At 39.8% G+C, this 144179-nt stretch overlaps 3 protein-coding genes and 1 long non-coding RNA gene across 4 annotated transcripts; 2 read left to right on the top strand and 2 right to left on the bottom strand.

Moving 5' to 3' along the window:
• Positions 1 to 6507: 6507 nt before the first annotated feature.
• LOC116514199 (olfactory receptor 4S2-like) lies at positions 6508 to 7464 on the bottom strand. Its single transcript, XM_032225677.1, has one exon. It carries the CDS (start codon positions 7462 to 7464, stop codon positions 6508 to 6510), a length of 957 nt encoding a protein of 318 aa, XP_032081568.1.
• Positions 7465 to 41974: 34510 nt separating this feature from the next.
• LOC116517003 (rho-related GTP-binding protein RhoF-like) lies at positions 41975 to 51253 on the top strand. The gene is made up of 5 exons (XM_032229738.1): positions 41975 to 42121; positions 45963 to 46050; positions 49151 to 49260; positions 49881 to 50015; positions 51086 to 51253. The coding sequence occupies exons 1-5, from the start codon at positions 41975 to 41977 to the stop codon at positions 51251 to 51253; spliced, it is 648 nt and encodes a 215-aa protein (XP_032085629.1).
• Positions 51254 to 56118: 4865 nt separating this feature from the next.
• Positions 56119 to 137115, top strand: KDM2A (lysine demethylase 2A). Its single transcript, XM_032218625.1, has 22 exons — positions 56119 to 56202; positions 57015 to 57042; positions 59378 to 59482; positions 83520 to 83658; positions 95234 to 95312; positions 100405 to 100451; positions 100793 to 100971; positions 105037 to 105143; positions 105690 to 105783; positions 110903 to 111056; positions 111851 to 111966; positions 114931 to 115057; positions 115455 to 115852; positions 124560 to 124643; positions 125469 to 125735; positions 125912 to 126043; positions 126150 to 126239; positions 130481 to 131190; positions 132515 to 132678; positions 133093 to 133251; positions 133414 to 133629; positions 134581 to 137115. Exons 1-22 carry the CDS (start codon positions 56180 to 56182, stop codon positions 134760 to 134762), a joined length of 3600 nt encoding a protein of 1199 aa, XP_032074516.1. The 5' UTR covers positions 56119 to 56179; the 3' UTR covers positions 134763 to 137115.
• Positions 99026 to 121451, bottom strand: LOC116509482. The gene is made up of 3 exons (XR_004255511.1): positions 121261 to 121451; positions 109189 to 109270; positions 99026 to 99738 (listed from the first exon to the last, which is right to left on the bottom strand). It is a non-coding gene; the product is annotated as an uncharacterized LOC116509482 (long non-coding RNA).
• Positions 137116 to 144179: the final 7064 nt, after the last annotated feature.

Here is a 144179-nt window from a genome sequence, read left to right as displayed (position 1 = left end):
TAACCTATGCAACCTTGCAAGGTCAAATCAGAAATTTGTAAAGCCAAATGTTAAAACATTAAATGCATTTTTTCAATGTTTATTCAAACATTATGTTAACCAATCTTGCCCTCATTCAGTCATACAAACAACCCTGTCAAAATCTTCACATTTCATAAATGTTCCAAAATCAGCTACTGGTTTTATAGAAAAGCATCCCTGAATGCCATTGGTGTTGTTTTGTTCTGCTGGAATCAAATGTAAATCACAGCCAATGTCTTGATTCAGTCATCTAACAGTAAGAAAGACCCATTACAAGAATAAATTTTTCAAATCCTGTTCCCCCTTTTTTATAAACAGGGTTTTCAGAATCTCTTGCACAGAATTGAGTTGTAATACACAGCTAGATAGGAGGGTACTCAAATATTGGAATACCATCTTTTGCTGCCCTTTATGTTCTTTTCAGCTGGATGAAGTCCGAATAATTAAGGCTGCAATTTGGTGCCCACTGGCTTAAATGAAGCAATATATCACACTGGGACTGGGATGTAAACATTTAGACAAGCACTAAATGGCATTAAAGCAATTGCTATGTAATGATCATCTGGATTTCTCCATTCTTTCTCTGTATTTCTAAGACAGTAGAAGTTTAAAGACTGTAGAGATAGATAGATAGATAGATAGATAGATAGATAGATAGATAGATAGATAGATGATAGATAGATAGATAGATAGATAGATAGATAGATAGATAGATAGATAGATAGAATAACTATCTATCTATATCTATATATCTATGTATCTATGTATCTATGTATCTATGTATCTATGTATCTATGTATCTATGTATCTATGTATCTATGTATCTATGTATCTATGTATCTATGTATCTATGTATCTATATAGCTATATAGCTATATATCTATATCTATATCTATATCTATATCTATATCTATATCTATATCTATATCTATATCTATATCTATATCTATATCTATATCTATATCTATATCTATCTACCTACCTACCTACATACATACATACATACATACATACATATGACTCCTACAGTGGCTAACCTGGATATGGCATGGTAAAAAAGGCACCAATAGAAGAGAATATATATGGCTCAGAGTTGAACTGTGAAATCCTTGGTGTTGTCTGATCCTGGTTATTTGCTTGCAGACATTTTGTCACCACCCATCTTCAATAGCACTGGACAATGAATGTCTACAAGCAAACAACCAAGCTCAGGAATCACTAAAGAAACATACAGAGAAAATGTTGCCTAAGAGTAATTCATATTTTTGCAGGCCAGTATGGCAGCTATATTCACTCTTTCCCTTCCAGGTGGTTAGCTTCCCCTGCAACCCCTCCCTAATGTTTTCATTCTGCTAGAAAATTTAAGCCACATTTATTTGGTAATCAATAGAATAGTTCCTAGTGCTTTGGAGAGGAAAAACCAAATTGTACATGATTTAAATTATGACTATTTTTAATTTAGATTACAGAAACATATCGGAACTAATTGCAAAACAAGAGTATTTCTCAATAGCATATATATGCCACAGAGTAAGTCTTAAACAAAACTTTGAAACCAGGTAGAACTGTTATAGAGCAGTTATAGCTGATCTCCAATTATTACCTGATTGCTTGAGGCCTCTCTAGTCTACAGGATCTTCCAGCTCTAACAAAGATGCCCTCAAATGAAACCAATGGATCTTTCTTTTTCCATCAAAAGAACTTGTTTTTACAGGTTATTTCGCTTGCCTTATTAAGAATTATGAAATGCAATGTTTGAATAGATTCTACCATTACATCACTGATTCAGTTAACAATCTCCCAGAAGTATTTCAAACTTTCCCAAAAGGAAATAAATGCTAAACTATGAGCTCTTTTTAACCATACAACTCAATCCAATTTGTTTTGTAGTAGTTAATTAGCACCTTTTTAAAGTGAAGTCTTATAGCAGTTTTCTTCAACCTCCAGATATGTCCCATCATTATCTGAAGAGCACCAAAATTGGGAAAGGCTTCATATTTGTTCAGAAAGTATGCCTTTTAAATATTAAAGCATGCTCCTAACCTAAGAGTTAGAAGCCAGGCACTATATGGATGAGATAATTATCCAATTTTTCAGAAGCAAAATTGTGGCTAAACTGTGGAAGGCGACATCTGTGGCAGTTAGTTTTATCCTCATGACTATATGTCTTTAAACATCCTTTGGAATTGAACACATGGTAAACTGGCTCTAACACATCTGACCATAATGAAAAATACCCAGTCCTGACAGGTTTCCATGGAAATGTGCAAAAATATGTAGATGATAAGAAACAAAGAAAGTAATTAAAGGGGATGCAAGAAAAAGCAAGAAGAATGCTGGAATTTAGTGGGAATAATCCCAGGATCTAAAATTCCCACAATCTTTAATCCTACAGAGTCACAGGGCAATCCAATTTCAAGGATTCATTCATACCTGTTATCCAAATCCAAATTGTTGTAAAAGAAAACAAATCTGGGTGATTACAGGACCTTTGTCACTTTCATCCTGTCCTGAAAAATGCACCCAACTTTTCCCCAAGGAGTCTTGGAGTGGGGGGGGGGGGACTAAAGAAGGTCAGCAGGGCAGATACAATGAGGTAGAAATGATGGTTGCAAGTCACTGTGACAAACTGATTTTTATTGATTGATCCAACTCTTCTCCTTTCTCTTTCTCCCCATATTATTTCTTCCCAGTGTGTGTGTTGAAACTTGGAAGTGGAATTTGCATAGTATCAAATAGATTCTCAATCAAAATCCTGCAAATGGCTCTAAACAGATCTAAAAAATAATGATTTGGGGTATTCCTTTGAGGTTCATTTTGGAAATGAAGATTGTCTATCTCCCGCTCCTATTCTCATCCTTAAAGCCTTCTAGAAGAAAAAGAAGAAAACTTTGGTTCCTAAGAAGTTATATCACCTCTTCATTGGATCATATACTGAAGCCTTCAAGAAAGTTTAGGGGCTGAATGTACCCACTATCATTCAAAGGTTGCCTACTGTCAAGGACAAAGATAAACAGGTCATCATGACTGGGCACTCCTAGATGATAGAGCTACTAGTAAGATATGCCAGTAGATTTTTTTTCTACTTCTGGACTCTTAGTACTATATTTAGTAAAATGGTAGATACCATGAGTCTATCATTTCTGGGCTAAACTGGAAAAAAAATAGTTTTCGATTCCTGAGATTTTTTTCTTTTGAACCTGACCCAGACTCATTGGAAACGTGGAAGTTGGTTGGGTTTGTATTTTCCTTTAGTAGAGATTTATTTTACAGAAGGAAAGCTTAGAATGCAATCTGCTTTATCTTTTTTCTATTGTTTTTATTAAAGCTTCTGCCTTCTATTTATGCTCTGCCAAAGCCTTGACTTTTTCTTTGCCTTTTCTGCTTATTTGTTCCTGGCTGAGCTTCTTGTGTTCTCTTCTCTTCCCAATCTTTGCACCATCATAGGAAACGACTGGAAGAACTTTTCCCTTTCACTAGTCTGAGGAAAGGAAATTAATGACTCTCTCTCCCATTTTCCTCACCTGCTGCCTACGTTCTGATTGCCTCTTCTCTTCAGAACTGCTTTAGTTTGCTTCTTTATTTAGACTAGGTTTGGACCACGGTTGAAATGCTACTGGTTCATAATGGTTCAAGCGAACCGATAAGGACGTTTGTTGCTGGTTCTGCAAATTGTTGGTTAAAAAAAGCTTCCAGGTATCATGCGGCTCAGCTCCCCTCCACCCCCGCTTTTTAAAAGCATTTTGTCCTGCCTATTCACCTGAACCGGCAGGAAACAAAATGCTTTAAAATGTGAAAAAAAAGCTTCCCATGATGTGCGACGCACATCTGATCTGCATGATCATTGGAAGCTTCCCCACCCCGACCCCCACATTTTAAAGCATTTTTTTCTGCAAGTTCGGGCGAATAGGTAGTAAAAAATGCTTTAAAAATGTTTTAAAGTTGGCCACAGACATGACCCACCATCACCAAGCCACGCCCAGAGAACTGGTGGCAAAAAAAATTACATGTCACCACTGGCCTGGACTGTATATATTCAGCCTCTTCCTCATAAGTTCTATGGCAGCCATCTTGCCTCCTGCCTGCATCTTGATTGGCAGTTGCAAATTGATTGGCAGATGGATCATCCTGAACAAACATGGATGAAAAGGAAGCAGCACTGTGCCTATGAACTACTCAGGCACTCTGTCCTCCCCCATCATGGTTACAAGTTTGATTGGGCTCCCACCCCTCAGGGCAGCTTTCATTATTTTAAAAGAATATATCCAAGATCTCTTAGCCACCACAGATTAGCTATTCTTTAATATAATTGTTATTAACAGCAATTAAGTTATTAAGAAAAGTATTTGCATAGGAGCAATGGGAACATATCTCCAAAGCAAAGTAATTTGATAGCATGTCTGGTGTCAATGTATCTGAATCCTTTTATGTCTGGCTGGTCCAATGACCTAATCCCTACAGAGTACCCTCTGCCTCATCCCCATCTGCTTCAGTTTCATGCTTCCATTCTAGTGATACCAAGAATTAATTATTTCATAAACTAACTAAGCTTCCTAAAGCATCCATCTCATCAATGACTCTGGATGGCATACAAAGTTCCAAACAACAGTCCAATATAAAAGCCAATAAATAAAAGATGGGAAATAAATGTCAGGCATGTGCTAATCTAATTGTGGCACACACCCCACCTTATCTCAAGGTTCTTGTGAAGGAAAGCAGTGTTAGGCAGCTCCGGCACAGATGTTGCTGCACAACAGAGAGGCAGAAGAATAGCACAAAACCTCCAATTACTCTCAAAAGTCTAATATCAGTCCCAGGATCTCAGATCTAGTTATCTGCAGCATAGGTTAGGAAACAATGTAGACATGGCTCTTGTTCATCTGTTGCTTTAGATGCTCGGCAGATAGTGGAATCCCCTGGGATTTGGAGTCTTCTCTTTAAAAGAGAGCACGAGACTTGGAAGATTGATGTCAGCCTTATGAGGAACACCAGACAGAAAACACAATGAGATGACCTAATTCTACTTTGTTGAAAAGCTACATGAACAGCATCTTGTAAGTCCTAACAGCCCCTAAACTAGGGCACATCTCTTCTGACCCTCTAGTCCTCCCACATTCTTGCTGCAGGCTCAGCTGCCTTTTATTTGATCATTCGCTTGGCCATGTCCCTTTGCCTTGTGTTCCAAGGTCATTCTCACGTTCTATTACAGTAATGCTGTATATCTGATTTTGCATCTGCAAACTACAACATTTTCTCCAGTTTGGCTACATTATGAAAAAAAGCTCTTTTCAGCAACTAATGGGGCCTCAAGGATACAGGTAGCCTTGTTTAACTACCAGTTGCTAAACAACAATTCAAAATTATGAGAAAGCCTACAATGACCTTTCCTCAAAGTTATGACTGCTACTTCCTCCCAATGAACACGTGATCACATTTCAGGTACATGGCAACTAGTTCACATTTACAACCAGTATCAACAGTCAGTCCATACTCATGCTACTTTGGTTGTTGGTTTCTGACACTTTTCGCTCATTAAATGGAATGAGCGATTCAGTTAACAACCACCATTACTCAAGTCAGGTCACAGGGTGATCCACTTAACAATCAAAATGACTTACAACCCAAATTCCAAGCTAAATTGTAATTATTGTGAATTCTGTCCCAAACCCAACTGTATCTTTTGGAGTAGCGGGTGACATGTTTCCTGGATATATTTGAGGTGGTCCTCTCAGAATATGCTGTATTTTTCAGTAAATGGGAATATCTATGCGAGAGTTAGAGAAATTTCCTCCACAAGCAGCCTTTTTTTTTACACTAATGTAAGAGAATCCCTACATGGGTTTAGATTCATAGACCTGTTGTTATTATGGTATGAAAAAATACAATAATTTATTGCAGGGTGGAGATGATTCAAAACTGTGATCTCTTTAGTGTATTTATCAATATACCACAGGATATTTTTGCTGAACTAGTGGCCTAGTCTCTGCATTTTTATGTTGGAATGTGGTTATTAGCAGCATTCCTCTTGGTTGTCTTGCTATGTGTTTCTGTAACAGTGTGTGATGGTGCTGTTACTAGAACATTTTCTGACCTGGATTTGAGCTTCCAAAAGACGACCTCCAATTGTGGTCAAAATCAATTTGCAGTTTCACATACCTGCTAGAACCTGTGCATATATCTAAATAAAGTTAATGAAGAGAAACTGTATAAAATAATGAAATCCCAATGGGAAATCTTGAATGCTTTGTCAATCCAAATTTGATTTATTTGTTAACTTATGCCCTGCTACCAAGTTATGTTCAACCCAGTGTTATATTGCTCTATAATCAAATCATCAAATGATTTACAACAAAGTATCTCAAAATAAAATGTGAAGTGTCAGTGAAATAACTATATTAAAAGCAGCATAATATATTGACAGTAGTAAAATAAAAATTTCACAAAAAGATGGACATCCTGTTTTAACTATTTCTACACATGCTCTGTTTACATATTTGTTTTTTCAGTTGAAAACATTTTTCTGCTCCATAATTTTTTAATAGCATTCTTCATCTCTGAATTTCTGAATGTGTAGATTAATGGGTTCAACATCGGGGTGATAATCGTGTAAAACAAAGCTACTGTCTTATCTTCTGAGAAGTTACTGGAAGGGCGTATATAGGTAAAGGTACATGGCCCAAAAAATAAAATCACTACTGTAACATGGGAAGCACAAGTAGAAAGAGCCTTATGACGTCCTTCAGAAGAATGAGATCTCAAGGAGGACAAGATTACAATATATGACACCACTAAAATGAGGAAGCAGCTTAAAGCAATCATCCCACTGTTCGCAACCACTATGATGCCAACCATATAGGTATCTGTACAGGCCAGTTTCAGTAGAGGATGGACATCACAAAAATAATGGTCAATTTCATTGGGACCACAAAAAGGAAGCTGGGTGGTGACAAGAGTTTGCACCAAGGAGTGAAGAAACCCTCCTACCCAAGAAGCTGCTATCATCTGCCCACAGACTCGCCTAGTCATAATGGTAGTATAGTGTAGTGGTTTGCAAATTGCAATGTACCGGTCATAGGCCATCACTGTAAGAATGAAGATTTCTGTGCAGCCGAAGAAATGGACTCCAAAGAGCTGAGCTATGCAACCAATAAATGAGATGGTTTTTCTTTCCAGAAGAAAATCTGCAATCATTTTGGGAGCTGTGACTGAGGAATAGCAGATGTCCACAAAGGATAAGTAACTAAGGAAGTAATACATGGGAGATGTCAAGTGGGTGCTAAAGATTATAGTGATTACTATAAGAAGGTTGCCAAGCACAATGTTTAAATAGAGGAACATAAACAGGACAAAGCATATTTTCTGGATTTCTTCATTTTGTGTGAGGCCAAAGAGGATAAATTCAGTCACATTGTTTCTGTGGAATGTCATGGATGGGAAATCCATATCTAGATGATCTGCAAAACAGCATAAATATTGACTGACATATTTTATTAACATATATTTTGATTATTTGTGTCTTATCTTACATGCCTAAAAGAATTTTGATTGATATCTGAAGATACAGAGTACATATTAATCATTTCAGATGGCAGACTTGGTATCATATATTGAATTCTTGATTGAGAGTCTATGCATAAATTAATAAATATTCTCATAACATTTTTAAAAACAGCGATTCCATCAGGGGAAAGTACTTCATGCGGTTTTATTTTCCAGTTGCTATTACCTTTTTTTTCTTAAAAAACAAAGATGGGAATATTAAAATAGAAATTGATAAGCAGAATTTCCAGGGCTTCTTTTCATATCACTTCAGAATTCTATCTATCCACCCTATTTACCCCATCCATCCATCCACCACATCTATCCTCATCATGCAATTCCTATTCAGGGTAAATAGTTCTTGCAAAACCTTCTATGCTTCTATCACATCTATATTCACACATGATCTGTCTTGTTCTCTTCAACTCTTTCTGAGAATCAACTTCATCCAATTATAACTTTCTCATCTTTCCTTTCTCTTGACCTTGCTCTTTTTTAAGTTTGTGATGTGATTCAGTCTCTTAAGTTATTTCTATATGACTAAATCTCTTCAACATACTTCTTCCATACTAATTATTCATGTTTGTATTCCATCCATAGTAATTCAACACTCGTCTATTCTTGACCCTATCTTCTTCATTTATTACAAATACACTTACAATATTAAGGGCTCTGTTCCTATTGCATACAACTTACTCTCATGTCTTTCCTTACACCCAAATCGCACTTCTATATAACAGAGTGGGGAAAAGCACTCTCTCACACATAAGCATTGTTGCTTCTGTAAACAAACATTCATTTTTTGCAACAAACCACATACCTCCCACCATGTTTATATCAATATTTGTAGCTCATAAAATTTTCAATTGTTTTCCCCTCTTTAGTAAATCATTCTATCAAGGGACACAAATCCATCAGTTTGGTGTATTTTTCTTCCATTTATTGTATAACATTTTGTAAACATTCACTCAGCTTTTCTCTCAATTACAAATTACATACCGGTATCTTGATCTTTGATCTTGAGCTTTATAAGATCCCTACTTCTCATTTCATCATACAATTTATCTTACATCTAATAAAATAATTTAAGTTCACAGAAACAATATGGTATTGTCTGCATCCTCAGTCATCCTTCTCCTTATTCACATCCTCAGTCAGATGCCACTAATATTACCACAAGCATTCCTTATACACACATCCATAAACACATTAAAAACTTAGGGACATTATACCTCCTTCTCTTGCTCAGTGTTGAACAGTTATACATGTGATTTATTCTCCTACATGCTTGATTTCCATCATATACTGCTCTTATCACATTCAGAACTTTTAGTTCTATGTTAATGCCAAAGATTCCCTAATTCCCTAATTCAAGACTATCCACTTTATTGAATGCTTTCTCTAAATCAACTAATGTACAATAAACTTTCATTCTCACAGTTGTGCATTGTTCAGTAAATATTTCTTACATTTTCAGATGTGGGAGAAGGAGATGGATAAGATTTTCATTCCCCTAAGAGAAAAAAAGTATTCAAAATTCTGCCCCTGCTATTTGCGTTGACATTATTATATGATTACCTTGCTAAATATGTTCAGCTTCTGACTGCCAAAATGTTGCCCACCACTTCAGTAAGCAGAGGTATTTTTCAGAGGAAGTATATAAAGAATTCTTAAAGTCTAATAAATGCTGAAATACGTTTCCAACGTATATGTCGATTACACTGAACATATAAACTGTTAGGAGAGACATGTTACAGATCGTCATCACATGATTCAACTATGCCTGAAAAATTCATAATAAGTAAGCTTCTTATTTTATTATTGTAATATTGTATTTCATTATTGTAAAATATTGTAATATTTCTAAAGCACATCTTTCTGCATTCTATGTAACCTGGTTAAACAATATGTCTCCTCTGCATCGGGTAATTTTATTTTTAAAAAACCCACTGAGACCAATAGTAAGATTATTAACAAAGAGCCATGAACATATATTGCTTTCATGCAGTTTTAAATCAGTGGGCAAAATTCCATCAAAGTTAAGCATGTTTAGATCTTACTGATTACAGTGGAATTATTTGGAAACCTGTTTTTTTTTAAAGGAAAGGAAATAATTGATACATACATCAAGACACAGTATATTTTTTTAAAAAGAAATGCATTCCAGAATAACATATTGTGTTTAAGATTACATTTTTATGCCCCCTCCCTCTCTCTCTGATATTATTGTTGAAAAACAAAAAGCACATAAAAACTAAGGGGGCTTAGAGAAATCCCTATATTTTATGCTATGGAATAAATAATGTCTAAGTTATACCTTATATATTTGCCGGCACCACCTCCTTCAAAAAAGCAGTTTACCAGTATTCTGCTGCTCCAGAAAATGTCTATCCTATTAATATAATAACTAATAAGTTAAATACCAGTGGGATTCATACAATCAATGTCCCTTAAGTTGTTAACTTTCTTGGAGTATTCTCAGAAACAGAGTATTTTTAAATTTTCTGGTTTTGGAAAATATTATTAGCTTTGGTCATTACTAAACGAAACTTGCCCATTGGTAGAATCCTTAGGGAGGTGAGTGATGGAGCTGGAATATCTCACTATTATTCTTTATGCAGAGGGACTAATATAAAATCATAAACCAAAATAACAAGAGCCCAGCAAAAAAATGAAGGACAGCAAACATAGGAACCAATGAAGGAGTTAAATTTCATATTATTCTCAAATAAGTACTGGTAGTTTGTTTAAAGATCTCTTTTATGTTTCATCTTTATGTTTATTTCTGGAAAATGATTGATTTAGGATGCTTGCTGTGTTGCACTACTAAGGGAGGCAGGGCATTACTTTTCATCTTTTCATAAGAAAATTAATAAGTCTTGTTCCTTGCTTCTCCCCTACTGTAATATAAATTTTCTTAACAATTTCTTAACAATTTTTATCTCAGCACAATGAGAAGAATTGTGCTCTCTTCACCAAGATGTAGAAGGCAGTTGCTTTTGAAGGTGAGATGGGTGGCAGATAAATTTAATAAATGAATAAAATCAAAGAGTTCAAAGCTAGTATGCACCCAAGATATAAATATCTTTATAAGTAATAACCACTACTTTAAGTTGGACTCAAAAATCAACTGGCAATTAATGTACCTCCTGCAATATCGGTGTTATTTTGCTATACAATTTTGAATCGTTAGAAAATGAGCAGCTGCATTTTGTATATACTATAAGGCTAACACTGATACTGCATGGTCAACCTAAAAGCTCCTTAAATTCTTTTGACCTTGTGATAGTTAATGTGAATGCATGAAGCATTTCAGCATACATACTAAAGCACGGTGCTGAAGAGTATAATAAGAGTCCCAAGTCATCATAATCACTAGGAGTTGAGTTGACAACGGTATAGTATATTTAAGCAGAAGATGCAGAGGCAGATGCCTGTGCTTGATGTCAAAAGAGGAAGGGGTGAATAACCAAATTGATAAAAAAATAGAAAATCTATCTAGTGCCAATCAAAAGGCAGTAATATACTATTCTTCATTAATCTTATAGATTGCTACCAGTAGTCTTCAAGTTACAACAGTTCAAAGTTACAATAACACTGAAAAAAGTGACTTATGACATTTTTCACACTTATGACCATTGCAGTATCCCCTTGAGCAACATTTAGACACTTGGCAAATGACTTTTATTTATGGTGTTTGCAGTGTCCTGGGGTTATGCAATCATCTTTTATGAAATTCTGACAAGCAAAGTCAATAGGGTAGCAACATTCACTTAACAATTGTATTACTAATTGAACCACTGCAGTGAACAATCATCATCAGCAAGGTAGCACATCACGGATGTGTGAAAGACCTAGAAATTGTTATACTAAATAGAAAATCTGCTGGCTTGAAGGAACATTGATTCTATCCAAATTAAAGTAAAGTAATTAAAGTGCCCAACCAGTGACACATTCGGTTGGTGATCTATATTGCTTCTTCTGATAGTATTAATACTAGTTTTCAAGTGTTCAAATTTGAATTTACAGATATTTAGATATTTATAGATGAAATAAATTACTATGAAAAAGGGAAGACGATTCTAAGTCCATCTTATAAACAATGTATATTTTGGTATTTTTCCACAACCATTTCATATAAAGAATCATATAGATCTCAGACTCATGATGAAATATCTCCATTTGAAAAATTGCAGGGAAAAATCCTCCTTTATTTATGAATATTTTATTCATGCTGGACTCACACATTAATAAAATAACATGTTAAATATGGCAGCACATTCACAACAGTTTTACAAAATATATTTCAATTTTCATTTGCAAAGTATGTCAGGAGAGAAGAGGAAAGTGTGTGACATGAATGAATCCAGTTCAGTGAAACAGAACATGCATTAAACAAAATAATATAATTGCCTGAGGCATCTGATTTGTAGTTCCAGGGAAGGGCAAAAGAGAAGAGAGGCTAGCAGATCAGTGTCAATTTATTATATCTACAAATAGAACAACTGTGACAGAAGAAAGAAAAGATAGTATCAATAGTAATAGGCACCTTGGGTGCAATCCCAAAACATCTGGAGCACCACTTGAACACCGTCAGTACTGACAAAATCACTATCAGTCAATTGCAAATGGCAGCTTTGCCTGGAACAGCTTACATCGCATGACAAATATCTGCCCATCTGAGGTCCTTGGGAAGGACTCAGTAAGTGGACAATAACACTCAATCCCATCCAAACATCTGGATGATGGTGCAACCAATCATTATCATTGTCATTGTCATCATTTTATTGCCAGTGAGAGGGATATGGAGAATCTGCTAGCTGAAATTTTCCCAAAATCCTTGCTGAGAAAACTGATCTGTTCTTTGCAAAGGACCCATTTGCTATCTTCTTTTAGCAACTATTTAAGCCAGCTTTGAGGGGGGAATATTTAGATAAGCAACTGAATGTACGGAAGAATCTGTTCACACTTGTGACTCTTCTGTCTCCCATAGTCTCCTAGAAAAGCAGTAACTGGGTAAAGCACATTTATAGGAGTCTTTGAACAAATGCAGGATAGGATGGGATGGGATGGGATGGGATGGGATGGGATGGGATGGGCTAGGATAGGATAGAATAGAATAGAATAGAATAGAATAGAATAGAATAGAATAGAATAGAATAGAATAGAATAGAATAGAATAGAATAGAATAGAATAGAATAGAATAGAATAGAATAGAAGAGTTGGAAGGGACCTTGTAGGTCATCTAGTCCAACCCCCTGCCCTAGCAGGACACTCTACACCATTTCTGACAAATGGCAGTCCAATCTGTTCTTGAATGCCTCTAATGATGGAGCTCCCTCTCTTCTCTATGGCAGCCCCTCAGATACTGGAATACTTTATGAACAGGAATAGACTGGACAGAATCATGATGGAGCAAAGGTCACAAGTTTTACAACAGCAGTTGTTTTATCTGTATTTTTATGTTCTCCTTTTTCCTTTAAAGAATAATTGAATTCAGAAAGAAAGGGAGCAAAGGTCTGCAGCAATGCTAAGGCAACACTTGGTGACTGCTGGAAATGCAGGATGGGAGAAAGGCACAGCATGAACACTGCTAGAAAGTGTGTGCTAAGGCAATATAAAAACAGTTCTACTTGAAACTGCTATAGAAAGTGATAGCTGACAAAATAGTGGCAAAAACTGTGGTGATGATAAACTGACTGCCAAGCAGTTGAGGAAAATCAGGCACTGCTAAACTAAAAACGTTACTCACAGCTTCTCAGGTTATGGGGAATGATCTCCTGGGGCTGATGAGTAATTCTAAGAGGGATAGAAATTGTTCAAGCTTGCACAGATAAAACAGGAACATTACCAAAATGTTCTCCCATTCAGTCTGGACAAGTATTTAACCGGACATAACAGAACATGGTCTGAAAAGACTCCAGCTATACTTCATGAATTAGGAGCAGGAAGACCCGGGTTTAAGTCTGCCCTCAGTTACAGAGTTTAGGGACTTTCTCTCAGCCTGATATATCACAAATGGTTATTGTTGTGGGGAAAAGTAGGAGGAATCATCTTGATCTCCTTAGAGGAAAGTGGAATAAAAATTTGCTCATGCCACCATACATCTACATGGGACATACTTGCTTCCTCATCCCCAATGCCTCATTTGTAACTTTCTCCTCCAAAAAGCTGGAGGCCTTCCAAAAAGCTGGAGAGTGGCCCAGGTTGTCAAAGATCTCAAGAATAAAGGCAGGTAAGTGCCATTCCACTTCTCCTTGGGTCCACCTTCCTCTAGACAGTTAGCAGACGTCACTCGGGCAGAACAGAAAAGGTTCTGTTTGCATACCTGACCTAGAGAAGATCTGATAGATGTGGGGAGAAGGTGGTGGTCATCACCAAAATCACTGCCACAGTGTTCTGTTCCCTAGGTAACGGTACCTACAGCTATCTTCAACAAGCTGGCTATCTGGGAGAAGATGAAACAATTATAGCAGTTTCCACACTGAGCAGAGCAGAAGCAAATGAAGCATTGTTCCAACACTGAATCAGCATGTTCCCACACGTAGCAGACACTGATCCTCTAGGGTGAGTGCTTCTCTCTGAGTTTTTTTTTCTCTGTGAAGAAACCCTAGGAAGAAAATATAACATTTGGATTGTCCCTTCAAATATTTCATACATGGACTTCAGGGAAACAAGAATGCACCTCCACAAAAGACAGGAGAAAAGAGAAAAGAGACTGTCCTCAGTTTCACCATCACCACCACCAAAGCTGGACCCAAGGAAGTGATGACCAGAGCACTTGTCTAAAGAAAAAGTGCAGCTTTCTACAAATAGGTTCTTCCTGCAAGTCAAGAACTTGAAAATATCAGATTATATGTCTAACAATACACTTCTTCCCAGAATCCCAATTTGGACTGATTTCTGAGGATCAGGGAGTTCCATGGTTAAGCTAATTACTTCTTTATCCGAATTGTCACTATGGGACCTGTTGGACCTATTTTTCCATCTAAGCCGAGTAGTTCAGAGAAAAACAATGTATTTTGTTTATTTTGAAAATTAATAAGGATCATAAGTATTCCAAGAAAGAGTAACAGAGAAATAAAAATGTTAACACATGAATTTCCCTTTAGAGCCCCACAGCTTTGTTTAACCCATGGCCTGTGTCTTATTCCACTGATGGGACCTCCCTTACCAATCCTTCTTGGTCCTTTTTCTCCTTTCTCTTATAGAGTGACAGCATTTGTCTCTAGGTTTCTATTTTGTCCTCTATTCTCCTCTGACAGGAAGCCCTGCTTGCCTCATGGTATTTTAAGACTGACGCTACCTTTTCCAAATATCACAAAGTTCTCCTTATAAAGTTTTATTAAGATAAAAGAGGCATACAAGAATTTCTACAATGGAATTATTTTGACTTGTCTGTGTATATTAGGGCAGAGGCTTTCTGTTTCTTTTGCACAAATTTTAAATGGACCAGTGAAGAGGTATGTCTCTTCACTGACAACAGTAACGTTTTTAACCATTTATATTACCACCTCTTGAATTTTTATCATTCTGGGAATCAACTCTTACAAATTGATTGGAAAAAATAAAAGGAAAAGAAGAAATGTCATGTCCTAATATGTTTCTCACCTCAGCTTTATTCTACGATTCTTTTTAAGTAAAGTAATGCTGTTTTAAGATATAATATTATAGTTAGGGGAAAAGAGCAATAGCAATAGCAGTAGACTTATATACCGCTTCATAGGCCTTTCAGGCCTCTCTAAGCGGTTTACAGAGAGTCAGCATATTGCCCCCAACAATCTGGGTCCTCATTTTACCCACCTCAGAAGGATGGAAGGCTGAGTCAACCCTGAGCCGGTGAGATTTGAACCGCTGACCTGCTGATCTAGCAGTAGCCTGCAGTGCTGCATTTAACCACTGCGCCACCTTGGCCAGGCAAAGGCCAGCGTACAAAGAGGCCAGGCAAAGGCCAGCGTACAAAGTGGGGAGGGGGGAATGCTCAACAGTTGATTTAAAGAAAAATCTGAACAGTTTAGTTATTGTATTGTTAATAAAGTATTTATAAAACAACACAATTAAAATATAAATACCCTGTTTCCCCCAAAATAAGACCTCCCTGGATAATAAGCCCAATTGGGATTTTGAATGCATATGCTAAAATAAGCCCTCCCCCCAAAATAAGCCCTCTCCAAAAATATTGCAACACAGCAGCAGCCATGAGGTGACCACGCTTGCCGCCTCCTGCACCTCAAAAATAGTAAGACTTCCCTGAAAATATTGCAACACAGCAGCAGCCATGAGGTGACCACGCTCGCTGCCTCCTGCACCTCAAAAATAATAAGACCTCCCCGAAAATAAGGCCAAGTGCTTATTTCAGGGGTCAAAAGAAAATAAGACCCTGTCTTATTTTCGGGGAAACACAGTATTCTGTGGAGTACAGTATGAAAATTCTATGAACCTCATGGACATAGCAAAGTTGAAGTAACCTTTGGGGAAATGGATATTGGCTTGCACTTGATATTTCCCCCCTCTCCTTCCAAAAAATCCATATTCATTTGGGTGTGGACATTATTGGCATACCATTTTATCTCTTGAATCCTATGCAAATAATATAAATATGCTGCACTCTGATCAACAAACCAACAGTTTCCATTGACTCAGAAATATAGTAGGGAAGAGAAATGTGGGCAATTTGTAAGAAGTGGAGAGATCGTAATTACAGGAACACATATCTCACCCACCAGCATTCATTATAGTTGCCTCCTGTGTAAATTACCAGGTAGTATTGAAACACAGCATTAAAACACTGAAGCACCAGTTTAAAGAGGAAAAGTGCTGAGTATTAATAATCATGTCACTACAATGAAAAGGAAGATACCTAATACTCTTAGCTGATGAATTTCACAGCTGCTACAGACATTTACTTTTCCTTGTAATATATATTATACAGAAGTGAACGTTATACATTTGTAGAGTATCTTGAAAAATAAGGTATTTAATTTTGGATGCAGAAATGTCTCCTGGAGGGTCAACAATGGAAGGGTTCATTTGGAAAATCAAAGTAGGCATTCACAAACCAAATTAGGTTCTGTACAGAGACAATTTCATTCAACAAAATTAAGGAAAAGTAGAGTCGGAAGTGTTAGTGACTTCAATAAATGCAGAGAGGTGTCCTGTGATAATGCTGCTAAAATGGCAAGAAGATGTAAAGCCATGCATCAAAAACTTCCAAGAAAAAATATATATCCATACATGCATGCATACAAGTACAAATAAACATACAATCACACATCATGTGCTGGATATTCATTAAATCATTTAGCCACACTGTAGTAGATTGCTGCATAGGTACAGAAAAATGGTAGTTTTTTTTGTGAGTGAGTGAGAGAGAGGGGGGAGGGAGGGAGAGAGAGAGGGAGGGAGAGAAACATTATTTTCTGCCTCTACAAAATGCTCAAGTATTTTGGGATCTAAATTCTACAGTACACTAAAAAAAAGTGCATGCAAAGTTAACTTCAATCACATCGGGACAGTGGTGGTGTTCAGCCAGTTCTGACAGGTTCTGGAGAACCGGTAGCAGAATTTTTGAGTAGTTCGGGGAACCGGCAAATAGGCTGGCCTCACGCCCACTGGCTCCCAGCCTCCCAGCGGATCTCCTGTTGCCCTGAACAGGAGAACAGAGCTGGAAAGCAAGTTAGTGAGGTGGAGACGGAATGGGGATTTTGCAGTATCCTTCCCCTGCCACGCCCACAAAACCATGCCACATGCACAAAGCCCACAAAGGTAGTAAAAAAAATTTGAATCCCACCACTGATCAGAGAACTATGGTTCAAGTATTTGTGTTCTTAAACATACCAGTGTTAATAGATAAAAAGAGATAAACTGGAATTTTTCAGTTTTCAGAATTAGTGTTTATTTCTAGAACAGTTAGATAAATTTCATTAAACTAGCCCTGCACGATTTTCAGATAGTCCTTGATATATGCTCAAGTTTTTATATTTTATTCACTTATTGAAAGAAATTCAAGAAAGCCTTGACATAAACCAACTGGTAGCAAAACAAAAATTCCTAAATATAAATTACAGTATGTGACTAAAAAGAAAATGATAAGGAAAAACAACTCATGCACTTAATGGTGATGAAATACTTTCATCAAGAGACAGCTTTCAAGTGAAATGATTTATTTCTGCTAGGGATGTTCTTGAAACCAACATAAAAAAAGATCAATGAACATGTTGTACAAACCTTTTTAGTTGATTTAGAGGCCACAGAAAATCAGTTTGCTTTTTGTTTGTGGCATTTATCTGCCATCAGGCTCCTCAAAAGACTATCATTCATTTACAATATAAAGGCCGCTACATATTGCAAAATCCATAAATTGTCTACCTGCCGTGTCCCCTGATTAGCAGCAACTTTAGGGTTAAAGCTCTAGATTAAAAGCTTTCTAAAAGAGCTCTGCCTTAACTGCCTTCCTAAATGCCATCAGGAAGAGTGCCTTTGAGATTTCAGGGATGGGAAAATAGTAGGAAACACCCTTGTTTTGAACGTCGCAGAAAAAGGGAAGCCTTCAACATCTATATTTGAGACAAATATACCAGAAGGATCTGTTCTATTTGAAGAAGATGGAAGCATACATGCAACATGCCGCAAAACATGTACAGGTTACTTTGAATTGTACTCGAAAGCCTACTAGTAGCCAGGGCAATACCTAAAGAATTAGTGTTATGTGGCTGCAAGGGCTTCCAATCATCAGGAAACAAATTGCTTTTTTTAACATCAGTTGTCATTTTCAGAGAGCCTTTAAAGAAAATATCAAGTGCACAATAAGAACCGTGGTGGCACAGTGGTTAGCGTGCAGTACTGCAGACTACTTCTGCTGATCACCAGCTGCTAGCAGTTTGGCAGATCGAATCTCACTAGGCTCAAGGTTGATTCAGCCTTCCAACCTTCTGAGGTTGGTAAAATGAGGAAGGTTGGGGGCAATATGCTGACTCTGTAAACAGCTTAGAGAGGGGGCTTGTAAAAGCACTGTGAAGCAGCAGGGGTGAAATGCTACCAGTTTGGGGCTATTCACCAGAACTGGTAGTAAAAAATGTTACTGGTTCACAGAACCGGTAGTTAAAAAAAACTAAAAAAAAGTTTTTAAAACTGTTCCCACGAATACACGTTGCACAGCTAATCTTCGAACCTTTTTTATTGACTTTTTTGGAAAAAAAAGGCTTTTACAAATATTTACCTCCCTCCCCCACCCTCCCCTCCTGAACCCACCCCCCCCAACCTTCCCCTCCCCCCCGACTTCCCAGAACAAATACAGGGTATAAATCTTTAACAAAGATGTTCTAAAATAAACTTTAAAAAAAGTTAGTATCATTTTTCATTTGAGCTTTAACTCCTCTTTTGTTAGGCTAACTCTAAACAGATTATATCATTCCTTGCTTCTTCAGTCATAAACTATCTGGAATTTCTTAGTCTCGTATTTATTTTGAATATAGTCAATCCATCTTCTACACTCCAGGTTATATTTCTCATTTGAGTGGTCCTCACCAGTGTCATGAGGAAAAGGAAAGAATTTTTAAAATAATTAAAAAGGCCAAGGTAGTTGCTGCCAGACTCCAGAGTCACAGTGACTCTAAGTCTGCTTAGTGTTAACTGTAGAGGGAGGCAAGAGAACTATGGGCCTCCTTTGCATAAGGAATTTTTCACCTTTTAAGAGTTAAGCAAGGGTTAAAAGGCGAAAAATTCCATATGCAAAGGAGGCACGTGATTCTCCTGCCTCCTGATCTGGGAGCAGCAAATCATGCCTTGCAGGTTTGAAGTTGAGTGACTATGGAAAAAGAAATCGTTTGTTGGTCAAGAGGAGCCACAAGGAAGGCACACTTACATTGGTGGGTTATTTTGGAGGGCGCGGAAGGGTGAGCTGGGGAGGGGGGGCTCGGCGCAGCTCTGACCCGGGCTGGGGGGAGATCGTGAAGGCGTGGGGGTGGGATATCCCACCGCCCCCGCCTCCCCAGTGCCCGAGGGCCCCCACCTCCCCAGTGCCAGAGGGCTGAGGAGGGGAGAGAAAGAGAGGCAGGCAGTCACCCACCTACCCTCCTCCCTGCCCCCGCCCCACACAACTGGAGGGCCACGCTTCCCAAACTTCCTGCCCCTCTCGCTCGGCCAACGGGTGCCAAGAGCTGCCGCCGCGACCACCACCAAACAAGCGCTTCCTCAGCCAGGGGGCCCCAGGAGCCACCGCAGCCACTCCCCGGGGAGGAACTGAGCACTCACCCTCTTCTCCCTCACAGAGCGTGAGCGCACCAGTGAGATGAGTGGGCCTCCATTTCAGGGCCCCGGCGGCAGGACTTTAAAGTCCTGATCCAGTCCTGCTCTATGGTGGATGCCGCCGGGGCCCTGCCGCCACTTTAAAGTCCCGGCGGCCGGGCTTTAAAGTCCCGGTGCCGCGTCCGCCATAGAGCGGGTCCCGGTCCCGGTCTATGGCGGATGCGGTGCCGGGGCTTTGGTGGGGCTTTCGCTCTTGCCTCACCGGCCATGAAGCTCACCGCATGTCACTGACATTGTATAACCTTATTATATGCATTTGACTTTGATTCCTAATTTGTTTTAGTAGATTATCCTCATTTTGCGTAAAACCAATTTTTTGATATTTTTACCATCTGGCCTGTAGTTGCCCATACTGAAACCATGTTTGAATTACCTTTTCCTCTTTTAGTACATTCAAGGGTTTTGTAATACACCTCTTTCTAAAGTAAGAAGCTGTCTGTATGTGGTTACATCCTGTTTTTGTACTATATTTATATTCTCTATTGCATGTCTGGGAATTGCCCACATAGGTATCTTATCGTTTAGTTTATGTTGATATTTTTTCCAAACCCGCAATAGAGCATTCATTAAAATATGACTTTTAAAATTCTTATCCACCTTCTTGTCATATAACAGATAAGCATGCCAACCATATACCAAATCATGCCCTTCGAAATTAAGTATTCTATCATCTGTTGAGTTAATCCAATCACTGATTAGTGATAAAACTACTGCTTCATAATATAGTTTTAGATTTGGCAATTTCAAACCTCCTCTCTCATGTATATCTTTCATAATTTTAAGTTTTATTCTCGGCTTCTTCCCTGCCCAAACAAATTTGTTAATACCCTTCTGCCATTCTAGCAAATTTGCATCTTTTTAAAGTATTGGTATCATTTGAAAAAGAAATAGAAATTTAGGCAAGACATTCATTTTTACTGCTGCTATTCTTCCCAACAAAGATAATTGTAATTTTTCCCAATTCTTCATCTCTGCCTGTATACTATGCCATAGTGGCTCATAATTATACTTATATAGTTTCCCGTTTGAGGTTGAGATGTAGACTCCTAGATATTTAACCTTTTTAACTATTTCACATCCTGTCATTTTTTTCTAAGTCTTCCCTTTGATTAATGTTCATATTTTAACTAGCATCTTTGTTTTTCCTAGGTTTATTTTAAATCCAGATTCTTGGCCATATTGATTAATCATATTCATTAAAACCCTGATAGATTTCTCTGGTTGGGTTAATGTTATAACCAAATTGTCCACAAATGCACGTAGTCTATATTCTTGATGCCTAATCTTGATTCCCTGTAAATCATCTGACCCCCGTATTTTATTCAACAATAATTCCAGGGTTATAATAAACAATAATGGCGATAGGGGTCAACCCTGTCTCGTACCTTTCTTGATTTTAAATGGGTCTGTTAAACTTCCATTGACTATAATTTGTGCTGTTTGTTACTGATATATTGCTTTAATTGATTGTAAAAAATACTATCCTATTTGCATCTTTTGCATTGTTTTCATTAAAAATTGCCAATTCACTCGATCAAAGGCTTTCTCAGCATCTAAGAATATAAGCGCTGTGGGGATTCGATTATTCTTTCCCAAGTATTCCAGTATATTAACAATTTGTCTTACATTACTTCTCATTTGTCTCCCTTGTATAAAACCAGTTTGATCATTGTAAAAAAGTTCCTAAACATTTTTTTGACTACAGATTCTCTGGAAACACAGGGGGGGGAGTTCATTTTTGTTGCTATGCCAAAGATGGGGGGAGGCAAAAACAGGGGGGAGGCAAAAACGGGAGGCAAAAATGGGGGTGAGGGTCCATTTTTGCTTCCAGCAGTCTTCCCTGAAGCCTGCTAGTCCAAAAACAGGAGCTGTGGGCTGCTGAAAAAGAAAGGGGGAGGGGGAGAGAGAGGGGGGAGAAGGGAGAAAGAAAGAAAAAGAAAGGGAGGGAGAGTGGGAAAAAGGAGAAGAAGGAAGGACTACAAACCTGGCACTAGATGCAGCTTCAAAGAATAATCCAGGGCTGGAAGGGACCTGGAGGTCATCTAGTCCAACCCTGCTCCAGCAGGACATTGTTAAAGTGAGTTTCTGTCTTTTGATCCCACAGTTACATGACTACATACTCACATGACCTCCACCAAGCCACACCCACCAAGCCAGAACTACAGAACCAGTAGTAAAAAAATTAGATTTCAGCACTGTGAAGCGGTATATAAGTCTAAGTGCTTTTGCTATTGCTATGTGGGGTGCAGTACAGTAGAACATCCTATAAGTGAATAGGGTGTAAGGTATTATTACCGGAGCCTCCCACTCTAGGATGGGCCACAACTGGAATATAAGTTGAAACCAGACAGGAATTCATAGGCTTATTCCTTCTGGGGGACTATCCCCAAATCCAGAATCATAACCAAAGCCCTACAGAGCCAGATGGTTTCTGGAGAAACAGCAACTGTGCTTTGCAGAAATATAGCTTTTTGGACACAATTTGTTCCTTCTCATCAAGTTCTTTATAGCCTTCAGGGATCAAATAATACCTTGCCTTGAATCAGAGGTGTCATATAGATGCTGAGCAGCAGAAGAGAGAACGGTGCAGCTTGACATCTCACTAATAACCAGCTGCTTCCAACTGTTTCTGTTTCCAACTGCTTCCAACCAACTGCTTCTAACTGTTCCAACTGCTTCCAACCAACTGTTTATAACTGTTCCAACTGCTTCCAACGAACTGCCAACCAACAACTTCCTACCAACTGCTTCCAACCAACCTCTTTGTAACTATTAGCTGGAATTACCTACTCAGAAAAAGATGGAGCCCTGTAATACAAAGTTCACAATTCCTACTAATATCCTACGCAATCCAGAAAGATATCATGATTAATCGCATTGAAGGCCACTGAAAAAACTTTAAAGGACAAGGAATGGTACATTCCCCAGGAGATTGTGAGTTCTAGTCCTGCCTTTGGCATGAAAAATAGCTGGGTAAATTTGGGCCAGTCATTCTCTCTCAGGCTAACCCACTTCACGGGATTGTTGTTGTGGGGAAAATAGGAGAAGAAAGGTGTATCAGTAATGTTGCCGCCCTGAGTTATTTAGAAAAATAATAAAGGTGAGATATAAATAAATAAATTTATCTTAGGAAAATCTACTTTGTGTGGATACCATTCCAATAAAGAAGTGTGCATAATGGCCAAAAGAATATCACAGGACAAAAGAATAAATGAATTAGATTTTAACACATCTTTATGCTGAAGATTAACTTCCTTATTTCTTTTTTTTTTTTTCATTTTCCATTTGATTTCTTAGTCTATGCCAGAGCACTTTGAAAATAAAATATGTCAACTATGTCTGGATTTTCAGGCATTCTCTGCTATGCTAGTTTATGGCACTAACAGGATATGAGGTGGTGTGTACATTTAAGAATCTCTGGTCAAGAAGGATGATATGCTAACAAGAAATATGAAATGCAAAAAGATGCAATGTGTTGGACATATAATGAGCAAATAATACTTGAACCTAGCAAAACAAATACCTTCTAGATTTTGCCAAAGATAATTTATAGAGTTCATAAATTGTTTTTTTAATTTGATTTAGATTCAAAAGCCTTTATGTAAGCCTGACAAGTGTGTCCATGGTTTTGCTCCATGTTCATTTTGTATCTAAAATAACAGTAACTGTAGATACAATATTGCTTCATATATCTACATTTACTCTTAAATATATAACCAGATATATATATCTAGATATCTGAGATAGATAGATAGATAGATAGATAGATAGATAGATAGATAGATAGATAGATAGATAGATAGATAGAGTTATGTCAAAGCACCTGGTATGCCCACATATGGGAGAGAGCATACTGCTTTCCAGGTTTGAATCCCAGGTTTGAATCCCAGTAAGGGTATGGCTTGCTGATGAGAGCTAAATAACTTGAAATAGATCTATACTAGTCTCGCTTCATTTATTTATCAGAAAAAATGCAACACAAAAAATAGTTTTCTGCCTGGAAGGCTGCTAGGGTGGAGCTGAAAAGCAAAAGGGAAGCTGTATGCTCCCTCCCATATTTGGGCATACCAGGTGCTTTGACATAATACTTAATCATTTCCTTGGCTCAGCTGATAAGAGAGGAGAGCCTGTGGCTTAGAGGTTACTATAACTGCCTAATATGTAAAAACAGCCCAGGTTTGAATCCTTGTAAGGGTATGGCTAGCTGATGAGAGCTAAATAGCTTGAAATAGATCTATGCTAGTCTCCCTTCATTTATTTATCAGCAAAAATGTAACATACATACATGGATATGGATATGGATATGGATGTATAATTATTGTCATATAAGAGCCATACTTATCTAAACCCAATCAGAGGGTAAATGGAAGGGCATGTATACCTAGATACCAACATAAATAACATGAAATTCAATAGTGAGAAAAGTATGGTTTTTATACTTAGACAAGAAAAACCAAATGCACAGGTATAGAATAGGTGGTACCTGACTCAATAGCAGTAACTGCAAGAGGGATCTAGGACTCCTTGTGGACAGCCACCAAAAAAGCCAACACAGTCCTAGGCTGCATAGGAATATGAACTTTTAGTACATACCACTTTATAAAGCCTTGGTAATACCACACTTGCAATATTGAATCCAGTTTTGGTCACTAAAATACAAAAAAATATGTTAAAACTCTAGAAAGTGAAGAAATGCAACAAAGTTTATTTGAGGACTGGAAAGTAAAATTTATGTTTGCAGAAGAACGGTTGTAGGAACTGGGTCTGTTTAGTTTAATGAAGAAAAGAACATGATAGTAATCTCCCAATATCTAAGGAAGAAGATAAGGTCAACTTATTCTCCACAGCACCTGAATGCAGAACAAGAAGCAATGGATGGAAACTTATCAAAGAGTGTGTTAGGTAAGCTCCCCGTTGGGAGAGCGAGTGCGTTCAGAGAAGCGTTGTGAGAGTGGTGTTGGAGAACACACAAACCAGCGTACAGAGACACTGCAGTTTAAATAGGCTTTTACTTTCGTGGAAATAGAGGTATCAGAGTCCATCAAACAGTCCAAGTCATACACGGTTAAGACAGTCATCAACGTCTTTCAGTTAAGGGATAATCCAAATAACATAGTCCATAATCATACAAACAGTCCGGTACACAAAGTTTGCTAGCAGTTGCAAAAGTTAAGATAGCTCATGCTGATCACTGTACGGCACCAGCTTCCAAACACTCAGATCAGATCAGCATCTAACAGTGATCCTGGCTCCATCTTATGGCCGATTGAGGAAACAGCAACCAATCACATTTACAGCATGATTTAAAAAAAACAGGTACAGCATTGTTACATGATTTATATATTGCCAACCCAATCGTTAGATTATATTCTTAACATTCTCCCCTTTGGGTAGGACAATATATAATTCTTACAATCTTAATCTGTATTCCTCGCAACAACGTTTATGCTTTATATTTCCTTGGGCCTTAGTAAACTGGTCTGCAATGTTATGTTCAGACATGCAGTACTCCAGTGAAACTAATTTAACCATTCACACTTTGCCTTGCATTTAGATATCTTAGATCAATATGTTTTGACCTAGTTTTGGATGCCATCTGAATTGCTGCTTGATTGTCTTCATAAACAACAATAGGCTCTCATATGTCAATCCCCATATCAAGTAGGAGCTGTTTATAACAAACCAAATCCGTACATAATAATGACAAACATGAGAATTCAGCCTCCATAGTTGATAAATGTTTTTCTCTAATAGCCCGCCATCCAATTAGTGCTTTTCCCAGGAATACAACAAACCCTGATGTTGATTTCCGTGTAGACACAGCATATGCAGTTAAGCTCAGATCATCCTTAGGTTCTAAATACAATGCATAATGCATCGTTTGCTTAAGATATCTTAATATCCTCTTAGCAGCTTGCCAATATCTTTTAGTGGATTCAGTATTAAACCTGGCTAATTGATTTACACTATATGCTATGTCAGGCCTTGACCAATTACTCAGATACGATAAGCTACCAATTAATGATTGATAAACACTTTATCAAATACAGGGCTTTGTATGTCATTGTGGCTAAACTCTTGGCCCATTGGAGTTTTTGCCAGTTTACACAGTTCCATCCTAAACGTTCTGAGTAGCTGGTTAATCTTCTCAGTTTGTGAGATTTTGTATCCTTCCCTAGTTTTATCTATTTTTAAACCAAGATATTGCCTAATCTCACCAAGATGTTTTATACTAAACTGCGTCCTTAACAGTGTTATAATCCTCATAGCTTCTTGCTCAGTTTTAGTGATTAATGCTATGTCATCAGTGAACAATAGCAACAATGAAATCACACCATCACTTTCTTTCTTAAAAAAAACATGGATCAGCCATGCCAGCTTTAAAACCTATCTTAGTTAATTCTTTAACTATACATTGATTCCATTCATATCCTGATTGCTTCAAGCCATAAAGACTCTTTTTCAACCTCCAGCAATCAGTTTTACTATCAGTTTTGAATCCTGCAGTCTTCTGTAAATATATAGTATGTTGCAATGGTGCATGAAGATATGCTGTCTCTACATCTAAATGATTAACTATATATTCATTCTTAGCTGCCCACACTAATGCTGCACGTAATGTTGTAGCCTTTAAACTGGGTGCAAAGACCTCATCATAGTCATTGGCTGACTGAGCAAACCCTTGTGCAACTAACCTGGCTTTATGGGTTACAGTCCCATCTACACCATTTTTAATTTTGAAAATCCATTTACAACCAATGGCATGTTTACTTGGTGGTAACTTTACATTTTCTTATACTTCTAACTTTTGCAATGATTTTAATTCCTTTTCCATTGCATCTTTCCAAGCTTTCTGTTCCTCAGTTGGATATAGAGTTAATTCTTGGTAAGTAGCAGGAACCTTATTTGCCTGACATGCTATAGATGCCTGATACCTGTCAGGTGGTCTCGTTACATGGGTTGAACGTCTAGGTATTTCAGAACTCACCAGTGGACTCTCCTGTATAACCTGCTCTTGTTCTTCTGGTTCCTCCCATAACTGTACTTCTTCCTTAATTTCTTTGATTACTGTTTTTAATACCTCATCATTAGGGACTACTTGGGTGTCGATAATTACATTATCATTTGTTTCTAATTTATTCCACCCCACATGTTCTATAAAACTAGCACTAGCAGTACAGTAAACCTTAGCTGTGCCTTTCTCCCAAAACCTAAATGATCTATGGTTAGCATCATATCCTACAAAAAATAACTGTCAAACTCTATGTTGCCTTTTCAGTCTCACTTGTGATGGTATATGCACCCATGCTGAGGCTCCGAATGTATGTAGGTAACTCAAATCTGGTTTTCTGCCATGCCACCTAGTGAATGGCAATTCACCGGTTGTTGTATTCACTACATTATTCAAAACATGGTTACTACACATCATAGCTTCACCCCACAGTGTGTCCGGCAAACCTGAATCAGCTACAAGCCATGGCCTGTAATGTTTTCCCCCTTCTTCTACAAACGAGTTATGTTGTGGCCTGTAAGGTGCTCGATTCCAGCTGTTTTTAACATTGTTTGAAATTGGTAAACTCCATCCCATTATCAGTAACTACAGTAATAACCTTGGCTTTCGTCTTTCTTTCTGCAAACCTCAGCCAATTAAAGAAATTCATTTCTTCAAAACATTTCTGTTTCGTTTTTCATTAAGTAACAGAAACCGTATCGTGAATAATGATCCATGATACTCAAAACATAACAGGCACCTCCCAAACTGGGTTTCTTAGGTCCTATTATATCAGCAAAAACAACCTCCAGAGGTTCCTTTGTTTTAAAACCATTCAGTCTGTTTGCTGGAGTAACTTTGCTTTTCTCCTGATTGCAAACATTGCAGTTTAAATATTTTCTGCATGGTTTTATTTTTACTCCTTCTGCCAACTTAACAGTTTGTTGCAGCAACTTGAAATTAATGTGCCCCATGCGTCTATTTAGTAAATGTATACATTCATCATGGAGTTTAACATTATGATAAGCTGTGTTAGCCATCTGGTCATCCAGTATAAAACAAACCGTTTTTTAAAGTAGCAGTAACCCTGTTACCCTCCTTTTTAATAATACAGATATCTCCCCTAAAGGTTACCACATAGCCAATGTTAGCCAGAGCCCTAACCGATAGTAAGTTGAATTTCAGGTTAGGTACATATAACATTGGTAACTGCTTATTAAGAAATGAACAATAATCATCAGACACCCTCACCTTCCATCCATTTGCCAAAAATACATGTTCCTTGCTCGTGGTCATTTTTACAAATCTTTTTCTATCTCTAGCAATGCACTGTGATGCTCCACTATCAACAACCCACAAATCATGGTTTACAGGTGCATTGCTAGACATAGCCAAAGTAGGCATAGCTAAGTTGACATTAGCATTTTTTCTAGCTCTTCCAGCATTCTGTTGTTTTGCCTTTTTATAGAACCTAGCTATATGTCCCTTAGCCCCACAAGAAAAACATTTTCGAACAGTATAAGCAGTAGAAGGTGACTCCTCATGTTGTGGTGGTTTCTCTCTGAGTTGTTCTCTTTCCATCCTTCTTCTTGACTCTTCCAACAGTCGTGCAGTAATGTCAGTCAATGTTAGTTCATTTCGGATTAGGACTTCAAGAGAAGATACAAAAACATCATAACTCTCATCCAGTGAGGAGAGTATGATATAAACTTGATGTAGCTCAGAAAAAATTCGTTCTTTTTCATGTAGCTCCTGGAAAACCCCTTTCATAAAGTTTAAATGAGCTAACATATCTCCACCTTTCAGAAGATGTGCCCTAAACAGTTTGCATGTAAGATGTATGTGTGCACCTACAGTGTCACGTAGATAAATCCTCTTTAAATTCTCTCAACATCTTGCAGCAAAATTTTCTCCATGAATATGTACTAATTGTTGGTCATTCACTGTTAGGCCAATTATACACAACGCCCGTTCATTGCATCACTGAAAATCTGCTATCTTCTTGGCATTATCATTGTTATCTGGATTCCAAGCAGTTACATCTGTACAGCATCCCATAAACCTTCCCTGTGCAGGAGTAGACTGACTTCATAGACCAGGAAACATAGTTTGTTCCATCCAATCAGGTTATCATCGATAGGCTTGTTGATGGGTCGCTCCCCATCTTCTCTGGGATAGTAACAATCACTAATGAAACAGCTGTTTGTACGCAGTATTGTGTATCAACACCAACTCTGCACAGTAAACTCTACAGTTTATTCCAGCTATGCCTGGTATAAACTGGACCCATAAACAGTGTTAGGTAAGCTCCCTGTTGGGAGAGCAAGTGTGTTCAGAAAAGCGTTGTGAGATTATATTCCTAACAGAGAGATTTAATCTAGAACTAAGGAGAAAGACCTTGACAGTTAGACCAGTTAATCAGTGGAACAGCTTGCCTTCAGAAGTTGTGGGTGCTCCATCACTGGAGATTTTTAAAGAGATTGGACAGCCATTTTGACCAAGGGGTTGGATTAGATAGAAGATCTCCAAAGTCCCTTCCAACACTGATATTCTATTCTATTCTGTTATGTTACATTATGTCTCAACAGGTAGCAGCACCTGAGCTATGTATGTTAGTTTTGTTCAGCAAGTAAACGGCATAAAGTTGATTAATGTCTGAGCTAAAAAACTAAGCAGGATAAAGTCTGGTTAGTCCTGGAATGGGATTCAGTTAAGTGATACTAAAGCTGCAGGCTAGGCTAGAAGGTCAAGAAGACACCTCCCACGAGGAAAATGGCAACCAATGTCATTAAAAGTAAAAAGGGTCAACTTTACCTATTTTTGCTAACAGACCATAAAACTTTGGTGTCTTATTGAGCCTGAGCCTTTTGGATGATCTTCCCCTATAAGCCAAATTTTAATCTCACTTATTTAGAAATGTGGTTGACAGGGAATTTGTTCCAAGAAAATCTCTTCTGTAGTAGCAAGCAACCTTGGATACTTTGCAAAGCACATGGGGGGGGGGGGGGAATCCTTTAGAGATAAAGTTCCTTTAAGGCTACAGTATTAAATCTAGATCACTAAATCCAAAATGATTACTACATGGCAGCAAAGTAGCTCTATCCTGGCATTCATTGACAGTCGTGTAGGTTTTTGTAGCCCAAATAACACAGGTGAACTATGCAGTTACCTTCATCTATTATTATACCTTTCTGAAATCATTATACCTATTATAGGAATCCCATGGGGTTTACATTGTAAGAATCTTAGAAGGGTTTCTTGGAAGTAGCCAGGTTCAACCCTCTGCTTAATATAAAGGCTGTCTGAGGACTTGCATTTGGTTCCTGCTTCCTCCATTTCTAGAAGAGCAATTAAGATGCATCTCTTTCTCCTGGCCCTTTGCACATATGTATTTTGGGATTGGCAAATCTTTCTTTTTACTTATATTTATGCAGATTTGTGTTCTTAGCCATTTTTGTTATTAAACTGCAGGGAAGACAGTGGAAAAACCTGAATTAAATAAATAAGAAACCAAACTGCATCTGAAGACCTTCTCTCGTACCAAGAGAAAATCACAGAAAATATTTCCATAAACATTCATATGGCAAAATCTACTGTTACGATATGTTTTCTGCTCATTTAAAGCACCCTCCCCAATCTAATTCCCTCCAGTTATACAGTAGTGAATAGTTCCCACTAAGCATACAGTAGTTGAAGTCAGTACTGTATGTAAATCAGGGGTATTTATGGGTTTGGGGAGAGAAGCTCTAAATAATGTGAATTTTACGATTTGGAGACTACTGTTAGCTTTCTTACAAGATGAAGAGAGAAATCAACTTTGATTTTGGGATTCCAGAATTAAATATGATCTGACTAGAGAAATATTGTGAGGATTATAAAAATATAATATGAATATTGGGTTATTAGAGTATTTTAAGATAGTTTAAATATTGAATATTCATTATCTTTGTACTGAAAAAAGTTGAAGGTCACTTTTGTTGTATGATTGTTTAGTTTTTGTTGTCATTTTTTAATCTGTCCTGTTATTTCCCCCTCCCCCTTTTTTCTCCTTTATGTTGGTTTTTAATTTAATGTTTGTTCATGTTTGCCCTTTTATGTGTAAGAAAGAAGCAGGAGTTCAATTAAGAGCCACTCTATAATTCTTTTGCCCTCCTTTCTGAAGTCCTGAGTGTCAATATTTTAACATTTTTATTTGTGGAAACAAATTCTTCTTGAACAGGGCAGTTGCTAATAAGTAGAACAACCATAATTTTTGGGGAAAAATAAATGACAAACTTGAAAATGGGGCAAATCTGAAAACTATTCAAAAACATTAAAAAAGTAATTGTTTATAACTTTGCTTTACAAGGAAAAATTGAAAAGCAAAACCAAGAAAATGAAAAATGAAATGACATAAATCTGAAGGACAGCTTTCTGAAATAAAGGACTATCCTTTATAATTAAGTAAGTATGGTCACTGTACTAGTCAGTTGTGTACTTACTTACTGTACATGAAAAATAGAATCTATTTCAATTTTCTTAATTTCTTCATTAGAAACAGAATTCAGCTTTTTTAATGTGCAAATTTTGAAGCATGAGGACATAACATTCTTACTGCTACAGTATAGTACACACATCGTTCTGAAAGACTGCAGTTTCACTGTTGGAAAAATAAAGTAATTCTCCTTTGTGGAACTGCTACTCTCAGGTGTTAGATCCCATCTGCAAATATCTGACACTGATGCAACATCTTGCTGTTAACTTAACAGCAACATCTGGGAAGCACTCAAGGAAGGAAGAAAACTAACCTGTAATAGGACTTTCATAGTGATGGTATGACCAATATTCAAGGCTTTGCTGCCATCATGTGGACATCGACTTAATTCTAAAGCAGGAATTTCTCTTTTCAGAATTGCAATTAACAATAGTTATACAATGCCTTAAAGATAAATAAATGTGGAGTTTACAGGAGTTTTCTGTCCTTCATGTGAATGACTGAGAGCCCCCATTCGTTCATTTTAAACTCAAAGAAGAGTCATACAAAGGATTGCTCTGACAGATCTTTCTGCAAAACTATATTATCAATTCACAAACGTTAATGTATAAAAATATTACAATTTAAGATGTTAAGATGATCAAATATAGATAGAGGTAGTACCTCATGCCATTGTCACCTCCTAATTGGACTACTGTAAAACAGTCTACATGGGACTGCCTATGAAGAGCTACGATTGGCCCTAAATGCAGCAATCTGCATGTTGGTATGCGAACACTGTCCCAGTCGTACTACATTTGTGTTTTTGGCCCTACCCCACTAACCAACAGGTTTCCCATGTGCAATTTCTAAGGGGTTGACTTAACCTATAAGGTTCTATATGGCTTGGGGCCTGGTTACCTATAAGTGTTGTGGCCTGTCGGCTGCCAGCCCCTTTGGCAGCCAAATCAGATGAGGAGGCAGTGGGGGAGTCAGGGCCAGCATCAAGGCAATCTGAGAGCTCTTGCGGGGGGGAGGGAATGGAGCTGGCAGAGAGATATAGAGCGGAGCCTGGGCCATCCATTAGTCCTCAGATGGAGAGTCAACAGCTCCCAGATCTGGAGGTGGCTGATGAGGAAGAAGAAGAATAGCTGGGTCCAGTGCCTGATGTGCAGAAGGCAGAGAAGAGGAGAGCAGTGGAAATCTATGGGCCAGTCCTTGGGAGAGGAGAGCCACCACTGCTAGCAAAACCCACCCTAGCTCTGGGGATAAAAGGCAGTGGGTGGAGATGAATAGGTATGGCAGACAACTATTCGTCAGTGGCTGACTGGCAGGGAGATGAATAGTTGTCTGCCATACCTATTCATCTCCCTGCCAGTCAGCCACTGATAGCCTGCACTTCTGAATCCTTTCTGCAAATTATCAGAATTCTTCTTTGAATCTGCAGCACCTTCTGAGTGTGTGTGTGTGTGTGTGTGTGTGTGTGTGTGTGTGTGGCTGCTGCTGCTGGAAGAAAGCGAGCACACCAGTGGTGGGATTCAAACATTTTTACTACTGGTTCTGTGGACATGGCTTGGTGGGCGTGGTATGGCATGGCAGGCATGACTTGGTGGGCATGGCAGGGGAAAGATACTGTAAAATCTCCATTCTCATCCCACTCCAGGGGAAGGATAATGCAAACTCCCCATTTCCTCCCGATCAGCTGGGACTTGAGAGAATATATGGGGGCGGGGCCAGTCAGAGGTGATATTTCTCTGTTCTCTGAACCACTCAAAATTTCCGCTACCAGTTCTCCAGAACTGGTCAGAACCTGCTGAATACCACCTCTGGAGCACACCTTCTAGGACTTCCTTTGCAAATGTGCGGAGAGAGAGAGAGAGAGAGAGAGACATACAGACAGACAGACAGACAGACAGAGAAAGAGAGACACAGACACTGACTGATTCCTGGGATATTGGGCCAGTTCAGGGGGAAAGAGAGCGAGCATCACTTTCCACAGGACTTAGAGACTTCATAGCCTGCTGTGAGAGAGTGGCTGGTGGTGCTCCTAATAAAGGGAATGTTTCGTTAACTACAAAGGGCTTGTCTTGTTTGGCAACCGGGTCAGAACAATGTTTGGATTCTCCCTATTGCTGAATTTTCCTGGAGCCCATTACAACACAGAGCATGGCTGCAGCCGGGTCAGGCAAGTGTCTCGGAGCAGAGAGCATGTTGTGTGTCTCCTCGAGCAACCGAGATGCATCCAGCACCAACAAAGGCTGAAGAAGTGTCTGTGAGACCCAGAGAGTGCCATAGAATCAGAATCAGAGAGAGAGAGAGAGAGAGAGAGAGGCAGACAGACAGATAGACAGACAGACAGGGGGGAGAAAGATAGATATGTGAGAGAGAGAGAAAGAGAGGCTGGAGAGAGAGAGGGGGAGAGAGATGAGAAAGAGACAGACAGACAGAGAGGGGGAGGGGGAGAGAGAGAAAGAGAGATGAGAGAGAGAGGCAAAGAGAGAGTGGAGAGAGAGAAAGAGAGATGAAAGAGAGAGGGAGAGAGAAAAAGAGAGATGAGAAAGAGATGAGAGAGAGAAAGAGGGGGAAAGGGGAGAGAAAGAGATGAGAGAGAGGGGGGAGTGGGAGAGAGGGAGAGAGGGAGAGAAACAGGCGGCCAAACATCAACATTTTGATCACGTGACCATGAGGATGCTGCAACGGTCGCTAAGTGTGAAAATGGTCATCAGACACTTTTTTCAATGCCATTGTAACTTTGGTCACTAAATGAACTGTTTGAAAGTTAAGGCTAGCTTGCATTATAATGCCTTATGCTAGCTTACATTTTCAAGAGAGAGAAGCTAAACTCCTTGTTAGAATTGAAATAGAAATGAATAGAGTAGAGTAAAATAGAATAGTTTATTAGCCAAGTGTGATTGGACACACAAGGAATTTGTCTTTGGTGAATATGCTCTCAGTGTACATAAAGAAAAATAAAATAGTAAGATAGTGGGATCCTTGCTGCACCAAGCCTTCACTAATCCTCTCACTTTCATCAAAAACAGTAAAAATCAATCATGCTTTTTTATTTCTATTTATTATTTTGCTATGGCCATATATGAATATATATGCACATTCCAAACAGATTTTCTTACTAAACAGCCACCATTCTCATCCATAGGCCACTAAATGCCTCACCAACCTTTTCTGTATTCTTTCATTTCCTTCCATCCATTTTATTTATTTAATACAAAGTAGATTAGGCTGTCAGCCTTAGTCATTCTTCTAACATGACAACAATTCTTACCAACAAGGATGGTATTGGCACATTTTAGCTAATGCAACCTAAACATAACCAAAGCCTATTTCACTTCAAGTATGCTAACTTTATTCTATGCCTTCCCACGCATTACATGGCTTGAACATTCGCGGATCGCCACCAAATTGCACAGGTGGTTGTTCTACCAGATGGACATCCTTATTTTTTCTCGAAAATGGGAGAGAGGCTGCCTTTCCTAGTCTAGCCCCGTAACAACAACCCTATGAGGTAGGCTGGGATAAAAAAAAAGCGAGTGTCGGGGAATTCTGCAACTCCACCACCTCTTCACTGCTCTCGCTTCCCAGGGAGCCCCCTTTCCTCTCGCCGAGCAGCCCATTCTCGGAACAAAACGCCTCCCCGCCACCGCTGTCCTTCCACCAAAACGGAGGGAGAGAGCTTGCATGGTCCGCCGCACGCCGCCCTTTCCCAGCGCAAGCCCCTCTTGGCACCGTCCCCACCGACTGCCAGGCGTATCCGCCTCTGAGCCTCTCCGCGCAGTCACCCCCTTCCCCGTCGCGCCCCCCACCCCAAAAACAAACCACCAGCGCTCCTCCCGCTCCCCCACTCCCCAGGCCTGCAGCGCCTTTTCTTCCCGTTCGGCTCCGAGCCACCGTCACGGACCTCTTTTGCCTCTGCTCTAGGCACCAGCTGCCGCACCACCGTCCTCCCCTCAATCATTCCCCCTCCTCCCAGAGCACCACCGGAAACATGCCAACCTCAATACGGATGCAAAGGTGTCACATCACCGACACCCATGTTCACAAGGCGCCGGGCATCGCAGAGGAACCCAGCAGACAGACAGGAGACCGGGGGGGGGGGGGAGGAAGAGATCCCATCCAGGGTAAAAAGAGGGAAAAGCGGAGAGCCTACCCTGGACGGGATTTCTTCCTCCCCCCCCCGGTCTCCCATCTGTCTGCTGGGTTCCTCTGTGCCCTGCGATGCCCATCTGGGTTGGCTTCCTTGGACACTCAGCCTCCACCCCCACCCCCACCTTCCCTCCGACCAACTGTCAGTTTATTCTTCGCTACAAACAAAACTCGGGGAAGCCGGCATCAAGTTTTCGGTGACTCCGAGGTGCGCTAACTGAAATGCGGTCCTCCCTTCAGTCTCTGCTTGGAGCCTCTGGGATGATCGTTGGCGGGTGGGGGAAGCGAGGGCGGAGCTGAGCCGGGGAGGCAGAGATGAGAAGTGAGGGCTAAATGCAAAGCCCGCCAAAGAGAGCAAGTGAAGCATCCCCAAAGCGAAGGACGGGCGGGAAGCCCTTGACCAGCATGTGAGAAGGCAGGCTGGAAGTGGCCGCGGGCACACCTGCGTTGGGGAGGCGGAAGGGAAAAGAGGCGGCCACGTGTATCGGTTCTCCTTGGGGTAGATAAGGGAGGTTCGTAGCAAGGGTCCGCCGGCAGGTAGGCTTGGGCGGGGTGAAGGCCTCAGGTCAGGGGAGCGAGAATGGGCGGGGAGGAAATGGAGATGGCCGAGCCCAGGGAAAGCACCGGGAAAAGAAGAGATCCCGTCCAGGGTAGACTCTCCGCTTTTCCCTCTTTTTATCCTGGACGGGATCTCTTCCTTTCCCCCCCCCCCAGTCTCCCGTCTGTCTGCTGATTTCCTCTGCACCCTGCGATGCCCGGCGCCTTGTGAACATGGGTGGCGGCGATGTGACGCCTTTGCAGGTGCCTCAGTTGCCCCTGGTCGTGGGCGGATCTCCATTGACGAGGAACTCAATAATCCTGGCACATAAAGCTTTTTCCCCCCTCGGAAACTGAAGCTCGTTTAAAGAAAAAGGGAAGGGCGGGCAGCTTCACGTGAGTGAGTAACTCCGGCGGTGGGAATCGGGAGGCTTCGGGTGGGCGGCGGCGTTTCCCTTGCAAATGGGGATCAGTGCACTCGCCGCCTCCCCCTCCCCCGTTAGGAGCTCTGCAGCAGGACAGACGAATGGAGGGGGAGATCGCCCCTTCCTACTCCGAGCCCCCAAACCCCGTCTTCCCTGGCCTGCACCCCTGTGCCCAGGCTCCTTTGGGTTTGGGGGTAATCTGAATGGGTGGAGCGGGGGATCCCCAGGGCAGAGGCCTCCTGGTGCAACAGTCTTCCGCAGCTCCAGAGCAAACCTTCGCCTTCCCCGCCCAGGATTGCAAGGCTGGAGGGCTCGGCAGCAGCCACCCCCACCCTCAGCCGGCCAACCCTCGCTCGTACCATGAGTTTACCGGCCAGGTATCCATTGAGCTGGAGGGCAGGCACCGTGGCTTCCTTGCCGCTAGTCTCGCTGCTTTCCCCAGGCTCAGCCATCTCCATTTCCTCCCCACCCATTCTCGCTCCCCCGACCTAAGGCCTTCGCCCCGCCCAAGCCTACCTGCCGGCGAACCCTTGCTACGAACCTCCCTTATCTACCGCAAGGAGAACCGATACACGTGGCCGCTTCTTTTCCCTTCCGCCTCCCCAATGCAGGTTTGCCCATGGCCACTTCCAGCCTGCCTTCTCACATGCTGGTCAAGCGCTTCCCGCCTGTCCTTCGCTTTGGGGATGCTTTGCTTGCTCTCTTCGGCGCGCTTTGCATTTAGCCCTCACTTCTCATCTCTGCCTCCCCGGCTCAGCTCCGCGCTCGCTTCCCCCACCCGCCAACGATCATCCCAGAGGCTCCAAGCAGAGACTGAAGGAAGACCGCATTTCAGTTAGCGCACCTCGGAGTCACTGAAAACTCGATGCCAGCTTCCCCACTGCGACTGGCAGGGACAGCGATGAAAGCTCGGGCTCCACTCCTCCGTCTGGGGCTGCGGCTAACGGGGGCGTCCAAGCGCTTTCCTCAAAAACCCCGCCTTCCACACACACCCAGCTTCCAAAATCTGGGGAGTTGCGGGGAGGGACGATCTTCTTCCGCTCTCTCAGGTTGCCCAGTTCCCCCCCCCCCAGTTCCTCTCATGAGTAGCTCACAAGGGAAGGCCTTCCCTTCCCTTGCTAAAGGCCGCCGCCGCGCACCCAAAGCAGCGAAGCCTCCGGATTCCCACCAGCACCGCCAGAGTTACTCACCAGGGCAGTGCAGCAAAAGCAAATGGCGAAGGCGAAATGAAATGGAGACTCGCGACTCGCGCGGCGTGCTGAAAATTTTCCATCCCAGCCAGCTCACTGATTGGCTGGAGTCCAGGCCAATCAGTGAGCGGCAGGCTGGGCTGGCTTAGATTTTTGTGTAGGACAGAACGGAACGAGCCAGCGAGCCAGCTGCTAACAGCTGATGGGCGGGGGAGCGAGGGAGCTGCGAGCGCCAAAATAAAGCGTGTTTTTTTTTAAGAACGGCCCGGGACGTGGGAAAATTAATGAAAAGGTGTGCCTGTCCCACCAAATGCGGGACATCTGGTCACCCTTTCCCACGTCCCGGGCCGTTACAGTGAGTGGTGTGCTGGAGTCGTATTAGTATTAGTGATCCGTGGGATTTAAAATTATGAATTTAGTGGTCTCTGAGGTCTGAATGGTGGGTAATCCCTGGTATAGGATTTCCTGTCTATAAAGGATTAGAAGATCTCCAAGGTTCCTTTCAACTCTGTTATTCTATTCTATTCTATATCATGACTATATATTAATAGATAGTTTTCTTGAAAATTAATTGTTGATTATACTCCAGCCCTATGTTGATTTTCATTCTTGGAATTCAAGAAATCAAAATGCCTTGGGGTTTTGTTTTTTAATTTGATTGTTCCTCTTCAGTAGACCTCATCATATTTTCTGGCAACAGGTTCCAAAGTCTTGCTGTGAGTTGAAAGAGAAAGAGAAAAGGGATACTTTTCTTTTGCCTGTCTTCTACAATGTAGTTTAAAATAGAATAGAATAGAATTCTTTATTGGCCAAGTGTGATTAGACACACAAGGAATGTCTCTTAAGTGCATATGCTCTCAGTGTACATAAAAAAAACAAGATACATTCATCAAGAATCATAAGGCACAACACTTAATGATAGTCAGAGGTTACAAATAACCAATCAGCAAACAATCAATATCAATATAAATCGTAAGGATACAAGCAACAAAGTTACAGTCCACAGTCATAAGTAGGAGGAGATGGGTGATAGGAACAATGAGAAGACTAATAACTAATACTAATAGTAATGCAGCCTTAGTGAATACTTTGACAGTGTTGAGGGTATTATTTGTTTAGTAGAGTGATGGCGTTTGGGAAAAAACTGTTCTTGTGTCTAATAGTTCTAGTGTGCAACGCTCTATAGCATCATTTTGAGAGTAGGAGTTAAAACAATTTATGTCCAGGATGTGTGGGGTCTTCTAAATATTTTCACAGCCCTCTTTTTGACTCGTGCCGTGTACAGGTCCTCAATGGAAGGCAGGTTGGCAGTAACTGTTTTTTCTGCAGTTCTGATTATCCTTTGAAGTCTGTGTCTGTCTTGTTGGGCTACAGAACCAAACCAGACAGTTATAGAGGTGCAGATGACAGACTCAATAATTCCTCTGTAGAACTGTATCAGCAGCTCCTTGGGCAGTTTGAGCTTCCTGGGTTAGTGCAGAAAGAACATTGTTGTGCTTTTTTGATGATGTTTTTGATGTTAGGTGTTCATTTTAGGTCTTGACATATGATAGAACCTAGAAATTTGAAGGTATCTACTGTGTTGTCTAGTATTGTAAGAGGTGCTAGTATGGGTAAAGTCTACCACTATTTCTACAGTTTTGAGTGTGTTCAGCTCCAGATTGTTCTGGTCGCACCGCGAGGCTAGTTGTTCAATCTCCCATCCATATGCAGTTTCATCATTGTCTCAAATGAGACCAATCACTGTTATATCATCTGCAAACTTCAGTAGTTTATCTTTAGCAGATGTATTGTTTGAGATGCAGTCATTGGTATAGAGAGAGAAGTGGAAAGAGCCACACAATCCTGGGGGGCTCATGTGCTAATTGTACAGGCATCTGATGTGATTTCACCTGCTGCTTCCTGTCTGTTAGGAAGCTTGTAATCCACTTACAAGTGTGTTCAGGTACTGCTAGCTGATTTAGTTTAGTTAGAAAAATGTCCGGTATGGTGGTATTAAATGCTGAACTATAGTCTACAAGGAGCATCCTTGCGAAGGTCTTTGGAGATTCAAGATATAGTAGGATGTAATGCAGAGCCATACTAACAGCATCATCTGTCAATCTATTTGCTTGGTATGCAAATTGCAGGGGATCTAACAGCGGATCCATGATGGTTTTCAAGTGGGACATCACTAGCCTTTCAAAAGTTTTCAAATTACAACTGTTAGAACAACTGGTCTGTAGTCATTCAGTTCCTTGATGGAGGCTTTTTCAGCACTGGGATGATAGTGAAGCGTTTGAAGCAAGAAGAAACATGGCACATCTCTAGTGATTTGTTGAAGATTTGGGTGAAGATATGGGCCAATAGATCAGCACAGACTTTTAGGCAAGAAGGAGTTATCTTGTCTGGACCTGGTGCTTTTCCTGGTCTGTCTGTGATCATCAGGTGTTGTGAACTCAATGGGATGAGGTCAGTTGTAGGAGGTTTAGCTGTTGGTGTGTCTGGGGTGGGGGTTGTGGAGATAGGTGGCTGTAGTTTCAATTAGGTGAAAGGCTCAAGTTTTTGAGATGAGAGGTACATTTTCACTTCTACCTGGCCTGTACTAAGCATTATTTAATGATCTTCATGTTGTGGATATACCATGTCAAGGGCTTGTGTACTCTGTCTCCTTCTTCGTCAGATCTTACATATTTTTTTTAATCTGATGGTAAAAAATGCATATTAATTTCTACTAGCCATAGCTGTGTTATAAATAAAACTTTCTTCACAAATAAAACTAGCAGAAGTTGGACTAGTGAGATTCCTCTCTGCTATATTAAAGAGACAAGATAAAAGGCACTTCACAAAACAAATCAGTTCTATCCTGTGGAACACCTTGGAAATAATTAGCATTGATAAAATCACCATTAGTCAATTGTAAAAGATAGTTGTCTACAAATAGTTTACATCCTGAGATGTAAATACCATCAAACAACATCCCAGATTCTTGAGAAGGGCTTCATAGAGGATAAAAATGCCAGATCGAATCTAAACTTCTGGCTGATTATGTGACCAATTGTAATCAGACAAAGTATAGCATTTATTAGAGGCTGCTTTCTGAACAATATTATTTGCTACCTAGTATACTTCCTTAATTTTTGTTTTAGATGCATTTCAATTATTGAGTTTCTTATACCACAAAAGGTGCCCTTATAGTTTTTAAAATGTGTAAATTAAAAGTTTAATTTTACATTTCCTTCTGTCTCTTTCATTCAGCCAACCCTTTTTTTAAAGACTGGTTTTGAGGATCAGAGTATCCTGTGGTTGTGATAACAGCAAACTTCTTGCCTTGGGGGCGAGATTAATGGCCCATTAAGATTAACCGAGCAGGGCATTTTTGCTGAACTCAAAAGAAGAATGCAAGAGAAAGAACAGAAATGGACTAAATCCTCCTGGATCTTCCTCCTCTGGGCTACAGGTCTTCATCAAACAAAGCACTGAGATCAAGGAAGTCTAAACCACCTTTGACCTGGTACCTCTTTGTATCTGGAATAGCTGTCCAGAGCATTGGTCTGCAAAGTCAACAAGCTTCTGTCCACCCTGTCACGGAATTTTGAAGCAATCAGTCCTTCTCAAAAATAAATTTTGGATCAAGATTGAAGAACTATGAGCAAGTGTAAATTTGGACATGGGATTAATATCATGTACATGCAGAGATTTCTAAATACTGTATAATATTTTGCACATGCACTGTTTCCCCTTGGCTGTACGCCACTCCCATTTCAATGAGGTTTTTGTACATACATTGAATATTTCTTATCCATGCTTCATTTCTTATTCCACTGTGTATTGTAGTGGTGCTTATGGATAATCACAAATATGCGACACATACATAAATTAGAAATGCTTCTTATGGTGTAAATAATTACAAATGACCAGATGGGAAATACTGTTTCATAAATTACTAAATGCTAAAATGTGAATGTTAGTATATTTTATTTGCATTTGAATGACCTTTTTAACATTTTAAAATAACTTAAAATGTGGGGGAAATTCAAGGAAGCATTATGAGTTCTTATCTTACAGCACATTTTATCCTCTGTTCTCCATGCTTTGTCACACAATGGGTGGTTACTTCTGTAATAGCCTTCCTATTTGCTTTTTCTTTCTTGTGTCAGCCACTCTTTTCACATTCCAACCACACCTAATCTCAGGCCTCTATGACCTATAGTTGCTGTGCTGAAGACTTTTATTTTCAGCTGTAGAAGGACAAGAGATAAGCACAAATGTGAGAGTCGAAAACTACTCAGAAAGAAAAGGCATCTTCATGGCTTGTTTTCTTAGATCATTCAAAAAAACCTGCTTGTACTGTCCTGAGAATTGGTCGACATGGAAAGAAGTCAAGAGGCTCCAGGGCAGTCAGGGTACAAACAGGAGACCAGAGGAATTACTGAGATCAAGCTGGTAGTAATAGGAGATGGAGGTTGCGGGAAAACATGTATGCTCACGGTCTTTGCAAAAGGAGAATTCCCTAAGGTAAGTTTCTTTTAACCATAATATCAATCTCACACTTCCTATTGCCAGATCTTTCCTTTTTTCAAGATCTTTCCTACTCAAGACAAATTATTCAAATATAGTTTCTATAGATTAGATCCTATCAAGCCTCTGGTGCTATTTTTCTTACATTTGAAATTTACCCATGTTTTAAATTCTCATAGCAGATATACTAGAAAAATTCTTCTTCTTTTGTCATGGAAGAATAACTGAAGCATTGTGGAAGCAAATCTTTCTGGAGTTTTTCAGTAGATACAGACTCTAAAGAAGTGTACTAATAATACTACTAAATTCTCTTTACTTAATTATAGAACTTTCTAATTTCCAGTGATATGCTAAGTACAGCAGAACAAGGTTTGGATAGAACATGGAATATTTGACTGAAAACATCCTGAAATAAAATTATTTTGACAAGTACAAACAGATTTGGTTATTGTAGAAAGAAAAGAGAAAGAAAATCAATCAAGTTGCCTTTATTTTATTTAAGAATGGGCTTAGAACCCTTGGGCAAATAGAATAACTTGTAATATTTAAAGTTAGACTTTGTGTTGGTTACATCAAAGAAATAAGAATCTTGTGACACTTTAACATTAAGTTCACTTGTTACAATATAAAGTTTTATGGAGTAAAATCTATTTCATTAGGCTCATTGACATATACGTCACATGTATATGTGATGAGAAAATGGTAAGCACTTAGTCCATATGTTCTTACAAATATTATCTGACTCTGAGACACAATGGCTTCCAGTTGTCAGAAGCAGGTTGAAGTGGCTCTCTCTGGCACCTAGTTTTACCCACCCAAAAGAAAACAGGCGCAGGGTAGGAGGATGTCCAGCAACACTACACTTAAAAACATGTCCAGCTTTACTGATGGCTCTCTTTTTTGCACATCCGGGTACCTACTTTTCACCTGTTAAAAACTGACCAAAGCCAATGCTTTCTAGGTTTGGCAATTAGGAGCCAATTTCTTCTTGTTTCATATATCATTACTTCTCAAAGGGCAAAGCTATAGAGCAAAGTGAAGCCTTGCAGAAGCACTTTAAGTAAGGAGTACTGTTTGCTGTCAGTTTATATTCTAGTGGCTTCCCTGTTAGTGTTGAGGAGGAGGATCTTAGAAATTCTTTGAGTGGACTATATGCTTTTGGCTTCTTTGACAGTTTCTAGATTTGGGTATTGTTTATTTGATTGTTGGTCTGATGTTAATGCTGATCTTGGTGCTGATTGCTGGTAGAAAGATGCTTGGGTCTTTTTGTTCCTTTTTGGGCGAGGTGATGGTCTCTTTTGCATAGTCTATATATGTTATTAACAATGTGCCTACTGATGGCTGATATGCCAGAGTGCCAGGCTTCTAGAAATTCCCTGGTGTTTTTAGATTTGGCTTGGTCTAGGATGGTCATGTTTTCTCAATTGAAACTATGGTTAAATCTGTCTATGTGTTGTGAAATTAAAGAATTATCATCATGCCTTCTGACTGCTAGTTGGTGTCCGTGGATGCGTTCTGCCAGTCTTCTGCCTATTTATCCTACATAGTGGTTGTTGCAGTCCTTTACATTGTACATTGTAGATGTCTCATTTTTTTTTCTTTTGGGGTTGTTGAGTCTTTTGGTCTGCTTAGGATCTTTTAAAAGGCTTTAGTTGGCTTGTGTGCTATGTTGATTCCATGTAGTTGTAGTATGTTGGTGGTTTCTGAGATATTCTTGATATATAGCAGTGCAATTCTTTTTAGGGTTTGTCTTGGTTGTGTTGTGTTGAGTGGTCAGGGACTTTTTGATAAAGTTGTGTGGATATCCATTTTTGTTGGAATACATTGTATAGATGCTCTATTTCTTTTTCAGCTGTTCCGAGTTGTTGCTGGTCTTGTCTAAATAAAATCCTTATGCATCTTGTGGGAGGTTGGGTTGTTGCTTTGGTACTGGAGCAATTGATTAGTAGGGATGGTTTTTCTGTATATTTGCATTTCTAGTTTTCTAGTTTCCATTGTGGTCTCTGCTGATCTAGATGTCCAGGAAGGGTCTAGTTGTTGGTTTTCTTCTCTAGTAAACTGGATTCCTTTAAAAATGTTATTGATGGTTCTGTGGATGTCTCTAATTGATCCTTTTTTATTATGGTGAAGGTCTCCTCTAGGGGGAGTGATGCACTCATGGGGAGGGGAGTGGGGGGTGCAGTGCCTTATTTCAAAACCTTCCAGCAAAGTGGAATATCTTGGAAGTCAGATTTGACCCACAGGACTGAATTCAATATCCTTGGCATATATGCACATTATCATTCAATTAGCTATTAGCAATACAATTTTTGAAAATTATAAACTATCAATATTAAATTATATAGCTGCATCAACGGAATAGTTTATTACAGAGGTGGTGGATGACAGTTTCATATTAGAGTCTCCTTGAAAATTATTTGTTTAAAAATAACCAGCAAAAAATTAGGTCTCCAATAGAAGAGAACATATGTTGGTCAGGATGGAATTGTGAAGTCCTTGATGCAATCTGAGCTTGGTTGTTTGCTTGTACTGATGATGTTATCTAATTGGGTAATGAAACATCTGCAAGCAAACAATCAAGTTCAGAGAACACCAAGGACTCCACAACTCAGCATCTGCATGTATAAGCTGAAAGGTTCCTATCTTGGTTACTTTTATCTATATATTGCATTGACAACTGAATCATTTTTATTGCAAAAATATGCCAATGGGGATTGGTGAAATGTGGCAGACATAGAAAAGAAGGAAAAGCAAAGAAATGACTTCCCTATACTTCATGAAATGAAAGAATATCTGAAAATATCTGCCTCTATATCTCTGAAGATTTTGCTTTACCAAATGTAACCTAGAGTCAGATGAAGGGTAGCTCCAGATTTTTCATATTAATTAAGCAGAACTGGATAATATGCTTTCTCCTCAAGGATTGAGCTTGTCTAGTGGCAGGGAAGCCATGGCTGAGAAAATAGCTGGGATATGGACCACTTAAAGGTGCCCCCGAAGGCACCCTCTCAGAGTGAGATATTAATCAGGTTGGGCCAACTGAGAATGGGCCTTTTCATTGTTGCCTGTACTCAAAGTTCCTTGCTATGCATTTATTACCTTTTTAATATAGGAAAATATGCTTTTATTTCTCCAGACTTTCTAATGCTAATTTTCTCGTCATACTCCAATGGAGCTTTTTAATTTATCTGATTTTGTTAGCTACTGGCTGTTTAAATTAGTCAACATATTGTTTTAGTAGATGTATATTTGTTAGCTGTTTGGGGGATTTGTTTTCTGATGCTGTTAATTAATTCTAGTATTTTTTTGAGAGAGTGGTTAGATATCGTTCTTCAAAATGTTTTGAAGACTTTGTAGGAAAAGATTTGCTTGGAAAAGCAGCCTACATATTCTTAAACAAATAACCTGAAAGGAAATAGATGCTGTGAAAGGACAAGCTCTGCAGGGATGGTATCAGATCAACCAATCCAGTAGTGGGTTTCGGCTCCCATTGCAACCGGTACGCTGCAACGGGAGCCTGGCATACACCACGGACACACGCGCTGCGCAAGCATGCACATCCACTGCCTGCGGTGCTCCAGCTACTTGGCGGAGCATCGCGCAAGTGTCATACACTGCACATGCATGCGCAGATGGCCCGTTTCCTTCAAATACAGGTAAGGAACGAGGGCAGGCGGGCAGGCCCTCCAAAGCTCCGTTCCGGTATGGTGGCTGCTGTTTCTGACAGGCACCGGTACACGCATACCAGGGCGTACTGCCTGCAACCCACCAGTGAACCAATCCTTCAAGAGATATTCAATTAAGCAAAAATGTAACTTTCTTCATCATCTTCTTCTAGGTTTATGTGCCAACAGTTTTTGAGAAATACTTCGCTCCATTTCGCATCAATGACAAACAAGTCCATATCAGTCTTTGGGACACAGCAGGTAAGGCCTAGGCAGCATTATTCTACAGACAGATACATTCACAAAATAAAATTCTTTCCAGTGAGATTGTGTTAATCGAGGAATGAACAAGCTTTTGCCTACATAGAGGCCATCTTCCAGAAGGAAGTTCAGTGCAGCTGCAGTTTACCAATGATTTTTGGCTATTGATTGAACACCAGCTAGTCAGACAAAATTATTTGCTTGGAAAAAAGCAATCTAAAACATAGTAAGGTGGGGGTGATGAGATGAATTTAATTTAAAGAATTGTTGGAAGAAATATCCCACAGAGTTATCTTTCAGTACTGAATTAGCTTATTTTAAACATAGAACTATATTCAAATATAGTTGCTCTCTTTAGGAAGTATGTAAAACACATCACAATCTTTGATCCACATATGGACCAAAGATTGGATCCACAATAGGAAGCTCATAAGCAAAAAGCTTTCTGCTCTTTTGGGGAAGGGAGTATCCCAGGGGTGGGTTTCAACCGGTTCGCGGCGGTCCCCGTGATCCGGTTGGTCGCCGAACCCGGAAGTAAGTAACTTCCGGGAATGGCGAAGCCCCCCCCGCGCCCGCGCGCGCCTGCGCGCGCTCCTTACCCAGTTTTGCCAAATTCTGCGCTTCCACGCATGCGCAGGACGCATACAGCGCCTGCGCGATCCTCCAGGAGCATCTGGAGCATCACACAGACGCTAGTACGCATGCGCGAATTGGTTGGAACAGGGCGAGAAACCCACCCCTGGAGTATCCCCTGATCTCTTTATGTCTCACAATGTTTTGCCAAGAGGGAAAAGTATAAAACTTGTGATGATGTACCATACAATGAACACTTTGCTTTATCAAAGCTGGAATCCCTCAGATGTACTGGGTTTCAGTTCCTACATGCTGACTAGGGATGATGAGAGTGAGCCTAACACATCTGTCGAGACAGACTGCCCTGATGTTCCTCTGCATGGGTGAAACTGTTGTGGCCCACCAGCAGCCAGCAGAGCTGGCAGCAGATTCAGGCAGTGAGGAGGTTGGGGAGGAACATGGGCCAGTCCTGGAATCTGGGGAAGGCTCTGATGAGGGCTCTGTGTTGGAGGCAGAGAGAGGGCCAGAGCCTTATGCCAGTTATCAGCTGCCTTCAGAGTCAGACATCAGTGAGGCAGACGAACAGCTGGAGCCTGTTCTCAGTGTATGCATGCGCAGAGTCGCCAGACGAAGGGAACAGCTAAAGAACAGGGGTAGACTTGGGAGTAAGGCCAGAGGTGGACGATGAATGACCCCTCCCAGAGGAAATAAAAGAGGAGAGAGAGGGGAGTTTGCAGGGGACAATTAGTTTGCTTAATTGGTTCGTGATTCTCCGAGACTCCTTGCCAAGTTTTGCAGTTATCGGCTTGTCAGCTGTCCAAGCCAGACAGACTGGAAATCATCCCTTGAAAGACTTTGCTAGATATGAATGAACAGAATTCACAGTAAAGGGTTTTTGTCAGAACATGGAGTTTGCTTTATGCTCTTGGGAAGCCTAGGTGAGAACAGAACCAAACATTTTGGCTCTTACAAATAAGGTAGGTCAGTTAAGATATCCTGTAATCTTCCCTTCCACAGTCACTTCATAACAAGCAAGTCACATGTATTACGTTTTACAACTTGTTGCCCCCAGTTTTATACATGTTACAGTCTTGGTTGCCCCCACTTCCCCTGCTGCCCTGTCTATTGACAGCACTGAGATCTCACTGCAGAAGTTGTATTTCAGAAGCAGACAAGTATACTCCTGTAACAAAAAGCCCCTTTCAATGCTTCCTTTCATTAAAATATATAAAAATGAACAAAGGTGGAGAAGAATGTCAAAAACTCCCTTACGGAGAATCTCAAACAATCTCCCAAGAATTCAAAGTGGTCATTTCTAGAACTTTGAAATTTCCCTAGAATATCAGTGCAAAGACACTGGATGCTATTTTCTAGAGACGAAAGAAATACTTTCAACAAAGCTGAAAGAACAGCATTTCTTTCATCTCTAAAAAAAATATCTACCACTTCCACACCTTAAATCCTGGAGATTATGCTGCAGAGAAAGAAAGAAAAAGACTGCACAGTACATGTTAACAGTTGCAACTGTGTTTCTCCTAGATTAGAGAAGAAATAAGAGAAAGAGTGGCTTTTCTGCCAGTTTTGAATTTCTAAAAAAGAAATCCAAATAAACGCCTTGTAAAGGTAGACTGTCACCTAGGGTTTTCTCCTAGCAGTCAACTCAAGCATTGACACATACTCACATGATCATGTATGATTTGATAGCTTATTAGTAACCTTGACTTACTGTGTTATATCTTTTGATTCTTGATGAATATATTTTTATTCTCCTTAAGTACAATGAGGGCATATGTACCAAAAACAAATTCCTTGTGTGTCCAATCACACTTGGCCAATAAAGAATTCTATTCTATTCTATTCTATTCTATTCTATTCTATTCTATTCTATTTCTAGTCTAGTCTAGTCTAGTCTAGTCTAGTCTAGTCATTTGATGATAACAGGAGGTCAGTTCATCTCCTGATTGTTTCCTCTCTTTCTCCCAATGCTCCTATGCACAAATGAAGCACATTGGGAATGCTAAGAATGAGTATATATGTTCTTTACAGGTCCCTGAAAATGACACTGTGATCAATTATATAAAATCACAATATTTTACACATTTAACCAGAAACAAACTCCACTGAATGGACTGAGAAGACAATGTATATTAGACTGTACTATTTATTTTTTATTTTTTTACCCTGCCTTTATTATTTTTATAAATGATGGCAAGGGTACCTAATACTCTTTCCTCCTCATGTTTCCCCCAAAGTGACAACCTTGTGAGGTGGGTTGGGCTGAGGGAGAGCGACTGGCCCAAAGTCATCCAGCTTGGCTTTCATGTACTTTAAATTACTTAGGGGTTACATATAAGATAGACCACCTTATATACAGTATTAATATGGCTATTGGTGGCTCTTATGGGAAGTGAAATGTGCTAAGAGACTGGGAGGAAGCTCTTGAATAAACACTTGTGCATACAGTATATTGTAAATGATGCTTATATATATTGGTCAATGCAAATATATGTTACATTATTCCATACAGGACAGGAAGATTATGACAGACTCCGCCCTCTCTCCTATAACGGGGCGCATGCAATTATCATATGCTATGATGTCACCAATCCCATCAGCTTCAACAACATCCTCACAAAGGTAACAAGGCCAACAGTACCTCAACATAATATGTGAACTCAATGAAAATCACTTGCCTTGGCATCTATTGAAAAGGTGTGATATCTTACACTAAATAAAAGTCAAATTGTTATACCAGAAAAAGTTGCAGTTCTTTCAAGGATACCTATGCAGCTTTTGAGTTTGCTTCCTTTTCTTCCATTTCACGCCATTTTGACCTGCATAATCGTTTTATTTTAATCCATCATCTGGTTTTATCACATGCCTAAAGTATTAAGTCTTTGCTTGCTGAATGCTGGAACAGACCAGCTTTATTTGGTCCAGAATTCAGACTGATTAGTTATTCTTACAATCCATTGGTACTCTTGGCAACCATCTCCAAATCCAGAATCTGAAAATGTCTGTTTCCTTTCTCTTGTTCTTTCTCTGTGTCCAGTTTTCACAGCTGTATGTTCCCACTGAAAGGCCATTGATGAAAACAAATTCCTTGAGTGAAAACTCATTCATTCTAGATATGCATCTTTTATAGAAAGCTTTTTACTAGTTTTTAGAGATGTAGTTAAAAAAATAAAGCTGGTTCTATATACCTGAAAACTGTCTACCTTTGATATATTTTTAACCCCATCTATCTCTCATTTTAGTGGTATCCTGAAGCAAAACATTTCTGCAAAGGAATTCCAATTTTGCTTGTTGGTTGCAAAACTGACCTAAGGAAGGACAAAGTTCTAGTAAGGAAGTTACATCAAAACCAACTGGAACCCATCACATACCAGAAGGTAGTACAATCAGACACTCACTGTTCTGTGTGTGTGTGTGTGTGTGTGTGTGTGTGTTGCACTATCCAATTGCAAGCTTTACCTCCAAAAAAAATAATACATGAGATGACTTTCTGCTTACCGTATTTTCACGACTATAAGCCGCACTGAAAATCCTAAAATTTGATCCAAAACCGGCAGTGCGGCTTATAACCCGGTGCGCTTTATATGTGGAAAAAGATCTCCCAGCTGCTTTCGCGGCTTCCTGGAGCGCCAAGAACCTTCGCGCTCTTCTCCGCTCCTCGCGACTGCAACAGATGTCCAGAAGCGTCGGGAAACGTGCGGCTTATAACCCGGTGCGCTTTATATGTGGAAAAATTTTGAAAAATTAACGTTAATTGATACTGCGGCTTATAATCCGGTGCGGCTTTTGGTCGTGAAAATACAGTACATTCAGTCTCATCAAAGCTAACAAAAGATGTTGATAATAGCAGGGCTAAACAATACTTCACAAATAATAAAGAATAATAAAGAAATAATAAAGAACATACAATTGGAATGTATGAAAGTACAAAAGAACATGTCTACAACTTCTTAAGGCTGCTGCTTCTTTTCCCTTGGCTGCATGTTATGCTATCTGCAGCTGCCATCTGATCCCCAGAAACGATGCAGCTACTTCAAAGAATTGTAGATTTATGGCCCTCCGTGCTTTGAAGCACATTTTCGGAACCAAATCTAAAGCACTTTCCTAATATTCTGCCAAATCCATCACGTTGGGCTTGATATCTGGAAATTATATACACAAATGGTTACCATTTCATCCTCATCTTGAAATACCATCTGTGCTTTGTTGTAGCTCAGTATTGTAAATGTGTTGCCCTTTACTGGTTCTACCCATTCCTTAAATCATGAACGGGCAGCAGTTGTTGAATTCCAACTCTCATTACCTGTGAGCATAATGGCCAGTGGTACAAGATGATATGGTTGCAATCCAAGGCCTAGAAAGCCACAAATGCTCTATCCTGCCCTAATTTTAAGAAGATATGTCAATGTTGTTCTCCCCCCCCCTTCTCATCTTCTTTTTGTTGTAGGGAGAGGCCTTGGCGCGGAATCTCCATGCAGTTGCATATTTTGAGTGTTCAGCCCTCTATCATGAAAATATTACTGACATATTCACAGAGGCTTCAAGAGCAGCTTTGAGTAGGATGAGGAAAGAACAGCAGAGGCAAAGGCTCAAAAGGACATGTCTCCTTACCTAAACATCCTTTGAGTGACTCAATTTTTTTTGCAAAAGTTCCTACCTACCCAGAGAGACAAAATCTCTTTGAATAAATTGTGCAAAATAAAAATAAAAATAAAGATGTTGGGAGACTTCCCTAACAGAGATGGCCCAATATGCAAATAGATAGATCAAGATTGCATATATAGAATATCAAGCTTCCTGGATCTAGTGGTTCAATATTCCAGCTGCTGCACAGCAGTTCGCCTTCAATAGTAAAGAAGATCAGAAGATCATTCTGATATTTAAATCAAAATGGAATACTGTCAATGATAATGTAGAAAACTCATCATATATTCAAATATTGATTACTGTAGGCCTACACCATGTAATATTGACAATGCTTATTGTTACATATCAGAGTTCAATAGTACTTTATTATTTTGCTAAGACTGAAATTTATTTATTAAGTACCTGGCAATTCACTGTAGTGATTAGTTTCAGAAAATAAACATTTTTTTCAGTGTTAGACATGTTCAAGTTGTTTGCCCATAATGTCTTACTTGCTGCTGTTACTTGTCATCCACATTACACTTATTCAAAAAGTGTTTCCTAAGAAGCTGCAATAATAGATATGAATTGCTCAAAGTAGTTCTAATGCATGTCTGAAATATTATTTAGGGTGGGTCCTAAAAACATTATTACAATTATTCCAATGTTCCCTTCAATAACACACAAAGATAAAATTCTAAAACCATCTACTTTGGATGATATGAATAGCAAAGTTAGAAGAAACTCTTAAAGGAATCCATCAAAGTAAAGAACAATGGCATTATCCTGTAAAGAACAATGGTATTATTATTACTTTTGTAATATGTGTTTTTATGTTGTACGCTGCCCTGAGTCCTTTAGGAGAAGGGCAGCATATAAGTCCATAAAAGTCCAATAAACCTAAACCTATCCTGCAGCTAGAAATTATGTTGAAGGCATTTATATTGGATCTTCATTTCCACATATTGAATATATATTTAAGATATGCATTTACAGAAGTGGTATATTGATTGTCCTGTGCAATATATATATATAGTTATGATTTCATATTCACAACAGTTGCAATACAGACTGGCTTATTAATCTTATTTGGCCATTAAGTGTTGTATGTATGATGGCTCAATCTTTTACCGATAAAGCAATTTGCTAGAAATAGGTAATTTTACCCACATTTGTAAATTGGATGGCCGCCCAAAATGCTGTTTGAATGTATTGTTATTGTTAGAGCAGCGTTGTAGTCTAGTGGAAAAACACTCGCCTCCCACTCAGAAAGAATTCAATCCTAGATAGTGGCAAATGTTTTTTTCTCCTAGGGCGCAAAGAAAAAATATATGCTGCGAACTCCATGCCAGGAAGAGCATCTGGCCAGTAAACCCTCAGCACCATCCAGTTGCCCAGACTCTACCCCAAATTAGGGGATTACAAGATTGTTAAAAAAGGGAGTTGTTGTTGTTGTTTAGTTAAAGTTACCTATGACTAAAGAAGATATGATGGAAACTAGATTTGCTTTTTGTAAGGAAAAGCAAATGCAACCACAGACTACATCTGATAATCTAGGAACAAAGCCAGGAGGAGGAGCCCACCCAGCCTGCAAACGTGGTTCTTCAAGTTGAGTACTTTTCCATCCCTGCTGCACACCTAATCCTGAGGCAACAGGGTATACAGTACATCATGTTAGAAGTCTGCTTTTTTCCTGTGACTTTTAAATATGCTGCTTATTTTTTAAAAAAAGATGTTGAAACATTTTTTAAAAGCCTTGAAACCCATGATTTAAAATTATCTAGGTGCACCTTTGTCCAGCATTTTCAAATTAATTAGTCTTAAATTAGTCTTTAAGATACAATAAACTCTCAGAGAAAGTCAGTTTTGGATGTGCCTGAATGTGTTATTTATTCAGACATGTATTAACAAAGAGAAAGGAAGTATTGTGTTGCATATATAATTCAATTTCTCTACAGGCCATTAGATTAGGGAAGACTGTCATAGGACAATGTCATAACTCATCACCACATGTCAAGATTTATTTTCTATTCTAGTTCTCTAGAACTAGAAATAACACAAATTGTATTTTTCAGCACCAGGACCACTACTACCAACTAGCACTAAGAATGCCAAAAATCTGTAATTTCTATCTATTCAGTTATTGAAGAGGAAAAGTGAGGTGTTGTGGGGAAATAGAAAAAATTCACAGAGAAAGAAGGAATCCCACCATTTGCTTAACAAATATTTCATTGCTAGGAGAAAAACCGTGACACAGTGGAGGGCTCATTCTGAGCTTTGGCTGAATCGTAAAGTTTTCTTTTTCCAATACGGTGTATCATAAAACATGTAAAACAACAACAACAAGAATTGGAACGGAGGTGTGAAGGATTCCAGCCAAGAAACCCTATTTCCAAAATAGCCTGTTTTCTATCTTCTCCTTAACCTTTCTTACACAAGTTTTTCTTCCTATAAACTCTGCAAATCTTAAAGTCCCAGAGCATGTTAGCTTTTCCATTTTCTATTACTTTGCCTATTTTATGGTTCCAACACTTTTTGTTTGCAGGCAAACACTATTTCTTACAGTTATTCAAACATGTTGTTACTACAGTACTTTGTGAAGCTATTGTCTGTAATCAGTCTTTGCAATTTGCTTGCAGCAGCTAAGTAAGTGGTCCATTGTTTCTTCAGCTTCCTTATTATTTACATTTAGGTTCAATGGACTCTGGATGGCTTACATCTAGGTATGTAATTAAAACAATTTAAAATATAAACAACATGGTAGTCCAGACTAAAAACAACCATAACAATAAAACATGACTGGGGCCATAAACACATTAATCCTAGGCCTGGGAATACAGGTAGATCTCCAGCACCTTCTTCTGGAACTCCAGGAGAGTGGACACTGCATGGACAGTATCTCTGGGCACTACTGTTCCAGAGGGACCAGCAATAGAGAAGGCATGGTTCTTTAATCCCACACAATGATATTGTTTCATTGAGGGGACCTGGCACATACCCTTCAGACCAAATGTTCCAGACAGACCGAAATTATTTGAAAAAGCTGTGGTTTATTGCACTCAACAATGAACTAAAGGTCCACTATTAGTGAACTATTGGACAGCACTACTTAGTCTGTTGTGTGGATATTTAGGTGGTTTAGGGGGAATTTTGGGAGGGTGGAGGGTATTTGGGGATTGTTATGTGTGTTGGGCTGGTTTCTGAGTGTTATGTGAATTTCGTTGTATGTGTAAGCTGTGTGTATATGTACAATGACAGTAAAGTAAAATAAAGGTTTACCATTGCATTCTCCCATGCAATATGAAATGATGCCTTTGCCATTGCCATTAAAGCTATCAACCACTTTCAGCATCTTTTGATATCACTAAAGCCTAGTTGCACTTTTACATCTTGAATGGCCCTGCTGGGACTATGTGGCATATACTCCTGGCATTCTTCGCTCATCTCTCCTAAAAACATCATCCCTATCCTCCACCATGAGAAGGCATCATAGCATGACTTGGGTAAAGGGATTTGCTGTTTAGTGTAATCCGAGTAAGGGTAGAATGCCCAATTTTTCACAAGCAGTCCTGACTTGTAGGATGAAAAGGGAAATCTTCAAAATCGGAGAGTACTAATAGTGACCTTTAAGTTATCGTATGGTTTTTTTTCCCTTTTCTGTCCTTTAAAAACTTAAAACACAATGTGTATGCCAGTAACCTTCACAATATTTTTCTTCAAGCACTAGTTATTACAATTTGAGGTCAGAGAAAAAAGAATCATAAAAATGAATGTGATTCTTCTGTTCTTCTAACCTGATGCCTTTCATCATATTATTTCAGGGGTGGGTTGCTGCCGGCATTACTGCCGGTTCAGTGCGCACAAAAATTAATTAGCTTGTTAAATTAGTGTCAGTCTATATATCCACACCCACATATAAAGCTTTATATAGAGATTTTGAAACGAGGCTTTTTTCCCTCTTGTATCACACTTTCTGAAAGCCGACTCCACACCAAAAGTCTTCTCATTGAGATCCAGAATTGTGACAAAAACCGGCTATGGCCTATCAGGATTGTTGGGCAAGAGAACGGTAGCAAATGCAAGCCAGTCAGAGAAATTTTTTTCTTTATTTAATAGCAATTTTCAAATTGTCTCCTAGAACTTAAAACGATGCGGTAGAATCAGTTATTTGTCAGTTACTTTAAGAAAAACAAAAGTTGGAGATAGCGGCTGCCCCGCCATCCCCCTGGAAAAGATGAGGAGAGAAACACGAAGGGCTTTTCTTAATAGGATACGACCCCAAGCACACTTTTTGCTAAATAGGACTAGAAATGCCTTTAATGCCCCTCATCCTACTTCATTGGGTAACCGCGTCAGATAAAGCTTCTCTGAGCAACATAAAGTGCGAGAGAATTAGCCTGCAAGCGTAACATGTAAAACAGAATCCTTAATTTCCCTATTCCGGATCAGTTCCACGGAGATCAATAATTCTTATCCAGAATAACACCAGATCGAACGTTCGCCTCACAGCACTTCTTCCCTCCGTGAAGCAAGGAGACGATCATTGCGCATGCCTCGGAAATTGTAATATTCCGCTAGGTGTCGCAACAGAAAACCCCAATTTTACGTAAAGCTCCGGCCAAATCAGAGGACGAGAGAAGAGAGCGAGGAAGGGAGATAGATAAAGTAGAAAGATAGATAGATAGATTAATAAAGAAATACTACGCATGCGTATCCGCTGGTCAAGTCTAGGCCAAAAGTAGATTCCGCTTATACGCGTGCGCAGTTAAAAAGGGTTCAACTCCAGGTGGAGAAAAGCGCGCGTGCGCATGGGGAGGCCTCGCTTGTTGGGAGGGGTCAGAGAGGGAAGGGTATGCCGCGCAGGCGCAGTATGGCGGCCGAGTATGTGTGTATGTGAGAGTCTGACGGATTCAAAATGGCGGCGGCGGCTGCTTCTATGTGAGGGGAAGAATCTGGGGGCGGCGGGAAGGGAAGGAGGGCGAATGACGGTGGGGTTGAGTGATTGACTTATGGGGCGCCACCAGGCCCAGTGAACCGACGCGAGGGTGCCTAGTGGCCCTTTGTAGTGGGAGGCTGTGGCTGTGTCCCGGGGAGGGGGGGTGATAGAAGTGGAAGCGACAAGGCTGAGGTTTGGGTTCGAGTTCGGGGCCACCCTGAAAACCCCAGGATGGGGCCGATAATCACGGGGGAAGGGGGGCGGGTTAAGCTCGCTGGAGGCATTTTGAGATGAGCCAAGGCTACTGAGGTGAGAATCGGAGGGATGGGCAGAGAGGCTCGAGAGGCAAGTTGAGAGACTGGGAAGGCTGAAGGTGCGTGTGGGCGAGACTGGTCTTGAATGGGGGATTTCCAGGGATTGTGGGGCCAGATCGATAGGAGAAAGCTTAGCTATCTTATTATCAGTCGGACCTGGGAGAGAGTTTAGTATCGCGCCAGGGACTTTGTGGGAGTTTTTTTCCCCTTCCTTGCGTCGAGTTACTGCTTCAGAGTTGATCGTTTTGGGAGCTGAGGTGAAGAGAGGTTACAGTTCTCGGGACACCCTCCCCCACTCCAAGCCCGGCCTTATGGAGAGGAGTCGGGGTATAATATGCCCTCCAGGATCCCCCTGGCAACCCCCACTCCCCAGAAGGAAGTTGGTTACTCTTTGTATTTGAAGGCTTCCTGTCCTTTCTGGATACGAAAGTTCTCCAGCTTTTGAAGAGGATCGGGAATTAATTGATTTTCTTTCTTTTCTTTTCTTTGTCGTGCCCTAGAAAGGGGCAAAGGAAAATCAGAGACCTGGTAAGAGCTAACTTTGGTTTATATTCTGTAGTTTTGTAAAGAATGCTATATTTGATACTTCCCCTTCTCCGTGGTGAAAACCAAGGTGTCTCTGCATTTGTGTCAGTGCAAATTATGCAATATGCTTAAAATCCAGATCATTATTCTCCCTAATTTCTGACTCCTTTTAGCAGTATTAGTCTAAACTATTTTATTGGCTCTGGGACCTTGGGACAACAAGTGAGATTGGTGTTGGGAGCAAGTAGACCTCTCTGAATTTTCCTTACTCCACCCAATTCCTTCTTGCTATTTATACTTCATATCACCAAGGCAGAACTTAACTCTTGTTAGTTTTCAAACTGTGACTAAAATAAGTTAGGCAGTTTGTCTTAACATGTATTTTAATTTAAGCAATTTTTATATGTTACTATTATATACTGTTTCCAAAGACAGTATCTTACTGATAAGATAATGAATCCTCTCTTCATCACTTTTGCCACTTATATGTTATTATTCTTACATAGGCTTTAGCGTCAGGCAGTTGTAATATCAGAATTATCCTGTGGTATAAACTTTTAATTACAGGAGTCCTTTTATAATTATGCAGCAAAATTATGAGTATGGTACATACACTTCACAATAGTGTTGTAAAGAAGCATCCAATTGGCAACACATAATGGTTGAAATCATAAATTGTGACCAGTCTGATATATCTTAAAGTACTAAAAAGAAATTTGTTGCTGCTGTTGTTGTTTTGGCTGTAACTATCTTCTAAATATATTACATAAATATGGATTTAAATCATGGTTAGATAACATGTGGCTCTACGAAATATAACTCCTTAGAGTCCTCACCTTAGTTATGCTTTAGAGAGCAGAAGGGCAACAGGTGGCTCACTTTCGGTTTATAGTACAATATAAGTCAATGGATCACAAGCTTTGCATGGTAGCACCTCCCATCAGAATATTATGTGAATTTGTACAATTTTGTCCTCATGGGTAAAAATAATTACAGTGATGTTAGGGTTGGGCATGAAATAAATGTATCACTTTTACTCATTGCTTTAAACCATTATTGTAGGGGTTCTCATACTTTGCAACTTTACTCATACTTTATTGCAGTTTCCCACTGTAAGCTTGCATAGACAAAATTAGGAGCAAAGCCCAGAGCAAGTTTTTACAGTGTTCTCCTTTGCCTGAGCAAGCCTGATGAAGTTTTTTTAAAGAGCAAGACACCCCTCTAAGTTGCTTGTGATTCTCTTGGTGATCCTGACTCACAGTTTGAGGACACACTTGATATAATATTAGAAATTGCTTTATTAAATGTTCCTCAAGCTGAAAAAAGATATTCTCCTAGTAGTAAATCATTACAATACATTATAAGTCAAATTGAAATTATTTTACAGGAAGCATAGTAATTATAATAACTATCTTTATAATCATAGTATTAGTATTTTGAAATGCTTTCTATACATAAATGAAAATATTTTTGAATTAAATTGGGCATATTTGTTCTTAAATTGAATTTTCAACCCATTTAAAAAACAGCTTATTGTATGCCACAGATCAACATACATCTGTGCATTAGCACTGGACAAATTATGGAAGACCTCTCAGAAGCAGCTGATTTAGAATGCAGTAGCACAGGCAGAATGAAATGTCTGTTTCATAACCAGCTGCACTGGTTTTCAGTAAGCTTCTGGATGCAACTCAAAGTGTTGATCACACTTATAAAGTCTTAATGGTATAGAACTTGGTAATCTGAGAACCATCTGTCTTCAGCTATTTCTGCCCCTCTTGTACAAGTGAACACAGTTGATATGCTCTCAGTTCCCATTGATCAGTATCACCTGATGGAAAGGAAGCCTTCTCTGTCACAGCACCTGCTATATGAATTCATATGGCCCTTATCCTACCTTTTTTTTTTTAAAATGATTTATTTATTAAATTTATATGCCACCAGATTTCCAGAGATCCCAGGTGGTTTAAACATGGCTATTCTCTCAGGCCTTAGACTATGGTAGGTGGTGGATCTGTATGATAGATTGATATGTTTTGTTGCTATGTCCAGACAGTACTGTTCTTTATTGTTTATACCATTTTAGTGTTTTATTCCATCCAGAATCATGATGTATTTATTAAATACATTGATATGCTTCTCTTATGCAACTGCCAGATCATACTTGGATTGCAAGCACTGTAGTTATCTGAATGAAATCTACTAAAATATTTTCCGATCAATATGGGTGATGGAAACTAAAATTCAAAACATCTGAAGGTGTGACATGTTTTGGAAGACCTAAGGAAAGTATTGAAGGGGAATCTCTGATATACTGTTTCCTTTCTCTTATCTCAAGGAGGAAGAGGAAGAAGATAGTAGTTCTGATATATCCTTCTCACTCTCATCAGAAGAGTCTGAGATGGAGCCTGAAGAAGAACGGATCCGTTATAGCAAACGACTGGTTAGTGTGCGCTCTTTTTATGTTTCATTTACACATGTATACTATGATGTTCAATAAATCCATTTTCAAATGTGGTGGCTTTATAGTTGCTAGAGATTAGTCAGATCACTTTAGCACAACTTGCACTCTACTTACCAATATAAATGGTTTAGGTATACCTTTTGAAGAATACTGGGAAAGTTGATGTCAGTGTTTGGTAATGTATAAAGAAAAAAATAAAATATAGTAATGCATAATGCTTACTTTTCTCAATTTAAAATACTCTCTTACACTTTTCAGAATTTTAAAAAAGTTGTAATAAAAGGAATGTTAACTTATCTTGGGGGGTGGGGGAATAAGCATGGTTGTGTTGGTTCATACTTCAAAGAAAAACTACCAGGAAAGGTCAGGGTTTTAGACTGGGAAGTCAAAAAAGCCTTCCTTAGAAGTTGATCGTATTTGTGTTCAGAATGATTTGACTCCATCTGATGAGTCTTGATGCTATACTTTGAGTGTGCAATGATCTGGAATCAAAGGAGAAAAGGTGATTCGAAGCATGTATCGTGTTCACATAACACTTCATGGTAACTTCTTTAAGAAATTGTGTCTTTTCTTTACAGTCCTAAAGAAAGATACAATTGATTTAAGGAGCTGTTAAAAGGTGCTGTGTCTGTGTCCCTAATCTTCACTTTTGAATTTGATCACTGTTCAGCTGTGTTAGACTACTATGCTTTTGAAACTGAAACTTTCCAACTGATTTGATATGCAAAATTATATTTTCGTGAGTGGAATGTGTTGCAGAGAGCATGCTGTACTTAAATGTATTGGTTCCATTACCTTCTAGGAATAATGTAATGTGATGCTTTAAACTCTAAAAATCATGCACTTTACCTCTGCATTCTACTTTTTGTAGTAATTCAACAGACAACTTATGATTATACTTTCACAGATCCCAAACATGCTTGATTCAGTATCTGTGAAATGTCTTTTCATTGGAGGTTAATCAAAGTTCAGGTCCAGCTTACATTCTTTTAAAACAGAAAGACTGTGAGTGCTAGAGTTACAAAAGGATAGTATAATCTACATTCTAATAGAGCATTTCCAATATATAATTAAGAAGAATTAGATGTTAATTCATCTGAGTTTTTGGGATAAGCGTGCTAGTGTAATACCTTAATAAAAGAACTGACATATGGTAATACCAATATTCAGGAAAGAAATGAAATACCAGATGGAACTGTGATTATTGCTTGTCCTATTAAGTTTATGATATTTTAAGAGGAAAGTGAAAGTATGCACTTGTATACTTCAAATTGAATATGGCTATATTTTCAGATAAGAAGTTAATGAGTAAAGTGATCATAATGGCAGTTATTTATCAAGAAATAGTATTCACTGCATTGTAATTATGCCTATCTGTGAGGCAACTTTTATATGCCTTTTCTTGAATCTACGTTATGACTTCCTAAGGTTTATTCACTACTTTGCAGAAGAGTAGAAGTCTAGATCTATTCACAAGAGCTGTAAAAGTTTATTCATAAATAATTTATTTTAGAATGGTCATGTAGAGAACTGTAGACTGTAAGCCATAAGGCTCCCTACAGATTATCTAGAGCAATCCTCTGCCTGGTAAAGGAAAACGTGACAACACATTCCCAGTAAATGGCACTGCACTCTGTTGTGAAGGAAAGTCTACTTCCATTTTTATTATTTGTATTTGTCACTGCATGGTAATTTACAGTTATAAACAAATAATCTGAAAGCAAAGTTGGAGGGCATATTTTAAGATATGTGTTCAATTTGAGCTTTCAACAAAGTGAGGTGTATGTACTTAAAAGTTAAGCTGGGCCAAATTTCAGAAAAGTGTAGTTTTGTCACATGCTAGTAATTTTGAATAACTTACATACTGAACATTAAATAATTGCCATTCTCTTCCTTAAAATGTGGATCAGTTAATGTTAAGTATGCTGGTCCTGTTTGACTGCTACTAATTGTCAGCATCATCATATTTTAAAATTAGTAGGAGGCTTGACTTTTCTTTAAATACTAAAGATAGAAGATTAATGTTTAAAACAGCATTAGTTGTGATTGTATTTTCTAATAATCTTTTACTACACGTTTTCTTACTAATTTTAATATATGCACATTCATTGCATGTATACAATACAAGTTAAGATTTTTAGAATTGTTTTTAAGTTAATAACACTAGACTGGTTCACACATAGATTATTATAATGAGTAGGCCAAGCTGAAAACAAATATCTCTTTAAAGAGAGCCTTTGGACTTTTGTGTGAATACAAGTGCATACAAATACATTCTATTATTTGTTTTCAGAATTCATCCTCAAGCATTGTAGAAAGAAGAAAAAAATATAAAGGGGAAGAAAGAATATTTGCTACTGAAAATAATTTGTTTTTAAAAAAGCAATATCAGTTACTACTGAAGAACTGGAATTCCAAAAATAGTTGAAAAGCACTCTTTGGCTGCAGTTCTATGTCCCTGAGACTATATCTCAGAAATGTTAGGATATCTTAGATGTCCCCATGTGAGGACAGCAAGAAAGCGAGGTCTGTTCTTAGAGATTATCCAATTTTGTTGCCCTTCCCAATTCCCATGCATGCCCATAGCCCTGTAGCTAGTGTAGCTAATTCTCCTCACTGGTTGCAGTTGGAGAGGAATATTGGAGAAAGAATAGTAAAATCTCAGTTCTTCCTTTTTCTGTCACAAGAAGTCTGGCAGAGTTTAGGATAAAGCACCAATTCCATCTTTGACAGTTTTTCCTCCTGTTGATAAACTTGTTCTACCTGGGGCCTTACGACATACTGTTTGTTTTAGATTTTTTTTAATCCTGTATTTTTTTTCCATAGCTAGCTTAAGTAAACATACCATACCATCAGAAATATTGGGTGCTCCATCACTGGAGGTTTTTAAGAAGAGATTGGGCAGCCATTTGTCTGAAATGGTATTGAGCAGAGGGTTGGACTTAGAAGACCTCTAAGGTCCCTTCCAACTCTGTTATTGTATTGTCTCCTATATCTAATGGGAACAACAAAACTGTTGATGCCCAACCTTAATTTAAAATTCACTAGGTTTCAGACATTTGGAGGAAGTAAGCTTAAGATAGGAGGGATATATTGCATGGAGTGAGTTTAGGGAGCAGATTTTATTTTAATGTGAAAGAAGAGTTGACAAAAATAAATGTCTGCAGATAGAGCCCTTGATTGAAAAGAGTGAATGTAGACCATAGGTATGGAAACTAATTACAAAAAAACCCTTTCTTCATAATGATTTGTTTGCTGTACAATTGGCTGTAGTTTATCTATTTTGTGTGTTTAATCATGAATTTCATTGCGTTATTAGTGTTAACTTTAAAACAAAAAAGATATTACTACAGATGTAATATCTAATATAGTAGTGGACTGAGGTCGGGAGAACTTTATAGAAAATATATAATGACAAGGTAAGCAACTCAACAAATTGTATGTATGTATGTATGTATGTATGTATGTATGTATGTATGTAATAGAGCCAATTCAAACAGGATCAGAGAATGTAGTAAAATCTCTAATGTTAAATCTGTGCTTAAAATGTATCAAATCATATATAAATTTATGTATGGTAAATTACTTAGCAAAAAATGGAATTCTCCCTGTGGGAATGACTGAAGTCAAATTTTTATCTTTTGCATCTGATTTCTACTGAATGAAATTTTGTAAAATTAAGGTTTTATTATGCATATACATTTTAACTACTGCAAATGAGCAGACTCATTTTTAATATAATAATTTCTTACCTGCACACTTACACTCCAAGCACATAATTGTGAATGGCTACAAACTCTGAGCCATAAAATTTCTGGTTTATTGCTTATTCAGAAAACATATAAACAAATCATAGATTAGTTCATTATGTGAACACAACCATTATTTAAGTAGTGAGTACAATATAAAGAGCATGGAGATGAAGAGATCATACGTATTTAAGGGTCTCTAATGTTTGAAATACTTATTTAATTCACATGGCATGGTTTCTCTCAACTGTAATCACTCACAGAAACTGTAGCCTATTATGAGTTTGACATCACTTTTTTTGCTGTTTGCTATAGCTGACTTTTACAACATAGTACTCCTCAGATGTATTAGACTACAACTTATGTCATAGTGACTAAATAATGAGAGTTGTATCCCAAAGAACTGTATTGACAACTAGAGACAGATCGGAAGCATGCAAATGCTTGTATAAGTAGGGAAGGCTTGCTTTTAGTAATTTTATTGAATAATCCTTTGCAACAGAGGGGAACAATATTTTGTAACAAAAATACTGCATTATATTTCTTTTTGATTATTGTGATCTACTGGAGGGCGGAAGAAATTGATAATTATGTTATAGCTGAAAATATTTCATCTGTTTTTCTGGGGGAGGGAAAATTTGTGTGCTAAATTCATTTCTTAAGACTTTTCTTAATTTGCATGTTTTCAAAGAAAAACAAAAATGAAAAAGCACGTTGTTGAACTTTGATGGTGCAATTAGGGATTAAAGAATGGTTATTAAGATGTTATGAAGCCTACAGGCTTCACACTGCTCACTCATTGGAATCACTACAAAGTTTTAGAGAATACTGTCTGAAAGACAACATTTTGTTGATTCAACAGAAATACACAAGTTTCGTATCTCCTGGATTCAATGTTAATTCTGACTCTTTCCCTTTAATTAAAGATTAGGGAAACAATTGCTATATTAAAATCTCAGTTTGATATGCTGATCTCTGACCAGGTAGCTACTAGTTTATTATATGCTAAACATAATACTTTCTGCAATGCAAATAAACCCGGTAGGTGGTTGGCTTATCAGATTAGAAAAAAAAGGAAAGCTCGAAATGTATCCAAATTGTGTTACAGAGGGAAGGAAGTGTTTCAACAGGAAGAGATTCAAAAGGTATTTCGGGAATTTTTTACAGAGTTGTATAAAGGGGATAAAATTAAGGACGGAGATATAGACAAATACCTAGATAAAGAGAAAATCCCCCTAGTTAGAGAAGAACATAGGCATAAGCTGAATCAACCTTTAACCTATGGGGAAATTTTGCAGGCAATTAAACAATTAAAGTTAGGGAAAGCACCAGGCACAGATGGTTTAACAGCTGTTTATTATAAAAATTTACAGTTAGAAATGGTAGAACCCCTCAGAGAACTATTCAATAAAATTCAATCGGGAGGGAAAGTGCCTCCTTCGTGGAAGACTGCGTTCATATCGTTGATACCCAAAGAAGACCAAGACCTTACCCAACCAAATAATTACAGACCTATTTCATTACTCAATGTAGATTATAAAAATTTTACTAAAATATTAGCAAATAGGCTAATGGGGGTAATTCAGCAACTGATACATACCGATCAAACTGGTTTTATACAGGGCAGACAGATGAAGGACAACGTTAGATTAATTATCAACGCTTTAGAATACCTGGGAAAGAACAATCAAATCCCGGACGCATTCATATTTTTGGATGCGGAGAAAGCCTTTGATCGAGTTAATTGGCAATTCCTGCTGAAGACATTGCAAAAAATGCAGATAGGAGATGGCTTTTTACGGTCAATTGGTGCAATATATCAGCAGCAAACAGCCCAGATCATTGTCAATGGAAGTCTGACAGACTCCTTTCAAATTGAAAAAGGTACAAGACAGGGCTGTCCTCTGTCCCCATTATTGTTTATTATAACTTTGGAAATACTGTTGAATAAGATACGGGGCCTGGGCGGTCTAAAAGGGATTAAAATTAGACAGCAAGAATATAGAGTCCGTGCATTTGGGATGATCTGGTTATAATATTGGAACAACCGCAGGAAACTAGTAGGGTATTATTGAATACGATCAATCAATATGGTCAAGTCTCAGGATTTAAAATAAATCTAGGGAAAACCAAAATAATAGCTATAAATATGACTATCAAACAGAAGGAAGAACTGGGGGCGATGCTAAGATGTGAGGTAGTTAAAAAAGTTAAATATCTTGGAGTTAATATTTTAATCTCAAATGGGAAATTATACAAGTATAATTATGAATCACTTTGGCATAGTACACAGTTGGAGTTGAAAAGGTGGGAAAAACTGCATTTGTCCTTGCTGGGTAGAATAGCGGCAGTAAAAATGAACATTTTACCAAAATTTTTATTTCTTTTTCAAATGTTACCAATACTTAAAAGAGATGCGAATCTTTTAGAATGGCAGAAGGGTATCAACAAATTTGTGTGGGCAGGAAAGAAGCCGAGGGTAAAGATGAAAATAATGCAAGATGCACGTGAAAGAGGAGGATTGAAATTACCTAACTTAAAATTATACTATGACGCAGTGGCATTATCTGCAATTAGTGATTGGATTCATCTAACTAATGACAGAATTTTGAATATCGAGGGATATGACTTGTCATATGGTTGGCATGCTTACCTGTTATTTAACAAAAAAACGGATAAGAAATTTAAAAATCACATCTTAAGAAATGCTTTATTGCGGGTTTGGAAAAAATATCAACATAAATTAAATGATAAAGTGCCCATGTGGGCAATTCCTAGACATGCAATTGAAAATATGAATGTAGAACAAAAACACGATAGAACCACCTATAGACAACTTCTTATCTCAGAAAGAGGGGTGATGGAACTAAAATCTTTAGAGGTACTTAAAGAAGAGAAGGTAGTTCAAACGTGGTTTCAGTATGGTCAACTACAGGCTAGGTGGAAAACAGATCAAAAAATTGGCTTTGTAAAAGTTGAGGATAATTTGTTTAAACAAATAAGAGATCAAAGCTCATTGCATATAAAGAGGATATATAATGTATTAGTACAGATGGATTCTGAAACGGAACTGATTAAGGATTGTATGATAAAATGGGCTCAGAATATCGAGGAACCAATAATGCTTGAAACATGGGAAAGAATCTGGGTAAGAAATGTGAAATTTACACAAGCACAAAACTTGAGAGAAAATTTTTATAAGATGTTTTATAGATGGCACCTAGATCCTAAAAAGCTTGCCTCTATGTATCCAAATGTTCAACCTAAATGTTGGAGATGTGGTTCTTGTGATGCTACATATTTTCATATATGGTGGACATGTCGTAATGTCAAGGCATTTTGGATAAAAATATGGTGGATCCTGCAAAACATCTTTAAAAGAAGGATAAAATTTACCCCCCAGTTGTTTTTACTGGGTATATGTATTGATTTTACAGCAGCAGAGACTAATTTGATTCTGTATTTAATAACGGCAGCAAGACTCTTGGTGGCGCAGTATTGGAAGAAGAAAGATTTACCTACAATTCAAGAATGGACTTTGAAAGTTATGAACTTAGCCGAAATGGCCAAAATCTCAGCATATCTCAAAGAACATTCAAACGAGAGATATAAACGAGACTGGAAAAAGTGGATTGATTACATAAAAAGTAAATATGGGACTAAGAAACTCCAGATAGCTTATGCTTAGTATCAGTAATAATTTAAATTGTTTAAAATTTGGGTAACAGTAAGAAGCTGAGTTCAATGTAGAGATATTTTAGACTGTGATTGTTCAAAAATTATACCACGTATGGTCTTTGGGAAGTCGGGGGGAGGGAAGGGAGGTGGGGATTTAGGGGGAGGGGGGAGGGGGGAAATACAATATGTGTTAAATTCCATGATTGTATTTGTATACTGTGGCTTTTCAATGTTAGTGCGAAAATAGAACAAACCGAATATACTGGAAGGTAATAGATACCGAAGGAAAGAGTCAAGTGAAAGAAGGAGGGTGGAGAGGGTGAGAGAGAGGAGGAGGAGAAGGGAGGGAGGGAATGGAGAGGGAGTGATAGGGTTAAGGTTAGAAAGAAGGGGAGGGGAAGTAGGCGTAGAGGGGTGTGTGAGAAGGAAGAATGAAAGTTGGAGGGGGTTGAAAGGGGGTGTATGGTAGGCCAAGGTGGTATACTGGGTTTGTATTGTAGAGGGCATTTTCTATATAAGTGAGGGCCGTGTTTATTATTCAATGTTATATGCCCTGATTAAGCACAGTGAATATGTGATTGTATAGAATGAAAACATAATAAAATATATATTAAAAAAAAGAAATACACAAGTTTCCAAAAACTGGTGGCATAAAACTAGTTTTTAAAGGCAAAATTGATTTTTAAAAAATGAGTAGCTATACTCAAGCAGTTTTCAATAGAAAATAGTCTTGTCTCTTATTCAGTTATAATTAAAGTACTGTTTTAGTATATGGGGCCTGTGTGTAAAAAATATGTTTTCATATGCTTCACCTGAAAAAAGGAAAAATAAGTACTTAACTTTAAAGCTGACCAGTTTAACTGGGGTTTTTTTTGTTAACTGTTTTGCTAAATCTTCGCTAAACATGTCATGCTAAGCTATTTGTATAACTAATCAGTGTATATGGCTAGAGCAGCTCAGTGGCCTAGAGGTGACGATGTTTGCCTCCCACTTGAAGGTTGAGAATTCAATCCTGGGCAGCCCGACAGATGGCATAGCGCAAAGAGAATCTATCTGCTATGAACTCCGTGTAGATGTAAGGAAGGGCATCCAGCCAGTAAAGGCTCAGCTACATTCAGTCTCTATGACTCCATTCTGATAAAAGGGATTACAGGGTCGTAAAAAGAAAAAAAAATCTGCGTATATTGCTGTCCATCTCACAACAGCAACTCTAAAGTAAAAAATAATACTTAACTATGAATTGAAAAACGCATATATTGACTTTGATTGAGTTTCTACAACATTCGGTGGTTCGATCCCTAGTGCCGTGTAACAGTGAGCTCCCGTTATTTGTCCCAGCTTCTGCTAACCTAGCAGTTCGAAAGCACATAAAAATGCAAGTAGAAAAATAGGGACCACTTTGGTTTGAAGGTAACAGCATTCCATGCGCCTTCAGCTTTTAGTCATGCCAGGCACATGATCATGGAGATGTCTTCGGACAGCACTGGCTCTTCAGCTTTGAAACAGAGATGAGCACTGCTCCCTAGAGTCAGGAATGACTAGCACATATGTGCAAGGGGAACCTTTACCTTAAGTATCAAATTAAAAGGAGTCTAGTAGGCTTTTGTGTAGAATAGAAGAAATAGATGGAATTTATTCCTTTGTATTTCATTGACTACTACATTAAAAATTGTTTATATGTCTAATACACTTACAATACATGTAATTCACAAAATTTTCTTTGTTAAAAATATCAATTCACCATGCTTTTAACTTAGATGATAGGTAATTGCTTAGAAAAAAAATCATACCTCTTCCCCAACTGCTTTTGTTGGTTTAAACACAACTAATTTAGTTTCTTTTATTCACTTATTGATGTCCTTGATTTTTTTTCAGGCATTTTAAGTGTTATTACTGAGTGACCTGCATTGTTCTATTTTGAAAATGTCAATGTCGGCTACTATGATCTGTTAGTCTGGTTGTTTCATAATAGCTTGATAATGTGGTATCTCAAGATACAGTACAATGAAAACAATATTCTAGTGGCCCTGAAGAATTTCTTTACCAAAACATGTTAGATATTTTATTATTTTAATTTTGCATTTTTGTTGCTTTTTTGAATGAAAATCTCTTTCAGTATTAAAAGTAACAATTTATTTGTCTTGTAGAAAACCAAAAATCAGACTTTGTACTTTATTTTGGTGCATATTAGAGTCAGGTAGATATAAATACACACACACACACACACACACACACACACACACACACAATATATAACGGAATAGGAATTAGTTTCACGGTTATAGGTATGCTGGTTTTGTTGTATCCGGGTCTTTTCCCGTGTAAGATTGAGATTGTCTTGGCAACGTTTTGGTGAGGTCTCACTCGCCATCCTCAGGCTGTTTTTGCCTTAAAGTGTGGCCAGAGCTGCTGTCTTTCTATAAATCTTGGTGGGGGTGTGTGGAGTGCTGGCGTTGTTTCAGTAAGTGAATTGATTGGCTGTGTGGCTGTATCATGATTGGTAGATTGGTGCTGGCTGTGTGTCCATTGTTGTTTTGTGTTGTAAAGGCCTGAGTGGTGGGTGGGGCTTGTTTGTTTACCAGGGCTGGTTGCCAGATGTCTGGCAGGCGGGAGGCATCGTCACGTTTATTCACGTTGTGGGGGTGTTTATTTCGATAGCTTCCATAATTATGCTCTTGTTGAAGTGTTCAGTTTTGGAGATTAACCTGGTTCCTTCAAAATTAATTTCATGTCCTGTAGCTTTAAAGTGCTGGAAAAGGGAGGAAATTTTTTCTTTTTTTCTACAGCATTCTTGTCGAACACAAAATTTTGCTGATTTTATCTGTGGTTCCTTGATGTAAGGGTGATGCTGTTGTCCTGTTCTGTGTCTCAGTTCTTGGTGGGAAGATGCACACATCGCAGAACACAAGAACGCAGTCAGTAAAAAAGAAAAAAAACTTCCTCCCTTTTCCAGCACCTTAAAGCAATAGGACATGAAATTGATTTTGAAAGAACCAAATTAATCTCCAAAACAGAACACACCCACCACCCAGGTCATTACAACACAAAAGAACAATGGACACACAGCCAGCACCTCAGCCACACAGGATGATACGAAACAGCCGACAAATCTACAAACATCAACTCCATCTACCAATCAGGATGCAACTACACAGCCAATCAACCCACTTACAGCAACAAAGCCAGCATTCCATACACCCCCACCAAGATTTATAGAAAGACGGCAGCTCCGACCATGCCTTACTCGCACAAGCATGAAGCCAAAAACACCAGCCTGAAGATGGCAAGGGGACCTTGACGAAACCTTGCCAAGACAATCTCAATCTTACACGGTAAAAGACCCGAATACAACAAGACCAGCATACCTACACCCATGAAAATGTACGAAAACATATTTATATTTGGTGTTACTACCTTTTTCCCTTCAAACCAGCATCAATTCTCATAGGTACACTTGCACAAAGTCAGGGATTTTGCAGGATTATAGTCAGGTTTATGATCAACCAATTATACCAAACAGGTGCTAATTATCATCAATGTCACACGTAGGTTGAAACCCAGTCATGAACTGAAACAGAAACAGGAGGAGTGTAGGAAGCTTAAAACTGGATGAGGAACTGCCAAACTTTGTTACCAAGGTGAGGTTGTAAAAGACAGTTTCATGTCATGGCAAGATCGAGCACAGCAATAAGACACAAATTAGTTATACTGCATCAACAAGGTCTCTCCCAGACAAAGATTGGGGTTTCAAGATGTGCTGTTTAAGCTCTTTTGAAGAAGCACAAAGAAACGGGCAACGTTGAAGATCGTAGACGCAGTGGGCGGCAAAGGAAATTTAGTGCAGCAGATGAAAGACACATCAAGCTTATTATCCTTCGAAATCGGAAGATGCCCAGCAGTGTCCTCAGCTCAGAACTGGCAGAAACCAGTGGGACCCAGGTACACCCATCTACTGTCCTGAGAAGTCTGGCCAGAAGTGGTCTTCATGGAAGAGTTGCAGCCAAAAAGCCACACCTCCAACGTGGGAACAAAGCCAAGCGACTAAAGTATACACAAAAACATAGGATCTGGGGTGCAGAATAATGGCAGCAGGTGCTCTGGACTGATGAGTCAAAATTTGAAATATTTGGCTGTAGCAAAAGGTAGTTTGTTTGTTCAAGGGCTGGAGAGTGGTACAATAATGAGCGTCTGCAGGCAACAGTGAAGCATGGTAGAGATTCCTTGAAAGTTTGGAGCTGCATTTCTGCAAATGGAGTTGGAGATTTGATCAGGATTAATGGTATTGTCAATGCTGAGAAATACTGGCAGATACTTATCCATCATGCACAACCATCAGGGAGGCGTATAATTGGCCCCAAATTTATTCAGCAGAGGACAGCGACCCCAAGCATATAGCCAAAGTCATTAAGAACTATTGTCAGTCTAAAGAAGAACAAGAAGTACTGGAAGTGATGGCATGGCCACCACAGAGCCCTGATCTCAACATCATCGAGTGTTACTGGGATTACATGAAGGGACAGAAGGATGTGAGAAAGCCTACATCCACAAAAGATTTGTGGTTAGTTCTCCAAGATGTTTGGAACAACCTACCAGCCGAGTTCCTTCAAAAACTGTGTGCAAGAAGAATTGCTGCTGTTTTGAAGGCAAAGGGTGGTCACACCAAATATTGAATTGATTTAGATTTTTCTTTCGTTCGCCCACTTTGGATTTTGAAAATTGACAAAAATAAAAAATCATTATTTATATTTCTGAAAGCATTCCTTGTTTACAGCATTTTTTCACACCTGCCTACAACTTTTGCACAGTACTGTGTGTATGTACACACACACACATACATACATACATCACTTTGTGAGATTTCCATATACAGCTATCATTTAGAAATCTGATAACTTTTTCACATGTCAAATTTCCAAATGGGGCTGCAGAGGTTGAAGACTTATAGGGTATCTTAAAGCAGGAAATAGCTGTGTTTAAAAGGTTGGTATGAAAAAATATTTTTAGATTGACTGTAAAAGAGAGGAATCACTTCCCTGTCACAGGATGGGCCATTTTCCAGGGCACTGCTCAGGAGAGTCCAAGCAAGGGTTAAATACAGCCAAACTGCCCAGAGCTGAATTTAAACTTTAAGCCACGCCTCTGATGCTGATTATCCCCAGATTTTCAATTCAGCTAGCCCAGCTAAACGCGCTTAAAGTTTCTCTTCATTTAGTTTATTAGCTTGGACTCTCTTGAGCATTTACGTGAGTATTTTCAGTTTAGGTGGTGATCAGGCTGAGTGAGTGTAATGAGACTTCTTTAATTCGTTCCTAACTCGCTCTTCGATTCTCCGGCATCCTGCTTAACTCCCAGGCGCCGCACGGAACGCAGACAGCTGCTGGGGCAAGCATGTGGGTCGGAGTGCCAACGCCAGCACTGTTGCGACCCTCACTGGGGAGGAGGAAAGCCCCACTGAGGCTCCTGCGGTTGGCGTCCGTGCCTTGGGTGGCCAGCGTGCAGGTGCGGTGCCTCAGAGCTCCGGATGGCTTGGCGGCAACTTTTAAAGTAATTAGATCTTCCGGTCACCATTTAGGGATTAATTAGATTTCTTTAATTCATTTCTAACTCGCTCTTCGGTTCTCCGGCGTCCTACTTAACTCCCAGGCGCCGCGGGGAACGCAGGCAGCTGCTGGGGCAGTTAAGGCAGGGCAGGAGCCCAGAAAACAGAACGTGCCAAATTAAGCTTTCCAAAATGGCAGCCGTTTGCACGTGCATGAGTGGAGCGGCAGCAGGGCTTCGGGGAGCCTATCGCTCCTCGTGAGGGGATCCCTGGCTACCTAGCTCGCCCCTCAGGCTCAAGGGCTGCTGCCCAGAGAACCTGCTGGCCGCTGTGGCTGCACGGCTCCAGTCTCTTCCCGTGAGATTGGAATGCTACCTGGATGACATCCTTATCCATTCGTCGTCCAGGGGGCAGGGCAGGGCGGACTTGAACACCACCATCAAGGTCCTGCAGTTCCACGGCTCGCCAGGAGTCACCTGACCCCGATCTGCAGAATCCAGCACCTCGGGACGATCATCGACTCCGAGACCTGCCAAGTCTTCCTTACTCAGGAGAGGGTGACCAGCATCTGGACTCTGGTGAGGAACATCCGCTCGACCGGGTCAGCGTCGGTCGTCTCCCTCTCGCAGCTGATGGGGAAGCTGGTGTCGTGCATTTCGGTGGTCCCGTGGGTGTGTTTATGCACACGAGAACTGCAGTGGTTCCTGCTCCCTCTCCAGAGGCGAAAGGCCATCAACTCCAGACGGGTGATACGAGTCCCCCCGAAGGTCCTTCGATCCCTCAAGTGGTGGCTGTCAGAGGCCCTCCTCAAGGGCAGTCGTTTCAGGGAACCGGAGCGCCTGATAATAGCAATAGCAATAGCAATAGCAGTAGACTTATATACCGCTTCATAGGCCTTTCAGGCCTCTCTAAGCGGTTTACAGAGAGTCAGCATATTGCCCCCAACAATCTGGGTCCTCATTTTACCCACCTCGGAAGGATGGAAGGCTGAGTCAACCCTGAGCCAGTGAGATTTGAACCGCTGACCTGCTGATCTAGCAGTAGCCTGCAGTGCTGCATTTAACCACTGCGCCACATAATAACTACAGACACCAGTCTCTTCGGCTGGGGCGCTCACCTTGGGATGTCGGTGGTCCAGGGCAGATGGTCGCAGGCGGAGCTCACCCACAACATCAACTGGCTAGAGCTTTGGGAGGCAAAACTAACCTTGCGCCATTTCCTCGATCAGGTCAGGGGCCATGATGTACTGATTCTGACAGACATCATAGCCGCCAAAGCTTACATCAACCATCAGGGCAGCATACGGTCCCTGGCCCTGATGTCGGAAGCGGAGGCCCTGGGTCGCTGGGCAGAGAGACATCTGGCCTCAATTCGAGCAGACCACATCTCCGGCGTAGACAACGTAACGGCGGACTGGCTAAGCATGACCACCATCCAGAACTCGGAATGGCAGCTGCATCCGAGGCTGTTCTGCCAACTGTCCCGGAGGTTTGGCCACCCAGTGGTCGATCTGTTCGCCTCGCCAGCCAACGTGCACCTCCCCCAGTTTTTCACCAGGTTCCAATGCCCCGGGGCGGAGGGCACAGACGCGTTATGATCCTGCTGGCCTCCGAGTCGACTGTATGCCTTCCCTCCTCTTCTTCTGCTTTCACAGGTCACCCAGAAAATTCTGGAAGAGGGGGCGGAGGTGCTTCTGGTAGCCCCTCACTAGCCGAGGAGGACTTGGTTCGCCGACCTGGTCAGCCTGTCGGTATCCCGGCTGTGGCGCATACCTCAGGAGCAAATCTCCCTCAGCCAGGGGGCCGTCCAACACCCAGAGCCCCAGTGGCTACAGTTGGCCATTTGGCACTTAAGGGGGACCTCCTGAAGCTTCACTGTTTCTCTGACAGAATCATCCAGACTATTCAAGCTTCTAGACGACCTTCCACCATCAGAATTTACGAAGCAACCTGGTCGGCCTTCTCAGGTTGGTGCCTCAACCATCAGATAGTGGCCTCATCCGCAACTATCCCACAGGTCCTGGAATTTCTGCAGGACAGTTTGGACAAGGGCCTCGCGCCCAACACTTTCCGTAGACAGGTGGCTGCCCTGGGCACCATTCTGTCCACTGACTCTCAACTACCACTCTCTAGACATCCCCAGGTTCAGGGCTTCCTAAAAGGGGCCTCCAACATATGTCTGCCCCCAATTCATAGGTACCCTGCCTGGGACTTGACTGTTGTATTGCAGGCCCTTGCCGCGCCCCCCTTTGAGCCGTTGCGGACAGTGGGTCTGCGCCACCTCACCCTTAAAACTGCCTTCCTGGTCGCCGTCACCTCGGCCCGCAGGATATCGGAGTTGGCCGCCTTGTCAGTTAGAGGCGACCTCTGCATCTTCCACTCTGATAGAGTCATCTTACGTTTGGATCCTGCCTTCGTTCCGAAGATTAACACCATTTTCCACAGGGCACAAGAGGTGATACTTCCGGACTTCTGTCCTCGTCCTCGGCACCAGAGAGAGGTAATGTGGCACAAGTTGGACGTTCGGCGGGTGGTGCGCATTTACATGAAGCGGACCGCTCCCTTTTGTTAAGTCGGAAGCATTATTTGTCTCGTTCCAACCTGCTTCCATGGGAAAGAAAGTCACGTCCTCCACCATAGGATGCTGGCTCAGAGCAAGTATCAAGATGGCCTATGAGACTCAGGCCAGACCGGTTCCTCCTCGTATCACCGCACATTCTACGAGGAGCACAGCGACTTCGGCCGCCTGGGCTACTCAAGCGCCAATTGAAGAAATTTGCCGTGCTGCTACATGGTCTGGTCCGTCTCCATTCATCCGTAACTACAGACTTGACACGTTCGCCTCCGCTGAGGCGTCATTTGGGAGGAGAGTCTTGCAGAGAGTTGTGGCGAGCACCGCGACCCCGGACAGTTCTTCTTCCCTCCTGACTTCGACATAGCTTTGGCATGTCCCATGCTTGGACACTCCAAGCAGCGCCTAGGAGAAAGACCGTTGGCTTACCTGAATGGTCGTTCTCTAGGCGCTGCGAAGTGTCCAAACCCACCCTTAAGGTGGGGCCACGAGGTGTGGTTTTGTACCTCATGTCTTGGACTTTGACTGGTTCGAATTATGGACTATGGACCTTCTTTGTTTTTCGAAACTGAGCCTCTGAGGCAACCAAGAGGCGGAGCTACAATCAATTTTAAAACTCAGTTCCTTGGGCAGCAAGCTGAAGTTAAACCATGCTTGGACACTCCGCAGCACCTAGAAAACGACCATTCAGGTAAGCCAACGGTCTTTTCCTCAAGTTCTTCACCTCCATGTGATCAGCCCATTAGCTAAATATCCCTTTTTAATTAATTATTTTTCATTTTTATATCAATTTATATGGCTGCCTCTCTCAAATTCATGATTCTGGGTGGCTAATAACCATTAAAAACATCATAAATCACATAACATTACAAACAACACACATGATTAGCAACAGGAGTAAAAAGGACAAATAAAATCAACAGCAGTGAATCAACATAACCATTGCATAGGCTCTGCCACACATTGAGATGGCAACACCAAGTGACAAAACTATGTCTTTAAGATCTTGGGAAAGGTCAGCAGGTCCCAGGCCAATCTAATTTCTGGGAGGTGGGATTCCAAAGGGCAGGGGTATGATGCTGTTTATTGGCCTATTTCTGGTGCTTGGATAGATCAGTTCCATTTTTTTCATTTGCACTCAACAGCTGGACTAGAAATACATTGGCTTTTCATCATTCATGCTTAGTCTTGTTCTGTCCCTTATAAATCTTAAATTCAGTAACTTCAAGGACATTTTCAATTCCATAACACAACCAAATGAGAGGGAAAGAGACAGAGACAGACAGACGGACTGACGTTACATGGAGATCAACAGAAAGAATGAGTAAAACTTTATCATCTCCATGATACACACTGCTAGATTTTAGCCCCTTTTGTAAAAAAATAAAATAAAAAGGGTATCCTTTAGTACCTCCCTTTTGTATAATAACTGATAGTCACTGGGATATTTAAAGTAAGTGCAGAACAGCCATTGTTTCCAAATGTAAACTTGGTATAGTATTGGTCAGAAATGCTAGTATTGCTAAACTCGTTTCATCTTTTTCCCCCTGACATCTATACTGCCTGCATGACCAATAGAATAGGGTCTTTTGAGAGTCCCCAATCCCAACTCTTTTTGATGTTTATTCCCCTTTATCACTGGGCAAAACTGTAACTGATTATTAAATATTCACTGAAGATGCATTTATTTTACAAAGCTTGCTAGTGGTACAAAAATAAATTGCTGACAAAATATTTTAAATCAAAAATATTTGTTGATTTCCTGAACACAATGACATAAAACAGGCTCAAACATAGGCTAAACTATATATTAGGACCATCTTGGACTATGTATGGAGTCCAGAGATTTTTGATATAGGAAACAGTCTAAGCATAAGCTGAGCAAAGCCAAATACTCTTCTGTCTTTTGAGCTGGATGCTGAGGCTTTTTCAGATGTGATTTTGAAAGCAGAGCTTAGTTAGAGATCATGTATCTTGTTTACATCCACATGTTTCTACAGCAACATAATGCAAATAAAACAGTCTATCTAGGGATGCTCTAAATCTCTAGGGAATCTGGGAGATCCCAACAAACAAGACAACCTGCAAATTGTGAATTAAATGACTTGGGGTCCTACTTCTGCAGACTAATAATGTTACATTATATGAGCCATAATAACATGGCTCATTGTAGCTCTCTGCAGATATTCAAGCTGCACATTCTCAAGTTGAAAGTGATGGGGCAAGAGGACACCAGTTCTGCCTATCTTTGAGTCTGTTGGTTTCAATAAAACCTTGTGTGCATTAAGCGCTGAAGTTTGGATAGAGGACTATAACATGTTCTCTTACACCTTAATAATGCATAAAATGTACATTATCAGGTATATACAATATATATTTTATTGCTGCACTGGTTTTGTTTATTTTTATATACAGCTTAGTGTACACAGTACATTTTTCAGAAGAATTGGGCCATTAGTGGGTAGAATGAATATATTTTAACCTTGTCATATAGGCAAAGCTGCCTATAGGAAATAAATCATCTTAACTAATTAACTAACACAGTTTAGTTTCTATAAATAAAATTATTAAAATTTATTACATTTAATAAAAATATTAAACAGATAAGGAAAAATAGAAAATGCTATGGAAATAGGAAAATGTTTACCGTAACATTGCCAATCTCTTGAGATGTGTTCTGAACTGTTCTGGGTTATTTGCTTTATTCATATGTAAAAGCAGAATTAGAATATATGGAATGATTGTTGATTAGTCTTTGGGTATGTACTGTACTGCTTCTCTTACTGGTTAAGCTAAGCCACAGTAACATCATGATCTTAGATTCAGGGATGTCAGCTTCAGTCAGTGCCATAGACAGCTTATGCCTTTTTGATCCTGGAATTCTAGGACATCTAGACTTCTTGATTGGCCTATCCCAGGTTACTGATGAACCTAATAGAGTTTCAGGGAAAACCTGGAGTTATTCCTCAAGCTCTACTTCATGGTTCAGCCAAGGCCTTAATCACAGCTTGGAATGAGCATATTCCAATAATTCTTCCTCTATGGACTTTGCAATCATGTATCCTGCACAGTATCCTAGTCTACATAGGAGTTCTGGGAGATGAACAGACCTAAGAGACACTTACAGCCCAAAGAAAGATGAAAGGTGAGGCCAACCAGATATAGGTAAGAGCCTTCATAAGGATTTAACATGTGACAAAAAAACAGCAAAGTGAGTTAATAACAGAATTGGAAGGGACCTTGGAGGTCTTCTAGTCCAACCCCCTGCTCAGGCAGGAAACCCTATATCATTTCAGGCAAGTGGTTGTTCAATCTCTTCTTAAAAATCTCCAGTAATGGAATAGCCACAAGTTCTGTAGACATGCCATTCCACTGGTTCATTGTTCTCACTGTTAAGAAATTTCTCTTTAGTTCTAGGTTGTTTCTCTCCTTGATTAGTTTCTATTCATTGTTTCTTGTCCAGCCTTCAGGTGCTTTGGAGAATACGTTGACCCCCTCTTCTTTGTGGCAGCCCCTCAAATATTGGAACACTGCTATTACATCACCCCTAGTTTTTTTTTCCCCACTAGACTAGAGTAAGTTCACTCTGTTACTCTTATTGTATCTGCAGATAACTACCCAGTGGACCCTGTTTTAGATTACCAGGTCACTCTTAGATAAGGAGAGGCAAAGAGAGCCCTTGCAGAGTTGCTGTGAAGTCTATTCAAGCAGAGTTGGACTCCAGCTGGCAGGTCCTATGGAACTGACTGGGGCACATACTAGTTTGTTTATCTTGGAAGAGTTTAAACAATGTTATCTCATTGCTCTGAATTTAAGAAAATATTTCAATCCCCTTTGCCTAGATCATTGTTTCTTAAAGTATGGTGTGAGGACCCTTAATTCTCTGTAATAATCTATCAGCCAGATATTGAAGATACTGTACTTGTAAAAATTCAAAACAGTGTAACTCTTCTCATTATTTTTTATTCATTAAAATATTTTTCATAAATATTTTATTTATGTTAATATCCAATGGGTTTAATTTTATTATTTTACAATAAACCATTCCTTGAATAGATTAATTTTAATTTTTAATGCAGTAAATAAAAACAAAACCTCCTTCATACATTATAAAAATGGGAAGAGATCCTGAGAATAAAAAGTTTCAGAAACTTTAAGAAAGTAATGAATCCTACATATAAGTAGTCCTCAAAGTGTGACCCTAATGGACCTTGCCTATTAAGGTCATATGTCAAAACTGTCCTATATTGAATTTGGTACATTTGTGTGACATTTTTTACTATGCTGGTTAAGTAACCTAACCAGGTCATTAAGTGAACGAAGATCAGGCTTGCTGTTTGCTTCTTTATTAAATGACCTTCTTATTAAGTAAACCAAGAGCTTGGGAATTTGAATGCCTCTCCTGCCTGTTGCCCTCCCATCAGCTGTTCTACAAGCAATCTACAGCAGTACACACTAACCCTCAAAGCAAAAGCAAACACAGTTACTGTAGAGCAATAAAGAACTTTACAATATCTTTGCTTTCTATAGATGTTGTCCAGTATTTGTGCAGCAATCTCAAACACGTGCAAACAAAGAGTGTAATGCAAATACTGTATAATGCAAAGGGACTTTACAGTACTAAATGTGCACAGATAGTCTTCAACTTACACCTCCAATTGAGCCCAAAATTTATGTTGTTATGTGAGACATTTGTTAAGTGAGTTTTGCCCCATTTTATGACCTTTCTTGTACCAGTTGTTAAGTGAATGGCTGCAGTTATGTTAGTAATACAGTTGCAAAAGGTGATCACATGACCTTGAGACACAGAAATAGTCGTAAGTATGAACCAGTTGCCAAGCATCTGAATTTTGATCACATGACCATACAGATGCTGCAAGTCATAAGTGTGAAAAATGGACATAAGACCCTTTTTTTCAGTGTTGTTGTAACTTTGAACCATCACTAAATGAACTGTTGTAGGTCAAGGATTACCTGCAATGAAAAATACTTTATCTTTGTAAAATACTTAGAAACAAGCACAGTACTATAATGAAAAAAATATTTTTAAAGTACATACAAAGGCAAGTACACTACTCCAGTCCTCAAGGCAACAGCAATGAAAGAAGCAACAAGAGATTTACTCCTCTCTCCATTTGGCAGCAGTGAGGAAGAAAAAAGTAGTACACTGGCTGCAAAGTCCCTGAATTTTGATTGGTCATGTGACCAAAGGGGAAAAACTGCATGACCATATGGGCCTCAGAAATTGCCTGTTCTAACTGCAGGCAGCTTTTGGGTCCCAAAAGGAGGTCACAACACTAAAAATGACTGCCATTTGAAAGGAATCGAATCTGGGTCACATGACTGCAGAGGCTTCTTATTGGTCACAATTTCTGGAGAGCTGTTATTTTTTTACTTTAGATGGTGTGATTCTCTTCCAGACAAGAGTTAGTGCACTCTTTGGGTTTCATTCTAGATTTGTGGCTCTTGCTGAAGGAAAAATGCCTTTGCACAAATTCATCTTTTGTGCCAATTGCACCCATTCTTGGAGGCCTTGCTGACATTCACTCATGCCCTGGTTACTTCCTGATTAGTTTATTGCAGTATGCTCTTCATGGGACTGCCTTTGAAGATCATCCAAAAGTAATAAGTGATCCAGAATGCAGCAGCACAAGCAATTCTAGGCATCCTGCTGCTATTGCAAGAGCTGGTGACTCAGTTTATTTTTATGTACAATTCAACTTGCTAGTTATCTACTTTAAAAACATGAATGTCACAGGACCAGGCTCTTTGCAGAAGTGGTATCTCTGTGGCTATCTGCCCATTCCCACCAAGTTAAAATGGACATGCTCCAGTCCCCCCCCCCCTTTAAATGTTGTCATCTGATTCAGTATTATGATTGGACACACAGTCAGCCAGAAGTTTAGATTAGATTTGGCATTTTTGTTCGCCTATCAAGTCCTTCCCAAAGACCTGGAATAGGCAAATGCTATTTAATAATAAAGGTACAGGTGTAAAGGTGTTCCTTTAACAATTGATTAATGGTGATACATTTCATTTGGCCTTATAGTTTGGTCTCTGGTATTTAATAAGCCTTCATGGTGTATTAATTTCAGTGCATCTTCTTCAGTGTCCTTCAGATATTCTTCTAATGCTCTTTTTTCTTCTTCTCAGCTCCCTAAAGCGCTTGCAACATTCCTTTGAATGCTCCTTCATATTGTTATTATTATTATTTATTATTATTCCTCAATTTCAGATATTTTAATCTTTGTTCAATTGGCTTCATGTATCTATGCATGTGTCAATACGCATGCACACACTAAGTAATAGTACAATGAAGATTGCATTGTTTTAAGGCATTAGCTTCACATGAAACTATTATCATATAACTACTACTGTGATATGAAAGGAAGTGCTTCTTTTGCTTTGTTGTATTCAATTTTGGATAAGTAATTTTGTTTGCAATATTGACATCTTAAAATATTATTCATAATGATAATATTTTTATTTCTTTTTTATTTTCAGTATGTTAAATTTTCTGAGTAATAAAATGTTTACAATTTGTAATCATATTACATACATACTATTACATTGAAATAGTCACTGAAATATTTATAACATTAGATTTATAACATTACAATAGAAGAGAAAAATAATTCAAGCAGAAACTAATGAATTAAAGCTTCATGTTGAGAAACGCAAACTCAATGTGGTATAATCCATATATAAGAATATAATCCATAAAGAGTTTCCAATTTGCATTTTTAAAAATATGTTGTCATCTGGCAGGATCTTAAGATATACCTTCTCTATAGCTGCCCTGTCCTTTGGAACAGCCTGCCTTGTGACTTCTGGAAGGATCCTACCCTTTAAGCCCTTTGAAAAGCCCTGAAGAGCTGATTGTTCCCCAAGGTGTTCATTTAAGATGTGAATGGTGTTGCAAATGTATGGTGGAAGTACTGTTTCATTGGGGCACAGTCTGTAGCAGTGTTGTTTTATTTTCTATGTCAATTTTACTGTGAATTTAAACAAGGTTATTGTATATAAGATGGATATCAATATAAGTATTACCATGTTTCCCCGAAAACATGACCTCCTCAGAAAGTTAAGTCCTAGCTTGATTTTTACATGTGTGCCCAATATAAGCCCTAACCCCCCAAAAAATAAGCCCTAATTAAGACCCCACCCACTCCAGGGTACACAGGTAAAAATTAAGCTAGGGTGGGGTGGAGCTGCCCTGCTACTTACCTTCTGACAGTTGCAGCCAGATCTTGCACACCCTGACACAGGCCTTGATGGTCCATTTCTTCTGCTGTCAAGGCTTTCCTGAAGGAGTCTGTAGCCGATAACAGAGCTCCGGGTTGATCTGCAGAGGCCTTTAGGAAAGCCTTGCTGGCCTTGCCAGACGAAGAAGTTCCTGAAGGCCTCTGATAGTGAAAAAGAGGCTGGGGGCAACGTGTGCAAATGAGATGAGTCAGTGGACGACATCCTGCCCTTTGAAAATAAGATCAGGTGTGGCAAAAAAATAAGGCAGGGTCTTATTTTCAGGGAAATATGGTATTAAAAATAAAATTGTGGAATCTGACCTTTTTTGAGGAATATTATTTAGGGCATGGGATGGGAATGAGGAATAACTTGGATACGAGTAGTAGTCAACTCATAACCACGGTTGAATCCAAAATGTCTGTTGATAAGCAAGGCAGTTGTTAAGTGAGTTTTGCCCCACTTTTCATCCTTTTTGCCACAATTGTTAAGAATCACTGCAGTTGTTAAGTGAATCATGCTGTCATTAAGCAAATATGGCTATCCTCATTGATTGTGCTTCTTGGAAGTTGGCTGGGAAAGTTACAAATGATAGTCAAATGACTCTCAGATAGTGCAACTGTCATAACTATATCCAGTTGCCAACTACCTGAATGTTGATTACATGGCCATGGGATGCTACAACAGTTTTAAGTGTGAAAACTGGATTATAAGTCTATTTTTTCAGTACCATTGTAACTTCAAATAGTCACTAAACAAATGATTATTTGTTAACGACTACCTGTACTAGAAAATTGGAAAAGCATTACCCTGAATATTAAAGACTTGAATAAAAGTTATGTAATTATTTGATATGACTGGAGATTTTTAATAATCAAAACTGACACTATGACCTATATTTCATAATATTTCACAAGAAAATATTTATTTTAATGCTTAACTGGATAAATTGTAGTTAAATGAATATATACTATATTTGATTTATATACATTTAGCTTATTGGTTTTAGGGAGTTTTCTGTTAAAATGTTTATTTTATTTTGTGTTTGTGTTTTGATACTGCAACTGCATAAATGGTAATTTGTTCAACATTAATTATTTGTTTTCTATCTTGTTTTATCTTTGTCTCTTTTAAAACAAATAATTAAAATGTCTATAGCTTATTTTGGGAACTACCTGGCTACTAGATTCTTCCCTGTGGTTCATCCTATACGTATATTTTGCAATTGCTTCTACAGCGTGGTGCTATGAGACGACGCTATGAGGATGATGGCATCTCAGATGATGAAATTGAAGGCAAGCGAACATTTGACCTCGAAGAAAAACTTTCTACCAACAAATATAATGCCAACTTTGTAGTGTTCATGGAAGGCAAAGGTGAGTGCCCTTTTTACCATACTGGCTTTCCAAGGTGAATATTTCACCTAACTGCTGTGACAAAGCAATTTTTATTTTCTGATGCTATTGGACTCAATAAACATTAAAATTCTAAAAAAAAAAAATCAGCCCCTTCTTATAATCTCAATTGATGCTTATAATAATAGAGCGTTTGAAAATACAAATGAAAATTATAGCAAAAATGGTACAAAATCACAAATAAATGAATGAAACACAGATTTTCACCTATAAGAATTGGTAGGTAGGTAGGTAGGTAGGCAGACAGACAGAGAGATATAGAGATAGTAGTTCAGATTTTACTAAATAAATATAAAGTACTAATATAACTTGATGGGATAAGCAATCCCATCTTTAATAAAATGCTATCTTCAGCCTCCCCATACTAATTTATTTATTCTGCTATGTAAGCTGTATTAAAACATACATGAACTTTTAGCATAAAGTCAGAAAAGTAAGAATAATTTATCATACTCTTGCTATTCCTGCAAGACTTATAACTCAGCATGTAGCAATAGTACTTATATACTGCTTCACAGTGTTTTACAGCCCTCTCTCAGCTGTTTACAGAGTCAGCATATTGCCCCCAACAATCTGGATCCTCATTTTACCCACCTTGGAAGGATGGAAGGCTGAGTCAACCTTGAGCCTGGTGAGAATTGATCTACCAAACTGATGTCAGTCAGTGATCAGCAGAAGTAGCCAGTAGTACTGCGCCACTGCAGCTCTTGTAATTCCTCCTTTCCTCATCACAGCATTGGGATGAAAGATAAAATACTGCATTTTCCAGGGCGCTGCTCAGGAGAGTCCAAGCACGGGTTAAATACAGCCAAACTGCCCAGAGCTGAATTGAAACTTTAAGCCACGCCTCTGGTGCTGATTATCCTCAGATTTTTCAATTCAGCTAGCCCAGCGAACGCGCTTAAAGTTTCTCTTCATTTATTTTATTAACTTGGACTCTCTTGAGCATTTACTGTGAGTATTTTCAGTTTAGGTGGTGATCAGGCTGAGTGAGTGTAATGAGACTTCTTTAATTCGTTCCTAACTCGCTCTTCGATTCTCCGGCATCCTGCTTAACTCCCAGGCGCCGCACGGAACGCAGACAGCTGCTGGGGCAAGCACGTGGGTCGGAGTGCCAACGCCAGCGCTGTTGCGACCCTCGCTGGGGAGGAGGAAAGCCCCACTGAGGCTCCTGCGGTTGGCGTCCGTGCCTTGGGTGGCCAGCGTGCAGGTGCGGTGCCTCAGAGCTCCGGATGGCTTGGCGGCAACTTTTAAAGTAATTAGATCTTCCGGTCACCATTTAGGGAGCTATTTGCAGTTTCGGTTTCTGATTTCAACCTCGTGCCGCAACTGCCTGCAGCCTGATTCACAGCAGGAGCCCTGAGAAGCCACTCTTTGTCCGGCCTGGCTGGCAATTTGGTGTGTGTCCTTTTCACCTGAGCGGCAAGGATTGGGGCCACTGGTCACAAGCCTCATTCCTGCAGCACTGGGAGCTGTTAACACTCAGGCTTTATTCCACCTGCTGGATATTGCTGCTGCGAACCCCCCCCCCCTCCCCACATCTCTTCAGAGCGTCTGTTGGTTTGCAGGGCTTTTGCAAGGTGGTGAGTGGAGGTAGCCCCTGATTATATTTGCTCCACAGTTTAATAATGGCTGAGCAGGCTCCCGAGGATTCCACCCAGGCAGGGGGTTCCTCCAGGGTTTTTTCCAGGCAGGCTGGTATGGCTGCCAGGGAGGCCATAAGGGGCTCCAAACCATACTCCAGGCCAGCCCCTAAGCAGGGATCAGGGCCAGACAAGGATACATTGCGTCGCCAAAAGGCCCTTGGAAAGTAATTCTCCAAGGCCCAGCACCAAACGCAGTCCTCCCAAACGGTGTCTCCTGAGGAGCCTGCCATGGAGGTTCCTCCGGCCCAGCCAAGGCCTGTTTCAGACAGCGAGGATGAGGGCCGGGAGTTTTCCCCCACAGCTTCCATGTCTAGGGCAGCATCTCTAGGGGCCTCGATGGTAGATCAGGCTGATCTTTTCGCTTGCCCTTCGGATCTAGAGGAAGGCCCTGCCCCGGGTCCCTTGGGCCCTCAACTTCCGCCTTAAAGGCCCAAACCCAGGGCTTGGCCCATGGAGGATCTTGGGCCTGACCTTTCAGTGAAAATGCAGGAAGTTATCAACAGGGCCATTTCCCAGGGCATCGAAGTAGGCATGTTGCACAAGGGTAAATGGACCCGCAAGACTAAGCACCTAGAGCCCCAGCCAGTTCCCGTGGTTGCTTCTCCTCCACATCCCTTCCCCCCATTCCTCTTCAGGTTCCGAGGCTTCGGACTGGGAGGAGGGGGATGACATTCTGCCTGTTCAGGAGGCTGAATTCTCGGGGGAGGAAGGTGCAGCAGCTCAAAAGCCCTCTTCTTCGGGACTATTTAACATTGCAAATTTCAAAACCATTTTGGACAAGGCCAAGCTGGCCACCCGTATGGGGTCCACTCCACCTGTTCAAGCTCCTGCTGAACTGGATGACTTGTCTGGGGACTTGTTTGAGGAACCGGTCTCGGTCCAGGAGATCATTCCTATCCCCAAGATGTTTCTTAATTTGGTTCAGAAACTATGGGCCCAGCCTCCTACAATGGCTACCCCCTCTAGCAATGATAAGAAGCTGTACACTGTGGATGCCAGCCTGGAGGATTTACTTAAGCTGCCACCTATCGATCCTCTGGTAGCGGCCCTCACCTCAACATCTGTGCTTCTGCCTGATTTGTTAGAGGATCTTAAGGCTGAGGATAAGAAATCTGAGAATGCATGTCATAAGACGCACATGGCGGCCGCATCAGCAATTAAGACGTCTGCCTCGGCTTCCTTTCTTTCCAGGCCGCTCTCCTCTGGTTAAGGAGGTTAATGGCGAGGGTTCCAGTTAAGGATACCAAGTTAAGGCAGGAGATTAATAAAATCATGGCTGCCACCGAGTATACTGCTGATGCCACCCTCAGTGCGGCTAAGTTCGCTTCTTGGGCCCTGGCCTCGAATGTCACCACCAGGCGTCTCTTGTGGTTGAGACATTGGAACGTGGACATGCGTTCCAAGTGGAAGTTGGTTTCTGCCCCTTTCAAAGGGGTTAAGCTTTTCGAGGAGGTCTTGGATCCAGTCCTAGTGGAAAATAAGGACAAAGAGAAGATGATGCCGTCGGTTTCTAAGAAATCCGATAAGAAGGGCTTTTACTCCTACAGGAGGGAGTCCTTTTGGAACTCAGAACCTTCTTCCAGTTCTTCTCAGTCGCATCGCCCATTCAACCAGCAGGCGGACAGGTCCCAGGACCGTCAGTCCTTTCGGGACAGAGGTCGCCAACCGTATTACTCCAGACGACCCTTTTGGGGGGGGATCTGACTCCCGCCCTTTCAGAAAGTATAAGTGACTGTCGGGAATCAGTTCCCATAGGAGGGCGGCTCCAATTTTTTCATGCCCAATGGGAGCAGGTCACGTCGGACCAGTGGGTATTGCAAATGATCCGACTGGGTCTCACCCTAGAATTCCTCTCTCTTCCTCCCCATCATTTCATCAGGTGTCCCGTTCCCTCGTGCCCAGTCAAAAGATCCCTCATGGAACAGGAAATAGGACATCTCAGGGAGATCAGGGCCATAGAGCTGGTACCTCCTGGTCAGGAGGGGACAGGGTTCTATTCCATCCTGTTTCTGGTCCCCAAAAACTCAGGAGGGTGGAGTGGGATCCTAGATTTAAAGCGACTAAATTATCATGTCACCTATCGGAGGTTCAAGATGCAGTCCCTCCAGTCGATCCTGGGCTGCATCAGACATCTTAACCTCCATAGACCTAAAAGAGCCCTACCTCCACGTGCCCATATGCAAAGCCCACCGCAGATACCTGAGGTTCACTTACGCCAGTAAGCACTACCAGTACCGGGCCATGCTATTTGGCCTATCATCGGCCCCCAGGACGTTCACCAAGGTCCTCGCAGCACTGGTTCCTTAGGTCACGACCAGTAAGGCTGCACTGCTCTTTCGACGATGTGCTAATCCAGTTGTCATCCCCCCGGCAGGCGGTCAAGGATCTGCAGTACACTATGCAGGTTCTCTCTGGAGTCACGACTTTTCCATCAACCTGGAAAAGAGCCATCTTCACCCAACACCAGGCTTCAGCATTTAGGGGCCGTCATCGACGGCGTCGCCTGCCAGGTCTTCCTATCACCAGAGAGGGTGCAGAGCCTCAGGGAGATGGCCATGCAGGTGTGGCAATCTCCTCGTGCCAAGATCGTTCTGCTATCACAGCTCCTGGGCAAGATGATATCGTGCCTATCCATCATTCCATGGGCACGTCTTCACTCTCATCCCCTCCAGTGGCTCCTGCTGCCCTATCAAAGGGCCAACGAGAACAGCTCAACGAGGTTCGTTCCAGTCTCCGTGAAGGTGTGTCGCTCACTCAGATGATGGTTGTCTCCTGCACTGAAGAAGGGATCTCCGTTCAAGGAGCCGATCCGGCTCACCATCATGACAGATGCCAGTCTGTACGGTTGGGGCCCCCACTTCCGCAACCAGATAGCTCAGGACAGGTGGCCCTCGGCCGAGGCAGCGCACAGCATCAACTGGTTGGAGCTGAGGGCGGTCCAGTTGGCCCTGCTTTGGTTTCAGACAGGCATTCAGGGTCATCACGTGCGGGTTCTGACCAACAACATCGCGATGAAGGCGCACATCAACCGCCAGGGAGGCACACGGTCCAGGTCCTTGATGTCGGTGGGCGGAGCTCCATCTGCTGTCCACGGTGAACACCCAGGCGGATTGGCTAAGCAGGGTGACTGTCGATCACTTGGAGTGGTGCCTGCACCCGCAGCTGTTCCACCACATAGTTCAGAGGTTCGGTCGCCCCCAGGTGGATCTGTTCGTGACAGCGGCCAACTCTCATCTTTCCAGGTTCTTCACCAGGTTCCACGACCCAAGGGCCAAGGGAGTAAACGCTCTTCACTGCCCTTGGCCGAAGGAACTGCTCTACGCCTTTCCCCCGTTACCTCTTCTTCACAGAGTCATCAGGAAGATCCTGGCGGAGGCAGCGAAAATCCTTCTGGTAGCCCCTTTTGGCCCAGGAGGACCTGGTTTGCCGATCTGGTGAGTCTGTCCATCCAAGACCCATGGCGGATTCCTCCACACGAGATTTCTCTCTGCCAAGGGGCCCTGCTTCATCCAGAGCCCCAGTGGCTACAACTAGCCGTTTGGCACTTGAGAGGGATCTCTTAAGCATGGACAACCTTTCCACCAAGGTGATCAGCACCATTCAGGCGTCGCCTCGTCCTCCACAACTTGGATTTACGACGCTACCTGGAGGGCCTTTGTTACCTGGTGTTCTTCCAGAGGTGCTTCAGCTTCGATTATTGTCATTCTGGACTTTCTGCAAGACGGCCTTAATAAGGGTTTGGCGCCTAACACCCTTTGTCGTCAGGTAGCCGCGCTCTCCACCATCCTGGCCCATGAGAGGCACCTTTCTCTCGGCCGTCACCCCACCATTCGCAGTTTTCTCAGGGGGGCGACTAACCTGAGTCCTCCAATGGTTCACAGATACCCGACTTGGGACCTCAATGTGGTTTTGCGGGCTCTGGTCGAACCGCCGTTCGTGCCTCTCCGTTCGGCCAGCTTGAAACAGCTGACCTTTAAGACTATTTTTCTCATTGCCATCACCTCGGCTAGACGTATCTCTGAGCTGGCTGCCTTGTCTGTCTGTGAGGACTTGTGCTTGATTCACCAGGACAGGGTGGTCCTTCGGCTGGACCCTTCTTTCGTGCCTAAAATTAATTCCTGATTCCACCGGGCCCAGGAGGTCATCCTTCCTGACTTCTGTCCGCATCCAAGACATCCTCATGAGGAGCGTGGCACAAGCGGGATGTTCGCAGGACGCTACGCAGATACATCTAGCGTACGGCCAGTTTTCGACGTTCTGAGTCATTATTTGTATCCTTCCAGCCGTCGTCTCAGGGCAGGAAGGTTTCCTCCTCTACGATTGGTGGATGACTTAGGGCCTGCATCGCTCTCGCTCATGTTGTGCAGTCTCGACTGGTACCCAGTCGCATCACGGCGCATTCGACCAGAAGTGCTGCCACCACCGCGGCCTGGGTGACACGGGCTCCTATTGAGATTTGCAGAGCGGCCACATGGACTTCCTTATCTTCGTTTGTGCGGAATTACAAGTTGGACAAGTTTGCTTCAGCGGAAGGGGCCTTTGGGAGGCGTGTGCTGCAGGGTATTCATTCCAGCGGAGAGACCCTGACTGCTTCTGCTGCCCGCCCTAGTGACATTTAGCTTGGGTATGTCCCTTGCTTGGACTCTCCTGAGCAGCGCCCTGGAAAAGGACCATTGACCTACCTGAAGGGGTCTGGCTCCGCTGTTATCCTGTTTGTTTCCTTGGATGTTCCAGTTGGACTTGTTCCGGTTGTGTTTCTTGTTGATCCAATGTTGGACTTCTCAGTGCGCAACAGTTCCACGTTCCACCAGTTCCACCAGGGGATAATCAGCACCAGAGGCATGGCTTAAAGTTTCAATTCAGCTCTGGGCAGTTTGGCTTGGAGTCTCCTTCGCAGCGCCCTGAGAACGACCCTTCAGGTAAGTCAATGGTCAATTTGCTTTTTTTAGTCATTTTGAGGGACTTGTTGTCTTGTGTGCTTTTGCTTCCAGTCCCATTGATTAAGCAAACAACGTAGGAGGAACCCAAAGGCAGGCCTTCTTTGTTACTTACATTTTCTCTTTGGAATATTAACTTCCAGGGATTTATAGGGCCACCATCTTACCTACCTTCAACCAATCCTTTAAAATTTTGGCTTTTTCCCCCAGGCCTTAAGTTTGGATAGGGACCACTTTAAGTTGGAGGAATATGCAGAAGAATGGCCCTATTCTTTCAGACAGTTGTTGTTTTATATATAGTTATAGTTTTATATAATGTTGTTTTTCTAACTTAGTAAAACCTCCCAGAATAATTTTGGAATTGGATGGCTTAAAAATGTAATGTAGTTGGGTTTCCATACGCACCATACATTCTGTTTTTGCTGTGGCAATCATGATATTTATCATACTAAAATTCTGGCTGCCACTCAAAGCATTCACCTTGAGTGATGGTGAGGCATATGCATCTTCAATACCTAGTAAATAGGATGGGTTGTAACCTTTGTGTTATATGTGTCTGTGTTAAATACTCTTAACTTGACATAAGGGGTATGTATAAGTGTTTAAGCATGTGTAAAAAACATCTAAGGCTATATGATGTAGAGGACAGCTTTTCACAGAATTTCAGAATTTTTGCACAAAAATGTTGATATATAATCCTGCAGAGATCAAATTATAAATGAATACATTTTTACTTTAGTATATTCTGAAAAAAGTAAGTTCCTTTCAACATGTGTGACCATTTCCATATAGATTGCACATAGTTTTGAAATCTCCTTTAACAAATCTATTAGAATGTAATAAGGAGAAATTAATACTTTCTTAGCATATACGGTATCCATCATTGAAATTGGGAAATTTATGCTGACAAACTTTATATGTCAGGTGGTTCTAGTTCTTTTGGGCAATATCAATCAATGATGGATCTAATAATGTCACTCTTTTAGAGGCTAAAACTGGATGGTAATCTCATGTTTATAAGATAGCCAATAAACGCTGACTTTTGAAAAAGGCTATTAAGAGATAATCCTTGGCTTTTGGTATGCTGGACTAAGATTGCCATTTTATTGTTTAATTAAGTTTTGCAATGGTAGCACAATGGTTAGAATTCAGTATTGCAGGCTGACTCTGCCCATAAGCAGGAGTTTGATCCTGACTGGCTCAAGATTGACTTAGGCTTCCATCCTTCCGAGGTCAGTAAAACAAGGTTCCAAATTGTTGAGTGCAATATGCTGACTCTGTAAACCACCCAGAAAGTGCTGTAAAGCAGTATGGGGCAGTATATGAGTCTAAGTACTAATACTATTTTGTAATCCTTTTGTTAGGTTTTATTGAATTTTATGCACTGCCAAGAATAATGTTGGATAACTTGAGCAGCCATATAAATGGTTTAAATAAGTAAATAACGTGTCACTTACCACCATAGAGGCAGTTGTATTAGTGCTCCAGACAATTGATTGAAAGTTAAGTGATTGTGAAACTCTTTGCGAAGTCCAGATTTTGACAGCCATATGGTATTTACGGTGGTAATTGTTAAACTCCCTGACTGATTCTTCCTTGGCCCCCTATTTGTGCCTCATTTGCCAATTTTAATTTTTTTTGTTGTTGTTCTATTTATTTTGTAAGGCTTTGCATGCCTTGAAAATTATTCAGAAGCACAGGAATCTGAAAAAGAACTGCCAAGAAGTACAATGCATGCATGAATTCTAAAGCACTTTTGAATAATTCTTGAAGTATTCATAGCTCTGGTATTTTTAGCTTAAGTGTAACAATTTATTTTTTAAAACAATTGTGGTATAGATATCAGAATAATATATTGTAAATGGCTTCTTAAGACGGTGGTGGTGTACCCACACTTATGGTGATGCATTTTATGATCAGTATTCAAACATTCCTGTTCTCCTTATTAGCTTCATCTATGGATGCATGGCATAAGTAACTACAGCAGCCTTTCCAACAGAAGAAATAGTTTTAGCACTCCTGGGGCAAAAATTATTAGGACTTAATTAAGTAAAGGAGATTGGAATACTAATGGTATTTTGTGTGTTAGCTTGACATTAGTAATGTTAATATGTGATCTGTGGAATGCTATTATTTACGCTAGTAGAAGATGAGTTGTTAAACTAAATATCTAGAAGTGGAAATGATTCTTTAAAATTATAAAATTTTTGGAGCAATTGCAAACCACATTTCTGATATCTAAATAAACTAATAATGTACCTCTCTTTTTAATCCTACTTGAATTAAGATTTCCAGATTGATTTAGTTGTATTGATTTTATTCAATTTATATGGACATCCATCTGCTTTTCTCTGTATATGAAGTCTTAAGCATACCTTTTCACAACTTTCATCAAAAATGTGCAATTGCTGGAGGGACAAGGAAAGAGGCATTTTATAAGAAACAGTTTTTGTTTGGCTTGTTTTTGCTTTGCTCTTGTTTGAATATTAAATTGAATAAGGATTCTTTTCAATGGTTAATGTTGAAGAAATAGGAGGTAAGAGGTTAAACATGGGAGTTTTGTTTTACTCTTTGAATCTCTTCATTCATTCATTCATTCATTCATCCATCCATCCATCCATTCAATTTCTATAGCCACCCATCTAAGTCAATGATTCTTGGTGGCTTACAATTCAAAAAGTGTACTACAGTTTAAAATACTAAAATGTTTTAAAACACTAAAAACATCCAGATTAAGTATACATAGGACCAAGATATTTGCCAGTTAGCATTACAGCTAGGAAACAGAGCCCTTAACCATTCAGCACCCCAAGCATGGTAACATACATTTTTAGGGCCTTAGGAAAGCCTAGTAGGGTTGGAGTCATTCAAATCTCTGAAGGATGTTCCATAGAGCAGGGGCCACTGTGGAAAAGGCTCATCTTCTGATCCCTGCTACTTGGCATTCTTTGACTGATGAGATCTGCATCAAGTTCATTCTGTTAAATTAGTTGAACGAGTAAGAGACTCTTGAAAAAAGGAGAGTCTTCCAGTACCTCAATCTCAAGTCATTTAGATCTTTAAAGGTAACCACCAGGACCTTGAATTGGAAGCAAGTTGAAGTTTTTGAATGGTCTTCAGAGCAGCCCCATGTAGAGAATGTTATAGTAGTCTATCCTAGAGGTTACAAAAGTGTGAGTTACTATGTGCAGGTCCGCCTGCCCCAAGTATGGGCGCAGAAAAGATATGCTTAAGCCCTCCTAGACACATCTGCCATCTGCTCTTTGAGCAGGAGCCACAAGTCCAGGCCATATTGTAGTTAAAAGTCCTATTTGAAAACCATAATGAATAGTTCATTTTTATTATTATGTTTGAATATTTTTTCCTTCTCTTGTAATAAAAAAATATAATTTTGACAGAATTTTAGGTCATACAAGCCTTTGGGACCTTTACATAGCCCTGGTGCCACTGTTTATACATATAAACTTTAAATATACTTTATATTTAAGTATATATATAGTATAGTATAGTATGTGTGTGTGTGTGTGTGTGTATATATATATATATATATATATATATATATATATATATATATATATATATATATATATATATAAAGTATATATAGTATATATATATACTATATATACTTTATACTTTATATATATATATACTATATATACTTTATATATATATATATAAGTCACAACCCCTGGTATGCCCAAATTCGATTCCCAACAAGGGTGTGGCTAGCTGATGAGAGCTAAATAGCTTGAAATAGATCTATACTAGTCTCCCTTTATTTATTTATCAGCGTAAATATAACATATATATATATATATATATATATATATATATATATATATATATATATATATATATATATATATATACACATACATACATACATACATACATACATACATACATAGCCCTGGTGCCACTATTTATACATACATACATACATACATACATACATACATACATACACACACAGACACACACACACATATATATATATGTTTGTGTGTGTGTGTTTTTTATTTGTGCAACAGTAACAAAGGCAACAGTAAAAATATTGGGTTTCTGTCGTGATGGACTCTTGTGACGAGCCGATAGACAGATGATGGAAGCAGTTAGCTTCCTCCCATAATTGGGGCTTACCTGGGGTTGTAAAAAATCTAATATATATATATATATATATATATATATATATATATATATATATATATATATATATATATATATATATATATATATATATATATATATATACATACATACATACATACATACATACATATATATATATATACATATATATATATATATACATACATACATACATACATACATACATATATATATATACATATATATACATATATACATATATATACATATATATATATATATACATATATATACATATACATATATATACATATATATACATATATATATATATACACATATATATACATATATATATATATATACATACATATATATATACATACATACATACTTACATACATACATACATACATACATACATACATACATATATATATATATATATATATATATATAATATTATATAAATAATATAAATAATCTGTTATGGTAGATAACATAGCTAAGAATTTTCATAAATCTCTTTGTCCAGCTCAATTATTCACTTAAAAATATTTATATCTTACCTGTTTTTCCATAACAGTTCTGGATAGCACACAGCAGATATGTTTACTAAATAACCCAGCTCTTCATTAGTATAATATCAGTAAAGTTATATTTCATTATCTGTGCCAATAGAGTCCTATGTTTGCTAATAGCATTTTTTTCCAAAAATAGGGAAGTAATTAAGTAGGAAGAATCATTCTATTTTTTACTCTTATGTTTTCATTCCAGCTCTCTTTTGGGGTTGTCACTTGGTTGCTAGTTTTCTCTAACCAATTGTTTTTTCTTGGACAGACTTCAATGTGGAGTACATTCAACGTGGTGGCTTACGAGATCCTTTGATCTTCAAAAATTGTGATGGTCTTGGAATAAAGTGAGTGGTGGAAAAATAACAATTTGACATTAGAGAAGATCACTATTTCCCCTATGATATAATGTGTTACTGAGCCAGAATGCTTTGTTTGTGCTTTCCCGGGTTTTTGACAATGACTGGAGATGGGACTAGTGTAGGAAGAGACTCAACTGACTATTCTAAAGCTTATTTTAATGCACATGATATTAAAGTTGACAATAATTGCATGTATTCAAATTAGATGCGATATTTAGTGTAGGATCTATTGAGATGTTAAGGTTACTGATCATAAGTTGTGAGTTTACATTTAGTTACTATAGAAATAAGGGTACAATCCGGTCCTTAAAATGCCTTCCCTGGGTCTGAAGATGTACAAATGTCATCCAGTCATGAATTTTGGAACAATGTGATAGATAATACAGGTAATACAACTATCTGTCTTAACTTGGAAGAAGTCAATTATCTCTAGACTGGTGTTAAGCATACTGTACTCAGGACTCAACACTGGATCCCAGCATTCTTAGGACGATAGTCTTAAAGCCTCATTGTTTTCTTGACTTTATTTGCCATTCAGTCAGATGTTGAGAAAGAAACTAAACAAATAGCTTTTTTTTTTTTTAAGTTTGGCATTTCTATAAGAGATTTGCAGGAAAAAACTTACAAGGTAGAGAGAGAACTTTGTGTATATAGCATAAAGAAGAGAGGGCTGTAAGAAGACACAATTGCTCTTTTCAACTTTCTAAGAGTTATCACAACAGGATTGGTCAGGAGGATATCCTAATGATAAGAATTGTTCAACAGTGAAGAAGACTGCCAGTGAAGAAGTTGATTCCAGAAAAGGGCTTGAACTAGATTAACAAGGACCCTTCCAAGTCTTACATTCTATGATTTCATTTTTTTAATAATAGACTGTTTTTCTTGCTAAAGTAAACAATCCTCCCATAAAAGCATGTACTTTCAATAATAATTGATTGTTTTGACCCCATCAAAACCTATTTTGTTAATCACTGAGGCAGTTATTTTTTCCTTTCTTTAATTGAGCAGGCATGTTTGAGAATCCGTGCTGTTGATCCAATTGAGTTGGTTCAAGTAGAACCCTCTATTTGGTATTCATTTAGTGGTGCACTGTGTATCTGTTGCTTTTTCTAGACATTTTTCAAGGATAATTTATCCATTGAATGTATTGCAATAGTTACAAGAGAATGTAAGCAATGCATGAATAACTACTGCCATATCTGATTGTGGCTAAGGAAAAGTTTTTGCTAATGCACTAGCTGTAGTTGTCAAATGGCTCTTGGTTGTAATTGATTTCTGTTATCATTGAGGACCAAAGAGCAAATTAGGGATCCTTCGGTGATCCGGAGTGCTCAGTAGAGCCTCCGGGACTAAGAGGGGTCCTCCGACGGTTCGTAGGGGCTCCTGACTCCTACCTGGCCCCTAGGCGCGCCAGCAGCCGCTGATGAGCGTCCCGGTGCTGTCAGAATCGCGTGGAAGCGTGGGATGCTGGAACGCTCCAAGCAGCCTGATCCACGCTGAGGAAGGTTAATTAGGCAAAATAACTTCTTTCAAGGTTAAAACAAAAAAAACCTAGGTCTAACTAAGGCTACACTGTGGAAACAAAAATTTAAAAGGCTACACTAAACTAATTAGGAGAAATCCAGCTTGCTATCCAAGTACTGGAAATTTCAAATACATCCTTTTAGGGCGACTGAGTTTTTCAAACTGACCTCCAAAGGGAGCAGGAGGCGTGGCTACACTAAATATGTAAACTCAGTCCTTGGGCAGCAAGCTGAAGTTAACCCATGCTTGGACACTCCAAGCAGCGTCTAGAGAACGACCATTCAGGTAAGCCAACGGTCATTTGGTATTCATTAATTTAGTGCTGCACTGTGTATCTGTTGCTTTTTCTATACATTTTTCAAGGATAATTTATCCATTGAATGTATTGCAATAGTTACAAGAGAATGAAAGCAATGCATGAATAACTACTGCCATATCTGATTGTGGTTAAGGAAGAGTTTTTGCTAATGCACTAACTGTAGTTGTCAAATGGCTCTTGGCTGTAATTGATTTCTATTATCATTGAGGATCAAAGAGCAGATTAGGGATCTGTTTTAAAAGTGAGCGCAGCCTCTTCCAAACCAAGACTGAACTTCAATTCCCCAAGTGTAGTTTTGTATCTGTCAATAGAATTCCCATTTTGCCTGGATTGAATTTCAACTTTCTCCTTTATTCAGCCCATTCGGCTTAGATAATGTTTGAGAATATAGGCAGGATAGAAATAAAGTAAATTACAGTAGCTATTAACTGGATCTTGCTACAATAAGCTATTAGGAACCAGCAGATGGCAGAGTTGGACCATTTTATCCAGTTGTTCACCCTGTTAAGGTTTTATTCAGGTCACTGATGTAAAACTGGCTAGAGAATGATGTCCCTGGCAACCAAGATACATAGACTTTGCTCACTTTCAGATCATTAGCTCCACCCAAACAGAAATCCAGCATATAGCATTCAACATGTGGCCAAATATCAGTTTGGAAAGATTTTTCTTTTATTATCTTGGAAAATACACAATTGTAAGCAATTTTTAGCATGGCTGCCTCAGTAATTCATTGAAATCCTCAGAATTTTAAGAAATGAAATAAAAGCTCATTCTTTTTGACTGCCTTAATAGGATTTTTAGATAGTGGGATGTAAAGTATACAGTTAGCATCTCTATACTATCCTGGCCATCTATATCCCCTCAAAATTAGCTGACAAAGGGAATATCTAGATAATTAGAAAGAGTTCTTATAAATCACAACCACCCCACGTTTAATCCTAGCCTAGTATATTATTGAACAGCACTAGAAGATAGAGGTCTCCACTCACAGTTCTTCATGTTATATCTCAGACCAGTACTTTCATCCATAATTAAATCCGGATAACAAAGTTTACCAATAAATGATCTGGCATTAAAGAGTAGGATCTTTGGGTTGGAAGGCTCAGGTCAACTTGTCTGCCTTAGTCAGACTGCAATCTGAAAAGAAGGAAGGCCAGACAGCAGCCTATCCTCTGTTTCCTGCATTGGCCAAATTGCAACCTGTAATATTGCTCCCCACCTAGCCTCTCCAACTTCTTGTCTGTAAACAGAACAAAGTAAGTTACCTTTAACCCCAAGGCTTCCATAAGATTTTCCTAAAGTACACTGTATTACTTTTAAAACAGCATCCTTCAGTCTAACATTTTGAAGCTGGATAACTGCAAAGAGTTAAATAATGCAATACTGAAGAAAATAAAAACTAAACAATGAGAGCCGCAGCAATGATTGTTTTGCAAATTAAAAGCCTGGGATGTTTTTAAATACACACCTAGTATTTAAAGAACAGAGTAGCATCATGTCATCCTCCCTAAGAAAAGAATTCTACAGTTAGAATTCCATATATGAGAATTCTTCTTTCCAGACACCATCCATTTTGCTTGTAAAAGTATCCAGAAAGTAACATATAATGATTTTACAAGATGGTACTAGATTTTACAAGATGGTACTAATAACTCCTTTGGGTATTGGGGCTTCAGTCACATTGGACTATAAAATAGCACTAGCTCTTAGCTCTATACTTCTTCACAGTGTTTTACAGCCCTCTCTCAGCTGTTTACAGAGTCAGCATATTGCCCCCAACAATCTGGGTCCTCATTTTACCCACCTTGGAAGGATGGAAGGCTGAATTAACCTTGAGCCGGTGAGAATCAAACTTCAGGCAGTTGGCAGAATTAGCCTGTAATACTGCATTCTAATCACTGCATTACCATCTTATAAAAGATTATACATACAGCTATGTCTATTACAAATAGACTGATAATGAGTGAGAATGTTGTCCTACTTGTGAAGGGTACTGATTATTGTATACCAAAAAGCTAACTAGCTGTATTCCGAACTAACTGAAGTGGGCAGACAGTCATCAGAGGCTGCCACATGTAATGGATTCCAGTAAGCTAATTTGGAGGATAGCTATAAATGGGTACTGAAGCCATACTGTCTCTGTCTAAATAAGAAAAACCAACAAGAGATGCTCTATCTGTTGATCTATTGAGTTTATCTGTTGAGAGTAACAATATCAAACAAGAAATCTGATTTTTAGGAGCTAAAATGGTTTTCTAAGTGAAGAGTGGACAACATTTCATGGTTCATATTGCAGTCCACTAGAGTAAAATTATTGGAAGGTACACAGTGGGCGCAGTTAGAGCAAATCCAAAACTGGCCAAAATTAAAAATGAACAGGAAATCTTTCTCTCTGCTTCATTCATCATCATCCCAGAGGTTATATTTTTTGTTCCTCTTTAGGAAACAGCAACATATTCTCAAATGGTTCCTCAATCCATTTTTTTTCTCTTTCAGTTGCTCAGTTAAATACTCGAAATACTTTTTCTGTATTCATGCACTTGCCTTACAAAGAGATTTTCTTCCCTAGTAGACAAAGAAAAAAAGGTTTCACTTTCTTATAACACAGTTAGAAGAGCAAAGCTAAGAAGTAGAGGTAAAATTCAGTGGCAACAGGGAGATTAGATACATGCTGAATCTGTCCTATGAGATGCATATTGGGCGAAGACTGGGTATACATTTTAACAGGATGTGCATTCAGGTCCTGAATAGCTGAATTCCCCTTCCTGACAAAAGAACCACCTGTGAATCTTGTCTGAATGTTAAAAAATTTCAGTACTTCACTTGATATGAAGAGCATCTCATTTCACATATCTAAGTGACATAAAACAGAGGTTTCATGTTGTCAGTGCTCAATCAATAAATAAGATAATGTGAAAATTTACAGGACTTAGTAATATAAATATTACAGAATTGTTCAAAATTCAGCAGGAACTACTGCAGCGAAGTATGGAACCACTTATCCAAAGTTCAAGTGCATCTTTACTCAAACAGTTTGTTCAGAGAAATAAAATAGTAAATTGTATTGGAGGCTTTAAAGAAAAGTAAGAAATTGGCTTGGTTATATCTCTAGTTTTACATGATGGATAGTTTTGAAGCAGACTTGTAAGAGAGATAGATAAAAGACCACAGCATTAACTGTGCAGAGGGAATACTGACAGTGTGACTGCTGCACATTTTTTTCTGTTTCAGGATGCCAGAACCAGACTTTAGTGTGAGTGATGTACGGCTCTATGTAGGTAATTATGCATTTTTCTTCTGAATTAAACAGGCATGTCAAGATAAAAGTTGGTATGTAATTTACATGTAGAATTTAATTTTAGCAGAACTTTTAAATTGTAAAGTAGTCTCTGGTCTTGAAGGGAACAAAATGAAAAATGTTTGTTTTAAAGATTAATCACCCCTAATCAGAAGGCCTTGGATAATTATTCTATACCTTGTCCTTTATATGACCTTTATCCTCTCCCCCCCCCCCCCTCAACTTTTTAAAAACCATATTTTATGTGTTATCCTGCCTTTCTTGGGCTGGATGTTATTACCGGAAATTAATTAATTATCTATTTATCTTATCAACCGATAGGGAGTCGTAGGATGGTGGATGTCATGGATGTAAACACACAAAGGGATATTGAGATGACCATGGCTCAGTGGGCACGCTACTATGAAACACCGGAGGAAGACCGAGAGAAGTTATACAATGTTATCAGCTTAGAATTCAGCCATACCCGGCTTGAGAACCTGGTGCAAAGGCCAAATACGGTTAGTTTGGTGTTTCTTCTTTCCCTTGACGGTATCATTTTTTAATTTTATTTTGAAGGCCATTTAAATAAATTAAGGAGTCCATAGTATTAACTTGGGTCATGGTTTCAGTCATGGATTCAGATAATATCCGAATAACTTATACTGAACTGCCAAAAGCAATAATATCAATTGATATTGTTATTGCCAAAGCTTCATTATCCAGCATACATGCATTTTTAATTTTGTACTTAAATTACAGTAGCAATAAAAAGAGAGAAATGCTGATAAGAACTATCAAGGTTGTCATTGTAAGGGAAGGGAGAGGGATAATGTGCTTTTCTCTCTCTATTTGTGATCATAGTGTCCTACCCATGATCCTGAATTTCCAGATTGCTGGAAATCTTGGACTCAAGAATGGAGGGTTACCCCTAGGTGAGGGTTCTTTGCTATCTAAACTCTGGACACACCACAGCAGAACAGATCTGTATACAGTGCTTTATTGCAGCACACACCTTTCCCAACAATACGCAATTGTTCCCCACTCTTAACGATTTTATAAGCTGATGTTTCCATGTAACATATTACCATGTAAGTATGTATTTAATACTCAGTCCTTTAATACTTAGTTAAAATAAAAGCCCCAAAGTCTTTAAATTGACATACAACCTTTGCCTTCTTCCAAAAGTTCTTACGTTAATTGGAATAAATGCTGCCTTGGTGTGGTTGCTATCAGACTCCCAGGAAAGCTCCAGGATCCAGGCAGGAATCCTGCTAGGATACATGGCTGACCTTAGCTTGTAGTCCTGGCAATTGACTGTCTGGAAGAGCTGCCAATCTCCAGCTTCCCTGTCTGCTTCAGCTTCCCTATTGGCTTGTCGTTATCTTATCCCCTGTTTTCCTGCACATCACTTCCCTTTGTTGTAGCATTTACTTTTGTAAGCCAAGAGCCTGGGTGGGATATGGCTGCCTCTGGATGTTAAGACACCCTTGAAAAGAACAGGGTGTGGCTCAGTTATTGCAGGCAGTGGGAATACGCTGGCAGAGATGCTTGTGAGTAAAGTTGTGAGTGAATAAATGCATAATGGAAGTGGGATGGGAAGTGTTTCTGTCTGGCTGCATCTGTTTTGGGTTCAGTCTCAATTTAAGCTTGAGTTTGGGGAACAAAAATATGAAGAGGAGACTTGTACATGGTTGCATGATCCTATCAACTCCCTCCCCCCCTCCCCCCCCCCACACACAGTTAGCATGACCTCCTCCTTTCTGTCATTTAAGAAATTAGTTAAGGCTTTCTATTCCATTTGGCTTTTGGGAAAAAACTGGTAAAAATCGTGGTTCCCCTGTATAATCTCTTAGCAATTATTCTTTGTATTATTAGTATGTTTTAATTTTACTGCATATTTCTGGGATTTTTAATGTGTTTTATGTCTTAGCGTTTGTTGATTTTATAGGGTAGGCGATAGTATGATATATGGAATCTTGGAGCTGTTCTCCGCACTCTCCTCGGCTCCTCACAACTGCAATAGACGTCCAGAAGCGGCAGGGGCTATCGAGCTGGAAATCCAATCCCCATTAGCCCCAAAAGCCACTTCTGGACATCTATTGCAGTCGTGAGGAGCGGAGAACAGCGCGAAGGTTCTTGGCACTCCAGGAAGCCCCGAAAGCAGCTGGGGGAGGCGCGCGGTTTGGTTTCTCCTCCCTGGATGTCGCAGTAGCAGCCCCAAGCGCACCAATCTCTGTGTTTTTCGCATCGGGGTGTGCTGCAAGAGCATGCCCCGATGCGAAAAACACAGAGATCAGTGCGCTTGGGGCTGCTGCTGCGACGTCCAGGGAGGAGAAACCAAGCCGTGCGCCTCTCCCAGCTGCATTCGGGGCTTCCTGGAGCGCCAAGAACCTTCGCGCTGTTCTCCGCACTCTCCTCGGCTCCTCACAACTGCAATAGACGTCCAGAAGCGGCAGGGGCTATCGAGCTGGAAATCCAATCCCCATTAGCCCCAAAAGCCGCTTCTGGACATCTATTGCAGTCGTGAGGAGCGGAGAACAGCGCGAAGGTTCTTGGCACTCCAGGAAGCCCCGAAAGCAGCTGGGGGAGGCGCGCGGTTTGGTTTCTCCTCCCTGGATGTCGCAGTAGCAACCCCAAGCGCACCAATCTCTGTGTTTTTCGCATCGGGGTGTGCTGCAAGAGCATGCCCCGATGCGAAAAACACAGAGATCGGTGCGCTTGGGGCTGCTGCTGCGACGTCCAGGGAGGAGAAACCAAGCCGTGCGCCTCTCCCAGCTGCTTTCGGGGCTTCCTGGAGCGCCAAGAACCTTCGCGCTGTTCTCCGCACTCTCCTCGGCTCCTCACAACTGCAATAGACGTCCAGAAGCGGCAGGGGCTATCGAGCTGGAAATCCAATCCCCATTAGCCCCAAAAGCCGCTTCTGGACATCTATTGCAGTCGCGAGGAGCGGAAAACAGCGCGAAGGTTCTTGGCGCTCCAGGAAGCCCCGAAAGCAGCTGGGAGATCTTTTTCCACATATAAAGCGCACCGGGTTATAAGCCGCACTGCCGGTTTTGGATCAAATTTTAGGATTTTCAGTGCGGCTTATAGTCGTGAAAATACGGTACTAAAGTATATTTAAATCCATTTGACTTCCAGTGAGATGGTGATGTATGGACTACACGCATGTGAGCTCCAAATGATAATTTTAAATTTTATTCCATAAATATTGGGTAGGGTTTTTTAAATTGAAGCACACAGCATCAGTATCAGCTGTCATTTGACCATGACAAGCTAAGCTTACTGCAGCACACCAGTAACAAAAAATGTAAACTAATGGTGGAACTCCAAGTATCTTATCTCACAAAACTCATTTCACTTCTCCCAACTGCAATACAGGCAGCCAGTCAGTAAAGCTGAGAGTACTTACTGCAGAAGGACGGATGTATGATTACAAACATGAGTAGAAAGGCTGTTGTTATTATTTAAATACTTTAAATGGCCCTCACAAGAGATGGTTATTGTTGGATTAGAGACTGGCATAATATAAGATTATAAAGAGGGAGAAAGCCAAACCAAGATTACTCCCCCCCCCACCCTCCAACAAGACTCTCACTTGACTCTTCTTTAGACAATGACTCAGTTACCCCAAATAAAGGCCCTATGGTCATCTCATGACTGGTCATTAAGGCCTTACTGTATGTTTACAAGAGAGCCAATTAAAACTGGAGTAAATCCAGCCAAAGAATTTGCCTCATGATTCAACAGTCTTTTATATTGACAACACTCCCATAAAGAGGAACTGACCTATGCTGGGATGTGAAGAGACTGCACTCTGCCATCCCACTCACCCCCAAAGCTTCATCCTGCATCCCTGCCAACCCAAGCTAACTTTTGCCATTGGAGTGGCAGGGATAGGGAAGTGCAAGGCAGCAGGGGTGGCAGAGTGCAGGATGGGTAAAAGGGCAAAAATGTGGGGGGAGATAGGTGGAAAGAGTAAAGCAGAGTTGAGTGCTACAGTGAAGAAAAGTGTGAAATCTTTTAGTGACACTGCAGTTCTGGACTAATGACCGCTATGGGACTACCGAAACTGCAACACTAAGCAGTGCAGTTACGTGATGTTTCCCATAATGAATGTATTATGGGAAACATCACTTAGCAACAGAAATTACAATTCTAATTAGGTTCTTTAGGTAAGGACTACTTGTAAAGTGATTATCTTTTTTGAGGGGGGGAGGGGGGTAATATTTCATCGGTATAGGTGGGAGATATTTATTCCTGACTAACCAGTTCTGTTTTGTGACATTCGTTGTGATTCTGCTATTTGTGTGTTTAATTTCTAAGATATTATTGTATATATTATTTCATAGATAATTTTCATGAATACAGAATATATCAGTGTAATAATACTAGATCATTAGTTGAAAGAGTGAGTAAATGAGTAGAGCCTCACTAACTGATACTTAGTGAAATATCCTGTATTTGGAACCTCAAGGTATAATCTTTGATAACTATTTAAAGTTTTGGAATTGGGTTATTTGGCAAAAAGATATTGAACATTTGTTTATGACAAATATAAATCTTAATTTAATACATATTTCCAGGTGGATTTAATTGATTGGGTTGACAATATGTGGCCAAGGCATCTGAAGGAAAGCCAGACAGAATCAACAAATGCTATTTTGGATATGCAGTATCCAAAAGTGCAAAAGTAAGTAAAACTTTGTATATAGATCTTTCTTTTCATCGATGTGAGTTTTAAGAAAGATGTTTCTATACTGCTACCTGTCCTTCTATGTTTGTATTGTATCGTCAAAGGTCTGTATTGTTTGTATTGATTGTCAAAGGTCAGCAGTCTGGGCTAGACAGGCTAACATCATTCCTACCTAAGTCCTCCAACAATGCTAATTGGATGGATAACATCTATTAACATTGTAATGTCGAATGGCAAAATAGATTTGTTTTAAACAGCAGAAATTACGGCAGGAAGAACTTCCTACTTAGTAATAAGAATAGATTCCTATTACTGGCTTTCTGATACAAACAAAACAATCAGGTACTAATCTCATTGTCCCCTTTTCTTTCAACAGTAGAGAGTATTCTTAATATATAGATTCTGGTAATTAATATTATTATTCAATGTGGCATACTACATTGTGGCATACTAAATACTAACATTAAGCATTTATTCCATCTACAGAGTGTTACAATTTATTCAATGAAGTTTATGTTTTCATCATTTCTGGTTTTATTTCAGATATTGCCTGATGAGTGTTAAAGGATGCTACACAGATTTCCATGTAGATTTTGGTGGCACATCAGTATGGTATCACATCCACAGAGGGGGGAAGGTACCGTGGCATTTCCAACAACATACTTTTTGTGCGAAGTTTTGAGTAAAGTGGTTGCAACTGCAAATGGTCACTGTGTGCAGCAGTTACTAAATGAGAGCTACCTGCAGATATTCATTTCACTTGAGGAGTCACTTGCAACACATTTGGATACCTCACTCTAGAATCAAACTTATTGGGCTGTTTTAACAGGATTCCTCAGTGTCACTATTAACTTACACTATGTAACTATTATATATATTTTATATTATACAGTATGTATTTAATAGCACATGAGAACTAATTTTAACAATGATGAATAGTTAATGAAATAAATGTGTTTTATTAATTATATGCCTAAGCCAGCTGATTGTAATAATTTATATTAAAAATAGGATATATGGAGTAAATTGTTTTTTTTTTTTAAGTAGATTGAAAAGACCAATCTACAACAGGGGTGTCAAACACACTTCCTCACGTGATATATTGCAGTTCCCCCCCCCTTCGTTAAACCAGGCATGGGCATGGCCAGCACATGACACATCCGGCCCACAGGTCGCAAGTTTGATGCCCCTGATCTACAAAGCCAGTGAATCTACTTAATTCTTTTTAAATAGTTACCATTTTTTCTAAAGAATTTGCTTTCAGGTATAAATGTTCAAAATCAGAAAAATAACACTTTACACATCTGCTCATGCTATTAACTGCAGCATTATTTTATTACCCATTTGGGACAGAGACGTTACTATAATTTTTACCTAGTCTTATTAAAAAAGCAGAAATTTTTGGGGGGGTTTAGTCTCATTTGAGGACTTTTATATGCCAAGTTCTTCAATCATTTAATATTCTATTTTTAAGAAAAGTAAAAAAATTGAGATACCTGTTTTATCCTACTGCAAAACTTTCCTTTCATTGTCTTGTTTTAAATCATTTGCTTTGTTAATTGTACAGATTATTCATTTAGAGTAATAATCTCATTTAGATTATTCATTTAGTGACTACCTCAATTAGTGACCATTCAGGACTACAATAATAAATGGTGGGGAGGAGGAGCCAACGTTGCAACGATATGGACATGCGGTCTCGATGCTCCGAGACCGCAGCTGATACTTTTGCCGTTGGGTGGTCCAATTGGACCTAAACCGTCCTGCAGAGATGGTGAACAGGAAGAATATGTCTTGCTGATCTCAGGGACATTGCAAAGTCCCTGATCGATCCAAGAGAAGTTCTTCAAGCTGGCGACAAAAAATCCAGCCATTAGGCTGATGAAGTCGGGGCGGCTCCAAAATGGAAGGATACGAAAAGAGAAAGTGTTTCCAGCTGGTGAGGAATTTTTACCGTTTTAAAAGAGACTACCTATAAAAAACTTATTAATTTAAATTTGAGAACAGAAGAAATAAGTGGCAAAATTAAGCTTTGAATAGTTTTGGACGGGGTTATCTTACTTTTTAAAAGGATGTTATTTTCATGGATGGAATTTATGCAAGCCTTTTAAACCAAAGGGATTAAGTTTTCTTCTTCTTTTTTCATTATTTTTTGCAATTTATGGACTAAAATTCTCCTTCTTCATTACTGTGTGTGTTTTTCCCCTTTTCCCCTCTATTTCATTCAAGAATTTGACTTTTTTTTTAACTTGGAATAAAAAAAGATACAAAAAGCAACAAAGAAAATTGTAACAATAGAGGGAAAGAGGACACTGCTACTCAGAGGCTGGAAGTTTGTGTATTGGAAACAAAACACTTTTACTTTCCTCACTGATTATTCTGGCTTGGATTTCAAGGTTTCACTCTTTTGTCTATAGAGAGTGACAAGAAGAAAAGCATACAGATGTTCCTTAGAAGTATATCTTTAACCAGAGAAAAGTGAAAATAAGACCTTATTGTGAATTTATGCTTAATCTTGTAAAAACCTTCCAAGCCAAAGCAGCAGTGTTTGTCAGCTTGAGATAATGGCACAACCTCAACAGCAGAAAGAAACTTTGTTTGCAAAAGATATTGTTAGAAATTCAGAAATTATCAAACACATTTGAGAAGATGGAGAAGTTGGAAAATCTAGAGCATCTAACAGTAAAATATGATGAAGTAGTTGGAGATGTTTATCAAGTGGAAAAAGTGGAGGTTAGAGTCCTAAAAGCCGAAGAGAAAAATGACTATAAAGAAATTAAATCTGCTGATATTTATGGTGATTGGCTTGTGTCTGGAAATGGAAAGAGTGGAATACGGAAAGAGGAATTAAATGGAGGGGAACTCTACCCCAGATGGCAAGATACAGAAGAAGAAAAAATAAAAGAATTTATGGATTTAAAGAGAGAAATTTTGTTAGCAACATCGTTGAAAACACCACTGACAATTAAAGATAAGCTGATTAAGGAAACAGAAGAAGGGCATCGAAACTACATGAGAGACTTAATAAGCAATGAGTTGCAAAGAGGAGTCCATACAAATTTGATTAAGGAGATGATTAGAAGACTGATACCACAAATGGCAGAAGACATGAGATTGTTTTGCTACTGGAAAGATACAGGTTTTATACAGATTATAGATGAAAGGGTATAATCTAAAACTAGTTAAGCTTAGTGAAATTTAGTGACAATAGATATAGTTAAATAAATAATTGATAATGATGATAATGTATACATGTGTATTGCTATGATAAGTAATAATTGGATATGAATATTGAATGGTACCTATGAAAGGAAGATTAGAATTTTTTTCTTGGTTATATATAAAGGTTAATAAAAAAAGAACTAAGTTAAATTTAGTTAAGTTTTGTTTATTAGGGGGGGAAATGTTATGATAAAGGACAGAGTCAAATAAAGGAGGGATAATGATAACAATGTATCTATATACATGGGTACAACATAAGGAAAGTAGATGTAAATTGTAAACAGGGATTTGGAAAGGAGGATTAGAATTTTTTGTTACTAAATATTATGGATGTTTAGCTAGAATAGGCCATAAGGATTCAGTGTTATTGGAGGATATTAGAAATAGCAAATGAAATGCCAATATGTGGTTATGTTTTAAATCTTGATATATTTTATGATGAAGAACGTTTAAACAATTATAGTCAAATGAAAATGGAGGTATGATGATGGTAATATGTATAAATATATCTGAGTTAAAATACTTGAGTTAATATGAATTATGGTTGATGACTGTGGAAGAGTTGCACGAAAGTCTTTTGTAACCAACTGATACACTTTCTACAGTATGTATTTGTGTTGTGTCTGTTTTGAAAATAGAAAATAAAAAAATTGTATTAAAAACAATAATAAATGGTGATTAAAAATTCATATTCCAACCAATCCATGCATTTGGGCCTGACAATAGAAGCCTTCAGAGTGAAATTGGTTAAAATCATGTTAGTTTCAGGCAGCTAAGAGTGCTAATTAACTAATTAAGGTTACAGAATTGAGCTTTTTACCTTGTTTGCAGTTTTTAGGGAAACACTGCTGTGTGGAGAAAAGCAGCCCAGGAAGAAAACTTATTTAAGCAATCTCTCCAACCTGTAAGGGAAGCAAAATAGATCTGGCACAGGACACTAGGAAAGAAGGAATCAGTGATCTTCATAACCTCTCTCTATCTCTTTCAATCATGTATTCACTTAGCAATTATTTTACTTAATAACCAAGTTATTAGAATGGAACACAGTTGCTGAATGAGGAGAAAGTACACTAAATGATCCCCCCATTTAAATTAACTGGATTAGTTGCATTAATTGTAGAAATTTGGGGATTTATAAGGATTCTTCAATACTTCACTGAACTCTACAGTATATATAAACGAGTAAAATCCAAATGGCTAGTTTTCTATGCCAGTCTAAAACTGAAATAAATAATATATGCAACTCCATTACAAAATGGAGAACACAAAGATTAATCTACTCTAGTATTTTTATTTTTTTCTCCCAAAAAGCAGTTAGTTTGCTCTGCAGGATTTAGAATATCTTTTTGCTACATTGGATCTTTAAGAGCTATTGGCTCTGCATTGCATATGCAATGTGATGGTTTGTTTTCGTTATTAAATATAATATACAAGTAGTTCTCAATTATGACAACTCATTTAGTGACATCTGAAATTGCAACAGTATTGAAAAAAAGTGACCTTGTTCTTACAACTGTTGCAGAATTCCCACAGTCACATGATCAAAATTCAGGCGCTCGCTAATTGGCATGCATTTACAATGGCTGCAGCATTCCGGAGTCATGTGACCATTGTTTAAAACCTTTATTTCTGACAAGAAAATCAGTGGAGGGAGCCACTGATTGTTTAACAACTGCATGAATCATTTAACAACTGCAATGATTCAATTAACAACTGTGATTTTAAAAAAAGGTTGTAAAAACAAGCACAACTCATGCAGTTCACATAACAACTGCCTTACTTAATGGAAGTTGTAGTACCAATTATGATCGTACATTGAGGACTATTTGTAATATAACAATCATACAAATTGCAATCTCCATATAATTCAAACTTCTGGTAGTGATTATTGGTATCTAGTAATATGTTGTAAAAGAGAAGATTATAAACTAAAATATTTGTTTACTGTCCTGGGGTAGCTAGGGCAGGACATGGCTGCAGATGAAATGCTGATAAAAATATTTCAGAATAATTATCTGGAAAGTAAAACTCTACCCTGAGAATCCAGTATGCAGCGAGAGGGGGGGGGCGGGAGTACTTGAAAAAAAGAGATGGACAGATTGGTTGAATGTGGTAAGCAACATGTAAGAAAGTTCAGACCTTGGAACAAATGCTAGGTGGTTTCAGTTACCTTTTTTTTTTTACTGTATTTATTTCTAATTCTTGAGCATTATTGTAGTTTAGATGGGTGATTTCTCCTAAAAGTTGAATATCCATTAAACAACCACAATTAGCACAAATTAGCAAACTCTCAAACATGCAGTAGAGTCTTGTGTTTCTTTTTCTCTGCACTTGATCCATTTACTGTTGCATATTATCAGAAGAAATACATACAGTGTGAAATAATTTTTAGCTGGGAAGCTGATAGATGGAATATATAGGTCACCAATTTTCAGCAAGGTGTTGCATAATTTAGAATACTAATCTGGATTTAATAGTTGTTTCTTCTGAAGGACGCCTCTTTAATTTTTCTTTTTTTTTTTTTTTACTTACAGATCTTCTGGCTAATCCCACCCACTCCACAGAATTTAGAATTATATGAAAACTGGCTACTATCAGGGAAACAAGGAGACATCTTCCTTGGTGATAGGGTATCAGATTGTCAGCGTATTGAACTAAAGCAAGGCTATACCTTTGTCATTCCCTCAGGTATATATAAACAGTGTTGCAAAGATAAAACACAGCCACTAAGAAACAGTTCTAAACAGCAGATTCTCAGCATCTTATTTTTAATTGCTAAAAAAGTACATGTCTGTTGAAGTAGTAGAATAATACAGTACTTCTTATGCTTTGATTAAGCCTGGGATATGCTTAAACTTGAACGGACAATTTTTGGATTTAACTACAACCCATCTTCTTTGCTTTAGCAGTCTCCAGGTTCACTTTGCTAAAATTCAGTGAAGCCCCAATTTTTGGCAGCATGACCTTTGACATTTATCTTTTTGGATTTTCTGAGAGGTTGGAAATAAAATTAAGTTTAAAATAGCCTCATAAGTCTCTGGTAATATCTCTCTGGTAACGTAAGCCCTTTATCTCCTTTGCTTCAGAGGTCTAAAAATGATTCTGACCTAAACAGTATCTACCCATTTAGGTCAACAGGGCAATCTGCATTGTTGGCAAATCTTGTAGAAAATAATGAGGGAAGGGCAATAGGCATTTATTCTAAGAAACCAGAAAATACTCCCCTTCCTCCAATTTCAAGTGAAAAATGTCATTGCATCTTTATAAATTGCATGACATATGTTGCTTAAGCCAGGTTGGATCTTGTACCTTTCTGCAATACTAGGATAAATTGGAATTAAGAATACTTTTTTTTCTGAGAAGATTTGGTTCAATAAATACAATTCTTGGAAGTGTAAACATATTGTAAATCACAACTTTAAAAATACAAGATTTTCAGCTATAGAGACTCAGATTATCTAAATATGAGCTTTGGTCCTTAGGTTGGATCCATGCTGTGTATACTCCTATGGATACCCTAGTTTTTGGAGGAAACTTTCTACACAGTTTCAATATCCCTATGCAGTTACGAATTTATAGTATTGAAGACCGTACACGGGTAAGAGGTTTTCAGAAGCATTTTTCAAAATTGTATACACATTACTCATTATAGAATATTACTACCCCTATTAAAGTTCAATTTTTCAATCACAAAAGCACTAGGTAAACCAGTAAACCTTAAATTTCAAGGGATAGGACTTATTTCTCTGACTTAATCAGAGAAGCAGCAGTATAGATGTCTACAGGTGAAACTCGAAAAATTAGAATATCGTGCAAAAGTTCATTTATCAGTAATGCAACTTAAAAGGTGAAACTAATATATGAGATAAGACTCATTATATGCGCAGCAAGATAGTTCAAGCCATGATTTGTCATAATTGGGATGATTATGGCGTACAGCTCATGAAAACCCCAAATCCACCATCTCAGAAAATTAGAATATTACATGCAATCAATAAAACAAGGATTGTACATAGAACAATATCGGACCCCTGAAAAGTATAATCATGCATATGTACTCAATACTTGGTTTGGGCCCCTTTTGCAACAATTACTGCCTCAATGCGACGTGGCATGGAAGCTATCAGCCTGTGGTACTGCTGAAGTATTATGGAAGACCAGGATGCTTCAATAGCGGCCTTCAGCTCTTCTGCATTGTTCGGTCTCATGTCTCTCATCTTGGCAATGCCCCATAGATTCTCTATGGGGTTCAGGTCAGGCGAGTTTGCTGGCCAATCAAGCACAGTAATCCCAGTTATTGAACCAGGTTCTGGTGCTTTTGGCGGTGTGGGCAGCTAGAAAATGAAGTCAGCATCCCCATAAAGCTCGTCTGCGGAAGGAAGCATGAAGTGCTCCAAAATCTCCTGGTAGACAGCTGCATTGACCCTGGTCTTAATGAAGCACAGTGGTCCAAAGTCCTGTTACTCAGTGGTCCAAAGTCCTCTTTTCTGATGAGAGCAACTTTTGCCAAAAGCACCAAAACCTGGTTCAATGACCGTGGGATTACTGTGCTTGATTGGCTTCTCCATTCTTCCTCCATACTCTGGGTCCTTGGTTTCCAAATGAGATGCAAAAGTTGCTCTCATCAGAAAAGAGGACTTTGGACCACAGCAACAGGACTTTGGACCACTGTGCTTTATTAAGACCAGGGTCAACGCAGCCGTATACCAGATTTTGGAACACTTCATACTTCCTTCCACAGACGAGCTTTATGAGGATGCTGACTTCATTTTCCAGCTGCCCACACTGCCAAAAGCACCAAAACCTGGTTCAATGACTGTGGGATTACTTTGCTTAATTGGCCAGCAAACTTGCCTGACCTGAACCCCATAGAGAATCTATGGGGCATTGCCAAGAGAAAGATGAGGGACATGAGACCGGACAATGCAGAAGAGCTGAAGGCCACTATTGAAGCATCCTGGTCTTCCATAATACTTCAGCAGTGCCACAGGCTGATAGCTTACATGCCACATCGCATTGAGGCAGTAATTGCTGCAAAAGGGGCCCAAACCAAGTACTGAGTACATATGCATGCTTATACTTTTCAGAGGTCTGATATTGTTCTATGTACAATCCTTGTTTTATTGATTGCATGTAATATTCTAATTTTCTTAGATGGTGGATTTGGGGCTTTCATGAGCTGTACGCCATAATCATCCCAATTATGACAAATCACGGCTTGAACTATCTTGCTTTGCATGTAATGAGTCTATCTCATTTATTAGTTTCACCTTTTAAGTTGCATTACTGAAATAAATGAACTTTTGCACGATATTCTAATTTTTCGAGTTTCACCTGTACATTAGGTAGTTACATTCTTTTCTAATATTTTTTAATACTTTTCTAATTTTTATTACAATGCCCATAATGGTCGGGCACAGATGATCCACTTAACTGGATTAAATCAAGATGTCATGTAATCCCAAAATCAGTTTCTATCATATCAGCTAGTCCTGAAAGGTCAGAAATGAAGCATTATCATAATCAGCTTTTGTTGATTATTATCCAGTGCCTGGTACTGATCTGAAATACAGAGCTGAAATTACTTTCAGTTTAACTGAATTCTGATACCCACATGATTTTTTTTATCTCCCTTATTTTTCACTGCTGTATTATCCTTCGAATTGATGCTTCTGCTTAGGCTTTATTGTGCTAAGTAATCTAGGTTTTAGTTGATTCTGTTATCTATTCAATAAGTTACCAGTCTATAAACTAGCATACCATTTCTGAAGTCTGTAGAAAACTTTTATGTTTAAACGCAACCAAGTTAACAAGTTTAGATAATTTTACTGGTGAGGGCAGTTTTATCCATAAGATCTTCTTTGACACAGAAAAGGGGATAGGTTTTACAATCCCTTTCCATCTCATTTGTTCTTGATGTTTGAGAAGCCTTTCAGAAGAGTGTGAAATTATAACAAGGGCAAGTAACAAAAAATAGTTCACCTTCTATCAAAACTGTTGGATCGAAGGCCTTCTGTGAACATGAAAGACCAATGTTATTTGTAGGAAGGATGTCTCCATGTAGACAGACTCAGTAATTGCATAAATTCTAAAAAGCTAATGAAGCAAGGCCTTTCCTTTATAAAAGTCATGCTGGATTTTTTTTCCCTCTGATACGCTGGTTGCTCTTCAGATCAGAAATCTTCATCACTCTTTAATGTTTAACTTTTATGCACATTGAGCTATCCTTCATAGCATTCTCTAGTTTATTTGGGACCGAAGTTAAGATGACCTAGATCGTTTTTAAAGATTATATAGACTCTTTTGAAGTCCTCAATAAGAAAGCTAATTTTAATAAGTTTATATTTTAATTAAGAGTCTGGAAAAAATGCCACTGGCCCCACACTGAATTGTAAAGTATGAATGAATTAATATTGAGAGTACTACAAGACAGCAATTTTCTACATACTGGGGCATTTGGATTTCCCTATAGGGCTAAGTGAGAAAAAAGTGGGGTTATTAAGAAAATTGCATAACTAATTGTCTAAAAAATGTTGTTTTCTTGTATCTTGCCCCTTTACAGGTCCCAATTAAATTTCGTTATCCCTTTTATTATGAAATGTGCTGGTATGTACTAGAACGCTATGTCTATTGCATCACTAACCGTTCCCATTTGACCAAGGACTTTCAGAAGGAATCACTTAACATGGGTAAGAGCTGCTATTTTAGCTTTCATTTTTCTGATTTTTATATTACACACACACACACTTCTGATTTTAACAGATAACCCTTGAAGGTAATGCCATTACCAGAAAAGAGTCACATATCCATTCACCAAGTGATCTAAGAGATTATAGTATGACTTAAACCTAGCTATATGTTCACCTCAGAGGTGGGTTGCTAATTTTTTTTACTACTGATTCGGGTGTGCTCCCTCACGTGCATGCGCAGAAGCATCCGGGCAGGTGAGTGGAGCCTCCCGCCCCGCTACTACCAGTTCAGCCAAACCAGCAGCAACCCGTCTCTGGTTCACCTTTATTTATTTAATGCTTTCTCAAAAAACTAAAACATTTAATCTGATAAGATTATTCCTTCCTTTGTATGCAGATATGGAACTGTGCAATGCAGAGTCAGGAAATGTGGATGAAGACGATGCTGTGGGCGGAAAGGAATCACGTCGTCCAACCACCAGAAGGTCAATCCTTACCAGCCCAGTAGCTAATGGTGCTAATCTAGACTATGATGAAATAAGTAGAGGCTGTCGAAGTTTGCCAAGTCTTAAGAGAACTCTCTCCATGGATTCTGAATCCAGTCGAGGTTCCCAAAATGGCCAAGCATGGGATTCTCACAGCAATTGTTCACTTAAAGACAAGAAGGTGCACCTAACACAGTTTGAGCTTGAAGGTATGCGTTGTCTTGTAGACAAGCTGGAATCTTTGCCTCTACACAAGAAGTGTGTACCCACAGGCATAGAAGATGAGGATGCTCTTATTGCAGATGTTAAGGTAAGATGGAAATATTGTCTTTTTCTATAGCTGTGTCAAGTTAAGGAACAGTAATAACCAATTGAAATATTTAATAAGGACTGGATGATATAGCCAACTGTGCTGCACTACTGCAATCTTGTTTAACACTGGAATCAAAATAGCTATTTTATTTTGTACTTATCAAAATTCCTGACATTATTCAATTTGTCTTTGAAAATGTTTCTGCCTTCCCTGCAGTACTAACTAGAAATAATGCAGATTTGTCAGTCTGGGAATAATATCCGTGTTTCCCCAAAAAATAAGACCGTCTTATTTTCATTTGGGTCCTAAAATAAGCACTAGGGCTTATTTTTTGGGGATATCTTTTCTTCCATGTACGGGAGACCCACTTCTGCTTGCTCGCAGAGGGGCAAGAGGCTGCATGGCACATCTGTGCTACCACCATGAGGCAGTGGGGATGGAGCTGCCCCATGTGCTTGCACTGGGTTATCTCAGGGCCCCCACAGCCAAGTTACCCATGCCCTGACACTTGCTTTGCCTCACAGTCAGGGCACCAACAGCCCCATTCAGCAGGACCCTGCATGGTTGCCGGCCCACTTCTGCTTGCTCGCGGCCTCAACGGAGCAAGAGGCCAAGCAACACACTGGTGCCGTGGTCACAAGGTGAGGCGGGTGGAGTTACTGCACACGCACCTCACCAGCTTACTTTAGGGCCCCCGCAGCCATGCCCTGAAACCTGCCTCACCTTGCAGCCACTGCACCGCTTGGCCTCCTGCTCCGTTGCGGCCATAAGCAAGCAGAAGTGGGCCAGTAGCCACATAGGCTCCTGCCTCATATGGCTGCTAGTGCTGCCACCACGAGGCAGGTGTTGGGACGTGGATGGTCTGGTTGTGGGGGCAGAGGTAAACTAGTGTGGGACACATGGTGCAGCTGCACCACCTCACCTCGTGGCCATGGCACCACAAACAACCAGACAGAATGTAGGTGGCCAGCTCCGCATGTTCTTAAGTAGGACTTATTTTGAGGATAAGGCTTATATTAGGCACAGGCATAAAAAACACGCTAGGGCTTATCTTTGGGATTTGTCTTGTTTTTAGGGAAACAAGGCATACCATTTCATTTGCATCCCAAAAGAAGGTTCAAAAATTTTTACACATCCCTAATATGGGCACAGTTACCAACTTACATTTTGGTAATATTTTATAACAGGGATATCAAACTCACGTCATCACAGCAACATCACATGACGTACTAGGACTTTTTTCCCCTTCTTTAAACCGGGCATGGGCAGCACGTGATGCATCCAGCCCCTGGGCTGGGAGTTTGACAGCCCAGTTTTATAACATGTATCAATAGTGTTTCATATATGATACTTACTGTTACAAAATTGTTTCATGGAAATGACACAAGGAAGTTCCTAAATTTTATCAGTATGAAATACTTCCTATAGAAAGGCAACTATGTATCTTCCATGTATTTGCCATTCATAGTCCCTGAATAATTTGAGTATATCTCTGGAAGGATTTGTTGGAACAGAATCCTTGGTAAAAAAAAAAAAATACTTTTATTTATGCTAAAAGTTGCCATTGTTAGATTCAATAATACTAAATATATGCTCCCAGCCAGCCAGCACATAAGCACAAATATCATATGGACATAAAACTGTGAAATATTACTACAAATTAGTAATTTGTCATTTGCCTGAAAGCCAATTAATTTTTTAAGAAAGCAGAACATAGTAGAGTATCCAGTGCTCCATTAACTTCTGATAACCTCTTAAGACTGGATTCACCATCTGTTAAGACTATAGCTTGCTTATGAAAAGTTTGCTGAATTGTCTGGATTTGCCTTATATACTAAACCATAAATCATAATTTGCCAACCAATATCTGGATTCAGATAATACAAGTCAAACCAAGTCAAATCACATTAGGGTATTATATGCATCAAAGCACAATAACTTGATTTGTGTATTTTTGCTCCTTCTCTCTGGATTTTTTTCCTCTTGTGGTTATTTAAAGGGGGGAAGGATTTATTTAATCCAAGTGGTCAGCAAAGCCACATCATTCAACTTGAAAGGCAAGACTGAAAAATGTTTCCTTATTGGAGGGTTATTACAAGGGTGCACGTGTATGTGTATATAGAACCGCAAGCCATTATGTCTCCTAGAGATAACAGCTGCCATTTGTTCAGTTGTTGTTTTATGGGTACTGCATGTCATTTGATCTCTCTACTGAAAAATGGTGACAAATTCAGAAGTTTCCATAGAAATGGTAGTGTCCAATTACATTGTGTAGTCTGATAAAAATAAAGTGAGCGCTCAGTTAGAAATACTGCTTAGTTGTATAATTCCAGGTAATGTTGCTGGTGGAACCCACAAACAATTCATAGTAAAAAAAATAAAGCTATGAAAATGTTAAAACATTATTCCCCCAATGTTTTACGTGTTAATTAAAATGCTGTGGCTTGTTCCAATATACCTGTAAACAACTGTGTACATTTGAAAGGGGGAAATTTTGAATTACAGTCTGCAGGCATTTTATTTTACAGCATCTGTAGGTTGCTCTCTTGTATTCAGCAAGTTAGGGGATATGGCCACAATTCTGCTTAAGGCTGTTTAAAATTTTAGTAAGTTTGAATGCAGTCATCTGTTAATAGTTCATATACATGCAAACTAAAACATTAATGTTTTAGTAGTATAGGGAGGAGGAACCGACCAGGTGGTTCCGCCCCAGGCGACTCATGGAACCATTAAGGTTCCAGACGGAGCTTGGGGTCATTCCTGATACTTTCGCCCACAATCCGGTAGAGACTTTGGTTGCTGCTTGGCATTCGGCAGCATCAGAGGCCCTCGACCAGATTGCGCCACTACGGCCCCTCCGAGGCGGCGGATCCTGGAGACCCCCTTGGTTCACCGAGGAACTCCGGGAGATGAAGCGCCGGAGGAGATGCCTAGAGCACCGATGGAGGTCCAATAAGTCCGAATCCAACCGAGCAATGGTAACCACCTGCACCAAGGAATACACCAGAGCACTTAGGGCAGCGAAAAGATCCCATATAGCCACCTTGGTTGCGTCCGCTGAGTCCCGCCCAGCCGCCCTGTTTAAGATAACCCGCTCCCTATTAAATAAAAGGGAAGCGGGGGAACCCTTGCAGGGCAGAGCTGAGGATTATGCCCAATTCTTAGCGGACAAAATTGCTCGGTTTCGGTCGGACTTGGACTCCATCCCTGCAGTTCCAGCCGAGGCACAAGAGGATCAGACGGAACATCTCTGGGTTGAGTTTCAGGATGTTACCCCCGGGGATGTGGACAAGGCCATGAGGGCTGTGAGTGCCTCCACTTGTGTACTGGACCCGTGTCCCTCATGGCTGGTTACCAGCAGCAGTGAGGTGACACGAGGCTGGATCCAGGCGGTCGTGACCGCCTCTCTCCGGGAGGGGAACTTCCCCGCTGCACTGAAAGCGGCGGTGGTGAGACCCCTCCTAAAGAAGCCATCTTTGGATCCAGCTGTCCTTAATAACTATCGTCCAGTCTCCAACCTTCCCTTCCTCGGGAAGGTTGTTGAGAAGGTGGTGGCCTTTCAGCTCCAGCGGTCCTTGGAGGAAGCAAACTATCTTGACCCCTTCCAGTCAGGCTTCAGACCCGGTTACAGCACAGAAACCGCTTTGGTCGCATTGACCGATGATCTTTGGAGAGCCAGAGATGGAGGATTTTCCTCCATCCTGGTTCTCCTTGACCTCTCAGCGGCTTTCGATACCATCGACCATGGTATCCTTCTGCGACGACTGCGGGAGGTGGGAGTGGGAGGCACCGTACTGCGGTGGTTCTCTTCCTACCTCTCGGACAGGTCGCAGTCGGTGTTAGTGGGGGGACAGAGATCGTCCCCTAGGCCCCTAACATATGGGGTGCCTCAGGGCTCGGTCTTATCCCCCCTACTATTCAACATCTACATGAAACCGCTGGGAGAGATCATCCGCAGGCACGGGATCAGATACCATCAATATACGGACGATACTCAACTGTATCTGTCCGCCCCGTGCCAACTCAATGAAGCGGCAGACGTGATGAACCGAGGCCTGGAGGCTGTTATGGACTGGATGCGGGCTAACAAGCTTGTGCTCAACCCAGAAAAGACCGAGTGGCTGCTGTGTTTCCCTCCCAAAGATTCCACTAATATTCCATCTCTCAGGCTGGGGGGTCAAATTCTATACCCCTCAGAGAGGGTTCGCAACTTGGGAGTCCTCCTAGATCCACAGCTATCGTTTGACCACCACCTAACGGCTGTGGCTAGGGGGGCATTCGCCCAGGTTCGCCTGGTGCGCCAGTTGCGACCCTACCTGAATCGGGAGGCACTCACAACAGTCACTCGGGCCCTTGTGACCTCTAGGCTGGAATACTGCAATGTGCTCTACATGGGGCTGCCCTTGAAGAGCATCCGGCGTCTTCAGCTGGTACAGAACGCGGCCGCGCGAGCGATTGTGGGTGCACCGCGGTTCACCCACATAACACCTATCCTCCGCGAGCTGCGCTGGCTACCTGTCGATTTCCGGATGCGCTTCAAGGTGCTATTAGTCACCCATAAAGCCCTGCATGGTAGTGGATCTGGATACTTGAGAGACCGCCTTCTGCCAATTACCTCCCTGCGACCAATTAGATCACACAGATTGGGCCTCCTCCGTATTCCATCGGCCAGCCAGTGTCGGCTGGCAACCACAAGGAGGAGGGCCTACTCAGTAGTAGCCCCGACCCTTTGGAACGAACTCCCCGTGGAGATTCGTACCCTCACCACCGTCCAGGCCTTCCGCACAGCCTTGAAGAACTGGCTAGCCCGTCAGGCCTGGGGACAGAGATAGTTGCCCCTCCCGAATGATGAATGCATGTTGCCTATTGTTTTTATTACATGTGTCTATGTTATTGTTTGCATTTCCCCCTCCCTGATTTTATGTGAGCCGCCCTGAGTCCCCTCAGGGAAAAGGGCGGCCTACAAATGTCAATAAAATCAAATCAAAATCAAAATGTATGTAAAATACGCCAACTATCTGTTGTACTACAATAGCCGGTTGCATATTTTGAACATTAGTCCCTGCAACATAGGCATTTACGATTTATTGCTTGTGATATAGCAGCTTTATAAATCCATATCTTTAATGTTTGTGAAATCACTTTTATCCGTTTTAGCCTTCTGAATATACCAGCAAACATATTAAACGCCTAGTTCAGGGAACCAGTAATACAAGGGTAGCATCCAGCAATACCTGTTTGGCTAGTACACACACAGCACAAACTTGTCTCTCATATTCTGTATCGCAAGTTTGTGCTGAATTTCGAAAACGTTTGATTCATGAGCAAGGGGGGTAGGGGGGGACGAACATCAGGTACAAGTTTCACTTTTACAACGAGCTTTCCGTGCAGTCTTTTAAACTCACATTTTGAATATAAAGCGGATGGGTAGCTGACGGGCGTTAAGAAACTAGCTGTACCTCTCGGCCGTTTCACGGATCTCGAGACCTTTTTTTCCATGTTCTAATCTAGGCGGTTCAAAAGAAAAATAGAAAGAAAAAGACATTGTTACTGTTCAAAGGTCCCCTTCTTGAGAGGAATTTGCTTGTGACCAAAAAGAGTGATGCAAGGGAGGGCGGGGGGGGGAGAGAAAAGCGCCGTAGCTGCAGCCACCCCAGAGAAGGGGTTAATCAAGCTTTCCTGTTCTGTTCTCTAAAGTCTGCCAGAGTCTCAGCCCTTGGGGCCGCTAGCCCTGGATTCTCCAATTGCAGTGGTGGGGGAGGGGGAAGGGCGTCAGCTTAGGCGACCGCTTCGACCAATTAGCAAGCAGCCAACCGCTTAGTCTAGCCCCCCCCTCCTCTCCCCTCCTCCCGACTCTGCAGCAGAACGGCTTCCCGTTCTGTTCTTCTCCGCTCGTTCGCTCGGCCTCCTTTCTCTCCTGCCATCTTCCGTTGCAAAGCATTGCTGGGAACTGCATGTGGGTGACGCAGCAGCATTGTTTGCAGGCAGAGGAAGCTTCCGCCGAAGGGTTCTGGAAGGAGCATGCTCCGGCGAGGCAGCTGCTCGGGCTGACAAGAGTTGTAAAAGTGGCCCCGTTTCACCGAAATCCTCCCCGGGAGAACGAAGGATTGGATGGGAACAAACTTGTACACTTCGGGGGCAAAAGATCGAAAGCGAAGCGGTAACTGGGCAGAATAGAAAACAAAGAGACTAGTAGGAAACTTCCTTGCGAGACTCTCGGCTGCTTCGGTGGAACGGAGCGCGCAAGGTCAGGCAAATCCGGAACTGTGGGGCTGGGTTCAGGATCGAGGAGTGGACTTCTGCTGAATGAGCGGATCCTGGCGTTCCCGCGGAGAGCGTTTGATCGGGGTTTTTACCGGCGGCATTTTCTTTCACGGTGCTTGTCTGCATTGGGGGGAGGGGGAAGTTTGATTGAAGGGGAAATGCAAGGCCGTTTATCTTGGCTTTAGAAGGCAGCAAGACCCTCTAACTCTTACTTCTAAACAAGTTTGCCTGCGATCTGTTGGCTATTCGAAAGTAGAGAGTAGTTCCGCTAATACAGTCTTTTTCTACCCTCTTTTCTCTTCCTGCTCCCGAATGGGCTTTTTCTAAAGGTCCGTGGGAATTGGTGGAACTGGGTGTTGTCCTCCTCGGAGCTTACACGCCTCTGCGGCTACCCCTAAAGTGCCTCTGACTGAAGGAGTTTGCGTGTGTCCCCCTTTTTTCTTTTTGCCCTGAGCAGCATGTGTGTTCATGCCCTCAAATGCCGACCTTTCCTCTTAAATATGTGCCGTAAGGAAGAGGGCGGGGCTTGGAGACTGCACGTTCTGCTGGGCTAGCCGCGACAGTCACTTCCTTCCACCCACGGGTTTTTTTTTCCTTGAAGGGTGGGGAAACAGCTGCAAAGCAGGGTGGATTAAAAATCCGTTAAAAAAATTAAACCCAGTTAAGCTTTGTTAAAACAAGCAGACCTTTTTTTTCTCTTTTGAATGGCCTTTTGATCTATATTGAAGTTTGTCTTTGCTTTTAAAGGGGATTCTATAAAGCATTCTTGTCAACTGCATTGTAACTTCGTAAAATAAACCCAAAATAAAATATCATAAAAAGGTCATAAAAGGCTGCAATTCTGTTATTTAAATTACAAATGTTGGGTAGTGGTTCTTGACCTTTAATTGCTATCTGGGATGTGCACTAGTAAAAATTGTGTTATCAGTGTAGCGATCCAAGTGATACAACTTTATTCTGACATACACATATGATTTTAATCCATGCATGTTGCAAGAATACTTTTAATACATCCTTGAACCAGATAACAACCACCATGCTTATTTATCTGATTGGCAGATTTTGTTGCTGTTTCTGTGTTGTTGCTGAAGTGCCATTTTATTTTAATTTTAAAGCTCTTTACATATATCTGTTTAATTTTCTTTGTGAGGAGCTTCCAAAATTTTTAAACAGATAGAGGATTCTTCCCCTTGACTAGTCAGCCAAGGTTGAAAAGGAACATTTCTTTTTCCTGTCTTCTACTTTATTAGGTGGAAAGTGACTTGGTTTGGTTGGTTAAGAATTATTGGTTTGGGCTAAACCAAAACAGTACTGTATGTACAGTTTCTGTGTCATAGGGAAATAGCTCTGTCTGATTGGTTTCTAGTTTTTGCTTCTGGAAGTTCATCTTACAATTAAACATCACTTAAATTGTTGCTTATTTTTTACATCTGTAAATAAAATGCTATCAAAATTCTTCCTTTGAATAGATTTGTATTTGTCATTGTGTAAAGGTGATAGTCTGCATTATTACAGATTCAGGAGTAGGAGAATTCAGTTTCTTCTTTTGTTGCATATATGTTCATTACTTAGAGCAATCTTATTAATCAGATAGATTAGATATATATGTTTATATTTGGTTTAGATTCTCAGTGTTGGTTTCCTCTAATTCTATTAGTCTCTCATACTAATAGACATTTCACAGCAGAAGCTTCATATGGGAATATGAATTCCTTGCATTGGTAAGTGCCAGCAAGAGCAAGCCCAGCCCATGCAGTGTTCTTTCCATCTTGGCAGCAAGAAACACTGCACTCCCTGCACAAGGCAATGCCAGTAATGTAACCATAGTAACCCCAAGTAAATAAAGCACATCTGAAACGGCAATCAAGAGTGGGTGGATGTGGGGTGGACAGCAGAAGCACCAGAAACAAGGAAGAAAAAAACCATTTAGGAAGAGATGCAAAATCACCTATGATTTAGCCACGTGCTGCTAACACTGAGCAACAGACTGTGACTCAGGTTATTTAGTACTACAGTATATGAGAAAGACAGATGAACATTAAAGCAACATTATTAGGGAAAAATAGCTTTAATACCTGCTGTTGAATGTTAAGACCAAATTGTCTGGTTTAAGGTTAAGTCTAATCACAGTAGTTCAGCACTGATGCATTCCTTTCTGTATGAGTTGGACATTGTAATAGTATGGGAACAATAAAAATTGGATTGTAAAAAAAAGTCCATATATCTGCACAATTTTCAGTTTTTTTAACTGAAGATGGTATATGCTTTTGATAGTTGAAGTAGATCATGGATAATACTATGCAAAATCTTCATTAATAAATGGGACTATTTATTTTTATAGAAAGTTACTGTAAGGATGATAATTAAAAGTATATTGAATAATTTTAAATTTCTATATGAAGTTTAAAGATCTATTTTTATTTTCTTTGTTCTGCTATAGCTATTGCTTGAAGAGTATTCAAACAGTGATCCCAAACTGGCACTTACTGGAATCCCTATTGTCCAGTGGCCGAAGAGGGATAAGGTAAATAATGGTTCTCTGTGTTTGTTCTAAAACTGGAAAATTTGTGCTGAAAATACAAATCCACTGTGTAAAATCCAACCTCTTATGTCAATTAAATAAGCAAGAAACAGACTCTTGCTACTGCTTTTATTCCTACAAATGCACAATTGTAGAAATGCATTGCAGAAAGTAAAATTAAGGATAATGTACATAGCAGTATTTTTGAAGTGCTGATTTCTAGGAATTATTGCCCAAACTCAGAATTAGTTAATGATAAAATAATCCTGTTATTTAGACATCTTATCTTTGGGAGCAAACGGCTTTCCCTTTCCACGCATAATTTTTTTCTGTTCCCATGTTTAGAGCTTTTCTGTGATTGAATGTCTATTACCTCCCATAGACCCGTTAGATCACACAGGGTCGGCCTCCTCCGGGTTCCGTCCACCAGCCAATGCCACCTGGCTACCACCCAGGGGAGGGCCTTCTCTGTAGCAGCTCCGGCCCTTTGGAATGAACTCCCCGCGGAGATTCGTACCCTCACCTCTCTCCAGGCCTCCCGGAAAGCTGTCAAAACCTGGCTGTGCCAGCAGGCCTGGGGTTGATGAGTTCCCCTCCCCTCTCGACTTGTATGGCTGTATGATTCTTGTGTATTTTAATTACATGTATTGTGTTTATGTCCCCTTTCCCCCTTTTGAGTTGTTCGCCGCCCTGAGTCCCTCCTGGAGAAGGGCGGCATACAAATAAACTAAATCTTAAATCTATTATTGCATTGTGGTCTTTTGAAAAAAGAATCTTTGGTATTCTATGAATCTCTAGATTTAATACCGTTTTTTCCCCCACTGACAGCTGAAGCTTCAGACTCGGCCAAAGTTAAGATTACCTGCCATCCCTATCACCAAGCCCCATACTATGAAACCAGCTCCACGACCTGCAACTGTGAGACCCACAGTCTCTCCTATTGTATCTGGTGCACGAAGGAGGCGGGTGCGATGTCGTAAATGCAAGGCCTGCCTGCAGGGTGAATGTGGCATGTGTCATTACTGCAAAGATATGAAGAAATTTGGAGGGCCTGGTCGCATGAAACAGTCTTGTATCTTAAGGCAATGTTTGGCGGTAAGTGATGCTACAGGGGAAAAACCAGTTGTCTTTGCAAAAGAAATAAACTTTGATTTGTGCAAATCAAGGGAATGAAGCCTGTGATTCTTTTTGAAAATATCCCTGAATCCAAACCCGAAGCTATGAAGTCCAGATAGAAATTTCTGGTATGATTTCTTGTTTTAACTTTGTAGCCCAGACTGCCTCATTCTGTCACATGCGCACTTTGTGGAGAGGTAGATAAGAACGAAGATTCCCAGGACTTTGACAAGAAACTAATGGAGTGCTGCATCTGCAATGAAATTGTTCATCCTGGCTGTTTGCAGGTGAGAAGCTTTAAATTCCATACAAACAACTTGATTTACTTTGCTATAAATATGACATCAACATGAATCTTGTTGGAAATTATTGCTGAGTTTCTCTCTTCTGCAGATGGATGGGGAAGGGCTACTGAATGAGGAATTGCCAAATTGCTGGGAATGCCCAAAGTGTTACAAGGGAGATGAGCCAGAGAAAGGCCAGGTAAAGAAGTTATTTTTTTAATTGATTGTGCATAGTATGCTGCTCTTGAGTAACGAGACAAACTGTTGTTTGCAGAGGGGCTCAATATTTCATGTAGCTTTTATGACTGGGAAGGTGAGATTGGTGCAGCATCTCAGTTTCTTGATTTATTTATGTGTATTGAGAACAATTTGCAGAAAGTGCATCATAGTTCTAGCAAGTGAGCTTTGGATGTTGTTGTGGAAAACACCTGCATCTATTAATGAGCACAAGGGGGACTGCATTGTTCATAATAAGCAAATTGCTTCACAGTTGTGTCTTATGACCTTCCTGGAATCTAGTAAATTATGATATTTTGCCAGGGGGGATCAGCATCCAGCTATTAAATAGTGAATACATGACAGTGCAAAAGTTGGGCTGTTGGGCCTGCTACCCCAACAAAGATCTTTCTAGTTAAAACTATCCAAGGTGGTAATTCCTTTCTGAGCATTGCAAGAGCTATTTCAAATGGGGGAATATTTGCCCTCTGGGTGGCCCTCCGATACTTCATTCTAGTCCTAAGTACTGTATTTTCAGACTATAAAAAGGAAAAGAATATAAGATGCACCTAGATTTCGAAGAGGAAAAGAAGAGGAAAAATAGTTTTTGCCCTCCCCGTCCTCCAGGAGCATTCTGCAGGCCTCCCAAACCCTCTGTGTGTCTCGTTTTTTGTGGAAAACAGGCCTGTTTTGGCCTCTCGGAACACACACACACACACACCAACGCATCCCTTTTTTGTACTCCCCAGCCCCCAGGAGCATTCTGCAGGCCTCCCAAACTCTTCACACATGCCTTTTTTACCAAAAAGGGGACTGTTTTGGGCATAAATGGGATGCACCGGAGGCGGGTTGTTGGGAGGCCAAAAACACGGCTGTATTCTGTCTATAAAACGCACATACATTTCCACCCACCTTTTTGGGGGGTGCGTCTTATATTCTGGAAAATATGGTAACTCAGATCATAATAAGGAGTCCTTGTATGATCCATTTATTATGACATACTATATGTGAAATATTGTTCAGCAAGGGAAGAACTTGACTCATAATTTGAAAACTTGCTGGAGAATTAAATCTTGACCAAAAAAGTAGCATCTTCCTAATCTGTATGTTAGATTAGCAACTCAAAGAAGCTGTGTTTCATTTCAGTCTGGAAGAGTAACTGGCTTACTATTTTCATCCACTCATCTGCTTCTTCTGGTACATGTATGCGATACACTATTGAAACTTCCTAGTTATATTTTGTACCTTGGCATAGATAGTCTTGAGTATATATTGCTTTAAACTTTGGTTAAATATAGTAAAATACACACATTGTACAATCAGTACAGATAATTTGAGGCCAATTGGAAGAAGAAAATATATTGCATTCAAATGAATTAAAGGGTTTGTGGAAGAAAGATGGTTCTTGTTAAAGTCAGTTAAATTTATAGGACACTCAACTCCCAGCAACTTTGGGTGGTTAACAAATTGTTAAAAACATTTAAAAAGCAACAAAACAAAAAGCATAGAAAAGGAAACAGAAAAGAAAGATAACAGAAAAATTCAGATGGGAAAAAGGAAGCAAAGGAACACCAACCATCTCTCCAAAGATCTGGGCAATGTGCCATATGTTGAGGGCCCTTTGAAATATCAACAGAGTGAGGGCTGTTTGAATCTTGGAAGGGGAAACCACATCCCAGATAACAGGTACTGCTACAGAAAAGGTGCAATTCTGGGATCTACCATTCCTGCCAGATTGAACCAGCCAGGCAGATGGAAGACAGATAGTCTCTCAAATAAATCCTTCAAAAATTAGTAACAGGGAAGTTAGAACTCCATATAGAACAGATATTGGAATATACTTTCCTTAAAAACCTGAAGAATTTATCATGATCAAACCAATTGCACCCTTTCCTAGTCCTGTAGGCTTTGCTCACAGTCACTCATGCTTTGGTCACTTCCCATCTAGATTACCAGAATGCTTCAACTGGTCCAGAATGTGGCAGTGCGGATAGTAATGGGGGTTCATAACAAGGGTGGGTTCCTGCCAGTTCTAACCTCGTCTATAGAAGAGGTTCCACAAATCTACAGTCCGTTTAGAACCAGTTCCAGCTCCCTTCCCCCCGCCCGTCCGCACATCATCAAGATGAAGAGCGAGAGGAGGAATTCTGGGAGTTGAAGTCTGCAAGTCTTAAAGCTGTCACGTTTGAACACCCCTGGAGTTTTTTTTCTAAAAGGTTAGGGGTGCAAGGGTCTTGTAACTTGACAGCTTTAAGATTTGTGTGCTTCAAATGCCAGAATTTCTGAGCCAACATTTTGGTTGCTAAGCAAGAGCGTTGTTAAGTGAGTTTCACCACTTTTTACAACTTGGCCATGTCCACCCAGTCACATGGCTGGCAAGCCACTCCCACCCGGTCACATGGCCAGCAAGCCACTCCCACAAAGCAGGCCACACCTACAGAAGAGATTCTAAAAAAATTTGAAACCCACCACTGGTTCATAGGTTTGCCAACATAACACTTCTATTGTGCAAGCTGCACTGACTTCCAGTTTATTTGCAAGTGAAAATAAAGATACTGGTCATCATCTTTTAAGTCCCATATGGCATAAAGCCAAGTTACCTGTGGAGATCCCTTTTCCCTAAGGATATTTACCAGTCCGACTAGGTCGGATAGGTCAGGAAGCTCCCCTAAATAGTATTTAATGGGAGTTAAGAAGCATATCTTTCCCATGGCAGCCCTTACTCTATAGGCATCTTGTCCCCTGAAGTTTGAGAAGCTTCCATCTTTTTAGCCTTCTGTAAGGCTTTAAAGACCTAGCTTTTCCCCCGTGTAGGGAGAGGTTTAGATAATGGCACATTAACGGGGATTGGCGCCAGATTTTTCTTGTGATGTTTTATGTATTGACCCGTTATTTTTTTATAGTTTTTTAAATGGTTTTATATGACTTAATTTTTGATCGGAAGCCACCCAGAGTTGGCTGAAAGATGGCAGCTATAGAAGTGTTTTAAATAAATGATGACTGCAATAATATAGATCTCAATGTGTTTCTCTGAGCTTCTCCCTGAATAAGGTGTAATTCTACCATAGAACTAAATGTCAAAATTTAATATGAAACAGAAATAACATAATTTGCATTACATCTATAGATCCTGATGCCTAATCAATAGTCCAGGTTGGAAGTCCAATTTGTTTCCATTTTATTTCACAAAAGAAAATTACATAAGCTAGAAAGACATACTTTGTGAAGAAGAGCAATTTTAATAATGCATTAAACACATATGTCAGAGGTCAAAGCAGTAAAGGAGCAACTTGAATCACTTTCATGAACACCAGTTATAAAAGGAGAAGAAAGGAAACAATTTTGTGCTTTGCACTCTAACGTCTTGTCTGGGAATAGCAGGAAGGGAAGGGAGGAAAAACCCAGACAAAAAGGCCGGGGTGTGGGGGGAGTTATGAGGAGGGAAATTAAAAAGTACTGCAGTAGAAAGCTGTGGAGATAAGGAGAAACAATGGGAAAAAATTAAGGAAACGAAAGAAAGTACAAAGTCTGCTAAGGAAAAGGGGATAAAAATAATGTTCTCAATAAAAAATACAGACACTTCTGTACTTACAATCAAGCATTCTGAAAAATCTAAAAAAAACCTATACCAGCTATATTTGCATAATTGGTAAATTAGCAGTTTGTTCCTGCTAAGAAACTGGCAACTCTTTCCACTGAAGCAGTACCAGCCCCTTAAGTGCTGTTGTGTGCCCTTTTTCCTTTGTGCTTCCTTTTCTTCGTGTTCCATCCACATAATTTTATCTCTGCTTCCTTTCTGTGCCACACAGGAAGTGAAGAGTGATGACACAGCATGTCTTTTCTCCTTTTGCTCTCGATATCTCACATGATCCTGCTATCCTTGCACTTTCCCTAAGGGAAAAGACATGTTTTATGTTTTTTTTTTTAATTTGAAAGTATCAAAGTGCAAAGAGGACTTCTCAATCTCTGCTGAGACGTTAGTACACTAAATGTCACACTGGGACCGCCAACCATTGACCTCTTAATGTAGTAACTCAGTGTATATTTCCCATTCTCATTTATTTTTCTAGTTGAAAAAATGTAGGCGTCTGCTTGGCAACCATAGAAAGAAAAAGAGAGGGATTTTGAGTATCACATTTATACCTGATCTAGGGTATTCATTCCAAGGCCAAAACTCCTGCTATTTGATATTTAAATGGTAACTTAATATTGTTCACTTTTTAGAAACGGAAAATGGATGATGGTGACGACGACACAGTTCAAGCCAAAGTCCTGCGTCCCTTGCGTAGCTGTGAAGAACCTCTGACTCCACCACCCCACTCCCCTACCCCAATGCTGCAGCTGATCCATGATCCTGTATCACCTCGAAGCATAGTGACGCGGTCCTCTCCAGGGGCAGGTCCTAGTGACCATCATGGTGCCAGTCGGGATGAACGCTTTAAGAGACGACAGCTGCTTCGACTACAGGGCACAGAACGCACAGTTGTGCGGGAAAAGGAAAACAACCCTAGTGGCAAAAAAGAGCTTTCAGAGGTAGAAAAAGCCAAGCTTCATGGTTCATATCTCACAGTCACATTGCAAAGACCTACCAAAGACGTGCATGGCACTTCCATTGTACCCAAATTGCAGGCAATCACTGCCTCCACTAATCTGAGACACTCCCCCCGTGTGGTCATGCGCCAAAGTTCAGCCAGGACACCCCAGCGGGGTGGAGATGAAGAAGTAGTAGAGGAGGAAGAGGAAGATGAAAGCGCAGATGAAGAAGATGACAATGCTGAGGAAAATGGGGCAACCAGGCTAAATGGACAGGGGGGCAGGGCATCAGATGGTGAGGAAATCTGGATGCAAAAGGAAGTATGGATGTCTGTCTTCCGATACCTTACTCGCAAGGAGCTTTGTGAATGTATGCGTGTATGCAAAACCTGGTACAAATGGTAAGTGTATAGAAATTACCGCCAGAGCAGTTTTTACAGCTCATTTCTGTAATGCCTTTATTTTTCACAGTGTCTTACACAATCCTTACATACCGCCCAAAAAAATTAGATCAGGTTGTATTTGCTGGGCCTCAATGATAGATTTATGAATAAGCAGAAATGGAGATACAAAAAAAATAAATATATTTATGCAACAATATTTGTCTATACACAGTGTCTAGCGTATAGATATTGGCTTCATGCTCAAGTGACAATTTGGGGGAAAGAATAAATGTACAGATTATAAGCAAGTGTTTTGCTAGTAATAGCTAAAAATGGAATTGTTCATTGGAAGGATATATTCTGGACTTATGTGGTGTAATATTTTACACACCACAATCTGGGCATGTAAGTATGTTACAATATTCTAAAGAGAATATGCCATCTGGTACATTTTAAACTCCCTGTATTCTGAGTTTTACATTCAAGCATTTATATATCAAAGTAAAGATCTATCAGTAAGTTATATATAAAGCACTTTGCTTTGATTGTTCATATCTTCTTTCAGTGCAAAAGGCTAACTGAGCTTTTCATTGTACAGCACTTAATATTGGAATATGTAGATATTCACTGAGAATATGTTTGAGTTCATATTACAAATCTCTGCAACTGAAATATTCAATCTGTGTGTATTGTTACGCAATTCTTTGGTCTCTGCATAAGTTTCAGATCTGCCTCTTCAGTCTCTCTGTTATGGAAAAAAATCCTACCTCGGCCTGCCATAGGAACTGGTTTATATATTTAGGTTGAAGTCAAATAGCAAGCATGAACCATCATTTAGATTTTTTCTCGTTCTCTGTGCTTTGAATGAGATATTTTCATTTGTAGTGAATATCTATCTATAGGAATTAGGAGGGAGTAAATGTGTCCATGTTTATCCAGAAAAAATGTTGTAATCACTGCAAAGCTTCATAGATCCAAATGCACTGTTTGAAAGATTATTGTACAGCAGTGATGTAAGTACTGTAAAAAGCCATGTCCAAACTTACCTTTGTAAATAGAAAATGTTAACTTTCATATAAAAAAGCATAAAGATATATGTGGTGAAGAATTGGAAGGTAACTATGGCCAAGACAGAAAAAATAAGCTACTTATATCCATATGATATTTCAAGCTATATCTTTCCTATCTAGACTTTGTTTCAGAGTATATACTGATCCACTACACTATAATAACCTTAGTCTTGCCCCAAAAGATAGCTGTGAGAGACTTGTCAGGAACTGTTTAAGTATATATAAGTGATGTAGGAAAGTATGTTCTCTATCTAAATCTATATATTTGATAGGTGCGGTGATAGGAGATTGTGGACGAAGATTGACTTAAGCAGGTATAAGTCCATCACACCCATGGCTCTTGGTGGTATAATCAGGAGGCAACCAGTCAGCCTTGACCTCAGCTGGACCAATATTTCTAGAAAACAGCTTACCTGGCTCATCAACAGATTACCAGGTATATACCTTTTTCAGGTTGGATGCATCTTTCTGTCATAGCCTCACATTAAAGGTTTCCCATTGAACAGATTAATCTCCTGTGATAGTTGATCACTAAAGTTGTTTGTGAATACAGTTTAGTATTCTGAATATCATAATATGGCATTCCTTTGCTTTCCCAAATATAACCATAGATTATATTTGTTATTTGGCCTAACTCTTTAACAAGCTATGAGACAGATGTTAATAGGTTATCAAAGAAGCATTGTTCTCATAATATGGATATTGTTCTTATACTGTGGACCTCAGCAATCGTCAACTATTGCCTCACCATTATAATATGGAATGAAAGTTCAAAGTAGAAGTCCAGTAGCTAGAAAATATATAGAGAAAATTATTGAAATTTTTTTCACATCTATCTGTCGTTCAACAGGCCTCAAAGACCTCATCTTGGCAGGCTGCTCCTGGTCAGCAGTATCTGCTCTCAGTACCTCTACCTGCCCCCTTCTCAGGACCCTCGATCTTCGGTGGGCAGTAGGAATCAAGGATCCTCAGATTCGGGACTTGCTGACACCTCCATCAGATAAACCCAGTATGTTTGTTTTCCATTTGCATAAAGCAAGAATTTCTGGAGAGCTTGTGGGTGGCAGACAGATTGATAATGAGTAGGAGAATTAAAAGGGAAAGTTTGGGTCTGAAATATACAATAGTTGTTTTTTGTGCCCTTTCAATGTTATTGTGTATCGTACAATAGGTCAAGACAATCGCAGCAAACTCCGTAACATGATAGACTTCCGATTGGCCGGGCTGGATATTACTGATGCCACACTCCGGCTCATCATTCGCCACATGCCTGCGCTCTCACGACTTGATCTTAGTCACTGCAATCACCTTACAGACCAGTCAGCCAACCTGTTAACAGCTGTGGGATCTTCCACACGAAACTCACTCACTGAAATTAATATGGCAGGTATGTGCACTTGCATTTTTAGGAAAAAAAATACATCTCTGCATTCTACCCTGGCAAGAATCACTGACCTGCATGACCTCTGGCTTATTGCCCTGTGGTTGCAGAAGAGGGCAGTTTTAAGTAGATAGTGACCCCTTTTACTCCCAAGTCACAAGATATGATATCTTTCAGAACCCAAAGTCCCATGAAAGTTTGAGATGCTTATCTTCCATATTTCATAGGCTTTTCCTCCAGTCTTTATTAAATGTGGATAGAACAAATCTCTCACCAGATGTAACAAAAATTACCCTGCACTCGGATAGTATTCCAATATAAATATTTTTTAAGAAATGCATTTGAAGTAGCATGTTAAAATTAAATCCTATATATAGTACAAACATTTTATTGATTGTTGCACATCCACATTCAATAAAAATTGACATATACCCCAGAAGGAAAATAATGCTTCACAAAATGATCAGAGTTCAATAGTACTTGTCTTATTCCATAACAGCTTGTCTAATTGCTAATTGTGTCAGCTTGAAGAACTGTTCTGTTACATGCTTAACTGATCAGGAGATCAGACTGTATAAAAGATTAAGAACCACTAATGGAGAATTAGCCTTTAAATGTGTGCTTCAGTATTCTTGGGCATTTATATCTCTTCTTCTCTGTAATATTTTTACACATTGAAGAAGTGAGTATGAGAGCCAGCTTGGTGTTGTGGTGAAGGTGCTGACCTAGAAACCAGGAGACTGTGAATTCTAGTCCCAAAATAGGCATGAAAGCCAGCTGGGTGACTTTGAGCCACTCTCTTAACTCACCTCACCGGGTTGTTCTGGAGAAAATAGATGGTGTAAAAGGAGTATTATATGTGTTTGTACCTTAAGTTACTTATAAAGTAATAAAGGCAGGATAAAAGCTAATAAAGAAATTAATGTTATGTGTATCATATTGCCTTACTTTCCATAGGTTGCAATAAGCTCACAGACCAGTCCCTGCTGTACCTGCGACGCATCTCTAATGTCACTCTGATAGATCTGCGTGGCTGCAAACAAATCACCCGCAAAGCCTGCGAGCACTTCATTTCAGACCTGTCAATCAACAGCCTCTATTGCCTGTCAGATGAAAAGCTGATCCAAAAAATCAGCTAGAAATTTGCCACAGAAAGACTGAAGAGAAGAAGGAAAGATCCCAGACAGCCCCTCTTGGAGAGCAGATCCTCCCTCAATTTACCCCATCTCTACAGTCAGGAGAGATGCCATCCTGATTGTGATTGTAATGACCCTCCTCTACTTGGGACTTCTGTAAACCAGAAAATCCCACCAGGCAGTTGAGTAAGTGGCAGCAAGAAGAGATGGACAATTGCTCTTGTTGGGGTACTTGCTCATCAGCTACATGCTCTTAACTTTTTGTAGTCGCTTTTTCAGGGGGAACATGACCTTTTCTCTCCACCTTTTTCCCTTCTCATAAATCCTGTGAAAACAGATTATACTTCCTCATCAGATTATGGGAAACGTGACCTGGATGGTATAAAACAGGTGCATTTCTGCTCCCTGTTTCTTTACTGTCTTGGTATGCAATTTGTTACTAAGTCTTCAGATTTACTAAGACTTGAGAGTAACTGCTCTTGCCCACTATGTTCTGCTAAGCTTCCTTTTTTCACTCACCAGCAGCTGAATGGGCAGCTACTGCTTTGTGCCGATTACTCAGAGCTCCAGTGTCGGCAGTAGTGATGCCTGCTTTGTGGTGAGGGTCTCTCCATGTGCCCTCGGTTCAGCTTGCAAGCATCGTCCAACGTAAGGCTAGTGAGGGGATGGCAGAACTTTCAGAATAAGGGAGCCATGTTCTTATCCTAGATTATCCCAGAAAAGGGAGAGGGTGTCAGACAAGCATGTTCTACCTTTCCTGCTATGAAAAGATGGCAGTATTTGTGTAGAGAAAAAGCTGCAGTATAGATTGAAGGCTTCAGGGGCATCTTTTGGGATTTCTAACACCAGCAGAAATGGTCTCCATTGTTCCATATGTCTGCTGAAATTAGCATCCTTAGAGATGCTGGCTAGAACAAATGCCTACATCCTGGGGTTGCATAGCTGTTGGCTCTTGAGCTGGGAGACGGGTTAATGCTCCATTAGCTGCCTCTCTTCCTTTGCAATGAATGGCCGGTCCAAAGAACTTCTCTCTTGGGCAGCAGAGAGCTTTTTGCACTTTAGAAAGAAAGGTAATATTTTGGATCCCTATTTTATTTTCCCCTGCTTGAGTGACTGGACACTCCTTCCAGCTGTCTGAGTTTGTCAGGGTTTGAATGCACACTTTGCACTCTGCTCTCTTCCCCATAGTGATAGCACAAATTGGACTGCCCTTCCCCCTTGCCTCCCCCTCTGATCTTCAAATGGCAAAAAAAGCAGCTCTCCAGTGTCTGTGCAGCAAGGGAAAGGAGGAGAGTGGTTGCAGAATTGGAGGAAGACCCAATGCACCCTTGCTGCTGCTTCTGAAGCAATAAGGGAGGGGGAGGAATCCACCCATAACTCTCCAAATCGCCCAGCCTAATTGCATTGAATGCTGTGGCAACTGAGCCTCGGGGAAGACTTGACTTCCCCTGCACTATTGGGGATGGGGTGAAGGAAATACATTTAGATCTACTGAAATCCAATGGTCCCCCCCCCCTCACTTCCATATGAGGAGCAGGCTTCTTTGCCAAGAGGACAATGCTAGTGTGATGAGTTCCAGAGTGCCTCAATATACAGGAGCTTTGCTGCAAATTGAATTTTTCTGCAAAAATGCCCACTGATCTCCTAGAAGTGGAAACTTTCTGCCTTGTTGTATTGGCTCCTGTGGAAAAAAATTGTAGAACCAATCTTTTTGTGCTTTTTTTTGTTTGTTTGTTTCCAAGAGGAAGGTGAGAATAGCCATAAATAGGAGATTCAAGTGCATCTGCCCAGATAACTCCCACATTGAGTTTTCTACACTCTGGGTATTTTGTGTTTTTGTTTTCTCAAAAGTGGGAGCACCTTCATAACTCTCCATGTGCATTGATCAGCCTGAGAAGTGCTGAACTGCAGCAAGTTGGCATGACAGGAGCATTGGTCTGGGAGGAATCTCGTCCTGCGGCAAGAGGGATGAAAAAGCATCAGCAGACTGATTGGGGAGGGTATTGTGAGTTTAGGCTTTATTATCCTACAACCTTCTCAGAAATGTCCCTCAAATGACTGTGGCTTAAAAGACTTAAAGTAATTGTGAAACTTCATTGCCTAAACTGATCATCACTTCAGAGGGCAAGTGGTGACACAAAGGAAAGAAAAATTATATATAAAATCACTTGGTGATTTAAAAAAGAAACAAAAGAAGACAAAACATGCTCCCTAAATAAAACTCCCTAAGAAAGTCACTATTGTCTAAAAGGGTTTGGTTGTTATTTTGTGTTTTTCTTTTCTTTGGTTTGTTTGTTTGAAGAAATTGTAAATATATATTTTTTGTTGCTAACTTAGAGTCAATCTCCAATGTTGTGCTTCAAAATTAAATGTAAGCATTAAGGGTAAAAGAAACCAAGTCTTGCGCTCTCGCGGTTGACATGTTTAGGGTTGGGGAATATTTGGGGTTAAAAGGGAGGGAACCTAGTTGGGATTTTTCATTTTCTAATCATTTGCCAATAACAGTTTTAGAGATTCTTTCCTCAAACATATTACCACAGATCTGAGGCACAAATGAAAGGGGGAAGAAAAGATACCAGCCTCTGAAGGGAGACTTTGTTTCAATGGGGTGGATTTTGGAATAAACATTTCAAGAAAAAAAATATGTGGGGTCTGCATATTGATTACCCTTGATTTGAGCAGCATTGTAACAGCATGAATGAGAAAACTCAGTTATCTAATCCACTATGCATTTTTCCTTCCCACATTTACTCTCTTATGAATTCTGCACTATTAAAATGATATATGCTAGCAATATTTTAGTCAGAAAAATTTTAATATATCAGTAGCAGGCATTTGCTCTTATCTGCATAACTTTGAAAATCTTAGTAATCTTACAATGCGTTCAAAATTAGCAGTTCTATCAAAGGGCAGTAAGTTACATACACAAAGCACTGAAACCATTTTTACAACCGTTTATTTTGTCTGGCCAATTCCAGCTTCCAAAATTGAAGAAAATGCTATTTTGATAGTTTAAAGTATATTCAAGGTTATCCAAATTTGGGAACTGTAGGCTCAGTATTCTAGGCCAATACCTGTGATTTTGTTTTTTTTGCAGTACATTGATGACAGTTGAACATATATGAAGCACACTTCTTGGAATAAATATTCTGCATGAGCTAGAGGAGTTTATTCTGAAATGTTATAAAAGCAGTGGAATATGGCCATATACTAAAATTTTCTATCCATATTTAGTACCTTTTGACATTTAAGATTATAAATAATGTTTAGAGTCTTTATTTTCTTCTTGCTTTTTAATCTCTCTGAATTCTTGAGATTCTATATGAAGTACAATCTGTTTATTTTATACAAAAGAGTAAACATAATATATTGTATAAGTAATACTGGGATCTTATGTCTTCTGGATACAAGGTGCTAATTAATAGGAATTGAATTTATAAATATTTAACATGTATTCTGATGGGATGTAACACCTGCATGTAGTCAACACATTCAGATTATTCATGCTGATTTGTTTTAATTTATGGTGGTTATTCTTATTAACCTATATCTATCTGATCTTTTGTGCATCAAAAGCTACAACATGCTAGTACAAAAATAGCATATTAGTTTTCTTCAAAACCTACTACAAAACCAGAATTAAGCGAACAGCTATGATTTGGTATTTAAATTTACTTTAAAGCTATCCTGGGAATATAATCAGTGCAGTAAGCAAAAATAAAGAATAAAACAGCAAATCTCTGAATAAAATCTGGGGAAGAATGTTGGTGAATGTTGCTGCCAGCAAGTACAAACCTTAACAGATTAAGGGAATGAAACCTGATGGTTGAAATTATCTCTGACAGGTCTCTCATTGATTATTAAATATAAACGGATCTATGTGGCTTTAAAATGACAGAAAAGAGTCACACAGAAAACTCTTGGAATGTTTGTAGACGGCTTCTGATTAGACACAAAACTTGGGAATAGTTTCAGGAAATGCCATATAAATAAGCCAAGAGCAAGGAAAACCAGTTTGGTGCAGTGGTTAAGGGATCAGTCTAGAAATTAGGAGATTTGAGTTTGTAATCCAATGTTAGACATGAAGCCAGCTGGGTAATCTTGGGCCAGTCCCTTTCAACCCTAGGAAGAAGGCAATGGTGAGATCATTTTTGAAACACCTTGCCAAGAAAACTGCACAGACTTGTTAGGCAGTCGCCTGGAGTCAGCAACAAATAAACAAAAATAAGAACAATAGGATATGGTCTTATGATCCAGAAAAGCATTTTATTTAGTAAACTTCAAAACCAATGAGTTTTTAGAACAATACAAAGGACAAAGTAAGTGCTTTCCACAAATATGTAAAGTCATATTGAAATAAGGGGTGCCCTGGGTATAAAATCAGAACCTGAAGTTTTCTTCAGCTGGGAAATCATCAATTATGGACTATTTCCGTGATGATGGCACGTATGCCGGAAGTGGCATGCAGAGCCATCTCTCGGGGCACATGATTAGTCACTCATTGTTATTTTGGGTTCCGGTGCACCGGCCAGTTGGTCTTCACATGTGCGGGAGGGATGGAAACCAAAAGATCAGCGGCCCAGTGCGCACCGGGAAGATCTTCTAGTTTCCGGTGTGTGCATGTGCATCAGTTAGCTGGTCTTCTCCATGCGCATGCACGCCAGAAACCGGAGGACGAGGTGGTTGATACGTGTGCTGGAAACCAGAAGATCATCTTCCCAGTGGGCTCGTGCACACTTCTGGCACACACACTTCCGTTTCAGCACACAGTGCCGAAAAGGTTTGCCAACACTGGACTATGTGGTCTAGTAACTAACCTATCAAAGGCAGTATATATGTGGGTACATACTCTGCATCTTTTGCAGGTTTAAAATTCCTGCCGTTTTCTCCCGTATGTAATATTTAGGTGGTTGGCTAATTGAGTTCCGCATTTCTGTTCTTTAAAAAGTTATTGGTATATTTTCTGTGTATATGAGTGTCTTCCTATTAAGCCACTGCCATCTTTTTATCCTAATTAATATTTCTATTGCTCTCTCCCCCCATTTTTTCCTCTCTATCCTCCAAAAATGTATCCATTCTACCATAACTTCAGTTTCCTCTCTAAGCAACAGTTACAAATTATTTCCCATCTCTGGCAATTCCTTAAATATCACTCCAGAATCCAGTTGTCTAAATTCAGAACTTTTTATTCTCATTCAGAGCTGAGATATTTGAGGGCAGTGCCTTTTTTATATATTACAATATCAAGCATGAATGACTGTCCTAGGTTGGACAATGTACTAGGTGATATTATGCTTTGTTTGGTTTGAGCTATGCATGTTACATGATTTGCAAGCCATGGTTTATGGGTTAGTACACTCCAGCCATTAAAACTAGCATACTGCAAATTGCACTAGGTTTTATAAACAGTTATACTTTTGGGGAAGGGTTTGGGTCTCACCTCAATAGAGGCCAAAAAAACTAAAAATGGCTGAGGACAAGTACTTAAGTGTAAAATCTAATGTCTACAGGTCTGTAAGTAAGCTCCACTGAATTAAATGAGAACTGAACCTAAAAGGATACACACCAGGTTGCATGGGAAGTCTGAAAAACTTGGCTGAACAACATGAGAAACTGCAGTTTATGACATCCAACAAGTAGCCTGCAAAACTAACAATGGGTTTTTAAGGCTTGCATGTGCTTTTTGGTGTGCTCTAAAAAGGAAAGAGTGAGCTAATTTTAAGAAATTTCCTGTGAAAAAGTTACTCTCCAGAAAGAATACTTTAAAAGCACACTATCTGTAGTTCACAAGATTTCTCAGTCAGTAGTATGCAGACATCAGATGGGACAGATAAAGAATTAGCACTTTAAACTTGAAGCACTTTACATTTTACCTCAGATGATAGCAACATGGAATGCCTGTGTATGTCTATATATCTAAATAGAGATACAGAGATTTAGAGATTCATTCGTCCATTCATCCCTCCATCCTTGGGAAAAATGCCTGTTTGTTTATAGTGGGACCCAAGTTATTTGATAGAATGAATGATGGGAAGATAGGAAAGGTTGAGAACTACTGCTTTAGGAGATTATACACTTAACTTATTTCTCAAGCTCACAGGCAGAAGATTCTATTTTTATCATATTCTCTTTTAGCCAGGGTGGGTTTTTCCAGTATCTGATGTTGCTGTATGGAGATCCAGTCTGGTTCATTGGTTATACATGCTTAACCATGCTAAATAAAACTATACATCTATTCAATGTTTGTTTTTTAAAAATAGCCATGTTATTGATAAAAACCTAAAGTCTTTAAAATGTTAAGCTTTTGTAAGTAAACATTTTTCAGGTTCAAATTTACCATACTAAATGTTTAATCTCTACAGTGCCGCTCTTTAAAAAGTCCAAGCCCTTTTAACATTCAAAGGAGAAGCAATTTTATTTTTATTTATTGGGGGATATTTCACATTTATTACTTTTTATAAATTATTGAAGAAAAACTAGCAGAAGCATTCCCTGCCAACATTTCTTCATCAAATTAAAACAAGAAGATAGCCATGGGGAGTCCATTTCCTGATTAGAAGTTAATATTGAAAGCACAAATCTTTGAACTCTACCCATGCTTCCTTGTACAGAACAGAATTTCTAGACTTTCCTGCATTGAGAGAATCTCTCAGGTTGGAGCTTCTCAGAAAATTTTTAAGATGAATGGTAGATAGCAAGGGTAGGAGATCAAGAAAATGCCAGTAAATCCCCCTTCCCATGTAACTGGTAGATTATTTAGCACTTGAATCATTAAAAATTGGATGCATACATCCAATTTTAAGGATAGGCGTTTGAGAACAAGTTCTCTAGTAGGTTTAAATAACCAAATGAATTAAAATCTTTTAGATAACCAGGTCCTGGTTAAGTATGAGCCATAATGGCACGGTGGTTAGAGTGCAGTACTGCAGGCTACTTCCGCTAACTGCTGGCTGCTTGCAATTTGGCAATTCGAGTCTCACCAGGCTCAAGGTTGACTCAGCCTGCCCTCCTTCCAACGTGGGTAAAATGACCCAAATTGTTGGGGGCAATATGCTGACTCTGTAAAACCGCTTAGAGAGGGCTGTAAAGCACTGTAAAGTGGTATATAAGTCTAGTTAGGTTTGACAACTGACTGGTAGCTAGAACACTAAGATGATTGAGTACATCTTACCACTCCAAGAAGTCAATTTAAAGCAATCTCATTTGTGTGTTCAAATTTTCTGACTCCCACCAGTACTGAATATTTGCATTTCATTTCATTTGCATTTTACAGTAGAACTAGCTTGGAGGTATCTAGAGCATGGATAATTGTTACCACATCCAAGTACAAGCACTCCAAGTAACCATCACTGTCACTATTATAAGTGTGGGAGGGGGGACTTGGGTCCTTTTACTTTTTAATTGGGTGTGATTGCTGTGCCATGCCATTTTGTGACTCTTGGTTGATTTTTCAAGTCATACTGATGCCTTGTTTAAAACTAAAATGGTTATTAAAATGCTACAAAATGATAATTACAAGCCAGCACTTGTAAATATTGCTTACGGCTCCTGCTGCTACCTGATCAGGATGTGCACACAAACTGCTGATCCTTCAAGAGGAATGCAATTCATCTAGAACTAACTGCATATTATCGTCCAAAGGGGCTAGTTTTACCGAATCTCCTTTTTTCCAGACTTAAATATATGCTCTTCTTGTCAATAAAAAAGCCACTGACTAAGTGCTTATTTAGTTAATGATTCTGTTCTCAAAGCTGTTAGTACCTTGGGAATCCACAAGCAAGTCTTGAAGGCAATAAGCTTTTTCTCTTAGCAACCAGTACTGAGTGACATTCCACCTCCAATACTGATGGTTATAGATAATTACAGCTATTAGTCATTGATAGTTATATCTTCCATTAATGTGTCTACTCCACTCTTTAATCCTGTGCTGATAACATAGTATATTGTGATGGCAATTTTTACTGTGTATTACAGTGCAGTGTAAAGCTATCCTACTGGTCTTGAATCTTGACTCATTCAGATGCATTAAGTGGCCCATACTTCTAATTATAATTATTATGGTTGGTCACACAGCAAGATGTTGATTTTGGCATTTTTATTCACCTATCAGGTCTTTCCCAAGGACCTGGGAGAAAGAATGAGTGTGTTAACTCAAGGGGACAAACACCTAATAATACTCCTGCCTCTTGTTTTCCCCACAACCACCCTATGAGATGGGCTGGGCTGAGAGTGACTGGCCCAAAGAGACTAGAACAATTTCCTGATTTCTAGGCCAGCACCTTCACCACCACACCAAACTAACCACAACTGAGCTTATTTATCCTTTGAGGGAGAGAGTTTTGATCAGTATTCTGAGTGTTTTACCCAGAATTGTGTAAAAGCAAACAGGAAAATGATAAAGTACATTTATTTTGTAGCCACTTGGTAATTATTTCAACATAGATTTGGCTTAAAAAAGATATAAACACAAAGCCAACACATTCATAAACCTACCCACAGCAGTCCTGTGATTCCTATCTTAGTGAATCACCAGCTATTTGGGCCCCATCAGGGAAGATCATGATGTTTGGATTTTCTAAAAATGCGTATTCCCCAAGCATAGAGATTTTTTTCAAGTTCTTTCTCCAGTTTTATCCATCCTAAATACTTGGAAGTCAGTTGCCTGACATACCTGCTCAGAACCTAAGCAATTCGGAAGCTCATTAATATTTAGATAGTAAATCTCTAGGGGATACTAGGGGTGTAGATTAGCCTGAGTAAACATGGAAGCATGGCTGTACTGCTAGCAAGAAAACTGCATATAGTCCTCAAATTACACCATTCATTTAGCAACCAAAATTACAGTGGCATTGGAAAAAATGACTCAGACACATTTAACAACAATCACAGCATTGGCACAGTCATGGGCTCAAAATTCAGGCCCTTGGCAACTGGCATGTATTTATGATGGTTGCCTCGGTGGCGCGGTGGTTAGAGTGCAGTATTGCAAGCTACTCCTGTTGACTGTTGGCTGCCTGCAATTTGGCAGTTCAAATCCCACCAGACTCAAGGTTGACTCAGCCTCCCATCCTTCCGAGGTGGGTAAAATGAAAAGGCAGGCTGTTGGGAGCAATATGTTGACTCTGTAAACCCCTTAGAGAGGTCTGTAAAGCATTGTAAAGTGGTATATAAGTCTTAAGTGCTATGGCAGCATCCCAGGGTCATGTGATTGCCATTTGCAACCTTACTTGCCGATTTTTAATAACCAAAGTCAATGGAGGAAAGCGAATTTACTTGACTGTGTGATTCACTTAACAACTAGGGGGAAAAAGTTACAAAATCAGCACATCTCACTTAACCGCCTCATTTTGCAACAAAAACTATGTTTTACTAACATAGTTTTTGTTGCAAAATGAGGCGGTTAAGTAGTAAGTAAGTCAA

The sequence above is a fragment of the Thamnophis elegans genome, chromosome 1 (assembly GCF_009769535.1).
Source record: "Thamnophis elegans isolate rThaEle1 chromosome 1, rThaEle1.pri, whole genome shotgun sequence".
In the NCBI taxonomy this organism is placed as follows: Eukaryota; Metazoa; Chordata; class Lepidosauria; order Squamata; family Colubridae; genus Thamnophis; species Thamnophis elegans.
Note: the sequence above shows the minus strand (reverse complement) of the source record. Positions and strands in the feature narration are given on the sequence as shown.

Coding starts and splice junctions, on each gene's coding strand:
- LOC116514199 (XM_032225677.1), bottom strand. CDS start 7,464: ATGGATTTCCCATCCATGACATTCCACAGAAACAATGTGACTGAATTT.
- LOC116517003 (XM_032229738.1), top strand. CDS start 41,975: ATGGAAAGAAGTCAAGAGGCTCCAGGGCAGTCAGGGTACAAACAGGAG. Junction 42,122..45,962: donor CAAAAGGAGAATTCCCTAAG/GTAAGTTTCTTT, acceptor ATCTTCTTCTAG/GTTTATGTGCCAACAGTTTT. Junction 46,051..49,150: donor CAGTCTTTGGGACACAGCAG/GTAAGGCCTAGG, acceptor TATTCCATACAG/GACAGGAAGATTATGACAGA.
- KDM2A (XM_032218625.1), top strand. CDS start 56,180: ATGGCGGCGGCGGCTGCTTCTAT. Junction 83,659..95,233: donor AGTGTTCATGGAAGGCAAAG/GTGAGTGCCCTT, acceptor TTTCTTGGACAG/ACTTCAATGTGGAGTACATT. Junction 95,313..100,404: donor TGTGATGGTCTTGGAATAAA/GTGAGTGGTGGA, acceptor TTTCTGTTTCAG/GATGCCAGAACCAGACTTTA.